This window comes from Musca autumnalis, unplaced genomic scaffold (genome assembly GCF_047663935.1).
Source record: "Musca autumnalis isolate F117 unplaced genomic scaffold, ASM4766393v1 scaffold_1, whole genome shotgun sequence".
In the NCBI taxonomy this organism is placed as follows: Eukaryota; Metazoa; Arthropoda; class Insecta; order Diptera; family Muscidae; genus Musca; species Musca autumnalis.
The window spans coordinates 241,863,368-242,007,546 of record NW_027411644.1 but is presented as its reverse complement, the minus strand read 5'-3'; positions in this window follow the sequence as shown (position 1 = coordinate 242,007,546).

The window sequence follows — 144,179 nt, the reverse complement described above, 5'->3', positions numbered from 1 at the left end:
TTAACACTGATATCTGGCTAGGTGTCCACGTAGTTATTTTGCTTTTTTGTGTAATAATCTTTTTAAGTTGGGAAGTCAAATTTCAATCGCTAACTTTAAACGCATTTTTCTCGAAACTCGAATTTTTTAAATGTGTCACTCTTTAAGTAAATGAGCGATATGATTGCTTAAGTCTGGAGTATTCCCCCATTGGCATAACTTCATCACTACTTTCTTTACAGAGAGTAATGTTTACAAAAATGCACTGACAGCCTGCAAAATTTACTGATCGCCACCACATCATATATCATAATTCATGATTTCGGGATGAAATCATGCCTAACGAAGGGAATTATCAATTGGCTTTTCAGTTTTTAAAATGATAATTTTTTTAGTGAAAACCTGAGCTCTTTAATCATCGAGTATTCTCATGTTAATGAGACTGATGCTCACTTTTCGGCTTTCCCAAAAAAAAAAAAAAAAAAAAAAAAAAAAAAAAAAAAAAAAAAACACCAGAACAAAATATTTGCAAGCTGACAGCACGATTCAACTAAAAATCAAATTTTAGTAAATAATTTATTTGACCACTGAGAACCACTATAATCAAATTACAGCTAATTTAGGCCGAGAATGTAGATACACACTTTAAAACCTGGGACCATGTCCACAATTTTTGGTGGGGAAGTTTCTGTACCATGGGAACTCAAGATACCAAGTTACAGCCAATTCGGACCAAAAATGAAGATAAAATCCTAAAAATACCTGAAATTGCGTGATACCGCTAAGTTAAATAACATATTGTAAAAATCATTGAATGCGATGGTTACCACAGTGTTTTATTTAACTTGGCTTTAGCCAACCTTTCTAATTAAACCACGGTTATATCCAACGAATATTTCTATGTGTTACGAACATTCCATATTTTGTTGGAGTGTTTAAAAATGAAGTGGCCCAAAGAAACAACTTGCATGAAATCTGCATAATATTGGTGTAGGTAGGTATTGTTATTCTATTGGCCATGGGTTTTAGCCTTTCACAAAATACGCTAGACAGACTTTCTGGTGTATGTGGTGGGTTGGAGAATTATGTCTCTGTAGTTGGGACAAACCGTTTTGTTTCCTTTCATGTGCAGGGAACAGGAACATGCTGAGGTTCGAATCTTTGGGTATCCGTTTCTCTAGCCAAATTTTTCTAATTAACTAATACATACTTCTTATAATGGTTGATGGTTCCTGGATTAACCTTCCAGATGCTCAGTAAAGCTGGTTAAAACCATTCTTTCTTATAATTACAATAATAATTGTTTCACACACATCCCACATGGGACAAGGGAGACTTCTCTCATATGAATGAGTGCACCCCGATTCATATTAGCTCAATGATATGAGCATACTGTTTATCGCCGAGTCCGAACGGCGTGTCTTAAGACACCACTTGTAGAGAAGGTTTACATGACTGAAATACTCAGGAAATTTCGTCTATATTACTGAATGGTACCGTTGAAACTTCGATGTTGCCTGGCCAGGGAATCGGACCCACGACCTTCAGCGTGCAAGTGGGTATGCATACTTTTGCACCACGCTGGCAACCCGTTCCGTTCTTTGTAACTTTTCAAAAACAGCTTCAACCGACAGATTCCAGATTTTATTACTTATTACCTGTGGAGTATTGTAAGAAATACGTTAGATTTTATGACGTTACTCATACGACATGGAACCAGTGCAATGAACTAGGAACTAGATTACACAACTCTAATGGGCAGACATTCTTCTCTTTATTGGATTAACAAAAAAGCCAAACGTCATGCCACCATTGCGTATTATTAACATTCCCGTTAAAAGTTCCACAAATGTTGTTTCTCATACGCACAAGTGAATTGCTTGTGTAATTCATAGAGATGGACAGTGGGTAAATACCCAATGGGTAAATACCCGGTAAATTGGGTAAATACCCATTTGTGGGTATTTATTTGGGTATTTACTATATTGAATCGCTAATACAACATCTAAAACCCTATTTCTGGGTTTAGGTTATGACATCGATTCAAAATGGATAGTTTTACAATACTTTAAACAAGTGGGTAAATACTTGGGTAAATACCCGAGTATTTACCCAAGTGTTGGGTAAAAACTCATTAACTGCCGAACCACTTGACGTACGCTGACAAAATTTGGCTCACATCTTACTTATGTCAAGAGAATATCTAGCATTGAAAATGGGGACTCTGGGTCCATGTTTTGATATAGCCCCCATATAACCGTACCTCCCGATTTAAGGTATTTTTTGTCTATTTGCCTCATTGTACAATCATAGTGGCTGAAATTTGGCACAGTGAATTCTCAATATGTAGAAAATATCCTTGCAAAAATTTGTCAACATATGTCCACGTTTCTAATAGCCCCCATATAAGGGTACCCCGATTTCGAGCATTTACCCAAATGTTGGGTAAAAACTCTTTAACTGCCGAACCACTTGACGTAGGCTGACAAAACTTGGCATAAATCTTACTTATGTCAAGAGAATATCTAGCATACAATGAGGCAAATAGACAAAAAATACCTTAAATCGGGAGGTACGGCTATATGGAGGCTATATCAAAACATGGACCCAGAGACCCCATGTTCAGTACCACAAGTTCTTTTGACATAAGAAAGAATTGAGCCAAATTTCGTTAACCTACGTCAAGTGGTTCGGCAGTTAAAGAGTTTTTACCCAAAATTTGGGTAAATACTCGAAATCGGGGTACCCTTATATGGGGGCTATTGGAAAAGCATATTGAGAATTGAGAACTCACTGTGCCAAGCTACAGCCAATATTATTGTAAAATGTGGCTAATGGACAAAAAATACCTTAAATCGGGAGGTACGGTTATATGGGGGCTATATCAAAACATGGACCCAGAGACCCCATGTTCAGTACCAGAAGTTCTGTTGACATAAGAAAGATGATAGTCAAATTTTGTCAGCCTACGTCAGGTGGTTCGGCAGTTAATGAGTTTTTACCCAACACTTGGGTAAATACTCGGGTATTTACCCACTAGTTTAAAGTATTGTAAAACTATCCATTTTGAAACGAATTTACAACCTAAACCCAGTAATAGGGTGTAAAATGTTGTATTTGCCATTCAATATAGTAAATACCCAAATAAATACCCACAAATGGGTATTTACCCGGTAAATACCATCTCTAGTAATTCAGCAGATGTCCGCTTTTTCCGGTAAATAGTTACGAACAAGCTATTTTGTTTGGAGGTAGAAAATTGTCTACTCTCTTCATTACCAATAGCCACCTATTTTGATAGTCCGAAGTAGCATATCAAATAACTAGTATTTTGTGATAGACTAAATATATAGCCCGTAGTACCATTACAAATAATTTGTATTCTGTAGCAAATAAAATAATTAGTGACGTGTATATAATAAATTTTATATTTTTATTTTTCTATTTATAATGTAAATTAAATTTGGAAATTAGAAAGAAAATATAAATTATTTTTGTTTTAATATTGAAATAGAAATAGGTATACACAAATACGAATAAAGGTTTATTTTTTTCTTCAGATTTCAAAATGCGTTTCTTGAATCCTTTTGTCGCAAAACAACCTCTGAAATTGTATAATTACAAATTAACAGATTAACTAGGGAAGGTATATTGTATTTCAGGGGTATGAACTTACCTAATACCACATCCTAAATGTTATACAATTCTTTAACTCTTCTTGACGTAAGCCCCATCGGCATGATGAAAATATTGTCATCTGCAATATGTTACATTGTTTTATAATTTGTCACCTTTCGAAAATATTTGATACGACATTGACCTGTCTATTATGATAAAACATGAAACATTAAATGTTTAAAACAAAAACTAGTAAGAGAGGGCTATATTCGGAGGGAGAGGGCTACACCAATTTCATTTGGCACTTGTTCTCCACGCAATTTATTTCATGTGATTTCGACACGTTATGTGTTAGATTATTTGTTTCAAATTGAACAGACGGACCTTTCTGGCAACAAATACATACATATTTCATGAAAGGATTAAAATTTATATTAAAAACAAGTAAGAAAAGCCTATAGTCAGACGGAGCCGACCGTGGGATACCCTATACCACTATCCCTGGACAATCGCTCTCCACGGAACTTCTTTTCAATGATTGTGAAAATTTAATTATCAAATATCAGAGATGAATTGTATAATACTTATGACCAAAACCAAAAAGTTATCTAGCATGACAAAGACATTTTTGTAGCAGGAAAGGAAAATTTAGTTCACTTTACTAAAATGCAATGAAACCCACGTATGTAGTACTACTACTTCCGTTGTTTAACCGCTACGTTATTGAAGTTTTTACCAATTTCGCAAAAAAGTTTCAGTCCATTTAAACCGCTAAGTATTATCTGATCTTCACGTTGGTTTGTACGCTTCTTCTTCATCATAAACTCAAACTTTGTTTAAAATTTTGCGGGTTATTATTTTGACCTATAGAGCCGCTACAAAATTGATTAAAATTTTGTTTTTGGTCCATTCCATTCCCTGAACATTTCACGATCATCAGCAAAACTAATCATTTCTATTCTAGCCCGAACCCAACCTCCTTAAAAAATTCGTTACAATCGGTCCATAATTGCGGCCTTAAGCTTGTTTACAATTTTTAATGGACGGACACACATCGCTAAATCGCTTTATCTCGTCGAGATATGAATTTTGGCATACCAAATAAGAGGTCTAGGACAAATATATAAAATAAAAATGTGGTTCTCTACACGGAACCCATTATATATTAGCAAACACTTTATTGCAATTTACATCAGAGGAAAGGTCAGTAGTTTTTTCCCATATGTAGGCTACTTTGCGAAATACATATATATGTCCTCAAGGAATTAAAATAAATAAAATTTTATATTTTTCATACAAAAGTAATGGTCCATGGTATAATTGCGACTTCTAGCGAGTTTATTATTACACTACAAACAAATAACGGAATATATTAGGCTGTAACTCTGTTATCTGATCATGCACACCAACATAATTGGCATCAATTGAAAGGTCAAGCGTTCCACTTTCAAGTATATCTCACTTTTCCGGAATGTTACTTCCAGGAATTAAGATATAAGCTGTATATTAAAAATTTTCACAATTTTCACACAAAAGTTTTGGTCCATTTAACCCTCTAAATATTATCCGATCGCCATCTCAAATTGCAAGCTTCTCCTTTGTGATATACTCTTACCTTATTTAAAATTACGCGCTAAATATTTCACGATCATCACCAATAAGAATAGGGATCTATTCTGATCTGAACCCGACCTCCATACAAAATTTCGTGACGATCGGTCCATAATTGCGGCCTGGAGCGTGTTTACAATTTATAATGGACAGACGGACGGACGGACGGACACACATCTCAAAATCGCTTTATCTCGTCGAGATATGAAGAATGGTATACCACATTGGGGGTCTCCGACGAATATTTCGCGGTGTTACATGAATTTTTACCAAAACAAACTTATAATACCCTTTTCCACATTGTGGTATAGGGTATAAATAGCAAAGATATTTAGAAGTCACATTCGGTGATTTCTACCGAATTAATCAATGAAAAAAGGGTAAATATATCGAAGCATTACATTACTTCTCTCATATCAGTGAATATACGCTGGCTTAAATAATATGGGACCTACGAGCTACTCTTAGGACACCACTAGTGAAAAAGTTTTTCATGGCTGAAATACTCATGAAATTTCGCCTACATTACACATAGGGGATTTGTTAACCCGAAAATGTTAATGTTCTGGTCTGAGATTGAACCGAAGAACTTCCGAGAACAAGGCGGACGCGCATAGCACAGCACTACATTGGCTTGAGGCTTTCAAGATATTACATGACTTCAAGACCCTGCTCTGCGCTGTAATTTGCATCAAATAAAAAAACTAGGAATTTCTATATAATGATTTGAAAAACTTTTCTATCATGACTAAGACATTTTGTAGCATGAAAGGTAATTGTATTTATTTAAGGACCCACTAAACCTTACGAAATGAAAGACTAGAATTCTAGAACTCTAGTTTACAATCTACTTGTGCTTAAATGCGATAAGAATGAATTCAATGAGTATATGTTTGGATTAATAATATTATTCAGACTCACATGGGTTTGGCAGCAGAGGAGCTCGTGTTGAATTAGCGGTTTTTCTTCGGGGAAAACGGTGTTGTTTGTGTTCGGGTGTGAATGATGTATTCGGTGTTCGGCTGTAGATGATCGGGAAAACGATGGATTAAGTGTTCGGCTGCAGATGGTTGGAAGACGATAAATTCAGTGTTCGGCTGCGGATGATCAGGAATACGATGTACTTGGAGTTCGGCTGCAGATGATCGGTAACGCAGTGGGTTCGGCTGTTGATGTTCGGGTACACGATCGATTCGGCGTTCGGCTGTTGATGTTCGGGAACACGATGGGCTCGGCGTTCGGCTGTTGATGTTCGGGAACACGATGGATTCGGCGTTCGGTTGTTGATGTTCGTGAATACGATAGATTTCGGCTTCGGAGCTCTGCTGTTGATGTTCGGGATTACGATGGGTGTCGGCTTCGGAGCTCGGCTGATGATGTTCGTGAATACGATGGATGTCGGCTTCGGAGCTCGGCTGTTGATGTTCGGGAATACGACGGGTGTTGGCTTCGGAGCTCGGCTGTGGATGTTCGTAAATACGATGGATGTCGGCTTCGGAGCTCGGCTGTTGATGTTCGGGAATACGACGGGTGTCGGCTTTGGCGTTCGGGAATACTATTCGGAGTTCGGGTGTTAGGCTAAGACTCGGTCTGATTCTACCACGTGCTACTTCTACTCAACTAGTGGAGCAACTGACCCGAAAGACCTATAGAACTGTAAACCCGAAAGTCCAGTGCACAGTCGAACTGTAAACCCGAAGGTTCAGTGCCCAATAGAACTGTAAACCCGAGGGTTCAGTGCCCAATAGAACTGTAAACCCGAAGGTCCAGTGCACAGCAGAACTGTAACCCCGAAGGTTCAGTGCCCAATAGAACTGTACACCCGAGGGTCAAGTGCACAATCGAACTGTAAACCCGAAGGTCCAGTGCACAGTCGAACTGTAAACTCGAAGGTTCAGTGCCCAATAGAACTGTAAACCCGAAGGTCCAGTGCACAGTCGAACTGTAAACCCGAAGGTTCAGTGCCCAATAGAACTGTAAACCCGAAGGTCCAGTGCACAGTCGAACTGTAAACCTGAAGGTTCAGTGCCCAAATGTATCAGCCACCACAACTTAATGGGCGGCTCTCAAAAGTTCTTCCCAACTCTGTAGCACCAAAGTGAACGTTGGCGGATTTAGAACTGTCTTTAGTCCCAACCCGTGTAGCTAACTCCCTGCAGTAAAAAGCTCGCCATCAGCAACCAACTCTAAAATATATGAGTGATTCGAGGCATGAAGTGAATGAGAATTATTCGCCCTGAGCACTGACTTCGATGGTTGCAAGAATACACTGGAATTAAATTTACCAGTGTTTGGCCTGTTATACCACTAGTTTCAGGTAGAGACAATGTATAGTAGAGTGTTTTCAAAGCGATGTTTACCCATGACTGTAAGGGATTTCTTGGTAGTAGTTGTTGTGTTATGTACGTGATCATATTGTCACGTTACAGTGTCCTTGATCAAAATTCTTACTTCGTGCAAAAATTGTCGGTATTGAACTATATGTGCGACCTCTAGATTCATTATGGTTACATTTCTAAGAGTTAGAACTGTGGGATCCATGTACATACCATGAAGGTCGAGAGTTCCTCTTCTAGATATAAATTAAGTGCGTGGAGCATAACTTCCAGGAATGGAGATATAGTGGTTATACAAAAAATTTTACAAATGTTCACACAACATTTCTGGTCGATTTGACTAGCTTAATATTATCTCATCATCATGTTAAATTGCAAGCTTCTTCTCTATCATAACCTCAATCCTTACTTAATATTTGGCGCTGATCCGACCATTATTGCGACAACAGAGCAGCTACGAAATTGGATAAAATTTTTGTTTTTGGTCATCACCAATAACAATAGCTGTTTATTCTGGTCGGAACCCGGCTTTCATACGACATTTCGTGACTATTGGTCCATAACTGCGACCTGGAGATAGATTACAATTTTTAAACGACCGACGGACGCACACTCTTCTCGAAATCGCTATATCCCTTCGAGATATGAATTTTGGTATACCCCCTGTTCTACGACGAATAATTCGCGGTGTAACATGAATTTTCGGAAAAACAAATAACTGAATTTCATACATTTCTGCTGATAGATTGCTTCTGTTAAATTATGCATTTATACTACTCGAAAAAGACTGATGATAACACAATTGTATAAGAATTACGGGACTTTTTTATTGAAGCTATTGGATACTTTACTGAAGTTCGATACTGCAGAATGTAATAAATTCTTTAACTTGTCCACTGCCTGTATCCGAAAAAATAAAATTTCTACTATTCTCGGGCTATGTAACTACAAACACGGGTATAGCAAAGGTCCACGAACCAGCGGGTGAGTAATAACCACTATAGCATTACAGTTAAAATATAGTGCCCGGCAACGTAAACTCCAGGATACACCCGTACTAAAATAAATCCATCTTGCAATTATTTTTCAATTTTTGAGTTACGTAAATTGTGTGTGATTTTATTAGCTCTTATTTCTCTACCATTTTTTCATTCCTTTTCATAACATTGACGTATTTGCTTCTGTTTATTTTACCATTAATCAAATAAACTTTTATAATCGATGCAATTAAAATGGATGCCAGATAGGGTAGAGTAAATGTCCAGCAAAAAGAAGCTTTCAGAGATACATATGTGAAGTTAATTTAAAAGATTTCCTGTCGTTTGTTTTTTGACTCATGTTGATGCAAATATTTGGACAGTGGGTTAATGGGTAAGTGGCCTACTCATGATGCTCGTTTGCTAATCAGATATAGGCAAACACAATTTTATTTAATACCACTAATTAACGCACCATATTTTTTTTTATCCGATTAATGGATCGTTTCTGCTGTGGCAAAACGAGGAAATTTATATTTATGTATTTATATTATAAAAAAGCTTAAGGCAACTTTGGTGGTAATAAGCTTTATTTTATGTCAGTCCTGTGTTTGGAGTATGACATATTTGACATTATCCAGACAATGAATTGAATATTCAGCACAAATTCATTTAAATACTGATATTAACGTATCTACTATAAGGTGACTCTCATGCAGTTGTATTAGTAGCTATGGTGACTATACAAAGTTTATAGGTTTTTAAATAAGTGTGTTATAATAGTTAAATATTTTAATTAAATCTTTTTATCGCACTTCTAAAGTGTTTTATAAAACAAATTGGAGATTCTACTGACTCTAAATCAAATCAAAACCATAAATAGATAATAAACATCATAAGGCTGTTCATACCACAATGCCTATTATCAGTTTTCAACGAATGCAAATTATGCGTTTTTGTGTGTATGTGTATTACATTTTACTTGAACCTCAATCGACTAAATACTTATCATGGTTGTTACAAATATTGAATGTTTTTGAACTTGTTTTCGTCCATGAAAGTCAGCTGGTTGCGATAAAGCAAAATACATGTAATGGTATTTCAGACAGACTGTTATTGCAAAATATAATAAGCATGCAAACAATGGTCAAATCCGTTGCCAAAACAACAGTAAGGCAAGCCAAAATAAGAAGGATAACAGAGGCGTTAGAATTATTGTCTGACAAAAATGTAATTTTCTTAAGTGAACTTTAATGCAACTTTTCACTCCTTCGCCAAAAGACGCCAGACGTCTGATGAGGCTTGGTTTCTGTTTCCGGCAGAAAACTACGTTCATTGTATTTTGTTAAGGAAACTTAGTTGCTATTTTAGAAATTAAAACTAAAGTTTTGGTTGCTATGTCCTGTCGGCGGAAACAACAAACAATTGTGATTGTAATCAGGTAGCAAAAATGTTTGCTATTTTTTGCTCAAAATAAGCAGTTCAGGTTATAAAATTTCTTTCCCGTGCTTTTAGCATGAATCCTTAGGTTGCGGCTGATGTTGTTGTTTCGCTTTTTCATTCAAAATATTTCTTGTCCCTTTTATGAGATTTGAAAAAGAAACTAACGCATTTGTTCCCTGAAACTTGGCTACGCAAGTTATTATAATTGTATCCCTTTGTCTCACTTCAGTTTAAAATTCTTGCAAGGATAAAATTTAATTAGAGGACTGCTGACACTCGATTGTTTTCCTAAAGAAAATCGTTATTATTTTAATGAGAAAAAAGGGGAGGAAAATATTTAACAGTTTCCATATAAGCTTCATCTCTCTTCTACTGACAAAGTAAGATTTGAAATTTAAAGTCAAATATTTACTGTTTTAACAAATATAAGAGTGGTTGACATTTTAATAAATATATCGCTCATTTACTCAAAGAGTGGCATAACTCAAAAAATGCAAATTAGAGATGCCAACATTGTATAATCGGTACAGCAAATATATTAAATCATGTGAAAATATACACTCCGGGTTACATCTCATAGGAACCAATCTGATTGAATTTACAAATACCGTTATATCTAACGGTATGGGAGGAATTGTTAGTTTTATTTTTTGTGTGAACATATAGAGTATATAGTGGCTGAAATTTTTAATAACTAACAAGTTTTCACATATGCTTTATAACGGTACTTTTTACTCGCTTTATGAAAATGTATGCATATTTTAGCCTTTTTACATTTACCATGCTAAAAATTTACGTAAATCGTTTGTTAATTGTAAAAAACTTTTATAAAAAACCAAATATAATTCAAAATAAAGACCGATAGTGTCCATTGCCAACAAATATTGGGCTGAAAGTATATTACGGTCTTGGAAGATGATGAAAATCGATGCTTAGAGCTTTAATAAATATTCTTATCTAGAAATCGGTAGAAATAATGTATAGAGCCAACATTTTATACTGAATTGATTTCAACCTTTTCAAACCCACAACAAAATTACATAGAAGTCACATTTGATAGATTTATAGGTCCAAAACAAAGGAAATGTGGCAAAGATAATTCCAATTTCTACCATTCCCAATCAAAATTTAATATTTTATCTGAGGAAAATTTATGCCAATCGTTGAGTTTCACGTGGTTTGGTTGCTTCGGGACATGAAGAGTTCTGAAAAGTAACGAAAGACACACCGCTGAATGCTTCATGTTAACATCAAGTCTTTTATATATATAAGCGATCAGAAATATTTTTTCAGTATTTGTACCATGGATATAAGAGGTGTAACAACGTTACCATTTAAATTTAACAATTTTCTTCCGAAAAATAGTGTCTGCCTTCCTCTATCACTAAGTTGGTTCTGCACTTCAAATGCTCTGAAATTTGAAATTGATTCGAAATTCATTTGACATGAAGCGTTCGGCGGGGGCTTTTCATTATTTTTCGGAGCTCTAGAGGCAAAAAAACCGCGTGGAACCCATCGATTGGCATTCATTATCCTCAGATAAAATATTAACTTTTGAATGGAATGATAGAAATTTGAATTACCTTTGCCATATTTCCTCTGTTTTGTATATATAAAACTATCAAATGTGACTTCTTGTAATTTTGTTTTGGTTTTGAAAATTTTGAACACAATTCAGTATAAAATGTTGACTTTAAAAATTGTTTCAACCGATTTCTACATAAGAATACTTAGTGAAGCTCTAAACATCGATTTTCATCATTTTCCCTAATACACTTTTTCATCCCAATATTTGTTGGCAACGGACACTGTCGGTCTTTATTTTGAATTACACTGTGCAACATTTTTGAGCCAATCGCGTGGAAACAACTTCTGTCCAGAATTTTATGAAAGTAGAGGATCAATAGGCAAAAACCATATTTTGGTTTTGTTTTCTTAGATCGGGTTCGGTTTTTATGGCCGCATCTAAACATGGTTAAATATCGATTTTTTAAAACAAATCGGGGCTGCATCTCTGAAACCAGTACGAATCTTGTTTTGACATCTGCAGCAAACTTGTAGATAAGAGCAAGAAGAAAATATTTGGAGTACTAGTGAACTCGAAAAACTGCACTTATTGTCTCAAATTTTATAATATATCTAAAAATTCTATAATTTGTGTATATTTCTCAGCGTATCTCCCAAACTGTTAAATTTTTCTTAAAGTTGCCTTTGGGGAAATATTCTCTGGAATGTAATGCACAACTCTTCAGAACATTGCATCGTTGTAAAATGCCTCTATCGCCTTGTTTATAGCAAATTTTTCAACAAAAATTTAGTAAATATTTCAATAAGTCATTGAAATCCCCAACATGAGAATAAACAGTCTGTGTGAACATTGTTTGAAATAAGTTTTGAAAAAGGTATGTTATGAAATACCCCTTAAACAACGTGAAATAACCATTTTAGAGTTTCAGAATGTTCTGAAGAATTGATGGTTACATTATTTGGAATATTTTTAGAGTGATTACTTAGTTCAACTCCAAACAGATTAGTTGCTACTGACCGGAATTTCAGAAATTATGTAAACTTTTCTATATTTTAACGAATTTGATGCGCTAGATGCAGATTTTCCTAGTTCATCTGTTTGACACATACGTTCTACTACTTTATGGCTACAATATTGCCGAAGACTGCAAAGCAGAATTCTTATTAGTTTCGGAGATAATGTTCCGATCACTGGAAAAAAGGCTCATTTAAGGTCGGTTTAGATGAGGCCATAAAATCTAAACCATATCTAAGAACACAAAACCCAATTAAGGTTTTTGTAGCCTCAATATGTACTTTCAGAAAATGTCCATAAGTAGTTGTTTGCATTTCCAGTGTTGCACAGTGTTGTATTTGGTTTTTATAAAAGTTTACCGCAACTAACAATCGATTTAGGTAAATTTTTAACATGGTCCTATTCTGTTGAACCATGTTTAAAGGCTAAAATAGGCATACATTTTCAGAAATCGAGAAAAAAGTACCGTTATAAAGCATATGCGAAACATGTTAGTTATTGAAAATTTCGGCTACTATATACTCTACATGTTCACAAAAATATAACTAACAATTCCTCTCCTACCGTTAGATATAACGGTATTTGTAAATTCAATCAGGTTGGTTCTAATCGGATGAAACGGAGAGTATTTGTCACGTCATCATCGCTGACTCTAAGAGTTCTATACATTGAAATAAAATTAATTATTAATAAATTATTTGTTTAATGAAGGACAAAAGGTCTGAATTAATTTTTACTTTGTTTTTCTTTTTGAAAAGTTCATAATATATCAGCAAACCCTTGCAAGATATTAAAAAACAACTTTTTATTATATAAGTGAACTTTAGCATAAGCATCTCTCCTTCATTGTGAACACCTTTAAATTAACAAGTGGAATTATTTTTCTTATTTCTTAGCAAAAGAAAAACTTCAGCCACCCTAAGAAAACAAAGCAGAAAGAAAACAAGAAAATAATTCTAGTTATTTTAAGACATTATGCGCTTTCAGCGAAAGTAACAGTTGGCTACATGTAAAATAAGACTTTGGTTGGTACTTTTCTTAGAAAGGTTTGCTTGTTAAAAAGACATTTAAACTTGGCTAATATCAAAGAACTTAGACGTATTGTGTGGAACAGAATTCTTTAGAAAACATTTTTTATAACTGCAAATTGTGTTAACCCAACACTGAAATTCCTGTTGTTGGTTCAACTTGGAGGGTTTTTGCCCATTCCGATCCCTGAATAGGATCCGACCATCACCGAAACAGGCTTCTTCCCATCTAGGACACTTATCAACTGTCATATTTCGTGACGATCCAATTAAAATTTGGACGGACAGACGGGCGGACACACACAGCCACATCGACTCAACTCGTCGAGACATTCATTTTGGACATTCGTATAGGACTATTATTTCGATGCGTTACAAACTTTTTGGCCAAAACTAGCATATAGTACCCTTCCCACATATTGACATATTGTAGGGTATAAAAATGATTTTATGTATGTATATTTAAATGTACAATAATAACTTCTACATACTAACGTCACGGCTGTTCATATTACACTACCACTTGACTTGTGTGAGCTCTGGTGTATTACGATTTAGCTTCATTTCTGAAGAATAAATATCTATATCTATTTATATAAACGTGCAGTGAGTGGAGTGACTGATTAGCTGATTGACTGATTCATCAACGCCCAGGTAAAACGGCTGAAGTTAAAAACTTGAAATTCTGAGTGTGCAGAGGTTTTGGAAATTTGAACTAGAACGGTACGAAAAGTAGTAAAAGGTAATAAATATGGTACAGTTTGTATTCGGCAAATGTGAAAACCTAGAATTCTGAATTTTGGAATGGGACTCACTGATGAAGAGTAAGAAAAACGTACCAAAGGTTTTTGGGAATTCGAAATATAAGTGATCAACAAGTAAGAACGGCGTTAAGTTCAGCCGGGCCGATATTTTTATACTCTCCACAACGATCTGTATTTTTTTTATTTATTTATTTAATTTATTTATACCTGCACAACAAGACAATGTCTTATAAATTACGGTACAGGTTTATAAGTACAATAATTTATCCAAATTAAAATACAAATTATAAAAATTATTAAAATTATAAAAATAAACATTTTAAATTAAAATTGTGATAAATTAGTTGATCGGTAAATAATGGACAAAATAAAGTGATTTTACGATGTGGATGAAAAAAAGCTTTTAAGCTTGTTTTTAAAAATATATGCGTTGCTGAAACTCTGCAAATTGTGTGGAAACGTGTTCCAAAGAGGTACTGAACTAATAAATAACTGTCATTCTGAAACTAGGCTTCGTCGCCTTAGAGGTTTAATCCTTCTTCCTCGTTTGAATCTGCCAAATTTGATTCTTTGGAATAGATTTTTAGGTGTTTGTTTGGTTATGATCTTGTGAAGGAATTGCAATGACTTTATTTTAATGAGTGAGTTAAAACTGAAACCATAAAGAGAATTTGCGTAAAGGGGACGTAAAATGGAATAATTAGCTTCCTTTTGTGTATGAAGAAGACTAAATACCAAATTTCAGAAATTTCGGTAAAACAATGCCAAATTTGATTCTTTGGAATAGATTTTTAGGTGTTTGTTTGGTTATGATCTTGTGAAGGAATTGCAATGACTTTATTTTAATGAGTGAGTTAAAACTGAAACCATAAAGAGAATTTGCGTAAAGGGGACGTAAAATGGAATAATTAGCTTCCTTTTGTGTATGAAGAAGACTAAATATCAAATTTCAGAAATTTCAGTAAAACAATGTGGCAGTAAAATAATTCGGGATGTACCGTTCTGTGGTGGCAATATCAATAGTCGATATAAACCGACAAATTCCTGGCGGGAAATTTTTAGACTCAAAGAAAACTCAATACCAAGTTTCCGATATTTCGGTAAGAGAATCAAGAGGTACGCTTCTATGGGGGATATAGGAAGACGTGGATCTATACTGATAATTCTGTTCTGGTATATTTTATAACCCCCTGAAAGACTAAATAACAGATTTCAGTAATTTCGGTGCGATATTGACGTCACTACCTTCAGAATTAGGAAAATCGGGAGGTACCTTTCTAATGGGGCTATATCCAAACGTGGATCTATACCGAATAATTTCTGGAGGAAAGATTTATACCACCAACGAAGACTCAATACCAAATTTCAACGCGACCTTCAAAATACGCAAACTCGGGGGGGGGGGGGGGGTACCGTTCTATGGGGGCTGTATGAGGGCAATGATATATACCTAAAAATTTCAGGAGGAAAGTTTTGTATCCGCAACGAAGACTAAATACCAAATTTCAACCACTTCGTTGGAACATTGAGGCCACAACCTTCAGAATACTGGAAATCGTGAAGTGCCGTTCTATGGGGGCTATATGAAAGCGTGCACCTTTTCTGGTGGAAAAGGTTATAACCCCTACGAAGACCAAGTATCAAATTTCAGCCATTTTGGTGTGATAATGAAGCTAACAATTTTAAAATAACGAAAATCGGGTGGTACCGTTCTATGGGGGCTATATCAAAACGTGGACCGATATAGCCCATTTGCAATAGAATAGAATAAAAGAAACTTCTATACAATATTACAAAGGTCTACCTTAAAAATTGTGAGCAGTATCTTGATTTCAACAGACGGACATTGTTATATCGACTTTGAATTTTACCCTGATCAATAATATATATAAACTAGCTGACCCGGTTCCGCGTTGCTGGCCCGTCGTTTTGGATTTCCGTGTAAGGCTTAGTAATCTATCTACAATTTGTCTATCTAATATTGATACCTCTAGATATTCGAACTGAATTGACGATAAATCGACGTTTTGGTATAACCCTCATGCAATGTTATCACCAGATGTAAAATAGAAAATTACTTTAATTATAGCCTCTACCATAATATGAAGGGTATAATTTCTTTATGATTCTTCGGAGAACCTATAAAGTATATATTCGTGATCAATATAAAAAATAAGTGAATATAACGGTGTCCCTCTACCTGTTGAAATCAAGATACAGCTCGCGATATTGTACATAGGGCTTTTCAATTTGGTACAGAAGTTTCTATTTTTTCTCGTAGCATGTTTGGTATTGAAAATTGGTTATATCAGTCCACATTTTGATATAGCACCGACTGACCGCCCAATTTCCGGAATTTTCAAGGTTTTAGCCGCATTATCCTACCGAAATGACAATACTATAGTATTTAGTTTCCCTTAGAGGCATAAGGCATTTTTGCAAAGGATTATGAGCATAGGCCCACGTTTTGATAGAACTACCCTAGAACGGTACCGCCCGAGTGTCGATATATATTTTTTTTAATCTCATTATCCCACCGAAATGGCTGTAATTTGGTATTTAGCATTCAGTGTGGGTATAAAACATAGAATATTCGGTACAGGTCCAGGTTTCTAAATAGTCTTCATTGAACGGTACCTCGCGATCTTCGGTATTTTCAAGTTTGTAGCCACATTATTCATACGAAATGGCTATAATTCGTACTTAGTCTTCCTTGGTATCATTGAACGATGCCTTCAGATTTTTAATATTTTCAAGGTATTAGCTGCATTATTCAACAGAATTATATATTTGGAGGTATCAAATATTTTAGCTATTCCAATATTTTAGTTATTCCAAGCACTGAAGTCAATGTTCATGCCATGTCTGATATTTAGCGATTTGTTAAAACCCGTTTTCGGGGAAGTCCCCCACACCTTCCATTTTCGGTATTCTCCGACCTTATGGACCTACACACAATTTCATCCAATTCGGTCCAGCCGATTCGGAAGTTTAATTTAGGAAATCATGCCAGTCTTAAAAAACCCTATATACATTTAGATAGGTTATAGATACACCGAATTGCTGGGCCCATCGCTTTAGTGACCAACGGACATTTTTTAGACGTTCTAGTTATTTAACCATCTTTGAAATTATGTTTTGCCTGATTTCTCAATCGATTTTTTGGAATTTCGGTCAATGGACATTTAACATTATTTGGGTTGTACTGTATTCCAAAATGTGGAGCCAGTGTTTATAGCGTTTTTGTAGTCACGCTTACTAAAATTAAGGATATTACCTATAATTATACATTTTTAAAAAATTTTACTGACCGCGATATTCCACTTCCGAGATGACCATTCAGGATCAAGACAGTTATTACCATAGTATTGCAATAAATTTTTAAACAATACATTCAAAATTATCTTTAATTTCACGATTTCTTCAAAAATTTTGTGGGGGAGGTACCCTGGTCACTCCACTGACCAGTATAAAAAATAGGTAGGAACCTATTGTCAGACCTAAAAACTCCACATACAAAGTTTCAGCGAGTTCGGTCTAGCCGTTTCATAGGAGTTTAATTTCGAACATCATTGCAGTCTCGAAGAAAAAAAAAAAAAAAAAAAATATATATATATATATATATATATATATATATATATATATATATATATATATATATATATATATATAGATTATAGGGTCTCCGATGAATATTTCGATGTGTTTCAAACGGAATGACAAATTTAATTATTGTATACATATGTAGGTCTGGAATTCTGAAATTTGAAAATAGGGTCACTGATGAAGAGTAAGAAAGATATACCAAAGGGTTTGTAAGAAAACTACAAGTGTACGAAAAGTTCTAAATGGTACTAAATTTAGTACAATTTTGATGTGTGTGAACGGTTATGGCTGGTATCCTGAAATTTAAAATGAGTGTAACAGAAGAAGAATAAAAAAGATGCTCCAAAGGTTTTTTTTTTTTTTGAAGTTCAAACTATAAGTGTACGAAAATTACTAAATGGTACTCAATTTAGTCCAATTTGAATTTATGTGAACGGATAGAGCTGAAATTTGGAATTAAGATTACTGTTGAAGTTTAGAATTGAGATATGGAAGTGGTTTTGGAAATTCGTACTTATGTGTACGAAAAGTACTAAATGGTACTAAATTCGGTACAATTTGAGTTTGTGTGAATGGATGGACCTGTAATCCTGATATTTGGAAATATGATTACTGTTGGGTTTTCTAAGGTAGTTTTAGAAATTCGTGCATATGTGTATGAAATTTGCTAAATGGAATGTAGTTCAATTTATAGCGGATAGAGCTCAGACATGAAGGAAGTTTTTGAAAATCGTAGTTATATGTACGAAAAGTGCAATATTTTAAAAATTTGGTACTTTATGGTATGTGCTAGAACCTTAATTCTGAATTTTTGTATTAGGACCACTGTTGGTGTGTAGACCGGTGATAAGATAGAGATTTCGAAAATTATTGATTAGGTAAGTTTGATTCAGGGTATAGGGATAGAGTTGGAATTCGGAAATTTGGTTTTATAATCGCTCTTCTTGTGCAGGGTTGAGATATTGATGTGGTAGTGGAAATACGTACCAGAAGTATACGAAAAGCACTAAACGGTGAAGAATTTGGTACAATTTGTAATTGTGTAATGGGATAGAGCTGGAATTTATAAAATTGCGGTTGGGAAGTAGTTTGGCTATACTTTTTGAAATGAATGAAATGTATATTTGTTATATCTTAAAAGAAAAACCTTAAGTCAAGGCTTGCCTTTATTTGGGGGATATTCGAAAACGTGGACTTTTATGGCCACTTGAATAAATGTCCATTTGAATGTGCGTTATTTATGATGTGAAGGCTTAGTGTTTCGAAATTCGTACTTGAAGGGAATGCTGTATTAGTGAAAGCGTTAAACCAGTATTCGGAAATTTGCAATATGAGTCCCTGTTTATGTGTATGGTCGTAGTTTTGGTACTAATATGAATTAATATGAATTATATAAATTTCATATTGGTAATTTAAAAAGGTTTTAGTACAACAAATTTACAGTTTTCACCATTTACATATTAAATACTGGTTATTTATATTTGATTCCTTATCAGCATACGAAGTAGCAGGCACTTGCTAGTATCTCTATATTTATAATAAATACCCGTCCTAAATAGTGAAGTGGGTTATAAACCTAAAATCAACATGTCTACAAAGCATTAACAACTTAACTTCAAATAATAAGTGGGCGTTGCAAATAATGAACCTTTTCAACACCAAATTTCACATCCACCGCAGTGACTATGTGATAATTTTGTAAAATATTTAATGATAATGATGTCGGTACAGGAAAGTTTTTCGTGCAAAGAAAAATTAATAATTGTCACGTAAAGGAAATCTATGGAAGGGTATTTAAGTAGTTGGTTCACTTCTTAAACTGTTGAAAAGTAAAAAACTTCACACATTTACACAGAAAACTTTGCATTCCATAAGGTAATTGAAAAGTAAGTGCGTTGAAAATAGAAAATTTTGTAGCAAACACGGAAGTGTGTTTTAAATTAATACTGAAAATAAAATCACATGTTCACTTCAAGTTAACTTCAACAACAACTTCAAGAAAGTATTCAAAGGAAATATTTAATAATAGAGTAATTCTTAAAATGTTCTTAGGAAAAACATAAATACATTTAAAAATTCTCTAAAACAGAAACGATTTGAAAATAAAGCAGTAGTGGTAATATTTGTTTTCATTTTTAGTGGTTGTGTAAGTAGAAAGTTCACCATTCTCCCCGAAGATGTTGGTTTTGAGTACCAGTTGTTTTCATTCTCCCTGATTACATTGTGATACAAAAGTTGACAAAAAAAATTTCAGGAGTTCTGATGCATACATTCGGTTTTTTGGGAGTCCATGGAAAAGGAAAATACCTTTGGGTCACTTCGTTTTTGGATTTTATAACGGAAAATGTAGTGAAAAACGGGGTTTCTTGGATTTTCAACTTTAAGCGGCCATATCTTATTTTTTCCACAACGTGTTTCTACAGCGTATTTTTTCCGCGAAACGGCAGAATATTGTCGTTCGAACAAGCTATAGATTTTCAAATTCGGTTAACAAATGGCTAAAGTGGAGTGATTAGAGTGTGACAAAAACGCTCGTGCTCTAGGCTGAGTAGAAGATACCAAACACTGTAATTATTTACTTTTAGCAAGAAGGAAATTTAGTTAGCTTTCCAAAATGCGAAAAACCAACTACTACGTACAAGATTATATTTAAAAACTTATTTTATTTGTTGTAGTATTTTAATAAAATCTCAAAAGTGTAAATAATGTATATGTATATAAACAAAAGGAAAATAAAGATGATATTATAATTGAAAAATTGTAGAAGCAGAGGTATTTGTGACTAAAATTAAAACTTCAAAATATTAAAATTGTAATAGCTTAGCGCCTTTCGCAATAACTCTAATCTCAGATAGTTTAGTTCCATTATCAAGTTTCCCCTTGAAATATGTCGAACAGGTGCGGAAATATCTGACAAGGAAATAAAATTCCATAAATTGGTAATTGTGATATCCTAGCGTCTTTTTTTTATCAACATCACAGGCATTTCACAAATGTAGGCAACGCAATTAGAAATATGTTAAAGCTCAGAATGTCTTCATTGTTGAAACGCATCCAGCCAAAGCTGAGATACTCGTCAGCACAATTCATATAAAAAACTGAAAATGTGCCAACCTATTTTGCATCAAAATAAAGGTGTTATTTTCCTCATCCATTGACGGACTTTCCTTTTGGAATACGACACCATCATTCAAAACTGACAGTCAACGTACTTTTTCTTGCAAATAAAAATGTTTGTTTAGTTAAAAATGTGTGAAATACAAAATGTAAATTATTAAATAGTGATTAGGAATGTACTTATTCAGCAAGACTTTGATATTAATGAAATAGACCATGATGACTGTCTGTTTTGTTGGTCAGTGTGTACTAAGCTTTAGAATTTTTTTTATGCCAACACAAAACCCGATATGCTTCTTCCTCTCTAGAAGTCCCCTTACTTACTTACTTAACTGGCCCATTACAGAACATTTGCTCCATAGGCCGAACTAAGAAAAGATCTCCATTCCTCCCTATTTGTTGCTTCGCACTCTGGAATACCGCGCCTTTTCATCTCATCATCCACTTGTTTGCGCCATCTATTCCTTGGCCTGCCAATTCTGCGTGCACCGCCAAGCGGTCCGTATTTATACGCCTTTTTAGCGGGTTCATCATCGCTCATTCTTATGATATGGCCTAGCCAACGCAATCGCTGCATCTCGATACCTTTAACAATATTGATGTCGTTGTATAGAAGATACAGCTCGTGGTTCATGCGACGTCGATATTCACCGTCAACGAAGATTGGTCCGTATATCTTTCGAAGAATTTTTCTCTCAAACACACCAAGCACTGCTATGTCTGCTTGCGCAAGTACCCAGGCTTCGGAGCCACACATCAGCACGGGTAGTATCAGTGTTTTGTAGAGCATTATTTTTGTTTGACGAGATGTGGCTTTGTTTTCAAACTGCTTACTTAAACCAAAGAAGCATCTGTTGGCCAAAACAATTCTTCTTTTTATTTCACAACTGATGTCGTTTGTTGTGTTTACGGAGGTGCCGAGGTAGACGAAGTCTTTTACTACCTCAATATTATAGGAACCGACTTCCACAGTCGGTCCGAGCTCAATGGACGCATTGCGCGTCGACACCATCAACTTGGTCTTCTCACCGTTTACCGCCAGACCCACTTTAGCAGATTCTCCTTCGACCTATATAAAGGTGTCAGTTACTTCTTTTACTGATCGGCCCATGATGTCTATATCATCAGCATAAGCAAGTAACATGTGGCTATTGGTGGAGATTGTGCCATTTCTTTTGATGTTTGCCTCTCGTATAACCTTTTCCAGCAGGATGTTGAAGAGATCACACGAAAGGCTGTCTCCTTGTCTGAAACCCCTTTTGGTACCAAACTCTTCGGAGAGGTTCTTTCCTATTTTAACTGAGGACCTCGTGTCAGTTAAAGTCATTTTGCAAAGCCGGATGAGCTTTGCGGGGATACCAAATTCAGACATGGCTTGAAATACCTTTGAACGCAGCGGGCTGTCGAAGGCTGCCTTATAATTGACAAAAAGGTGGTAGGTGTCGATCTGCATCTCTTGGGTCTTCTCCAGGATTTGCCGCAGGGTAAATATCTGGTCAATGGTGGACTTGCCAGGTCTAAAGCCGCATTGGTATGGTCCAATTATCTCGTTGACCATAGGCTTTAGTCGTTCGCACAATATCCCTGACACGATATTGTAGGCAATAAGGAGTAGACTTATGCCCCTATAGTTAGAGCATACAGTCTTATCTCCCTTCTTATGGACGGAGCAGAGGATACTCAGGTTCCAATCGTCGGGTACTCGTTCTTCCTGCCAGATGGTGCTAACTAGCTGATGAATACACCTTATCAGCGTGTTGCCTCCGGTTTTGAACAGCTCGGATGGTAAGCCATCGGCTCCTGCTGCCTTATTATTCTTCAGCCGATTTATTGCTGTCCTTATCTCATCTTGGCTGGGCGGTATTCATTCAATACCATCTTCTGGGATTGGGACTGTGGTATCTTCGTCGTCTTCGCTGGTATTGGATACAAACAGTTTGATGCTTGACTCTTTGGTAGAATTTTCGGACTTCATTTTGGCTCCTGTACATCTCGATTTTTTCACACTCCCGCTTTTCCATCTCTCTCTTTGTCCTGCGGAAAAGACATTTCTCCTCTCTCCTTTTCTCCCTGTATCTCTCTCATGGGCTACGCGATGCTACAGATTGTAAAGTAGCCCTATATGCCGCATTTTTCTCTTCGGTGGCAGCACGACACTCCTGATCATACCATGGATTCCTTGGTGGAGGTCTCTGGTATCCAAGTATGGATTTTGCGGCTGTTTGCATGGAGTGGGCAATGCTTTGCCATTGCGCTGATATGTTATCGGGATGAGGAGTGCTTTGATTAAGCAATTGGGCTAGTTGAGTGGAATATGCTGTGGCTCTCTGTTGTGATTGCAGCTTACCGATGTCTAACTTTCGTGTTGTGTCTGTTCGTACTTTGTTTGCTACGTTTAAGCGGGTGCGTACCTTTGCTGCAACAAGGTAGTGGTCCGAATCAATGTTTGCGCCTCGGAACGATCGTACATCCAACACGCTCGATGAATGTCTTCCATCTATCACAACATGATCAATTTGGTTTCTTGTTTTCTGATCTGGAGACAGCAAGATGCCCTTATGAATATCGAGATGATTAAATCTGGTACTGCTAACTACCATGTTTTTTGCAGGTGCAAAGTCTATCAGCCTCATACCATTGTCAGATGTTTCACTGTGGAGACTGAATTTCCCGACTGTTGGGCCATAGATATTCTCCTTTCCAATTTTGGCATTAAAATCGCCTAGAATGATTTTAATGTCATGGGCAGGGCAACGGTCATATGTTTCTTCTAAGCGCTCGTAAAATATATCTTTGGTCTGTTCCTCCTTTTCTTCAGTGGGAGCATGAGCGCAAATAAAGCTGATGTTGAAGAATTTAGCTTTTATTCGAATTGCAGCAAGTCTTTCATTCACTAGGGTGAAGCTTGATACCAGATGTTTTAGCCTCCGACTAACTACTAATCCGCAACCAAACTCATGCTTTACGTCATGGCAGCTATAATACTGTGCGTCACCTTTAGGTGTTGTTGTGACGCCTTTCCCAATCCATCGTATTTCCTGTATGGCAGTAATATCGGCCTTGTACTTTTCAAGTACGTCTGCCAATGCGAAGACTGCACCTTCTCTATAAAGAGTGCGAACATTCCAGGTGCAGATTCGCAGATCATGGTCCTTAAAACGTTTGCGGGGTTCGTCAACTTTAGAGGGGTTTGTTTTTCTTTCTTTCGTTTTTTCATAGTAGGCTGTTTTTTCTAGGGGAGGGTTACTAACCCGACGCCCAAACCCAAGTTTTTAACGTTCTTAGGGGTGAACGCGCGGCACATGTTAACTCACTACCTTTAACGGGTGTTAAAGGCAGTTCCCCAGGTGACACCACGGGGAGGTCAGTGTCCACTTAGGATGAAAGATGGACCAAGATAAATCCTGGGCTTTGCCATGTTAAAAACCGGTCAGGACCGTTGCTTGGAGTCCCCTTAACCACCAAAATTTCGTGACGATTTTATCAAAAATGCGACCTGTAGCGTGATTACAAAAAATGGAAATATGCCATGCATTACCGACTTTTGCGATATCTCCCTTGTTTGACCACCTACGCCAACCTACTTGACAACAATGTAAAGAAAATCTTATCTGTTTCCATTGACGGGCTTTCCTTGTGGAATACGCGTGAAGTTCGAATTTTGTACGTTCATAGTCAGGCTTTGCTTTTGTAATGTCCCCAACCAAAGGTATGATATTCGTCATTATAATTAAAATCGCAAACATAAAAAGTTGGGTTTTTATTTGCGACTATTGTGATATCTTCAAAAAAAATGGGATGTATAACAGACTATTGCGATATCTCCGTTATTTGGTCAACTACGACAACCTACTTTTCATAAATGTAAAGATGCGAATTTCTACATTCATAGTCAGTCTTAGCTTTTGGAAAGTCCCTAGCCAAAGCTGTGAGATTCGTCATTATACTTAAAATCGCAAACATAAAAAGTTGGATTTTATTTGAGACTATTGTGAAGTCTTCGTTTTTTGACCACCTACGACAACCTACTTAAGCTGAGATATTCGCTTTGGAAAAACGTTGCCTTTTTCCCCTAATATTTCTATTTTCTATTCCGAACCCTAATATTATCCCCTCCGGGATCCCCATCAACACTCAAAATTTCAGATCAGATCAGATCGAATCAGCTCGTCGAGACATTGATTTTGGTATATATAAGTATGGGTTTACGACCATTATTTCGGTGCGTTACAAACTTTTTGGCCAAAATCAACTCATAATATCCTCCCCACATAATGGTGTAGGGTATAAACCTCGGGACACTGTACAGCATTGTAATTTGCACAATTAAAAAAAAACTGGAAATTAATTAAATTATCTGTTAATTAAAAGAGATGTTAGCCCCGTTTAAACAATCATGGAGTTTGTTATAAGACCCTTTGTTTTTCTGTATTAAGGGATTTTGACCTTTCATTATAAAAACACATTCTGGTTTTTCAAAAAAATCTGTATATTTTGTTGGCTTTTCTTCTGACTTTTCATAAAACACTTCTTGGCATTTCGTAACAAATTATGTTCGTCTTTTATAAGGAGGGCACCCAGAGTTTGTGGTCTTCTATAACAGACCTTCTCAATTTCCATAAGAATAATGCGTCATTGGTCTTATTCGATAGGAAGTCCTTTCTTGTTCTTCAAATTCGGCTTTCTATGAAAAATCCTTCTAATATTTATTAAGAATACGTCTTATTTTTTACCTGTAGTTTTTCTGGCCGCAAGTCTGAGATAATCCTAAAATCATAAAAACCCCTACCATCATCAACTAAAGCATGCGACATTTCATTTTAGTTGTTTTGCAAATATTTTATTGCATAAAAAATCAGGATTGTTTGATGTTTTTGTATTTTTGGAATATTTTGATACGTATTACCTTAATTAAATATATTAAACTAGGAATATGTGAAATAAACGTTTGCAAACATCTGTTTTTTCTAACTATATTTATATTTACCCTCCCTAACTCCCTAACGCTCCCTAGCTCCCTAACTCTTTCCAATGAACAACTTATAAGTACTTAATTACTCTCATATTGCTTCCAAAAAATCGTATACATTTCATGTATTTCCTAATATGAGTATTACAAAATGTTGTTGTTGATATCTACATTTACTCTGTGGTTAACCATTAACAATATTGTTCATAATTACAGAAGGCAGATATTTTTGAAAATGTATTCCAAATTTTATCTACACAAGAGTATGCAAATAATGTGTAATGCCAAATATTTTGTTTGTATTTGTTTGGGTGTGTTGATGACCAAACTATTTGTGCTAAGTAGTTGTAATTAGGCTACTTTTAGTGATTAACAACCATAGTTTAACATGTCATTGTTTGTGTGTAATTCCTTTCTCGAAGTGGCAAAAGGTTAGATTTAATTATATTTTTATGTAAACATCTTTATCGCCAAATGGAACAATGGAAACCACCTCTTAAACTGATGGAGGTGGTTTTTTGGTTTTTATGTGGGTGTTTAATGGTTTTGATGATGTGGAAATTTGGTAAGTGTATATGTATAAGTTTCCTAAAATTTATTTGATAGTGTAAAAGCATAAGTGATTTTGTTAGCAGAAAATCAAAATCAAATGCATTCTGATATCATACCATAAAACGACAATATTTTAGGAAAACATATTAAAATATTTGCCTTACCATAGCTGTTTTGGCATTCCCTTACTTGTCCTCAGGCATCAGGTTCGCGGTTATATACCTTTTAGGTGGGGCATTATTATTGATTCACTTAATATAATTATTTTATAATGGTTTAGCCAGACAATGATCATGTTAGCGCGATTCGATTATTTGGTCGATCATAGGTGAATGTAAAATTACAGTTGATATACTGCGAGTAAAAGGGATATCTCTCTATAATTGAGATAATTATTGGATGTGCATTTCTCCTTATCACCATGACACTACCGACTTTAAATAGCTCGACTGATAGTCCATCAGCTACTTGGGCCTTATTTTTTTAATCGAATTAGTTTTTGGAATATTTGTTGCATTAGCCGAACTAAGAAAAGATCTCCAATCCTATCTGTTTGCTGCTGATTTTCCCAATCTGGGGTATGGAGTTTTCTGATGTCACGTTTTACTTGTTCGCTCCAACGAAGCCTTGGCCTTCCAGTTCTGCGTGTACCGCCATGCAGCCCGTATTTATACGCCTTTTTAGCGGGTTCGTCATCACTCATTCTTATGACATGGCCTAGCCATCGCAATCTTGATGTCTCGATTCGTTCAACTATACTGATGTCGTTGTATAGTTGATACAGCTCGTTGTTCATACGATCTGACCCGTAGATCTTTCGAAGACACCAATCACTGACTTCTCTGCTTGCACAAGTACTTATGCTTCAGAACCATACATTAGCACGGGCAGTATCAGTGTTTTTTAAAGTGAATTTATACCTTTAGCATTTATGCTAACGAGAGTATATGGTAAATTTCAAATTTCCTTTTCAATACCATTGAAAAAAAAATAATTTTTTTTTTTGCGAGCACATCCGCGATTTTTGGTACTTACGTTAAGAAAAAAATTGTGGTTTCAAATATGTTCGCTTTCACAAAATTGGATGCTGCACCCAAAAGTTATAGAGGGTTTTCTTTCCTTATAAACAAAAAATATTTAAAAATTCCCTTTGGGTTGTAATAAAAAAAATGTATACATAAATCGTTCACAGAACTTGATATCTATCCGTAGATGCGTATTTGCAAAATTTATTTTTATTTTTGCGGAAAATAAAAAAAAACAAATAATGAAGAAATCTTGGGGTAAATTTTATTTATTCTAATTCAGAGTCCATAAAAATCTCTAAAACATAAATTAAAAATACGTACAGAATTTAGACAACGCATAGAAAAATGTGAGACCAAAATTATAAAGAGCGGGTTCATTGCATGCATATTACAGCAACAACAAAAGACGAAAACTTATTGTTAAAATTTATTTCAAAAATATATATTTTGGTTTAATGCGAAAAATTGGAGAAATATTTTTGGGAGTTATTCTACTATTTCGCTAATTTTCCATACAAAACCTGAAGTATTTTGCTAAAACTATTACAAGTAAAATATTTGCTTTTTGCGATATGCAATAGAAATAAGTAGTGGAGCGTAATAATGAAATTACAACCAAAGAAAAAACACAAAAATTAAAAAGCGTGTAATTCGCGAATCCGTTTAAATCAGTTGGGGTGCATGTGCGTTTCGGATACAGGGAGTCCATGCATGGTTTTCCCCATGTTTTATTCAGCGGCCAAAGTGTGCCATCAGTTGCATCTTACTATTCAAAAAACCTTCAAGTGGGCAAGAATTGCGCGATGTGCATATCATTATAAGTTGCATCCGATTTCAATGGCCGCCTATTAAAAATACGTCAATATAAATTATTTTAGACAGATTCGTCAAGAACTGCGGATGTGCCACCACATTCTATTTTGGGATAAATATGGATATTACTCCCGAATCTTTGTAATTTGTGACATACCTTTTTGGCAAATATAATAATCGCGTATAAAGGATTACATTTATGTAAAAATAATCAAAGAAAATCGCGGTTCAATTCGCGGAATTGTCAAAATATATTTTTGCCGATTTTCCTACTTTCAAGGTATCTATATCCGGCGTTTTAGTAAATGAATTCGAACGCGGAAGGGCTTATTCGATCCGGCACGTAAAAAAACTAAAATCACGCGGGGTTCAGGGGTACCTGTACGACAGTTGTAAATTTCAAAGCCAAAAAATTGGTTTTTTCAGAAAATTTACGCACCAAATTTTCGACTTTGGACTCCTATTACTAGGAAGCTGTACGGAGCACACTCATGAGATATGCATCGAACGACGTTGAATCGCCAGTTCTACAATCCTATACACTAGTTTCGATTATTATCTAGTTGCACCCTCTAATTATAAGAAAAATTCGAAAAACACTGAAATCAAAACTTCAAAATGTCAGCATCGATTTTAGGGTGATGCAGTGTATATATCGAAAAGTCATACACTAGAACCATGTTGCCCAAGGGGTATTGTTTAGTTCTTTCTTTGAGCACAAGTTCGAGTTTTGCGTGGTTTGGCCAGAAATCAAGAAAGAACACAAAAAAACTTGTTTACTTCAACACATTTTTCCCATTTTTTTATATTACCCCAACGCAGCTTCCACGAAAATTATTTTTTATGGTCCATATTATGAGATCGTGGCTAAAACACTTCAACTAATATAAATATATTCACATTTTATAAAATATATTAACAGTTCGCGACTTTTTAAATGGTGAACCTCAACTTCAACGATTGTAAAACTTTTTTGAATATTACCATATACACTTTCATACGGGCAAAATGTGCCTCATCGAAATAATGGCTTTAGACCCCAAGTATATTTCGACGAAATCCGCTTCAGACAATTTGGAGTCGATTTAGCAATGTCCGTCCGTCTGTCTGGCTGGCAAGAGCGCACGATAACTCTCGAACGGATCAACCGATTCGAACCAAGTTTTGGGTATCGTAAAATTTTGTCCAAACTTAGTTTAAGTTCGAAGATGGGTTATATCGGTACACTCCTTCCGGTGCCTCCCTCACAAAAGTTCGAAAATGTTCGGAAAATGTGTGCGCACAATAACTCTTGAAAGGAGTAACCTACTTGGTCCATACTTTACACATGTTGAAACTTCTATCAGACTTAGATGAGGTTCTAATATGGACTAAATCGGTCCACTTCTTCGGGTATCTCACACACAAAATTTCGGAAAAGTGCAGTTTAGGACCTGCTCTCGACTCGCTTTGATTTTTGCTGTAGCAACTTTTATTCACAGCTCCCCATACGACGGTGCAAGTTTCATCAGGGGCAAGTCCATACTTCCTGAGAAAATAGCCTGAAAGGTGCAAAAAATCCCATGACACCGTATGCAGTGGTTGGAACGCAAGATAACTCTCGAACGGATCTGCCTTCGTAATATTTTGTCCAAACTTAATTTAAGTTGGACGATAAGCTATATCGGTCCACTCCTTCAGGTACCTCCCCCACAAAAGTTCAAAAATGTTCGGACAAATTGTGCGCACGGTTACTCTTGAATGGAGTGACCGATTTGGTCCATACTTTACACATCCTAATATGTCTACCAGATATAGATCAGGTTTGACTATGAACTATATTTGTCCACTCCTTCAGGTACCTCCCATACAAAATTTTGGATAAATAACCTTTAAGGCCCGCTCTCGAATCACTTTGATTTCTGTTGAAGCAACTTGCAGAGGAAAGTCCATACTTCTTGAGAAAATAGCCTGAAAGGTGCAAAAAAACACCATGACACGGTGTGTAGTGGTTGGAGCGCAAGATAACTCTCGAAAGGATCAACCGATTTGGTTCAAAATTTAAACTTAGTGATATTTTGTCCAAACTTAGTTTCAGTTCGAAAATGGGCAATATTGGTATTTCCCCCAATATTAAAAAATGTACCTAAAATGGTATGCACGAGAAATCTTAACGGGCAACCAATTTGGTCCAAACTTTTGATCTCCTCATATTTTGTCCACATTTAGTTATCGTCTTAAATGGTCCATATCGGTCCTCTCCTTAGGGTACCTCCCCCACAAAAGTTCAATATTTATGTCTAAGTGCAGTTTAGGGACCATTCGAAGATCCTTGGGAAATGTATAACGATGCTGTTCGTTGTGGTCCTGTTTACAGCGAGATTATGTTTTCCGTGGACAAGTCCATGCTTCCTGGCATACTGATGCAAAAGTTATACTATGACCCGCTAAAGTGACTAGTGGCCGATATATCAATCGAAAAGATATGACCCCCAAAATAAGATCAACTTCCATAATGGACTATGACGGTCCATTCTTTCAAGTACCACCGCCGCAACATTTTGAACTTTAATCCTAATCCACATTTTTGTCGGCAAGTTCAAATGTCCAAAAAGAGCCACAAAATTCTGTACGTAGATGAAACTTTCGATTCATATAGGCTCAGGGTACATCTCTGTCGGCTAGGCTGACTGATTCTTTTTTACTTGTTTTGTTTGCTATTTACTTGGCCCAAAGTAGCATCTGCTGGCCACAACTATTATTCATGGCCGTGCCAAGGTGGACGAAGTCATTTATTACATCAAAATTTAAGGTACCAACATTAACAGTTGGTGCAGACTCTGAGGACGTATAACGCGTCGATACCATCACCCTGGTTTTATCGTAAATTCTCTTTCGATCTTTTCAAAGATATCAGTTACCTGGTTTACCGATCGACCTATGATGTCAATGTCATCGTCATCGTCATAAGCAAGTAACATATGGCTGTTTGTATATATAGTTCCACTTCTTTTGACCTCCGCATCTTGTATAACATTTTCAAGCAAAATGTTGAATAAATCACACAAGAGACTGTCTCCTTGTCTGAAACCTCTTTGGTACTAAACTCTTCGGAGAGGTTATTGTCTATTTTAACTGATGACCGATTATAAATTAATGTAATTTTACAAAGCCGAATGAGCTTTGCGTGGATACCAAATTCAGACATGGTTTGGAATACCTTTGGGTGTCGAAGGCTGCTTTATAATCGACAAAAAGGTGGTAGGTGTCGATCTTCATCTCTTAGGTCTTCTCCAGGATTTGCCGCAGGGTAAATATCTAGTCAATTTTGGATTTGTCAGGTCTAAAGCCGCATTGGTATGGCGCAATTATTTCGTTGACCATAAGCTTTAGTCGTTCGCACAATATGCCTGAAACTATCTTGTGGCAATAGGGAGAAGACTTATGCTTCTGTAGTTAGAGCATGCAGTCTTATCCCATTCCTTGTCGACTGGGTGAGGGATGCTCGGATTCCAATCGTCGGAGGTTCTAACTAGCGGATGAATACACATTATCAGCGTGACGCCTCCGGTTTTGAATAGATCGGCTGGTAAGCCATCGGCTCCTGCTGCCTTATTATTCTTCAGCCGATTTATTGCTGTCTTTACCTCATCGTGGCTGGGCTTTATAAATTCAATGCGGTTTTCCGAGATTGGATATGTGGTATCTTGGACGTCTTCCTATTCGATTCCTATTGGATACCAACAGTTTGGAAAAATGGTCTTTCCATATCCTGAGCACGCTATCTGTATCAGTTACCAAATTCCCTAGCTGGTATCTAAAGGAGGATGTGCCTGTACCAAAGCCATCAGTTTGATGTTACACTTTTTGGTAGAACTTTCGGATTTCATTCTGACTCCTGTACATCTCGATTTTTTCACATACCCGCTTTTACTTTTACGTTGCTACTGATTGTTGAGTTGTTGTTGTTGTAACAGCATTTAAACCTACTTAGAAGTATAGGTTTAATGCTGGGTTGGCAGCCGCTGGCCGAAACACTATGGTTCCGGGTCAATCAGGTACGAAAGAACCCGCTGCCGTGGGATTGACTGATTGCTGAGCACTGATTGTATAGTAGCCCTGTATGCCGCATTTTTCTTTTCGGCAGCAGCCGACACTCCTGGTCATACCATGGATTCCTTGGTGGATTTCTCTGTTATCCAAGTATGGATTTTGCGGCTGTTTGCATGAAGTGGGCAATACTTTGCCATTGCGCTGATATGTTATCGGGACGAGGAGTGCTTTCATTAAGAATTTGAGCTAGATGAGTGGAATATGCTGTGGCTATATGTTGTGGATGCGGCTTACCGATGTCCACTTAAGTATTGTATCTGATCGTACTCCATTTGCTACGTTTAGTTGGGTACGTACCTTTGAATTCTTTTTTTTTTTGATCTGGAGACAGCCAGGTGCCCTTATGAATATCGAGATTCTCAAATCTGGTGATGGTAACTACCATGTTTTTTGCCGCTGCCAGGTCTATCAGTCTTATTCCATTATCATATCGTCGGTGTCATGCTTAAGTGTTCCATACGCCATTTTTGACATTTTGAGATAAAGGTACCTTACAAGGTTTTGAACCATGCTCTTTCAGATTTTTTGGTCGGATTTTCTCTATCTCTTATAGTTTCTGAGATATTCAGATGCCAGTATGTTCCATATCCGCTTTGTGACCAAAAAATCTTGTCGTTTTGTTCCATATCCATAAAGCCTGGCGTATGGAACAAAACAACTTTGAACTTTTTAGTTCCATATCCATGTCGTTTGGCGTATGGAACAAAAAGAGACAAAAACGAATTGTTCCGCACCAAAAAATGATGGCGTTTGGAACAAAAAATTTATCATTTTTGCCAAGTTATGAATAATGTGGCGCATGGAACAAATTGTTTTAAAGGGCTTGGTTTAAAAACTGATGAATAATAGTTTCTAAATCCAAATATTTTTGAATATTGCATTGTTATATGAAAACGAAAATGTATCAATCGTTTAAACAAAAAATCCCTAGTTTAAAAACAACATTTTGTTGTAAGTTTACAAAAATATACTTAAAAACGTCCATTCGACCTGAAGCTAGTATGGACACCGACTATAAAAATGGTATTATAAGAAAAACGCGTTTAATTCAATCCGTTTTGTCCGATCGTAATTTTTACTACAAAAAATTGTGATAAGTGGAGGCAATCCCTTAAATAAATATTAAGGAAACCTATAATAATGGTTCTTATTGTATTTATATGAGAAAAATAAATATTTCATTTAAAGTCCTAATTTTTAAACTCCACAGTAGCACTTCATATAAGGGAGGTGGAACACGATTGATAAAAAGTGTTTTGGTTGAAATGTGACAAAACGTGTTCCATGTGACACAAACTGCCAAAAACATGAAAAAAGATCACAGGGAACAATTCAGCAACCTTTTACAATTATAAAACTTGGCCATAACTTCTAGACTATCACAGATATCTGACTAAAATAAACTACTGATGTATTCTATGAGTTTAGTTAAGTAGAACTGAGCTCTTAAAGTATTAGATTATTGCACCATTTTTATCCTGTATGGCCTTAAACATTAACTTGAGTTTTTCTCGAATCAGGCAAATGGCGTATGGAACACTTAAGCATGACACCGACGATATGTTTCACTGTGGAGACTAAATTTCCCGACTGTTGGGCCAAAGATATTCGCAAATTCTAATTTTGGCATTAAAATCGCCTAGAATAATTTTAATGTGATGGGCAGGACAATGGTCATTTGTTTCTTTTAAGCGCTCGTAGAATATATCTTTGATCTATTAGCCCTTGTCTTCGGTTGGACAATGAGTGGAAATAAAGCTAATTTTGAAGATTTTTTTCCGTATTGTAGCAAGCCTTCCATTCACTGGGGTGAAGCTGGAAACCAGATGTTTTAGCCTCCGATCAACTATAAATCCGCAGCCAAACTCATGTTTTGTGCCGTGGCAGCTATAATACAGTGTGTCATCTTTAGGTGCTGTTGTGGCGACTTCTCCAATTCATCGTATTTCCTGTGTGGCAGTAATGTCGGTACATTTCAAGTACATATGCCAATGCGAACTTTCCAGGTGCAGATGCGCGGATATTGATCCTAAAACCTTTGCGAGGGTCGTCAGTTTTAGAGGGATTTGTTTTTCTTTTCTTTCGGGTTTTAATAGTAGTCTGTTTTTTCTAGGGGAGGGTTATTAACCCGACGCCCAAACCCAAGTTTTTAACGCTCTTATATCTCACTACCTTTAGCGGGTGTTAAAGCAGCTCTCCAGTCGACACCACAGGGAGGTCCGTGTCCATTTGAGAGGGACCAATATAAATCATGGGCTTTGTCATGTTAAAGCCTGTCAGGTCCTTTACTTGTTACCTTTCATCCCTTACGTCACCCTCGTTCTTAGTTACCGAATTTAAACAAGCGAACGAGCATATGCCTTACGATGCACATTAAAAATCTTTACTGCAAACTTTCAAGCAATTTATAAATCATATTTTTGAATAACGCACAACATACGTTGAATATGCTTTATGTGTTCCTTCGCCTTTCGATATGGCCAACTAAAGAAGATAAACGCAAAAGTAATGTTAAAGCTCCATAAATCACATCTCAATTGTTATTGGCAGCTGAAAATAAAATACGAAATATTGCCGAAAAGAGAAAGAAGTAAATGTGAGAATGAGCACATATGATGCACATAATCTTATCCCTGGCCAGGGCCCTGGGCATAGCATGTTGCATGCCATAAAGTTGTATGCACTGCTAAAAAACGGAATTAAAAGATGAAATAAAATGTTTAAGTGCAACTGTCGATAGGGATTGTTTTATTTGATTTCAATATTTATTACAGCGAACAATGGAGATTACATTTTTAAATAGTCGAAATAAAATGCTTAACAAAGAAATCTGAACAGATTTTCACAATTTCAGCTTTCACAAGACATTCTTTTGAATGTAGCCTATTGAGCGTATAAGGCATCCAAACGTGAAAATATTAAGTATACGAAATAGTGCACAAGAATATGACTATAAGAATATGTACACAGCACATGCTGAGAACAAGAATGGGATTATAACAAACGAAAAAAGAAAAAAATACGCCAGTACCACGACAGGGATATAGTCCATATAAAGAAATCCCATATTTTGGTCAATTCCGTGAAAAAAATTTCGCACCATTTCCAAAGTACCTCTGATATAATTCATAAAAAAATAAATTTGAAATGTTTAAATCATTACATTTTTATACCTTAAACCACTATGTGAGGAGGGTATTACAAGTTGGTTTTGGCCAAAAAGTTTGTAATGCATCGAAATAATGGTGTTAGACCCATACTTATATATACCAAAATCAATGTCTCGACGAGCTGTCTTGATCTGGCTTAGGGATACGTATTACCAAGCAAAAGTCGACTTCTCGATCTTTTAATTTTTGGTTAAAACTTAAAAATCGATCTTTTGATTTTTACTTAGAAGTCAAAAATCGATCTTTTGATTCTTACTTAGAGATCAAAAATCGATCTTTTGATTTTCACATAGAAATCGACATCAAAATCGACCTTTCGATCTTTACTCAAAACGGAGAAGTCTACTTTTCGATCATTCGATTTTATTTTTAACTTTTTTTTTTTAACATTGCAATACATGCATAGTATTAAAAATAAGGTGTACGTGACAATCAGCGGTGTTTTACTTCTTTTATAACCAAATAGACAGGTTTTATAAAGAAATGGTGTGTTCATAGTACCGTAAGACTATCTTTTTTCATCAGTACAACAAACAAATAATATAATATTGTTGTCTTGCTTTTACTAATGTAATCTGTATATTTCATTTTCGTAGTACATCAAAAAGTCAAAACAGAATTGATCTTTCGATTGCCAATGCAAACATCTAAGAATCATAATAGAAAATCGATCTTTTGATTTTCTATAAAGTCAAAAGTCGAATTCGATTTTTAGATTCTTCAATTAAAAAAATCGGGGAATCGATTACTCGAAAATCGACTAGCGTATTCCTAATCTGGCTATATGCGTCCGTCCGTCTGTCCGCCTGTCCATCTAAACCTTGTAATCACGCTACATGTCGGAAATCTGATCGGATCGTCACCAAATGTTAGGTGTTGATGGGGATCTCGGAGGGGAAGAAGCCTATTGATTTTGGTGATGGTCGGATAATATTTAAGGGTCGGAATGTGTATAAAACTTTTTTTGGTGAAAAATTCAACGCTTTTTTTTTTAAAGCGAATATCCCAGCTTCTATAAGGGGTATAGCAAAAACAAAACAATAACAATGAAAGTAGAAAATATCACCTTTCTAACGATGTAAAGTAGGCTGTCGTAGGTGGTCAAAAAAGGAAGATATCAAAATAGTTGCAAATAAAATCCAACTTTTCAGCTTTGCGATTTTAGTTATAATGACGAATATCACAGCTTTGGTTAGGGACCTTCCAAAAGAAAAGCCTGACTATGAAAGTAGAAAATCCCGTCTTTACAATGAGGCAAAGTAGGTTGGCGTAGGTGGGCAATTAACGGGGATATCGCAATAGTCGGTAAAAAATCCCATTTTTCAACGTTTTCTTTAAAATCACGCTACAGGTCACGAAATGTTGATCCCGAAGGAGAAGAAGGCTACTGATTTTGGTGATGGCCGGGTAATAATCAGGGGTCGGAATGGGTAACAACTTATTTGGAGAAAAAGTCAACGTTTTATTCCAAAGCAAATATCTCAGCATCTAAAAGGGGTATACCAAAGCAAAACCTGTCGTCATCCCAAATAAAAAACGCCAACCCTCCTATTTTTTTAAATATTTATTTTAAGTATAGTGTCATTAATATAACATCCATTTTGCCCAAATGAAAACTATCCTACCTCTCAGATTATGTGCGTTTTACTATGCCAGCTCACTACTGCTTACCTACATAGATTACACTGTGACACAAAATGGAACTCAAAGTCTGGGGGGTGGAAAATTTCTTTTGGAGATTAAAGCCCTTGATGAGTATACTAAGAACCCAAAAGGAAATTTTCGCCATAGGTCAAGTTTCTGAGATATCGCGTGATGAAGTTTTTGATTTTTTTTTCCCTATAATACTTGGGAAAATAGCTCCATATCTCTGTTTGGCGTTATTGTAGTTTCGTTTAGAGGTGACATGTCTTCAGTCAAATCGATTGGCGAAACTTTTTGTGGAACATTTCATTCTTCTAAATCAATGCCTTTCATGTCCTTTTCGTCCTTTATTTCTTGAACCGCTATAAAAGTACCACTAGATGACGTTTTTCAGCTTCGAATTATTCTGCAAAAATGTCGCTCAGAAATTTTATGTAAGTCTCTCATTAACAACTAATCGATTTTGTCGCGTTTTCATAGTCATTTTTTATACCCTCCACCATAGTATGGAGGGTATATTAAGTTTGTTTTTCCGTTTGTAACGCATTGAAATACTCATTTGCGACCCTATAAAGTATATATATTCTTGATCAGGGTAAAATTCTGAGTCGATCTGTGCACGTCCGTCCGTCCGTCTGTGGTAATCACTCTAGCATCCACAAAAATGGAGATAGGACGCTGAAATTTTCGGTACCCCCCGATTTACGGTATTTTGACGTTTTTAGCTAAATTTTCAGACCGGTTTAGCTATAATTTGACATTTAGGGTTCTTAAGTGCCAATAAACTTATATGAGAAAACTTGTGGACATAGGTCCACGTTCTGGTATAGCCCCCATATAACGGTACCCCCCGATTTACGGTATTTTGACGTTTTTAGCTAAATTTTCAGACCGGTTTAGCTATAATTTGACATTTAGGGTTCTTAAGTGCCAATAAACTTACATAAGAAAAGTTGTGGACATAGGTCCACGTTTTGGTATAGCCCACATATAACGGTACCCTCGATTTAGGGTATTTTGACGATTTTAGCTACATTTTCAGACCGATTTAGCTATAATTTGACATTAAGGGTTCTTAAGTGTCAATAAACTTATGTAACAAAAGTTGTGGACATAGGTCCACGTTTTGGTATACCTCCCATATAGCGGTACCCCCGATTTACGGTATTTTGACGTTTTTAGCTACATTTTCAGACCGATGTAGCTATAATTTGACATTTAGGGTTCTTAAGTGTCAATAAACTTACATAACAAAAGTTGTGGACATAGGTCCACGTTTTGGTATAGCCCCCATATAACGGTACCCCCGATTTACGGTATTTTGACGTTTTTAGCTACATTTTCAGACCGGTTTAGCTATAATTTGACATTTAGGGTTCTTAAGTGCCAATAAACTTACATAAGAAAAGTTGTGGACATAGGTCCACGTTTTGGTATAGCCCACATATAACGGTACCCTCGATTTAGGGTATTTTGACGATTTTAGCTACATTTTCAGACCGATTTAGCTATAATTTGACATTAAAGGTTCTTAAGTGTCAATAAACTTATATAACAAAAGTTGTGGACATAGGTCCACGTTTTGGTATACCTCCCATATAACGGTACCCCCGATTTACGGTATTTTGACGTTTTTAGCTACATTTTCAGACCGATTTAGCTATAAATTGACATTTAGGGTTCTTAAGTGTCAATAAACTTATATAACAAAACTAGTGGACGTAGATCCACGTTTTGGAATAGCCCCCATATAACGTTACCGCCCGATTTCAGGTATTTTGACGTTTTAAGTCACATTTCTAGACCGAATTAGCTATAATTTGATATTTAGGGTTCTTAGTGACCAAAAAACTTATATTCGAGATTTTTACCTATAAGTTTTAACCGAATTAGCTGTAATTTAAACATTTGACATTTGAAATTCCTAGTGGTCACCACACCTCTCCACCAAAAATTGTCAAGAAAGGTCGATGTATTGATAAAGCCCCCATATAACGGTACCTCTCAATTTTCAGTAAATTGATGATTTTAGCTACAATATTAAACATATATAACGTATAATATAACGGTACCTCCCGATTTTCAGTAATTTGATGATTTTAACTACAATATTAAACCAAACTAGCAGTAATTTGACAATTGAAGTTCTTAGTGGTCACAACACCTCTCCATCAAAAATTGTCAACATAGGTCCATAGCTCCCATATAACGGTACCTCCCAATTTTCAGTAATTTTGCAATTTTAGCTAAAATTTTTAACCGAACCAACAGTAATTTGACATTTGAAGGTTGTAGTGGTCTCCACACATCTGCATCAACAATTTTCAACATAGCCCCAATATAACGATACTTCCCGATTTTCGGTACTTTGAGGATTTTACTTAAAATGTTTAATCAACGTAGGTCCATGTTTTGGTATAGCCCTAAAACAAACCTCCAGATTTTCCGTACCTTAGCTTTATTTTTTGGACGAACTTTCTGTAATTTTAAATTTAAAAGCCAACAAAAATTGTTCATTTAAGTTCATATTTTCGTATAGCCCACATACCTCCGAACTAGCTGTTAATGACATTTGAAGTTCCCACGTTATGTACCGATTTTCGGTATGTTGAGGATTCTAGCTAAAATTTTTAGCCGAATTAGGAGTTATTTGACATTAAATGCTCCCATCAAAAAATGTCAACATAGGTCCATGTTTTATTATAACCCCTATATAACGGTACCACCCAATTTCTAGCCCACCAAACATTGTCAACATACATAGTTAGATATAGGCACCATAAAAAAGGGCCTCCCGAATGAAGCATTTTATGTACATTATCTGACATTTTAACGTACCCACTTAAAGTTGGGGACAGGAATGAGAACTAATTATTCCATTTTAGTTCAGAATATTTTATGGTGGAGGGTATGAAAAGTTCGGCCCGGCCGAACTTAACGCTTCTTTACTTGTTACATTTACCCCTGTTTGCTCAGAAAAAAACTGTGTTTTGTGTTTTTGTATGTTCTGTAACGAATATTCAAAAAAAAAACAAAATATAGTCTTTTTCTGAACAAAAAGAGGGTAAATGCGCAAAACGACCACGAAAAAGCAACAAAATCGATAAGTTGTCAATGAGAGCCGTACCTAAATTCTTCTGAGCAACATTTTTGTAGAATATTTGGATGCTGAAAAATCTCATCTTGTGGTACTTACACTACGGTTCAAGAAATAAAGGACAAAAAGGTTATGAAAGGCATTGAGTTAGAAGAATGAAATGTTCCACAAAAAGATTCACCAATCGATTTGACTGAAGACATGTCACCTAGAAACGAAACTACAATAACGCCAAGCAGAGATATGGAGCTATTTTCCCAAGTATTATAGGAAAAAAATCAAAAACTTCATCACGCGATATCTCAGAAACTTGACCTATGGCGAACATTTCCTTTTGGGTTCTTAGTAAACTCATCAAGGGCTTTCATCTCCAAAAAAAAAATTTCCACCCCCCAAAAATGCTGCTGCACAGTGTTATCTATATATATAAAAAAGGATGATGTTAGTTACTACGCTTATAACTCAAGAACGGCTGAACAGATTTTGACAATTCGCACCAATTCGGAATGGCCTCACGGCAGAAAAGGATAAAACCTAAAAAAATCGCGAAAATTTGCCAAAAATTTGCAAAATATTTTTTCAATAAAGTCAATTTTTCCACAAATTCCTATCGAGCTTCGCGTTTGGAGTAAATCTTGGCACTTATTTGGACAGTTTTTGGAGAAAATTGTATTTGCACCTACTGTGAGGGTCCATTGTACGCCTCTGTTTTGTCAATTTTTTTAAGTTGTATAGAATTTTTTATTCACAATCAAATCGATTTTCATTTATTTTCAAGCGTCTTTTTAGGAAATTAACAGCGAAAAATGGTTAAAGGTAGTTTAGAGTTTGTAAAGATTAGTGGTGGTTACGGTAAGATACCGATTGAAAAGACTAAGATGATAATGCCAAAAGTGGTTTCCGCAGTTTTGAGGAAAAAGGTACAAATCCACAAAATTGGTGGATTAATTGAAACATCAAGAGCTCCGAGGCAATTTCATTGGAAGTGAAGTTGTGGCATATATGTATACTTTTAAACCGTAGGTAAAACATCTTCGAAAGATAAACTTCCGATGTATGCGGTATAATATTTAAGCTGTACCAGATATATTTTGATACTGTTTCGATTCTGTCATGATACAAAAAACATGATGTCCCCACTGTAAAAGGAGTATGAATTCAATCAATTTAGTTCCCGCAGAGCTGGAAGGCAATTACAAACGGCCAAATACATACATACAAACATACATATGTACATTGGTACTGTTGGTACCAATGTATGTATGTCATTCGAAAAAGGATGATATTCAAAATTGGAAAAAACAAGAAATCGGAGGTACTGGAGATTTTTTTGGTCGAATTATCTGACAAATATTCTTTATCGGCGACATAAGTAGGTAAATACTTATTACTCGTTAATTAGTTTGTGACATTAATTTGACTATGTTATTTACGTCGAAATTAAATATAGGGTGACCAAGTAATCGACAACAGTCACGTGTTAGTGTGACAAGACTTCAAGTTTCCGAAACACACAAAGAACGGCAACTAATAGAATAGCTCTGTCCATGTTACCAGAGCCATTGCATCTAATACAGAATTTGCAGTGCAAGTAGAATTCGGGAGATCACATTAAATAGAGAAGTGAGAAAAAACAAGTAAAAAAGCGTTAAGTTCGGCCGGGCCGAACTTTTTATACCCTCCACCATAACGGAATAATTATATTCTTTCCTCTCCACAATTTTAGACGAAGATATTTTGTGACCTCTGATACCTAAATAAGGTAAAAAACATAAAAAATGTATTCAATCGGTAAGGAACCTTATATGGGGCTATATCAAAGTGAAAATCCGGAGGTACAGTTATATAGGGGGCTATACCTTAACATGGACCTATGTTGACAGTTTTTGGTGGAGATATTTTGTGATTACTAGAAACCTCAACGGCCAAATTACAGGTAGTTCGATCAAAAATTTTAGCTAAAATACTCAAAATACCAAAAATCGGGAGGTACCGCTATATGGGGGCTATACCAAAACATGGACCTTGACTGTTTTTAGTGGATATACTTTGGGAACCACTGGGAACCCCAAACCTGAAATTATAGATAGTTCGGTCAAGAAATGTAATTAAAATCCACAAAATACAGAAAATCGGGAGGTACCGTTATATAGGGGCTCTACCAAAACATGGACCTATGTCGACAGTTTTTGGTGGAGATGTTTTTTTATTACTAGGAACCTCAACTGTCAAATTACAGATAGTTTGGTCAAAAATTTTAGCTAAAATACTCAAAATACCAAAAATCGGGAGGTACCGCTATATGGGGGTAAATCCCCAAAATACCGTAAATCGGGAGGTAGCGTTATATGGGGGGTATACCAAAAAGTGTTCCGATATAACCCATCTTCGAACTTGACCTGCCTATGGAAAAAAGACGCTCGGGTGCAAAAATATAGCGCTCTAGCTCAATTATTGCGAACGCTAGAGTGATTACAACAGACGGACAGACAGAGAGACGGTCATGATCGTCTAAGAATTTTATCCTGATCAAAAATATATGTTCAAATGATTAGTTCGATGTGTTACAAACAGAAAAAACAAACTTAATATACCCTCCATACTATGGTGGAGGGTATAAAAACAGATGAAGGTGGTTACCTGATAACGATCGGATCAAAATGGGTAAATAGGTTAAAATGGGATAATTTATAAAAACGCAAAATTTAATAAGCACTATATTCAGCATTAAATTCAAATTCAATTGCTTGAGTGAAATATCGTGTTCAGTGGTGGAAACAAGAATTGCAGAAAATCAACGATTATGAAACGAGTAGGGCGTTATGATATTAGTTTGCTTCAACTGCGTTACCAAATATTTTTATTTACATCGCAAAACGTGTTATTTGCTTAAAAAATATATCTTAGTCCCGATTTAGAGTTACCTAAATTTTTTCGCGGCTATTGTCAGTTTATAGAAGAGAGAGTCGAGGAAAATAGAAGCACTTTGCCTCTCAGTACCTTCTCTCTACGTCAAACTGACAATCTGCTTCAAAGATCGTCCTAAACAGTTCAAAACAAAGAAATATTTGCCATTGAACAAGGTGATAACAATAATAGTATTATAGGTTTGAACCAAAGCCATAAAGTTCTGTACCTAACAAACTGCGAGACGAAGTTCGCCGGGTCCCCTAGTAAAAATATATTTTAGTAGACTTTTAACTACACCACTACCTCTTATAATACCCTCCCCACATAGTATTGTAGGGTATAAAAAGTAAAAAAGCGTCAGTCGGCTTTGCCGACAGATATATACCCTCAGCCAATGTGAAGTGAAACTTTCACCTACGGACGGATCGAATGTATTTAAGGTCTCTTCAGGATTGTGTGGCCCTTTTTGGAATTTGAACTTGCCGAAAAAAATGTGGATTAGGAATTAACTGCACTAAGACACAAATGTTGAACTTTTGTGGCGGAGGTACCCCCAGGAGGACCGATATGGGCCATTTTAGAAGTTAAACTACATTTTGACAAAATATTAGGAGATCCAAAGTTTTTTAAATATTGGGGAGAAGTACCGGAAGTTGCATATAATTTGAAACTAAGCTTGGATATAATATGACGAAGACCAAATGTTGGACCAAATCGGTTGAACAGTTCGAGAGTTATCATGCTCTCCGACCGTAAATATGGTGACATAGGGGTTTTTTACACCTTTCGGGCAGTTTCCCAAGAAATATGGACTTCCCCTGAAAAAACTTATACCGTCCCAATGGAGATAGCGAATGCAAATCGCTCCAACAAAAATCAAAGTGATTCGAGAGCTGGTCTTAAAGTGAACTTATAAGAAATTTTGTATGAGAGGTACCAGAAGGAGTAGACAAATATAGTACATATTCGAACCTGATCTATATCTGGAAGGTCCTAATCTGAACATATCCGAAATTTTGTGTGGGATGTACACGAAACAGTGGACCGATTGAGTCCATATTGGAGCCTCATCTAAGTCTGGTAGAAATTTCACTTTGTGCAAAGTGTACGGAAGCCAAATTTTGGATCGAATTGGTTTATCCGTTCGAGAGTTATCGTGCGCTCCAGCCAGACAGACGGACGTACATTGCTAAATCGACTCCAAATTGACTGAAACACATTTCGTCCAAACATACTTGGGGTCTAAAACCATTATTTCGATGAGGCACATTTTGCCCGTATGAAAGTGTATATACCCCCATTAGCATAAATGCTGAGGGTAAAAAACTATACTCAACTGGAATACCATTTGTGTGTATCACTCAATTACTTAAGCAAAGCTAAACGGAATTTTTAAGGAAAATAAGTATAGTAAAACAAAACAGCAATTTTAAGTGCATTTCGTGTTGCTTCAGGGGGTTAATCGCAAAACTGATACTTAGCAATGGAATTCAACGAGAATCTCATTAGTTTTATGAACTTACATTTTTGAGTAAAGTTCCGCTTAAGTGCCAATATTTCGCATTGTGAACCGTTGGTAGTTTTTGGTTTTTTTAACATAATCTAAAATAAATTTCATGGACAAATAGTGCTCTGAGGAAGTGATGTAGGGTATTACATGGTTAGCCCCGTCCGACTATAGCCCTCTTTTACTTACTTTTATTTTCGCTTATAAAAATAATAATTAATGTAACCTCATAAACCTCTGCAATTTTCTAAATGAGTAAAATGTTCGAGCTAAAATTTTGGTATTCACCAAGTTTCCAGCTGATGTTACCAACCACAAATTTTTATCTCCTTACAAGATGTCCCAAACATGGACTCATTAAAAACATAAACTGCAACTAATTAAAATAAACTGATGCTGTTGTTGTTGTTGACACAGAAGCCATTGTTAGCTGTGTAACTGAGTTTGCCACTTGTAATGCAGTGAAAAGTTGCCAAGTGTTTGTACGATGGCAGGTTAAAATATAAGCATTTGTAGAACATAAGTTTATATTTTCGTGAATAAAAAACCAAATACAATTAGATAAATCACATACACGCATAAATTCCAACCAGTTTCGCAACTAGTTACCAAATGAAAAGGTAAAGATAAATGTGGACAATAGCAAATACTTGTTTCGAGCGTAAAAGGCTTTTCCACTGTTTGCTGCAGATAGAAGGTATAAAGTATCATATGACATATGCAAAATTATGCAAAATGCATAAATATTTGCATATGCAAAATTTATGCATTTTAAATATTTTCTTATGCAACAACTATCTCAATAATAGGTACAAAAATGTTTGTGTGTACAATTTTTCTGTTTAAAGTTCTCTTCAGACAATAAAATAGAAAAATGTATAACCACAGCCACAACCTTCAAAATACCGAAAATCGGGAGGTATCGCTCTATGGGGGCTACATGAAGGCCTAAACCTCAACCGACAAATTTTAGGTGGAAAGTTTTTTACCCCCAAGGAAGACTTAATACCAAATTTCAGCCATTTCGGAGGGATATTGAGGCCACAACCTTCAAAATACCGAAAATCGGGAGGTATCGCTCTATGGGGGCTACATGAAGGCCTAAACCTCAACCGACAAATTTTAGGTGGAAAGTTTTTTACCCCCAAGGAAGACTTAATACCAAATTTCAGCCATTCCGGAGGGATATTGAGGCCACCACCTTCAAAATCCCGAAATCGGGAGATACCGTTCTATGGGGGCTATATGAAGACGTGGACCTATACCGAAAAATTTCAGGTCGAAAGTTTTATACCCACTTCGAAGACAAAATGCCAAATTTCAGCCATTTCGGTGGGATATTGAGGACACAACCTTCAAAATACCGAAAATCGGGAGGTACCATTCTATGGGGGCTATATGAAGACGTCGACCTATACCGATAAATTTCAGGTGGAAAGTTGTATACCCCCAACGAAGACTCAATACCAAATTTCAGCCATTTCGGTGGGATATTTAGACCAAAAATCCTTGAATATATTTTTGCATATGGTTTTGCATATGCTCATTTTATGCAGATATGTACAAATATGTCAAAATATGCACGATATTCAGAATATGCAAAATATGCAAAATTTTCTGGGCCTAATTCGTTTTATTTTGTAATAAAAATAGTTTCTGTCTAATCAGATTTTCTCTACGACCATCCGAACCATATATGCATCTGCATAGGATTCCGCTGTCTACTAATAAACTGAACACGAGCAGCCTGTGTCACCCCTTGCGTACGTTCCTGATGGGGGCTATACCAAACATTGACCTAGTTGAAAATTTTTTGATGGATAATTTTCGTGAATGCAGGTAACCTCAAATGTCAAATAAAGATAATTTCAGACAAAAATCTAGCTAAAAGCCTTAAAAATGCGGAGGTACTGTTATATGGTGGCAGGGACATAATTAAGGGGGTGACACAGGGGACCCGGGGTCCCAAAACATGGATCTATGTTGACAACTTTCGGTGGAGAAGTTTTATAACCGCAGGCAACTTTGAATGTCGAACTACGGGTAGTTCAGGCAAAATCTGTAGCTAAAACCCTAAAAATACCGAAAATCGGTAGGTACTGTTATATGGGGCTATACCAATACATTGACCATTTTTGGTGGAGAAGTGTTGGGACCACTAAGAACCACAAATGTCAAATTACAGCTATTTAAAATTTGTAGCTAAAATCCTCAAAATACCGGAAATCGGTATTTACCATTACATGGGGCCCAATACGTGGGCCGATATAGCCCATCTTCAAACTTGACCTGCCTATGAAGATGACCTACGCTAGAGTGATAACAACAGACGGACATGGGTAGATCGACTCAGAATTTTATCCTGTTCAAGAATATACATACAAATGTCTTTGTGCATTAGTTTGTAACATGCAAAAGGAAACGAGATATACTCATAGTTCCTTTTAGGGATATACATAGAATCTGAGCCGATTTACGCATGTCCGTCTGTCTCTCCGCTAGAGTTGTGCCAAAGGAACTATATGGAACTATCTCGTTCACTTCGCAGTTCCAATGGCCCACATTTTTTCTTTGAACAAACTGCGTATACTTATCACACGTTATATTTGATGATGTTACTCATACGTTTTGGAACTAGTACAAGGAACTAGGAACTAGATTACCCAACTCTACTCTCCGTCTGTCCATGTATTTTTGTAAACCAAGTACAGGTCGCATTTATTGTCCGATTCCATGAAAACTGGGGAAGATAGCTTTTTTGGGCCAAAGGACGAACGCTATTTATTTTTGGTAAAAATCGGTTCAGATTTGGATATAGCTCCCATATGTATCTTCGCCCGATTAAGGCATTTGATGCACGAAACACGCTATATAAGTCCGATTTCAATGAAATTTGGAATGTGCGACGGAATTAAGGCTAGAAATAAGTGTGCCAAATTATATAGAAATCGGTACAGATTAGGATATAGCCCCCATATATATTTTCGCCCGATTTAAGGCATTTGCCGCACGAAACACGCTACATATGTCCGATTTCAATGAAATTTGGAATGTGCGACGGTATTTAGTCTAGAAATAAGTGTGTCAAATTATATAGAAATCTGTTCAAATCTGCATATAGCTCCATATATATTTTCGGTCGATTTTAGGTATTTAATGCACGAAACGCGCTATATATGTCCGATTTCAATGAAATTTGGAATATGTGACGGTGGTTAGTCTAGAAATAACATCGTATAACTTTTGGACCAGTACGCCAGGAAGCATGGATCTGTCCACGGAAAACATAATATCGCTGTAAACAGGGCCACAACGAACAACATCGGTATACATTTCCAAAGGATCTTTGAACTAACCCATCTTTGAACTAACCATATTAAGTCCATATTGGAACCTCATCTAAGTCTGGTAGAAAATTCATGATTTGCAAAGTATGGACCAAATTGCTTACACCCTTCAACAGTTATCGTGCGCACAAATTTTCCGAACATTTTTGAACTTTTGTGGGGAAGGTACCGTAAGGACCGATATAACTCTTCTTCGAACTTAAACTAAGTTTGGACAACATATTACGAAAGTAAAATTTTGGACCGAATCGTGTGATCCGTACAAGAGTTATCGTGCGCTCCAGCCAGCCCGACAGACGCCAAAATTACATTTAACCTCACTGTGCATTTATATTATTTTTATTACATTGCTAATAAAGAAACAAAAAACACAAAAAAAAAAAATTTTACAGAATTCGATTTTTTTCAAGGCACGATACCTCTGGATGCGTCATTGAAAAAATCTGAAAATACACTGAATTTTTTTTGCTGATGAGCAACACCAACACAGCAAAAAACAAGTAGGCCAAGGCTATAGTCGGACGGGCCCACCATGTGATACCCTACACTACTACCCCAGGGAATTAGCTTTCCACAAATCAACATTTCTTTATGAAACATATAAACTTATGCAACATTTTGGAACCAATCGCGTGCAAACAAACCATATTTGGGTTTTGGTTTCTTAGATCGGGTTCGGTTTTTATGGCCTCATCTAAACATAGTTAAAAATCGAACTTTTAAAACAAATCAGGGCTGTATCTCTGAAACCAATACGAATCTTGTTTTGACATTTGCAGCAAACTTGTAGATAAGAGCAAGAAGAAAATATTTGGAGGAATAGTGAACACGAAAAATTGCATTTATTGCCTCAAATTTTATAATATATCTAAAAATTCTATAATTTGTGTATATTTTGCAGCGTATCTCCCAAAATGTTAAATTCTTCTTAATGTTACCTTTTGGGAAAATATTCTCTGGAATGTAATACACAACTCTTCAGAACACTGTATTTTTGTAAAATGCCCCTATCGCCTTGTTTATAGCAAATTTTTCAACAACAATTTGGTAAATATTTCAATAATTCATTGAAATCCCCAATATGAGCCTGTGTGAACATTGTTTAAAATAAGTTTTGTAAAAGGTATCTTGTGAAATACCCCTTAAACAACGTGAAATAACCATTTTAGAGTTTCAGAATGTTCTGAAGAATTGATGGTAACATTATTTGGAAAATTTTTAGAATGGTAACTTGTTTCAAATCCCAACAGTTTAGTTGTTACTGACCAGAATTTCAGATATTATGTAAACTTTTCTATATTTTAACGAATTTGATGCGCAAGATGTAGCTTTTCCTAGTTCATCTGTTTGACACATAAGTTCTACTACTTTAGGGCTACAATATTGCTGAAAACTGCAAAGCAAAATTTATATTAGTTTCGGATATAAAGGTCCGATCACTGAAAAAAAGACTCATTTTAGGTCGGTTTAGATGAGGCCATAAAATCTTAACCCGATCTAAGAACGCAAAACCCAATTAAGGTTTTTGTAGTCTCAATATGTACTTTCAGAAAATACCCGTTAGAAATTGTTTGCATTTCAAGTGTTGCTCAGCGTACTTACTTAGTTACTTAGTTGGCCAATTACAGAACATTTGTTCCATAGACCGAACTAAGAAAAGATCTCCATTCCTCTCTGTTTTTCGCTTGACTTTTTGAAATACCGCGCCTTTCCATTTCTTCATCCACTTGTTTGCTCCATCGAAGTTTAGGCCTGCCGATTCTGCGTGCACCGCCATGTGGCATGTATTCATATGCCTTTTTAGCGGGTTCATCATCGCTCATTCTCATGATATGGCCTAGCCAACGCAATCGTTGCATCTCGATACGTTTAACTATATTCATGTCTTTGTATAGCTTATATACCTCGTGGTTCATACGACGTCGATATTCACCGTCAACGCAAATCGGACGTAGATCTTTCGAAGAATTTTCATCTCAAACACACCAAGCACTGCCTTATCTGCTTGCGCAAGTACCCATGCTTCGGAGCCATACATTAGCACGGGTAGTATCAGCGTTTTGTATAGTGTTATTTTTGTTTGACGAGATGTGGCTTTGTTTTTAAATTGCTTACTTATTGTCGAATGCTGCTTTATAATCGACAAAAAGGTGAAATATGTCGATCTGCATCTCTTGGGTCTTCTCTAGGATTAGCCGCAGGGTAAATATCTGGTCAATGGTGGACTTGCCAGGTCTAAAGCCACATTGGTATGGTCCAATTATTTCGTTGACCATTCGCTTTAGTCGTTCGCACAATATCCCTGACACTATCTTGTAGGCAATAGGGAGAAGACTTATGCCCCTATAGTTTGAGCATACAGTCTTATCTCCTTTCTTGTGGACGGGACATAGGATGCTCAGGTTCCAATCGTCGGGTACGCGTTCTTCCTGCCAGATGGTGCTAACTAGCTGATGCATACACCTTATCAGCGCGTCGCCTCCGGTTTTAAACAGCTCGGCTGGTAAGCCATCGGAACCTGCTGCTTTATTATTCTTCAGCCGGTTGATTGCTGTTTTTACCTCATCTTGGCCGGGCGGTATACATTCTATACCATCTTCTGGGATTGGATCTGTGGTATCATCGTCTTCGCTACTATTGGATACCAGCAGATTGGAGAAATGTTCCTTCCATATCCTGAGCACGCTATCTGTATCTGTTACCAGATTAACTTGCTGGTCTCTACAGGAAGATGTGCCTGTACCAAAGCCATCTGTTTGATGTTTCACTCTTTGGTAGAATTTTCGGACTTCATTCTGGCTCCTGTACATCTCGATTTTTTCACACTACCGCTTTTCCATTTCTCTCTTTTTCTTTTTCATTGCGGAAAAGACGTTTCTCTTCTCTCCTTTTCTCCCGATATCTATCTCGCGCGCTACGCGTTGCTACTGATTGCAAAGTAGCTCTATATGCCGCATTTTTCTCTTCGGTAGCAGCACAACACTCCTGGTCATACCATGAATTCCTTTGTGGAGGTCTCTGGAATCCAAGTATGGATTTTGCGGCTGTTTGCATGGAGTGGTCAATATGTTGCCATTGTGTTGTTATGTTATCGGGACAAGGAGTGCTCGCGTTAAGCAATTGGGCTAGTTGAGTGGAATATGCTGTGGCTATCTGTTGTGTTTGCAGCCTATCGATGTCCAACTTCCGCGTTGAGTCTGTTCGTGCTTTATTTGCAACGTTTAGACGGGTACGTACCTTTGCTGCAACAAGGTAGTGGTCCGAATCAATGTTTGCGCCTCGGAACGATCGTACATCCAACACGCTGGATGAATGTCTTCCATCTATTACAACATGATCAATTTGATAACGTGTTCTTTGATCTGGAGACGCCAGGTGCCCTTATGAATATCGAGATGATTAAATCTGGTACTGCTAACTACCATGTTTTTTGCAGCTGCAAAGTCTATCAGCCTCATACCATTGTCAGAAGTTTCACTGTGGAGACTGAATTTCCCGACTGTTGCGCCAAAGATATTCTCCTTTCCAATTTTGGCATTAAAATCGCCTAGAATAATTTTAATGTCATGGGCAGGGCAACGGTCATATGTTTCTTCTAAGCGCTCGTAAAATATATCTTTGGTCTGTTAGTCCTTTTCTTCAGTGGGAGCATGAGCACAAATAAAGCTGATGTTGAAGAATTTAGCTTTTATTCGAATTGCAGCAAGTCTTTCATTCACTGGGGTGAAGCTGGATACCAGATGTTTTAGTCTCCGACTAACTACAAATCCGCAACCAAACTCATGCCTTACGTCATGGCAGCTATAACACAGTCCGTCACCTTTAGATATTGTTGTGACGCCTTTCCCAATCCATCGTATTTCCTGTATGGCAGTAATATCGGCCTTGTACTTTTCAAGTACGTCTGCCAATGCGAAGACTGCACCTTCTCTATAAAGAGTGCGAACATTCCAGGTGCAGATTCGCAGATCATGGTCCTTAAAACGTTTGCGGGGTTCGTCAACTTTAGAGGGGTTTGTTTTTCTTTTCTTTCGTTTTTTCATAGTAGGCTGTTTTTTCTAGGGGAGGGCTACTAACCCGACGCCCAAACCCAAGTTTTTAACGTTCTTATGGGTGAACGCGCGGCACATGTTAGCTCACTACCTTTAAACGGGTGTTAAAGGCAGTTCCCCAGGTGACACCACGGGGAGGTCAGTGTTCACTTGAGATGAAAGAGGGACCAAGATAAATCCTGGGCTTTGCCATGTTAAAGCCGGTCAAGACCGTTGCTTGGTATCATTCATCCCCTACGTCAGTGTAATAATATAATAATTATTTCAAAAACATCCCAGCAGGGACAAAGGAGACTTCTCTCATATCAGTGAGTAAGTGTACCCCGATTCATATTCGCTCAATGACAGCTTATCTCCGAGTCCGAACGGTTTGTCCTAAGATATCGCTTGTAGAGAACTTTTACATGGCTGAAATACTTAGAAAATGCCGCCAACATTACTGAAGGGTATTTTGCCACCGTTGAAAATTTCATGTTGCCTGGCTGGGGAATCGTTTAAAAAAAGGTGGCAAATTCACCCATGCTGCAATGTATGTATAAAGACCCAATTGGACAATTAATACGCGAGGGCACCACGTAATTAGCAATAATGAAAAAACAGGGAATGGGAAAATGTGGTTCTCTACACAAAACCCATTATACATATATTAGGTAGTAGGCCCGTTATCTAGCATACGCATTATTGCAATTTGCATCAGGGGGAAAGGTCAGTAGTTCTTTTTCCATAAGTATAGACCAAAACAAGTAAGCAAAGTCTATAGTCGGACGGGCCGACCATGTGATACCCTACACCACAATCTCTAGGAGTTGGCTATGTGGACTCTGAAAGTCTGGGCTCGATTCCCAGGCCTGGCCACATCAAATTTTAAACGGTGGCAAAATACCCTTAAGGGCTGTTTACACCATCTATCAATGTCATATGAGCTGCCATTTCTTTCACCCATTCGACATTCTCTATGTTTGTCAAAATTGACGTCATCCATACAACTTTCAATGTGTGCGTTCATACCTGCAAGTGTTATTTTCTTATGACATAACCTAAAAATATAAAAACAGCTGTTTTTGTCATTATTTACATTTGTTGTTGAGTTGCAATTTTTCGCAAATTTTAATTTTGGTTGAAGGAAACTGAATTGGTGTTTGGAGTTATAGAGGCATTCATGGTTTTGCCACCAAACAATCATTTCAAAGACTGCTTCTTTCGACCAATCGATCTGCAAATAACATTATAAACGCCATTTATTTACTTTACTGAATATTTAAATATACATACATTTCCATTTTCTTTTTTAAAAGATTTTGTTTTTCATTTTTTGTTTGAGAATGTCAAACAGCTGATAAATTTATGTTTACATACGAGAATGCCGTATCAAATAGAGCGGTCCCTAAATGAAAAATTTACATATGAGTTGCCAAATCATTTTGATAGATGAAAATTTTTATAGTGGTTACACTATGTGTACAACATTCGCAGGTAGAAAATTTGGCATCTCATACGACATTGATAGATGGTGTAAACAACCCTTTAGTAATGTTGGCGATATTTCCTGAGTATTTCAGCCATGAAAAACGTCTCTACAAGTGGTAACTTAGGACACGCCGTCCGGAATCGGCGATAAAAACTAGGTCACATATCAATAACTTAATATGAATCCATTGACATAAGAGAAGCCTCCCTTGTCCCTCCCATTTACAAATATCTTAGGAAGTATGGACTTATCCCGGAAAAATTGTACCGTTGCAATAGGGACCGTGAAAAGAACCTCGTTCAAAAAATTCAAATAGATCCGATACGAGTCCTTAAACTGCGCTTTTCCCAATTTTTGTGTGGGACGTACTCGAAGGACGGGACCGGTATAGTCCATATTCCAACATGATACATGACTGGATGAAATAATACGGTGTGCAAAGTTTGAAAATCCCCTTGAAAGTTATCTTGCGGATTTGCCATTTTTTTAGGTTTCTTGTTTGTATTTCAGGGGTTTTTGGAGCTTTTTGGCCATAATCTCAGGAAGTATTGATTTGCTATTGAAATTGTACCGTCGTAAAGGGGACCGCAAGGACAATCTGCTCAAAAAATTCAAGACGATTCTAGAGGATTCTTAAATTTCACTTTTCCGAATTTTGTGTGGGAAGTACCCGAAGGTGTGGACCGATATAGTCTTACCCGATCTATCAATCGATTGCTCACTTCGCCAGTCATCGTTCACACAATTTTCGAAGAATTTTTGAACTTTTGTGTGGGAGGTGTGGACCTTTATAGCTTTTATTTGAACTTAAACTAAGTTTGCGCAAAATATTACGAAGTAAAGAATTTGGTTCGAATCGGTAGATCCGTTCGAGAGTTATCGAGCGCACCAGCCATCTAGACAGTAAGAGTGACAGATGAACGGACAGGGCTAAATCGACTCCAAGTTGTCTGAAACGAATTTTGCCCAAACATACTTAGGGTCTAAAACCATTATTTCGATGAGACACATCTTTGGTCGTAAAACATCCGGTTGGACAACTGAACTGAAAATACCTCTGTCATGATAGAGATAATTTGTAGCATGGGAGGAAATTTTGGTTCTCTACACAAAACCCATTATATATTAGGCAGTAGGCCCGTTACCTAGCAGATACATTATTGCTATTTGCATCAGGGGAAAGGTCAGTAGTAATTTTTCCATATGTATGCTATTTTGCCGGTATATGCCCTCCAGGAATTAAAATATGGACCAAAAAAAAATTGTATATTTTTCATACGAAAGTAATGGTCTATGTCACCCGCTAAATAATATCAGATCATCATGCAAAATTATAGGCATTTTCTTTTACCTAAACTCTTACCTCGTGCAAAATTTCGTGACTATTGAGCTATAATTGCGACCTCTAGCGTGTTTATGATTACACTACAAACAAAAAACTGGAAATATTAGGCTGTAATTCTGTTATCTGATCATGTACATCAACATAATTGACATCAATAGAAAGATCAATAGATCGTCTTAAAAATATAACTCACGAGGGAGGATTGCGTCTTTCAGGCATAAAGATATAATCTATATATTAAAAATTTTCACAATTTTCACACAAAAGTTGTGGTCCATATAACCCTCTAATGGACCCCTCTGATCGCCATCTCAAATTGCAGGCACCTTCTTTGTCATATACTCTTACCTTATTTAAAATTTCGCGTTGATCGGACTATTATTGCGACATACAGAGCCGCTACAAAATTGGATAAAAATTTTGTTTTTGGTCCATTTCACCCGCTAAATATTTCACGATCATCACCAATTAAAATAGCGATCTATTCTGATGTGAAACCGACCCCCATACCAAATTTCGCGACGATCGGTCCATAATTGCGGCCTGGAGTTTGATTACAATTTATAATGGACAGACGGACACACGGACGGACGGACACACATCTCAAAATCGTTTTATCTCGTCGAGATATGAAGATTGGTATACCACATTGGGGGTCTCCGATGAAACTTTCGCGGTGTTACATTTTTCCCAAAACAAAGTTATAATACCCTTTCCACATAGTGGTGTAGGGTATAAATATTTTTTTAGTGATGGTCCACTTCACCTAGTGGGAGAATACCAGATCATGAACCTTCTTCTACTAAACTTCTATTATTTAAAACTTTGCGTTGATCGGACTATTATTGTGACCTACAGAGCAGCTACAAAATTGGATAAATATCATGTTTTTGGTCCATTTCACGCGCTAAATATTTCACGATCATCACCAATTAAAATAGCGATCTATTCTGATATGAAACCGACCTCCATACCTAGTTTCGTGACGATCGGTCCATAATTGCGGCCTGGAGTTTGATTACAACTTATAATGGACAGGCGGACACACAGACGGATATAATAAAGGAAATCAAAGGCCACTTTTTGAAAAAGTGTCAAATTTCACTCAGAAATCCCCATATATACTTGATATTGTTGCAAATGCTTATTCCAATGCATTACAAAAGGGAAATACAAACTTCATATACCCTCCGTACTATGGTGGAGGATATAAAAATAGAATGTATATACAATAAATTAAACCATTAAAAAATATTTTTCTGAAATCGGACATATTGAAAATATGATGTTCATAACTATAGGTGATTACAAGTACTTATATTTTAATTCAAGAAGCTGTTTCGTTTACAAAGTTTCATACACCGTTTTTACTTACTCACGCTTTGGCGGTTCAAGAAAAAATGTCCTTTAACGCATTTTGGGCATTCTTACAAATGTTTTAGTCAAAAGTACATCGAATATTTCAGCTGTTAAGAGCAGAAAGTAAAGTTCTCTGTGATTTTTACCATTGTTGTTACTCGTGTTCTTTGCAACAACAACAGTTACACGAAGAAAAAAGTAACAAAGTTGTGAACAAATCTCTTGACACTCAATGTTACAAACATAATTTATATACAATTTTCATTTTTGTTAAAGTGGAATAAAGTTTTGTTAGTGAGTACGAAACACATATGCACGTAAATATGCAGACATATGGGAGTTGGCGACAAAGTAACAAGTAACAAAAAGTTTTTTTTTCACTCAACAATACATACTTGAATTGTTTGGTGATATGTGAAGTGTAAGAAAACAATATGAACTTTGGTGATTTTTTTTGAAGTCACTGTAAGTCCCGGGCCACACTAGAGTAATTTCAATGAAATTTTCACATGAACTTTTGCACTTTTTTGGGAAAACACATAATTTCAAGAAGCTAGCGTACAGGGTTTCATGTTTTCTGCAATTTCGTTTTGTTGCAATATTCGTATGAAACAAACAGACCGTTTTATTTTACATTTTCTTTTACTTAATGTCGAAATTTCAGTGAAATTACTCTTAGTGTGGCCGGGACTAAGAAGATATTTCACATAGAACAAGCATTGAGGCCATGCGACATAACCAAAATTTCATAACCGTTTGTTTCTCACTAATTTTCATATAATATAATTACATATATCTTAAAATTATCATATAAATTGAAAGTTGTTTGTGAGTGACCTTTTTCAATATTTAAATGGAATTAAAGTTATTTTAGTCATTAATAGGCAAAAGGTCATTCAACCGTGCGACAGGAAATATTTTTTTGAGAATTTTTTTTCATAGTATTTTTCACAAATATATAATTTGAAAGTGGTTTGTACAACAAAAAAACAAAAAAACATTGTTCCACAACATCCCATACGGGACAAGAGAGACTTCTCTCATATCAATGAGTGCACCCCGATTCATATTTAGCTCAATGATATGGGACCTACTGTTTATCGCCGAGTCCGAACGGCGTGTCTTAAGACACCACTTGTGGAGAAGTTTTTCAAGGCTGAAATACTCAGGAAATGTCGCCAACATTACTGAGGGGTATTTTGCAACCGTTGAAAAATGTTTGATGTTGCCTGGCCGGGGAATCGAACCCCCGACCTTCTGCGTGCAAGGCGGGCGTGCATACCATTGCACCACGGTGGCACCCGAAAGTGTTTTGTGCGGAACCTTTTTATACCCTACTCCACAATGTGGGAGGGGTATTGTAAGTTTGTAATGTAACACAGCGAAATATTTTTCGTAGACCACCCATAAGGTATACCAAAATTCATATTTCGACGAGATAAAGCGACTTTGAAGTGTGTGTCCAGCCGTCCATTGAAAATTCTAATCAAACTCCAGGCCGCAAATATTTACCGATCGTCACGAAATTTTGTATGGATGTCAGATTCAGACTAGAATAGACACCTATTGTTATTGGTGATGATCGTGAAATATTTAGGTGGTGCAATAGACAAAACAAAAATGTTATCCCATTTTATAGCTGCTCTGTATGTCGCAATAATAGTCCGATTAGCACGACATTTTAAATAAGGTTGGGGTTTACGACAAAGCGTATTGTAGCGGGTGAAATGGATCAAAACTTTTGTGTAAAAATTGCTAAAATTTTTAGTTTAATGACTATATCTGTATTGCCGCAAAACGTGTTCCCCAACGTAAGCAAAATTTGAAAGAGGAACTTTCCATTGATACAGATGATGTTGTAATTGGTTGTAAGTGGTCAGATGACAGAGTTGCAGCCTATTTCAAACAGGGATACCACAGTTTTATTTGTACATTGTAATCATAATCAAGCTAGGTGTCACAGTTATAGTTCAATACTGACAATGTAATCATAATCAAGCTAGGTGTCACAGTTATAGTTCAATACTGACAATTTTTTTCACGAAAAGAAAAGTTATTTCAGTTTTTATAGAATAGTGTTTGGCGGGTAAAATTGGGCAAATTTTTTGCGGGAAAATATTTATATTTAGTTTTTGTTCCATATTTTGAATTCTGGAGGCATATTCCTACAAATTAGAAACCCAAAAAGAATAAAAAAGTTTTTAAATCATGGCAGAGAAGTTCCCAGTTTTTTTTTAAATTGATGCAAAGCAATGCAATACCTCGAAATATTGGTATTTTCATACCTCATCCTTTACCCCAACAAGGGTTTGTACACTTTGATGTGACCAAATATGTGCCTAATCGAAATAACGGTTTTAGACCCCAAGAACGTTAGGAGGAAATTCGTTTCAGACAATTTGGGGTCAATTTTGTCCTGCCCGTCTGCCTGGTGCGCACGATAACCCTCAAATGGTTCAACCGACTCGAAGCAAATTTTGAGCTTCGTAATATTTTGTCCAAACTTAGTTTAAGTTCAAGGATGGCCATATCGGTCTAATCCTCCCTCCACTTACCTTTCCCCATTAACATATAACGTTTCGCAATAATATAAAATAAATTCCGTTGAAACTAATACCCAGGGCAAGTGGTCCCGTTTTTATATCGCCCTCTCTTACTTGTTTAATACTTAAATGGAATGAAACTTATTTTCGGCATTAATAGGCAAAAGTTCTTTCATTCCCGCAACTGGAAGTCAGTCTTGTGAAAAAGGTCAAAAATCATAAAACTACACATTCTGATTTTGGGAATTGTTAAGGTTTTAGCCACATTATCACACCGAAATAACAGATCCACGTTTTGATTCACCCTATACAAAGGTACCTCCAGATATTCGCAAATTGCGTTTTTGGAGAAACACCCAAAATCGGGTGGTACCGTTATAAAGGGTCTATACCATAACCTGGACTTATGTTCAAAATTTTTGGTGGAGAAGTTTCTGTACCGCTGGGAACTCCAAAAGCCAAATTGTAGCTAATTCGGGCTAAAAATGAAGATAAAATTCTCAAAATACCTCAAATCGGGTAGATTGGTTAAGTGCAAATGTGTGGAAAATGAGTTACTAGATTTTAACTAAACATACAACAAAGCAAGTTAAATAAAACACTGTGAAAACAAACATAATATACCCCCCATACTAAGGTGGATGATATAAAAAATACTTATATTAACATTTGTTTTGTTGTTTTATTAAGGAATTTATCTTAAAAACTTCTGCATTTTTCGATTTTGAAAACCGATTAGCAATTACTGTACCAGCATTAGTCGACATTTCCGACTGAAGTTTTTGCGTATGCGCGATAGGTTTATCCATTTCATATCTGAAATTCAAATAATCTTTGGTATTTAAATAATCTTCTTTGGTGAAAATATCACTTTAATTATTAATATCACTTTAATTTCGGATTCCCAAGCTGTGGTTATTTGATTATCAATTAAGTAATTTATTGTCCGACTAGTACAATAATTGGCAAACCATTTCTAAAATCGAAAAATGAAGACTTAAGGTGAATTCCTAAGTAAAACAAAACAAGTAAGAAAGCATTAGTCAGCTGTGCTGACTGAGATATACCTTCAGCCTCTGACCTAAAAAATATATTGATTTTGCTTCAAAATACGTGAAATTAGTGGGTAATGTAATGTGGGGCTATACCAAATCATAGACATATACGAACATTTTTAGTGAGCAAACTTCAGATTCATGGATAAAAATTTTGAAAACATTTGAGAGTTAGCTTTCACGCTAGCAAATTTAGTATGTGCCGGCAGGGTTTTTCAGGCTTTTGGACCATTATCTCAGGTAGTATGGTTTTACACCGGAAAAAAAAATTGCCACTGTATAGGGGGACAATGTACTGAAAAAATTTCAACACGATCCGAGAGGAGCTATTAAACTTTACTCACTCCGAATTTTGTGGAGAGGTACCACAAGAAGTGGACGGATAAAGTTCATATCCCAACCTGAAACATGAATGGGTGAAAAAATACAATGTGCAAAGTTTGGACCAATCAGAAACTCCATGCGAGAGTAATTTCACAGATTTTCCATTTTATTTTGTGCGATCAGGATTTCTTGGAAATATAGACTTGCGACCGAAAAAATTACCGTCGTAAAGGGATCCGCAAAGACAACCTGTTGAAAAAACTTCAAAACGATCTGAGAGAACCATAAGATGCGCAAAGTTTGGACCAAATCGATTGCTCCCTTCAAGAGTTATTTTTCACACCATTTTACAAAAAAAAACTTTTGTGTGGTAGGTACCCGAAGGAGTGAACCGAACTTAAACTAAGTTTGAGCAAAGTATTACGAAGTGCAAAATTTGCTTTAAATCGGTTAATGCGTTCGAGAGTTATCGTGCAGGTACCAGGCAGCCAGACAAACAGACGGACGGACATGGCTAAATCGACTCAAAATTGTATGAAACGAATTTTGACCAAACATTTTTTCAACTCTTAATGATGCCGACCTTTTGATTTTAGGTGTTTTTTCTATTTTTGATTTAACTGGGACGTATTTTAAAAACTAATAATAGGACTAAAGTACTCGCGATTATGTATGTACTTCTATGTATACTAGCAAAGTGCCCGCCACTTCATAAGCGGAAAAGAAATAAAAACAACAACATTCTACACTTCAACAGTAACCGTGGGTCCAAATGTCAGGATATCAGCTCTATCTGTTCGCCCAAAATATAAGTGTACCACATTTAGTATTTTTGTACCCATAAGTACGAATTTTCAAAACTACTTCCACTCTACACTTCAACCGTAACCTTAATTCCAAATTTCAGGATTCCATCTGTATACGTTGACCCAAATCCTAATTGTACCAAATTTAGTACCATTTAGTACTTTTTGTACCCATAAGTACGAACTTCCAAGACTACATCAATCCTATAATCCAACAGCAATCTCTATTCCACATTTTTGGATTCCAGCCCTATCCAAATCCAAATTGTACCAAATTTAGTACCATTTAGTACTTTTTGTTCCCTAAAGTACGAATTTAGAAACCTACTTCCATTCTACATTTCAACAGTAACTTTAATACTAAATTTCAGGATTCCAGGTCTATCCGTTCACCCAAATCCTAACTGTACCAAATATAGTACCATTTAGTACTTTTCGTACCCATAAGTACGAATTTCCAAGACTGTCTCAATCCTATACTCCAAAAACAATCTTAATTCCAAATTTCTGGATTCCAGCTTTATCCGTTTACCCAAATCTAAAGTGTATAAAATTTAATACTCGTCGTACCCATAAATAAAAATTTTCAAAACTACATCAATCCTTATTCCCTGAAATCTCTTCCTTTCACCCAAATCAAAATTTTACCAAATTTAGTACCATTTAGTACTTTTACTGTCCATAAGTACGAATTTTCAAAACTACTTCCATTCTACACTTCCACCGTAACCTTAATTCCAAATTTCAGGATTCGATCTGTATGCGTTCACCCAAATCCTAATTGTACAAAATTTAGTACCATTTAGTATTTTTCGTATCTGTAAGTACAAATTTCCAAAACTACCTCAAACCTATACTCCAACAGCAATCTTAATTCCACATTTCTGGATTCCATCTCTATTCGTTCACCCAAATCAAAACTGTACCAAATACAGTACCATAAGTACACATTTCCAAGACTACCTCAATCCTATACTCCATCAACAGTTCTTATTTTAAATTTCAGGATTCCAGCTTTATCCGTTCACTCAAATCCAAATTGTACCGAAATAAGTGTCATTTATTACTTTTTGTACCCATAAGTGCGAATTTTCAAAACTACTTCTATTCCATACTCCAATAGTAACCTTTATTCAAAATTTCAGGATTCCAGCCCTATTCGTTCGCCCAAATCTTAATTGTACCAAATTTAGTACTTTTCTTACACATGTGTACACCCTTCCATAACCACCGCTTTATGTCAACCGTACTTTTTAACCTTGATTATCACTCCAAATTTCAACCTTTAAGCTTTATCTTTCCACAAAATACGAATTGGTTCCAAATTTAGTATATTTTAGTACTTTTTGTACACTTATATTTCGAATATCCAAAAAACCTTTAGTACATCTATTCTACACTCTATCAGTGATCCTCATTCCAAATTTCCGAACTCTAGCTCTTGGATAAATAATATTCAGGAATGGACCGGTATTAATGATGTTGCAACTCTACTCAGCGAGTGCAGAAATCGACAATCTTTTGCTGAAATAATCAACAACTTATAAACACATATATATACCGAATATACTGTAATACATTTTATGTAACTGCATTGATCACCATAAATTCGTAAAACGAATAGGCAAATAAAGAAGAAGAAGTACCGTTCTAGTTCCAATTTCCAAAAAACCTGGCTTATCTGACCCCTTCGGACCAAGAGTGACCCTCACCCAAAATTTCAAAATTCTAGCTTCAGCCGTTTAGCCTGGGCGTTGATTATCAATCAGTCAGTCATCATTACTCAACTCTTTTATAAGTATAGATTGACTATATAGTCCGCACAGCATCACAGTAATATACTGCCAAAGCCAACAGTTAGTGCAATATTTTTGCTAAAAAACTATTTTTGGTTACAATATTTACAATATTCTATTGAGTGTGCTGGTACCCCGCAATATTTTAGTTCCGGATCATATAAATCATAGATCGTAAAAATCCATCCACTAGAACGGCCGGAAATTTCAAGGCGATCGGACTATTATTGCGACCTACAGAGACGCTACAAAATTGAATAAAAATTAAGTTTTTGGTCCATTTCACCCGCTAAATATTTCACGATCATCACCAATAACAATAGGTGTCTATTCTGGTTTGAACCCGACCTCCATACAACATTTCGTGACGATCGGTCCATAATTGCGGCCTGGAGTTTGATTACAATTTATAATGGACATACGGACGGACGGACCCACAAATCAAAATCGCTTTATCTCGTCGAGATATGAAGATTGGTATACCACATTGGGGGTCTCCGACGTATATTTCGCGGTGTTACATGAATTTTTGCAAAAACAAACTTATAATACCCTTTCCACATAGTGGTGTAGGGTATAATAAGAAAACATAGTAATTGTTCGAATCCCACTACTTAAAGGGATCTAAAATTTTTGTAATTAATGGTAGTTTAATACAAAATATTGTAGAGTACAATCATTGATAAACATTAATTTCGAATATCAAATCGCGAACATTGCATCCAAGCCCAATGTACAAAAAAAAAACAAACATTTAATTTTTTTTTTGACAAATCTTCAAGAATTTATGACTGTTGCACTGCTTTTTTATAGAATTCGACTTCAAAGTGCGATATCTCTGCAACCGTTGGCCAACAAAAAATCTAAAAATGTAAAAACCACTTTTATTCTAAAGTATACGATTTCACTCAGAATTCCCCAAATGTATGTAAGGGAGAGATATTATTGACAATATGAAATGTCGTCTACAGAAAGGAGAAAGACTTCTCGTGGCAGGCCTGGAAATTTCTTAGTAATATTCTCTGTATCGAATGCGTTTTTTTGTAAAGTGGATGCATAGCAAATCAAAGGCATAGCCGAAGCTCAAAATATACAAGCGACGGTAGCTCAATACAAGTCAGGATCCCTTACTGGAACACTATCATAGTGAGATATCTGCAATGGATCTGATGATTCAATGAGTAAGTGCTAAACTTCTGCCTAACACGTATATCCAAGACTCCTATGAGCTCTTTAAATATAATGTTGAACAATAAAGCCTTTATCGGAATTTTTACTAATCTTTTATCCACATTTAACCCTCCTAACATTCTATCGCACTTGCTGTAAGGTGGTAACAGTGTTTATAAGAGACAACATTTATTTAAATTATGCACATATTTCCTGTTACTATAAAAATAAAAATCAAATTAAATTGATATTGTAATCGTATTAAAGTATTCATAAACAATTGATTTGATGTATGGAAAATATCAAAACAATTTTATTTTATTTAATAATAATTTGTGGTTTGCGGTTTCAATATTAGACTTAACAAAATACGTAATATAATACGCTAGCAATTTGAAATTTAATGTAATTTACAGATTGATTATGTCCTGGGGGAATCATTACAATAAAATTCACATACTAAAAGAGCAGAATATTGTAATATTTTTCTTGAAATGTATGCACATAGCCTCAAGTAACATGTAATTACTTTTGAAAAAGGTATAAATATCAAACGAATAATTAATTATGTAAAACAATATATAACCAATTGAACCAATTTATTTGATTACTTTTGTGTTTTCATTTCAAAATTTACATCCATGTACTCTTTAACATTTTAATACAAATATTTGTTTTTATTTTTTCAAGTTGGGATTTGTTTTATATTAATTTCATGCATGACAACCTGATTCTGATGAAGTTTTATACTGGAAAAAATAGCAGTCGTTAAAAAAATAAAAATAATACAAGTAATTTGAAACCTCCATCAATGGATGACACATTTGCATTCTATATGTATGTATGTACGGGTATATTACGATAAATGAATTTTCAGAGAACCCAGTTTTTTTAGAGCCCTTTTTGTGGTTTCACGAACTTAATCGATGAACTGAGCTATGGAATTTAATCTTAAAATTGTGTTAATTTCATGAACTTCTAAATAATGTTCTTTGCTTTGCTCAAAGCATACAATTTCATGAAGATTGCTTTTTGACTTAAAAAATTAAGGTAATTTCTAAAAGGTATTTATTATATATACTATGAATCGTAATATCTTGCTTTGTTGTATAAAAACCACATTTCGAAATAGGTTTACAAACATAAGCTAATACCACTTAACAAAATGCGGTGTGGGGTAGAAAATACATACAGTCATACCTAAAAACACATTCTTATCATTTGAAATGGGTTGAGGGGCCAAAGTTTACACATACATACACATATGACTCATGACTCTAAGGTTAGTGAAATTTAAAACTTATTCGAAATCACAAATGTACATATTTCCCAATACATACATCAGAAATATTGATTTATTTACAAAACAAGCAATGCGTAACGTTGTAAAACGTACAGTTTATGTATGGCATATATGTATATACAAGTTATAGCAACCCTGTAGGAAGCCTGGGGTTAAGTGCCAACATGTTGTAAACAATTTTTACATTTACTTTCTTTAATAAGATATTAAAATTAACTAAAAGTGTAGTTTTTGAACTGAGTTCATTTTTTAATGTAAATTTTATTATGTTAATATACTTCAAAAACACACTCAAAATAAATCCAGTAGACTTACTTGACGTATACGCTATGGAACTGACATAAGAAATCCAGTGATTTTCGTTAACCTAAATGTAGTATTATGCATCTAGCATTTTTTCCAAAAAGTTCAAAGTAGACCAAAAAATCTAGTAGTAAAACTCTTTTACAAATGTCTCAATATTGCCCTCCATGAACTATTGACTCGCTAGACCCAATGCGGCTATTAGGGTTATGACTTTTTGAAATTTTTTAACAAAAATGGTTTCCTGTAATGAGAATGAAGGAACTTTTGCCTTATAATGCCTAAAATAACGTTCGTTCCATTTAATTGTAAAAAGGTTATATGAATTTTATGTAATTTAAGCCGAAAAAAATATAGAATAAGAAAAAAATGTCTTATTTTGTACAATCGGAATATGTTAATACGTGCCACTGGGCCTCAAAGTTTCCATATTAATTTGCATGGGGCCAAAGGTGAATTTTCACGAAATTGCTCTAAAGGTCACATTTATTGTCCAATCGATGAGACAATTTTACCAATTCATTTCTGTGGCTAAACAAGTAATCCTACCAAAAATTTTGAAAAGCGGGTCGGATTTTGAGGCCCCTGTGGCACGTTTAAGTTAAAAGAATTCATATTAAACAAATGTGACGGGTTGTGACCTTTTTAAAACTGCGAGCAGCTATCTTGTCTATAAAATTATTTCGAATATTGCTCCAGGGTAATTTATGTGACATATCCTGAGTATTTTGTCGTCTAAAACTTTTCTACAAGTGATGTATATTTATTCATAGTTTTTGTCAGGGTATAAACTTTTTATGAATGACATCATCTTATCTTAAAAACCAAAACGAGATATTGTTTAATTAAAATATTGTATAGCCTTACATTTGATTTAACACTAATCGGAGGGTTAATGCACTAATTCCTTAAGAAGAAAGAAATAAGCAAGAAAAATAATACGCATTGAAAGAAATACGCTAACTAGATTACCCGACACTAGTTTTAAATACTGTTGATTCATTCGACAATTTCAGATAGTTAGTTCAATATCGACATCATCCAGACTGTATAATTGGACCGAAAATAAATTTACAGGGTCTACAATATAAAAAATTCTAGTGTCCGGATTACAGCTTTGTCCGGTTTATATATATAACTAGCTGACCCGGTCCGCGTTGCTGCCCCGTTGTTTGGGTTCTCCGTGTAAACTTTAGTTATTATTATTATATTACATATATTATCTATCCAGCATTAATACAGCCATAATTAGGCATCCCTCTAGAAACTTCATAATATAAATCAATGTTTTTACATAAATTCCATGTGATGGTACCCAAATTTAAGATATAAAATCTCTTTTATTATACCCTTCACCATAAATTGACAGTTTAAAGCACTTTGTGACCCACATATAATGATCGGTGCACGTCAATTAACATTGCTATATATTGGATTGTTGGTCTCGGTTGGGGTCGTAATTATTACTGCAGAGAATTGTCAGTATAGGTTCACGTTTTGATGTAGCTCCCATAGAACGGTACCGGCTGATTTTCGCTATTTTTGAGGATTTAACATCATTATCACACCGAAATGGCTAAAATTTGGTTTTAATGTAATTTAAAGAGGAGAGCATAAATATTCGTATCGACGAAAGACACGCCTTTTTATTTGCGCTCCGTATGCAACAGTTATAGGTTCACGTTTTAATATAGCTCCATAAAGCAGTACCTCCCGATTTTCGATAGTTTGGAGATATAGTCACTTTTGGGGGTCGTAAACAGTCTTGCAGAGAATTTTCAGTAAACGTCCTCGTTTTGATATAGCTCTCATAGAAGGTTGGCGCCTGATTTTCGCTATTTTTGGTGGATTTAACCTCTGGATAGTGACATCTCAAGTTATCGGGATTTTCTGTATTCCAAAATGTGGAGTTGATCGCGCTATCCCACTTATTGTTTAGTGTTCATCGTTTATAGCATTTTTAGGCACGCAAAATTATGTATATTATCTGAAATAATAAATGTTTGAACATTTTGTGATGACCGCGATATTTCACTTCCGCGAATACCATTCAGGGTCAAGACGGTAATTATAGTAGTATTGCAAACAATCTGTAAACAATACGTTCAAAAAATTGGACTTTAAAAAAAATTGAAGGAGAACTTCCGGTCACTACACTTAGCCATATTAAAATAGCTCACGAACGCGCTATCCCACTTGCTCAAGCTAGTGTTCATATCATTTTTGTGTTACGCTTACTAAAATTATGTATATTAATTGAAATAATACATTTTTAAAAACTTTGTGATGACCGCGATCATTCAGGGAAAACAATCTGTAGACAATACGTTCAAAAATATCAAAGATTTCTGATTTTCTTTAAAACATTGTGGGAGGACCACCGGTCACTATTCTTAGCAGTAAAAAACAGCTTACGACCGTTCTAATTAATTGAAATAATACATTTTTGAAAATTTTGGGATGAACGCGATCCGCGAACGCAACGACCATTCAGGGTCAAGACAGTAATTACCATAGCAATGCAAACAATTTGTAAACAATATATTAAAAAGTATCTTGAATTTCGGGGTCTCTTTAAACAATTTGTGGGGAGGACCACCGGTCACTACACATAGCGGGATAAAAAAATAGATTACGACCTATTCTCAGACCTAAAAACTCCTACAAAATTTCATAAGATTTCCCAATCGATTTTTCGGAATTTCTATATAGTGACATCTCATGTTATCGGGATTTTACTGTATTCCAAACTATGGCGTTGACCGCGTTATGCCACATATTTAAGCCAGTGTTATAGCGGTTTTGTAGTCACGCTTACTAAAATTAGGTATATTATCTGAAATAATACATTTTTGAATAATTTGGGATGACCGCGATATTTCACTTTCGCGACGACCATTCAAAAAAATATATAGCCTATTTTCACCACCGGTGTTCCCAGTACATTATCTGAAATTTTCAAGAAAATCTATTCAGCCGTTTTTGAGTCTATTCGGAACATACAAACATACTAACATACACACATTGCCTTTTATATATTAAGAAGAAGAAGATAAAATATATATAATATAATTAAATATGTAAAGATGTTGAAAATTATACTACGGATAGAGCTGGAATCCTGAAATTTGAAATTAGGGTAACCTGTGGAGAGTAACAAAGAAAGGTTTTTGGAAATTCGAACTATAAGGGACCGAAAAGTACTAAATGGTACTAAATTTAGTACAATTTGGATTTGGGTGAACGGATAGAGCTGGAATACAGGCATTTGGAATGAGGGTCACTGATGAAGAGTAACAATGAAAGGTTTTTGGAAATTCGAACTACAAGGGACCGAAAAGTACTAAATGGTACTAAATTTAGTACAAATTGGATTTGTGTAAACGGATAGAGCTGGAATTTTGAAATTTGAAATTAGGGTAACTTGTGGAGAGTAACAAAGAAAGGTTTTTTTGAAATTCGTACTATAAGTGCACGAAAAGTACTAAATGGTACTAAACTTAGTACAATTCGGATTTGGGTGAACGGATAGTGCTGGAATCCTGAAATTTGGAATGAGGATCACTGATGAAGAGTAAAAATGAAAGGTTTTTGGAATTCGAACTATAAGTGTACGAAAAGTAATAAATGGTACTAAATTGAGTACAATTTGGGTTTGGGTGAACGAATGGAGCTGGAATCCTTAAATTTGGAATGAGGTCACTGATGGAGAGTAAAAAAGAAGGTTTTTCGAAATTCGAACCATAAGTGCACGAAAAGTACTAATAAGTGCACGAAAAGTACAAAATTTAGTACATTTCGGATTTGGGTGAACGGATAGAGCTGGAATCCTGAAATTTGGAATGAGGATAACTGATGAAGAGTAAAAATTAAAGGTTTTTGGAATTCGAACTATAACTATACGAAAAGTAATAAATGGTACTAAATTTAGTACAATTTGGGTCTGGGTGAACGAATAGAGCTGGAATCCTGAAATTTGGAATGAAGGTCACTGATGGAGAGTAAAAAAGAAAGGTTTTTGGAAATTGGAATTACAAGGGTACGAAAAGTACTAAATGGTACTAAATTTAGACAATTTTGATTTGGGTGAACGGATTGAGCTGGAATACAGACATTTGGAATTAGGGTCACTGATGAAGAGTAACAATGAAAGGTTTTTGTAAATTCGAACTATAAGGGTACGAAAAGTACTAAATGGTACTAAATTTAGTACAATTTGGATTTGGGGGAACGGATGGAGCTAGAATCCTGAAATTAGGGTCACTGGTGGAGAGTAACAAAGAAAGGTTTTTAGAAATGTGAACTATAAGTGCACGAAAAGTACTAAATGGTACTAAATTTAGTACAATTTGGATTTGGGTGAACGGATTGAGCTGGAATCCTGAAATTTGAAATGAGGATCACTGATGAAGAGTTAAAATGAAAGGTTTTTAAAATTCGTTCTATAAGTGTACGAAAAGTAATAAATGGTAGTAAACTTAGTACAATTTGGGTTTGGGTGAACGGATAGAGCTGAAATCCTGAAATTTGGAATGAAGGTAACTGATGGAGAGTAAAAAAGAAAGGTTTTTGGAAATTCGAATTAAAAGTATTCGAAAATTACTAAATGGTACTAAATTTAGTACAGTTTGGATATGGGTTGACGAATAGGGCTGGAATCCTGAAATTTGGAATTAAGATTACTGTTGGAATATAGAATTGAGATATGGAGGTAGCTTTGGAAAATTGTACTAATGTGCACGAAGGAGTACTAAATGGTACGAAATTCGCTACAATTTGTATTTGCGTGAACAGATTACTGTTGGAGTGTAGGATTGAGGTCGTTTTGGAAATTCGTACTTACGGAAAAGTGCTAAATGGAACTACATTGGCTATAATTTGGGTTTAGGTGAACGGATAGAGCTGAGATATGAAAGTACATTTTGGAAAATCGTGTACGAAAAGTGCTAAATGGTACAAAATTTGGTAACTTTTGGTATATTCTATATGGTATAGACTTTTGTACAAATTGTGATTTTGTAAAGGGTATAACTGGAATTTTGAAATTCGGTATTAGATTAGCAATTGGTGTTTAGAGTGGAGGTAGGGAGGAGGTTTTGAAAATTCGTACTTATTTATACAAAAACTACTAAATAGTCCTCAAATGGGTTTCAGGGCAACTGGTAAAACTGGAAAAGTGAATTGGGGTTAGAATATACATATGTTGAATATAAGGAAGTAATTTTTGAAACGTGTACCTATGTGTACGAAAAGTAGGGTAACATGTTGGTACCAAAACCATTTTAAATAGTTGGTGTTGGGTGTAGGAACAAAGCTGGGATTATATAATTTGGAAATACGCTTTTTGTACAAAAAATACGAAATGGAAAAATATTTTTTATGAAGATCGCTCTAAAATTTGAGACAAAGTTCTGAGTTTGAAAATTTGTACTGAATATTGTTCCATTGATTTGATGTTAACGACAATGAGTTTCTAAATAATGTACTGAAATTAAGTAGTCAAACGTGAAGTATTTTTTCAAAAAATGTTTTTTGTTCTGACCGCTTTGGTATGTAAATTTGAAAACGTGGTCCAATGCGACAATTTTGTTAAAAATATATATGATATTAAAAAATCCTAAAGTGAGATGCCGTCAAAAAAACTTCCGTTATATACGGACCTTTCATGCCTTTTCTAACCTTTCATGCCACAAATTCCGAATTTTGGTTGGAAAATGTGAAGAAGATCTTCAAAATACTATAAATCTTCAAAATATCTCTTCTAATAAACGTGGATTGAAGTGGAGATTTTTTAAATTAAACTTTTACATCCTCTGAGTATTCAAGGTCCAAATTTAAAGTAAATTGGACAATATACATTTGTTCTTCTTTTAAAATACACTAAGTCGAGAGGTACCGTTATATGAAGATATTCGAAGACGTGGATTTTTATGGCCATTTTGAATGCCGAAAATTTAACGGACCTATTCGGGTTCTGGGTGAAACCGCTAAATCTAGAACCTTGAACGGTGAATGTGCGTGATTGTTGTTGTGAAGGGGTGAGATAAAGTTTAGTGTTTGGAAATTCGTACTGGAAGGGAATGCTGTGTTAGTGAAGGGGTAAAACCAGGTGTCAAATCTGAAATTTGCAATATGATACGTAGTTTTGGAAATTCGAAATAAAAAATATGGTAGCTGTGTAGGGATGCGATATGGCAGATTTTTTTTTAAATTCTGACTACAATCGAAAAAATATTGGTAATAAAAATAGATCTTAGTACAACAGAATTTCCAGTATTCACCATCCCGTATTAAATATTGTTTATATATATTTCGTTTCCTTTCCGCATACGAAGTAGCGGGCATTTGCTAGTAAATACATATTTAACTTACATAAAAAATCAGCCGTGCACTTACACATCAACAGCGAGCCACACTTTTTGAGGCATTTTAATTAAGGTTGTTTTGTCCTCAGAAGGTAAAAAAAAAACATTCCTGTAAACAAATAAACCCAATACCAATTTTAGTACCATTCAGTACTTTTTGTAGCCTTATAGCAAGTATTTCCAATACCATTTCAGCCATCAGCGACCCCCATACCCAATTTCAAAATTTATAAGCATTTAAAAAAACTTATGTTATCGTTCATGCAAAAACAACTTGTACCAAATTTAGTAATTCTCGTACACCTGGGTATCACCTTAAAAAAAATTACCTTCCATCTATACCAACCGCGAATCTCATCTCCATCTATCAGCTCTTCCAAGCCCAATAATAATAATTTACATATAAATACATAAGTATGAATTTCCGAAACCCCAAAAATGCCTGCTAACTCCTTTACACAATAACAAATTATATCAAATTAGTACTTTTCATAGTATGCACTTCCAAAACTATCTCCATAGCTTAACTTCACATACCAATAGTGACTCTAAGAACAAATTTTAGAATTCCAGGTCTATTCCGATACAACATGTAGACCGCTTAGTTAATTTTCGTCAATTTATGGTACGTAATTCCTAAAACACGTATGTACATTAGGGTTATGACTTTTTGACATTTTTCCTCAAAAATGATTTCCTGTAGCAGGGTTGAATGAACATTTGCCTATTAATCACTATGCTATCGTTTATTCCATTGAAATATCAAAAAAGGTTCACGCACAAAACGATTAAAAAAAGTAATTTTTTGAAAAAATATATGAAATGAAAAAAAAATTTTTTTTCAACAAATTATTTTTTGTTGCGCGAATGAATAATAATAAGCCTACTTATAACTATAATAACGTTTATTTCATTCAAATATTAAAAAAGTCGCAAAAAAATCACTTTGAAAAAATTTTAAATTTTTTGATTTGTGTTAAAAAATTTTATTTTTGAATAAAAGCGTTTACGACATTTTTACGATTCTCAGAATTGAAGAAAAATAGTGAGAAATAAATTTTATGTCATTTTAATTATCTCATGTGGCTCTAAAGTTTATTTTCAATTATATATCTGTTTTCAGTGACTTCAAAAAATTTTCCATAATTTTGATAAATTCAAATTTTAAAATCATTTTGTGCGTGAGGTTTTTTCACCGAATCACCTTATAATTAAGATTTTATGTAATCTTATGGCAAAACTCATCACGCTATGATACAGGGATATGAGGTTGTAACTCCAAAAAATAAAAATTCCAGCTCTGTTCCTATACGCAACAGCATATTGAGTACCATTTAGTAATTTTCGTATACTTATGGTACGTATTTTCGACAAAATTAAAGCAGTAATCTTAATACCAAATCTCAGGTTTTTAGCTGTATGCGTTCTTCCAACACCAAATTGTACCAAAGTTAGAACCATTTAGTACTCATAATTACGATTTTCCAAAACTACCTCAATCCTTAATTTTAACGGCAATTTTAATTCCAGTTTTCAGGTTAATTCCAACATTAAGGTTAATTCCAAATTTCATGATTCCAGCGCTATCCGTTAACCCAAATCCAAATTTAGCACAATTTAGTACGAATTTTCAAAACTTCCCTTTTCTTACAGGCCAACAGTAATCGTAATTTCGAAATTCAGGATTCAAGCTCTATCCTTTCACCCAAATCCAAAATGTACCACATTTAGTACTTTTCGTACCCATAACTAGGTATTTCCAAAACTTCCTCAATCCTACACTCCAACAGTAAACTTAATTCTAAATTTCAGGTTTCCACCTCTATCTGTTCACCTAAAACCAAATTATGCCAAATTTAGCACTTTTCGTATCCATATGTACGAACTTCCTGAACTACATCAATCCTTCATTCCAACAATAATATTATCAGGCTAACTGTAATCGTAATTTCAAACTTCAGGATTCCTGCCCTATCCGTTCACCCAAATTGTATCAAATTTAGTACCTTTCGTACACATAACTACGAACTTCCATAACTTCCTTAATCCTACAGTCCAACTGTAACCTTAATTCTACATTTCAGGATTCCAGCTCTATCCGTTCACTCAGATTTAAATTCTACCAAATTCAGGTTTGGAGCTCTATCCCTTCACCTAAATCCAAATTGTACCATATTTAGTACCATTTAATACCTTTCGTAAACATAAGTACGAATCTTAATTCCAAATTTCAGGACTCCAACTCTATCCGTTCACCCAAATCCAAATTTTACCAAATTTATTACCATTTAGTACATATTTCAGGATTCTAGTTTTATCAGTTCACCCAAACCCAAGTTGTACTAAATTTAGTACTTTTCGTACACATAAGTACGACTTTCCAAAACTACCTCCATATGTGAATCCTACACTCCAACAGTAATCGTGATTCCAAATTTCAGGTCTCCGCTCTATACGCTCATCCAAATCCAACTTGTACTAAATTTAGTACCATTTATTTCTTTTCGTACACATAAGTACGAACTTCCAAACCATTTTATTATACCAACACCACTTCCCAACTTTTGTTCCCATGCCAAATTTCAAGATAGCTATATCCGTTAAAAATACACAATTGATACAAAATTTAGTAACTTTTAGTACATTTCGTACTCTTGTGGTTCGAATTTCCAAAAACGCTTTGATACATCTTTCTATCTCTCCATTAGTGACCCTCATTCCAAATGTCAGAATTCTAGCTCTTCCCGTTTGCCTAATAAAGTAGTAAAATAGTACTTTTCGTACCCTTCCAATTCGAATTTCCAAAAACCCAGCCTTATCTCACCGCTACAAACCAACAGCAATCCACACTCAAAATTTCAAGCTTCTAGCTTCAGCCGTTTCGTCTGGGCGATGATCTGTCAGTCACTCAATCACTAACTTATCACTAAGCTCTTTCATATAATAAAGATATACATTAGGGCTATAACCAAAAAAATACCACCACATAGCCGTGTAGAGCATGGAAAACTAGTATGAAAAACGGTGTCATTTTTTCTCTATCGCGAAAAAAGTGCTGTTGCTTTTCTTTAAAATTTTTATTTTTTTGTAATCTAATTTCAAATCATTATTAAACCGTTCTGGACCAATTTGTTCTCAAATCGCGCCATTTCGGAGCATATTAGGAACATTTGACACTATTGCAAAATCGTGAAAACCTAAAAAACACCTAAAATTGTGAATTTTGACCTCGATTTTTTCTTGTTTTTGGATTTTTCTCATCTATAAACATTGCTGTTTCCGAATTCACACAAACTTCCCCTCTGTAAGCTGTTTTCATTATAAGTTAGTTAAGGCGCACCCTTCATGACATTGTTTTATAAGGGGGCGATACAGTTTGAACTTCAATATCTCAAAAATGGTAAAACCTACGAAAATACCGTAAAGATCAATCTTATAGAGAATTTTCATAGCTACAACATTTTCTTCAGTCTCATTTCTTGTGGTTTCTAAGCAACTTGTGGTTCCTAAACAAAATCGTGAAAACCTAAACAACCCATAAAAATGTCAACTTAAATCGCGATTTATTTAAAAAGCGCTCCGGCGATTTTTTTGTTTTTTGATTTTTCTCATATATGAACATTGTAGTTTCAGAATCCGCAAAAACTTCCCAGGTGTAAGCACCTTCCATTTCAATTCGATTCCAGAGCACCGTGAAACACCAACAATTTTGACTCTCGATTTTTGCTATGATATCGGTTGCTTGCAGGTGTGGCCGTTCATTTCTGCCAGTCATCACGCTACTAAATGTCTTGTGGTTGTTGGATAGTATGACAGCAATCGATATTTTCCCCGATTTAAATAACAACGTGTTCGGGTTACTTAGGCTATTTAGGTTATTTTGCGTGCCTTTTTTGGGTGTAAAGTAACTAGGATCAATGAGTAACTAGTTACATAACTATGTCAAAGTAGACAATAGCTATTTATTGAACCACTGGGTTCGCTACTGTCTGCTCAAAATTGTCTGTGGGTAAACGACTCGAAAATTAATTTTCAAACCGATACATTCGTACTTTTTGCAAATATTAAGTTTTAGAAAAAAATAAGTGGAAGGTCTCTCCTCACCCCGCCCCCTCCGAAATTCAAAGAAATCTATAACCTATTTTATTAGGGGCAATCCCTTTACATTCTTTGAGAATTTCTGGAAAATTGATTTATTAATCGATCAAAAATGATCATTTGTATGAATAAGAAGAATAAAATGAATTTCTTCTAAAAATGTAGCTGTTTAGCTGATGGCCATTGTAGCCAATGCTATGTCTTATTAACATTGTATTTACTACAAGTTAATATAATAATAAATAAAAATAAAAAATAAAATAAACAAGTAAAAAAGCGTTAAGTTCGGCCGGGCTGAACTTTTCATACCCTCCACCATAAAATATTCTGAACTAAAATGAAATAATTAGTTTTCATTCCTGTCCCCAACTTTAAGTGGGTACGTTAAAATGTCAGATAATATACATAAAATGTTTCATTCGATAGGCCCTTTTTTGGTGGGCTGGAAAGTGGGAGGTACCGTTATATAGGTGTTATAATAAAACATGGACCTATGTTGACATTTTTGATGGGAGCCTTTAATGTCAAATAATTCCTAATTCGGTTAAAAATTGTAGCTAGAATCCTCAAAATACCGAAAATCGGTACATAACGTGGGAACTTCAAATGTCATCAACAGCTAGTTCGAAGGTATGTGGGCTATACGAAAATATGAACTTAAATGAACAATTTTTGTTGGCTTTTAAATTTCAAATTACAGAAAGTTCGTCCAAAAAATAAAGCTAAGGTACGGAAAATCGGGATGTTTGTTTTGTGGCTATACCAAAACATGGGACCTAGGTTCGGTTAAACATTTTATGTAAAATCCTCAAAGTACCGAAAATCGGGAAGTATCGTTATATTGGGGCTATGTTGAAAATTGTTGATGCAGATGTGTGGTGACCACTACAACCTTCAAATGTCAGATTACAGTTAGTTCGGTTCAAAATTGTAGCTAAAATTGCCAAATTACTGAAAATTGGGAGGTACCGTTTTATGGGAGCTATATCCGAAAATGGACCTATGTTGACAATTTTTTATGGAGAGGTGTTGTGACCACTAAGAACTTCAAATATCAAATTACTGCTAGTTCGGTTTAATATTGTAGTTAAAATCACCAAATTACTGAAAATCGGGAGGTACTTTTATATGGGAGCTTTATCAATACATCGACCTTTCTTGACAATTTTTGGTGGAGAGGTGTGGTGACCACTAAGAATTTCAAATGTTCAAATTACAGATAATTCGTTTAAAACTTGTAGGTAAAATTCTCAAAATACCGAAAATCCGTTATATGGGGATACCGAAATCCGTTATACCGAGGTACCGTTATATGGAGCTATACCAAAACATGGACCTACGTTCATAATTATTTCGAATATAAATTTTTTGGTCACTAAGAATCCTAAATATCAAATTATAGCTAATTCGGTCTAGATGTCAATTTATAGCTAAATCGGTCTGTAAATGTAACTAAAAACGTAAAATACCGTAAATCGGGGGTACCGTTTTATGGGGGCTATACCAAAACGTGGACCTATGTCCACAACTTTTATTATATAAATTTATTGACATTTAAGAACCCTAAATGTCAAATTATAGCTACATCGGTCTGAAAATGTAGCTAAAAACGTCAAAATACCATAAATCGGGGTATCGTTATATGGGGGCTATACCAAAACGTGGACCGATATAGCCCATCATCGAACTTGACCTGCCTGCAAACAAAAGACGCATTTTCCCAACATTTCAGACAATTTTGGTGGAGAGGTGTGGTGACCACTAAGAACTTCAAATGTCAAATGTTCAAATTACAGCTAATTCGGTTAAAACTTGTAGGTAAAAATCTCCAAATACCGAAAATCAGGAGGTACCGTTATATGGGGCTATACCAAAACATGTACCTATGTTCATAATTTTTTCGAATATAAGTTTTTTGGTCACTAAGAACCCTAAATATCAAATTATAGCCAATTCGGTCTAGAAATGCGATTTAAATCGTCAAAATACCTGAAATCGGGCGGTAACGGTATATGGGGGCTATTCCAAAACATTGATCTATGTCCACTAGTTTTGTTATATAAGTTTACTAGCAGACCCCGGTCCGCGTTGCTGGCCAGTCGTAATGAGTTTTAATGACAACTTTTTATCGACTTTATGCTTGAAAATTAAAAAATAGGTATTTTCTACCTCACTTCTTCGGTCTATTGTCAAACCGAGAAGGATTTTTTGTCTGTAACCTTTCTTTTCTCTTACGGACTTTGTCGGATTTTTTCGCCAATTTATGCTTTTTAGGATTTATTATCGTTCATGTCTATGCCTTTATCCTAAAGCAATCTAATTTTAAAGGTTAAGAAGTGGTTAAATCGAATTCTCCCGCTTATTGAGACTTATATGTTTTAGCTTTTCATGGCTGATGGACCGTTGAACCTCACCATAATTTGTAAATATTAGTTTTTCTTGATCGGAGGCGCAACCACCGTTGTCTCGAAAACTAATTTGCAACCCGATGCACTCATAAGGTTAGCAAATATAGCGATTATAAAATAATAGGCTCCGAAATTCGTCTACAAATATATATCATTTTGGACCACGGGACATTCCTGAACATTTTCTGAATATTAGGTTCAGTATTTTTGGAAAAATAATGTTTTGAAAAGAGTGGGCGTGGTCATCAGTTTTCAAGATATAACATATTAAAAAGTAGGCCAGGTCCGGTATCTTGGCTCCAAATATGTACCTTCATTGCCTACCAAAATGTATGCTGAAACCGATATAATCATACATTTGGCTTATATATAGCGTTTAACAGAAAGGCATGGGGAAGGTACCCCACCTCTTCCGAAATTCATAATATATACATAACAACGGCAAACATTGAGCTTTTGTCGCAAATTTTATGGAAATCCCTTCAGTAGTATTGGAGTTATGACATATTAAAAAAACAGGCGTGGTCGGGCCTATAGGCCCTAAAGAAGTACCTAGATTGTAGATTAATCCGTAAATTTTTAATCCGATACATGCATAATTTTTGCAAATATAACGGTTTTTAAAAATATCACATAGGGGAGGTACCCCGCTCCCTCTGGAATTCAATAAAATATGTAACCTGTTTTCGGGGGGCGTGGTAAACTTTTCTTTCCAAAAAACCTAAGTTGGGTTATGACTGCATTTGATTTTTATTCATAAAGGTAAGGCGTTTTTTTTTCAAATATGCCTCCTTCAAAATTCAAGAAAATATGCCCGTACATTTTCTGACATTTTCAGGAAAATCGGTTCAGTAGTTTTGTAGATGTAACATATTTTAAAAAGTGGGTGTGGTCAAGTCATTGGATCCTAAAAAAGTGGGTAAGGTCTTCCGAAATAGATACATTCGTAATTATTGTAAATATAACATTTTTAAAAAAGTAGGGTATAGGGGAAGTACCCCGCCCCTTCCGAAATTCAACTGAATTTGTACCCTAATTTAAGCGGGGGCCGTCCTTGTACATTCCCTGGCAATTTCAGGAAAATCGGTTCAGTAGTTTTTGTAGAAAAAAAATTAAAAATTGAAAAAAAGTGGGCGTACATTTTCTTTGCATAAAAAATATCGAAATCGGTCCAGCCGTTCTCAACTGATGCCATGACCAACGAACGACATTTGATTTTTATTTTTAAAGATTTAAAAGTTTAGACAAATCGCGATTTCCTTGCAAATCCCTTCAATAGTTTTGTAGATATAACCTAATTAGAAAGTGAGCGTGGTCGGATCTTAAGTCCCAAAATAAGTACGTAAGGTTGGAGACACAATCGCCATTGACTCGCAAATAAATTCCCAAACCGATACATTCGTATTTGTTGCAAATATTGAATTTTTACAAAAATAGGGCATAGGGGAAGTACGCGCCCGATCCGAAAGTCAAAAAATATGTAGCCTTTTTTTATCGGGGACCAACCCTGTACATTCGCTGAAAGTTTCAGGAAAATCGATTCAGTAGTTTCGTAGATATAACATATTTAAAAAAGTGGGCGTTGTCCAGTCTTAATGCCCCAAATAAGCACGTAAGGTCGGAGACACAATCGCCATTGACTCGGAAATTAATTTTCAAAGCGATACATTTGTAATTGTTGCAAATATTGCATTTTTACAAAAATAGGGCATAGGGGAGGTACCCCGCCCGATCCGAAATTCAACCAAATGTGTAGCCAATTTCAACAGGGGGCCATCACGCTACGTTCCCTGAAAATTTCAGGAAAATCTGTTGAGTAGTTTCGTAGATATAACATATTTATAAAAGTGGGCGGAAAAGTGGGCATAAAAACCTAAACTGGACTATGACTAACATTTCCACATATCCAAATCCAAATATATCCAAATCGCTCCAGCCGTTTTCAACTGATTCAATTACCAACAAACGACAATTGAGTTTTATATATAAAGATTGACACTTAAGAACCCTAAATGTCAATTTATAGCTAAATCGGTCTGAAAATGTAGCTAAAAACGTCAAAATACCGTAAATCGGGGGTACCGTTATATGGGGGCTATACCAAAACGTGGACATATGTCCACAAATTTTGTTATATAAGTTTATTGACACTTAATAACCCTAAATGTCACATTATAGATAAATCGGTCTGAAAATGTAGCTAAAAACATCAAAATACCGTAAATCGGGGGGTACCGTTATATGAGGGCTATACCAAAACGTGGACCTATGTCAACAACTTTTGTTATATAAGTTTATTGACACTTAAGAACCCTAAGTGTCAAATTATAGCAAAATCGGTCTGAAAATGTAGCTAAAAACGTCAAAATACCGTAAATCGGGGGGTACCGTTATATGGGGGCTATACCATAACGTGGACCTATGTCCACAACTTTTGTTATATAAGTTTATTGACACTTAAGAACCCTAAATGTCAAATTATAGCTACATCGGTCTGAACATGTAGCTAAAAACGTCAAAATACCGTAAATCGGAGGGTACCGTTATATGGGGGCTATACCAAAACGTGGACCGATATAGCCCATCATCGAACTTGACCTGCCTGCAAACTAAAGACGCATTTTCCCAAAATTTCAGCGTCCTATCTCCATTTTTGTGGATGCTAGAGTGATTACCACAGACGGACGGACGGACGTGCACAGATCGACTCAGAATTTTACCCTGATCAAGAATATATATACTTTATAGGGGCGCAAATGAGTATTTCAATGCGTTACAAACGGAAAAACAAACTTAATATACCCTCCATACTATGGTGGAGGGTATAAAAATTGGGCATGTCAAAACTTTCCTTGGATAAATACATATAAACATTTTAAGACAAACGCGAAACAGATCGGTTGTATGTTGGTCAAGTTTTTGATTCACGTACGAACGTCATTTAAGTTTTATATAATAGATATTTTATGTTTTATATCTTATATGTAATTTTTTTTTTCTTATATTTTATTTTTTATGTTTAAAATTTTTTATTTATATTTTATATTTTGCATTTTATATTTTGAACTAAACCCACAAACCTAGTGAAGAGGTACACACTGTCGGTCAATTACGCTACAACCCTTTCTTATTTTATATTTGTTGTGTATTTACTAACCTTTCTGATTATTTTTTATTTCTGATTATTTTACTTTGTTTTTTTTTACTAACTATAAACAATAGCATCGTCACAAAAATTCTATTAATCACAAATTTCAAAATAGTACTTTACTTAATGGTGTTATTGTACTCATTTAAAAACCACAAAAGTCTGTATTTTTAACAATACGAGAGCATATGCATGTTTGATCCATAATCACGCTAGCAGTTCAGTTTTATTTAATCAGCGGATATCAGCTAGTCTACACCACGGCAATTCAAGAAACACATTTATAAATAATAAACAAAATGCCAGATAATTATAATGTATTTTCTAATGTGGACATTGTGGAATGGCCGGTATATATAATTGAACGTTATAAATTTCGAAATATCAAATAAACTAAAAATAAATCTTTATTTCAGGAATATGTCTCCGAAAGACAACTTGAAGGAGAATATCTAGAAAAATCTGAGAAAATTTTAGATATGGCTTTAGTTACCTTAGAAGCGTATGATGGACCACGATATATTGTTGACAAAATTAATAGTGCCACACGTAAATGTATTTATTTGTATGAAATAGACGCTCAATTAATTGATTCGGAGGAAATTGTACATGAATGTAATGTTACGATTTTATATGAACCTTGGATGAAGGCGAATTGCATAGCTCAGGCAGTATTTAAATTTGCAGAAGCCGAGTCTCAGAGTACGATTGTCGTTAAACGTAAAGATGAAGTTCCCTATTATCGAAATGAAGACATACTTGATGTAAATACAATTACTCACACAATATCATATATACCATTAAGAAATGTTTATCGTCAAAATAAAGTGTAATTGTTATGTTTAAATAAATGCTTGTAACAAATAACAAGTAAAAAAGCATTAAGTTCGGCCGGGCCGAACTTTTCATACCCTCCACCATAAAATATTCATTCCTGTCCCCAACTTTAAGTGAGTACGTTAAAATGTCAGATAATGTACATAACATGCTTTATTTGGGAGGCCCTTTTTATGGTGCCTATATCTAACTGTTGACAATTTTTGGTGGGCTAGAAATTGGGAGGTACTGTTATATAGGGGTTATAATAAAACATGGGCCTATGTTGACAGTTTTTTATGGGAGCCTTTAATGTCAAACAACTCCTAATTAGGTTAAAAATTGCAGCTAGAATCCTCAAAATACCGAAAATTCTTACATAACATGGGAACTTCAAATGTCATTAACTGCTAGTTCGGAGGTATGTGGGCTATACGAAAATATGAACTTAAATGAACAATTTTTGTTGTAGAATTTTTGTTGACTTTTAAATTTCAAATTACAGAAAGTTTGTCCAAAAAATAAAGCTAAGGTACGGAAAATCGGGAGGTTTGTTTTGGGGCTATACAAAAACATGGACTTACGTTCGGTTAAACATTTTAAGTAAAACCCTCAAAGTACCGAAAATCGGGAAGTATCGTTATATTGGGGCTATGTTGAAAATTGTTGATGCAGATGTGTGGTGACCACTACAACCTTCAAATGTCAAATTACAGTTAGTTCTGTTAAAAATTTTAGCTAAAATTGCCAAATTACTGAAAATTGGGAGGTACCGTTACAAGAATTTCAAATGTCAAATGTTCAAATTACAGATAATTCGGTTAAAACTTGTTAGTAAAATTCTCAAATACCTGAAATCGGGCGGTAACGTGATGTGGGGGCTATTCCAAAACGTGGACTTATGTCCACTAGTTATATAAGTTTATTGACATTTAAGAACCCTAAATGTCAATTGATATCTAAATCGGTCTGAAAATGTAGATAAAAACGTCAAAATGCCGTAAATAGGGGGTACCGTTATATGGGGGCTATACCAAAACGTGGACCTAGGTCCACAACTTTTGTTATATAAGTTTAGTTACACTTAAGAACCCTAAATGACAAATTATAGCTATATCGGTCTGAAAATGTAGCTAAAAACGTCAAAATACCGTAAATCGGGGGGTACCGTTATATGGGGGCTATACCAAAACGTGGACCTATGTCCACAAGTTTTGTCACATAAGTTTATTGACATTTAAGAACTTCAAATGTCAAATTATAGCTAAATCGGTCTGAAAATGTAGCTAAAACCGTCAAAATACCGTAAATCGGGGGGTACCGTTATATGGGGGCTATACCAAAACGAGGACCTATGTCCACAACTTTTGTTATATAAGTTTATTGACATTTAAGAACCCTAAATGTCAAATTATAGCTAAATCGGTCTGAAAATGTAGCTACAAACGTCAAAATATCGCAAATCGGGGGTACCGTTATATGGGGGTTATACCAAAACGTGGACCTATGTCCAAAAGTTTTGTTAAATAAGTTTAATGACACTTAGGAACCCTAAATGTCAAATTATAGCCAAATCCGTCTGAAAATGTAGCTAAAACCGTCAAACTACCGTAAATCGGGGGGTACCGTTATATGGGGGCTATACCAAAACGTGGACCTATGTCCACAACTTTTGTTATATAAGTTTAGTGACATTTAAGAACCCTAAATGTCAAATTATAGCTACATCGGTCTGAAAATGTAGCTAAAAACGTCAAAATACCGCAAATCGGGGGTACCGTTATATGGGGGCTATACCAAAACGTGGACCTATGTCCACAACTTCTAATATATAAGTTTATCAACACTTAAGAACCCTAAATGTTAAATTATAGCTACATCGGTCTGATAATGTAGCTAAAAACGTCAAAATACCGTATATCGGGGGGTACCGTTATATGGGGGCTATACCAAAACGTGGACCTATGTCCACAACTTTTGTTATATAAGTTTATTGATACTTAGGAACCCTAAATGTCAAATTATAGCTAAATAGGTCTAAAAATGTAGCTAAAAACGTCAAAATACCGTAAATCGGGGGGTACCGTTATATGGGGGCTATACCAAAACGTGGACCTATGTCCACAACTTTTGTTATATAAGTTTATTGATACTTAAGGACCCTAAATGTCAAATTACAGCCAAATCGGTCTGAAAATGTAGTTAAAAACGTCAAAATACCGTAAATCGGGGGGTACCGTTATATGGGCGCTATACCAAAACGTGGACCGATATAGCCCATCATCGAACTTGACCTGCCTGCAAACAAAAGACGCATTTTCCCAAAATTTCAGCGTCCTATCTCCATTTTTGTGGATGCTAGAGTGATTACCACAGACGGACGGACGGACGGACGGACGGACGGACGGACGGACGTGCTCAGATCGACTTAGAATTTTGCCCTGATCAAGAATATATATACTTTATAGGGTCGCAAATGAGTATTTCAATGCGTTACAAACGGAAAAACAAACTTAATATACCCTCCATACTATGGTGGAGGGTATAAAAACTAGGGTAGTTTCTCCGTAGTTTCGTATGCACTTTATTGTTCGCTAATAGTTATTCATATCCTCTTCCTTTCAAATAAGTTTGGGCAACAATGACATCTTTTCTCCAGTTTGTATATCAGATCTTATATTTATCCTTACTAAAACAGGGAAGTGATCAAACCATATACTTTCATCAGCATTAAATTCATCAATCCTTTCCAGGACTTAAGTCATTTCCAGAACCACCTAATGTTGTTACATTTGTCACGTTTCCTTTCGGATCACCTCTCGTTATTTCGTTTAAAATCAGCATATTGTAATAATCGCGTAATTGTATATTTTTCCCACGTTCTGATTTACTTCCCCAATTCGAACATTGATTGGTATTTCCTATAACTAACGGATTTTATATGTCTTCGGCTTCAACATTTTGGACCAGTTTTCTAAAGTCGCTATCCCAAGAGGAAGGTCTCAAGTATTGAGGTACATATCAGTGTATAAAAATTATCATACGTGTGAAATTTCATGAAGAGCTTCTCTACTGAATGAGAAAGTTGGGTAAAGATATTTATTTTCAATACAGTTCATATTATAAGATAGGAAATTTATCCTTAATCAGTGCATCGTAATTCAAATGGATCGACTTTATAACATCTTCATAAAGTTTCACTAGTTCTTTCTGTTTGCAGGCAGGTCAATCGGCCAACGCACAGTGTCCAATTTTACGAAAAAAACTGGTCAAAACTCTAAAACTGAATGGATTTTAAACTAACCTTGGGTTCTTATGTTTTTCTGGTCACTGGTTTCAGTTTTCATATTTTTTAAGCCTCAGATGGCCATTAAATGTGTCTTTTTGGTCCCTTCTCTTATAAAATGTGATCGTATATGATCACAATATTCTACAAATTTGTTCGCCAACAATTTTTATTATAGGTCCTGGAATACACCGAAACGCTATATCTTACCTAAACTCCAGAAATATTCAAAATGAAAAACACACGTTAGGGTTAAGGTCGTACTTCATGTGAGTTTTGGCAAAATTGTAATACAAAACATCTTTTTAGAAGAACGGCGTCAAAAACAAAAATATTTTCCGCTATATTTCACTATAAGTCACCAAAGAAATGAAATCTCTATTTGCATTACGTACCAAGGAAATATCGGTATCAATGTTGCCAAAAGTCCAAGAAACTAAAATAGGGGTGCAAGCTTCTACCATTTCTACAGTTTTGGAAATATTTGAGTTAAGATTACTTGGAATCCTTGCACTTTAAGTATATCGTGTCCTTGCAAACTTTACTGACAGGAATGCGAGGAATAAATTTCTTAAAAAATTAACCCTATTGCGTGTTAAAAAATGGGTCGTTTTGGTCCCTTTTTAAACAAATCTTTTAAATCTCCTATAAAATGTGGTCGGATCAGACCAAAATATTCTAGAAATTTGTTTGCCATAAATTGTTACTATTGGTCCTAGAATACATCAAAACTCTAAAGTTTACCTAAACGCCAGGAAGTTACCCTATACTATATTCTGACATTCTGAATCAACGAAAATATGTATATATCTGCAAGACAAAATGTCACATAAAATCGAAAGCGCAACTACGTGCAGGATGTTTCGATGGAGATTGGTAAAAAAACTCTTCCCTTTTTGTGAAATGATAAGGTACACAGCCCAACTCGATCTTACTCACAACTATGTTCATGGTTTATTGTTAAAATGTACCTTAATAAAGTACGCACACTTCATTGGCGACACTGAACATCTATAGTACGTTTCACATACATTTCATTAAAATTACAAAAAATATTTTAACAGCCTGTTCATGTATGTCGCACGAAAACCCGTACGAAAGGAAAGCAGTCACTCACTTCCGTCTAGAAAGGCGTTCATGTATTACGCAAACTATCGTGCGACTGCCGTTACGTATCCTATGCGAAATACTACTAATTTGAATGTACATTTGTACAACTATTTTTGATAAATGAGAGCCAAATGAGAAATAAAAACAAAATCCACATATACATATATATACATATTTCCATTCCCTAGCTTCGGTACAGTTGCGTCCAATGTTGACAACTGTGGAGAGAAAAGAAAATATACTTCTTTTTTGTGGCATATTACACAGGTTCTCAGTCGAGACCCCGCATTTGCATAAATCAATTGGTAGTTTATATGGTTTAGGCCAGAGACTTTATCTTGGATCAGGATAATATGGTTTTTACCTGTATTCATTTGCTTCCATCAGGGCCATGGTTGCCGTCTCGTTTCGATGGAGGTTTATTTGGATGACCTCAATCATTGGTCGTCCGGTAAACGGGCATCGTGGGAGTCAGTGATTACAGCATCGACTCCCTTTCATGTTTGCTAGGCGGTAAAACCTCGTCACTGTTTGTTTTGGCTTCTTCGTTTACGCCTATTGCCGCTTTTCTCTGCTTTGAAGCGGACAGCGTCGGAGATGTACAAAGCCATGCCTTTAGTCTTTGTCAGACTGGCCATGGAGAGATGGTCAATTCCTACCACAAGGAAAGTAACGTCCTCCTGATCCTCTCTGTGGAAGGCTTCTCACCTTTTCAAGACCAAAGTCTTGTTTGGCGACCAAAGACTTCGAGTATACATTCCGTATCGAACTTGCTGCCCCAGCCTCTGACAAAAACCGATGTCTTAGTTAGTTGAGGAATTTGGTCTTTTCTCACCAGCTTGAATTTGCCATGGAGGTATACTATGCATATTGGCACATCATCAAGTCCGCTTTGACCCCGCTGCAGATGATTTGTATTTGATCACATCCGTTCATTATATGATCCAATGTTTTGTTGTTGACCATTTCCTTAACGGCTAGAATAGAGTCTTTGGGTAGCTTTCCGGAACCTCTATTGGTATCCATCACTGCATATCAGATTTCGTTCCTGTAGCGTTTCTTGGCTACCATTGAGTAAGCTATCGTGTCCATTCCATCTAATTTAAAATGAAAACTCATCAAATGAGGTTGTTGAAAAGTCATCAACCTAATACCCTCACTCTACTACGTTCCGTACACCACAGAGGAAGCGAGACTTTATGTTCTAATTATAGAGGTAGGTAGGTGATGAATTTTGCAAATATTTTATATTATCTAATTGCGAGATGAAAATGGAAATAGAATTACATTGTTCTTAGCAAATAGTCATGTAGACCTAGTGCGTTTTGAACCGAACGTACATTGGACAGAAGGACGATTAAAAAAACTTAATGATTACAAGTAATCAAAGTTGAAGTTAGATTTGGTCTATGGAAGTCATATCGACGCCTCCAAACAATAGTATGCTAAGTCGACTTAGCATGTTTTCAAGTTCTTTACATTTTTATATTTAACGTCCTTTAACTTAAATTCTGACAAATTTTGGTAATGATCGGACAATCCGAACAGAAGTTATAAACAAATATTTAGTTAGCATAGTACTGGAGGTCAAAGATATTTCCAAACTTTTAGAGCTTGTCCTGCAAAACTCGCTTTTCAGAATTAGCAAACTATTATTTGGAGGTGTCGAACGTCCTTTAACTTAAATTCTGTCTAATTTTGGTAATGATCGGTCAATCCGAACAGAAGTTATAAACAAATATTGACTTAGCATAGTACTGAATTTCAAAAAAATTCCAAACTTTGAGAGCTTCTCCTGCAAAACTCACTTTTTAGACTTAGCATACTATTATTTGGAGGTGTCGATATGATCCTACGTTGTTATTTTATAACCAATGGAATAATAAAATCAACAATGCCTTAAACTGTCGCCAATCTAAAATACTTCAAAAACACTTTACCTAACCCATCTTCAAATACTTCACAGATTCCATATAAAATCGACATTCATTCCATAGCGCTCCTTGTATGTTTAGATAAATGATTTTAAATTGTTTCCTTTATCCACACAATTATTCTCCAGAGCGATCAGACAATAGACAATTTATCATCAGTGCAATGAAACCAAATGAAATAATAGCCTCGAATACGAGTATGTGCATTCATTTGTGTTTGCCTTCTAATACAATCACCCACGTCGCACATACATAAATATTCTTTGGTAATCCTTGGCGTTTATGAATATTCTGCACCGTTGAGTAGGAAGCATAAGGTGAAATTCCGAATGGCTTATAAAGGCTTTTGAAATACTAAATAAAACTCGCAAATTGAAAAATAACGGAAGGAAAAATCCACAACAAACAACAAAAAAACAATTCGAAAGGATAATTCTAAACAAATGTGAATATAAATGAATGTGAATGCCGCCGCTGTTGTAGAAGTTGCAGACAAACTCATCCGTAGTGACAAACATATTTTGTAGCAGACAAAGGTTTAGCCTTACAAAACCGGTACCGTTAAGGTACAGATATCCATACTCACAACACACAATTATTTAAGGTGGTAATAAAACAAATCAAATATGGCGACAACAACACCTGAACTCCGATGTTGAGTAATGCAGAGTTACCATAGGTTGTGAAAATTTTATTGTAAATTTTAAATAAAAGCCAATTCCACATCGTAATAAAATGTGGAAATCTAATAAAATCTCCTAAATTTATGCTGAATTTCTCTTCGGGTTCTTTTATGGAAGCTGCTTTGTTTTGTTTCAATTTGAGATTGGATATTTTCTTATTAATGCGTGTTTTTCCGTTGGCTACATGTTAGGTGTGATTTTTTTCGGAAACCACAATTATGAGTGGGCAATAATTAAAGTGAACTAGAAAAAAAGCGAACTTTTTATACCCTCCAGCATGAATCAAGATCAGTCGGTACCGTTATAAGGGGGCTACAATAAAACGTGGACCTATGTCCATAATTTTTATTGGAGAAGTTTCTGATCTCTGGGAACCCTAAATTAAAAACAAGTGAGCAAAGGCTAAAGTCGGGACGGGACCGACTATGTGATACCCTATACCACTACCCCTGTGCATAACCTTTTCACTAGTAAACTTAAGGCGAACTGAATCGAAATAATTATAATAATAATTAATATTTTTTTTTTATTTGACTACAGTCTCCATCTATTTGGCACTAATTGAAAGCTTCGATGGTCTTCTTGATTAGCATTTTACATGTCTCTAATACACCAAATAGAAGCAGAGGTATTTGTCATTAAAGTAAGAAGTTCGAAATATTAAAAGTGTAATAGCTTGCGCATTTTTCAATAACTCTGATATTTTACTATAAATGCCACATTTTGTATTGATTTAAAGTTCAGATGGTCAATCAAGTTCTCTCCTTGTAATATGTCCAACAGAAGCAGAAATATCTGATACGGATATAAAATTCCATAAATTGGAAAATGGGATATCCCAGCGTCTGTTTCAACATCAGAAGCATTTTACCAATTTCGGTAATGCAATTGGGAACATTTTAAGCTCTGAATGTCTTCATTGCTGAAACGCATCCAACCAAAGCTGAGATACTCGTCAGTACAATTCAAATAAAAAATGGGAATGTGGCATGTGCGCCAATCTATTTTGCACCATAGTAAAAGTGATATTTTCCTCATCCATTGACGGACTTTCCTTTGGAATACGACTACTAAAAGCGGAAATATTCGCATAAGAATATAATTTTGAATTTTTAGTCCACATAAGTTTTTTCCCATTCCGACTATTGAATATTACACGACCATCACCAAATAAGGAGATCATATCAAAATTGCGACCTGTAGCGTCATTACAAAAATTTGATAAATGGGATGTATTACCGACTTATGCGATATATCCGTTGCCGACTTCTCTCCACCTACGCCAACCTACTTTGCAACAATGTAAATGAAATCGTATCTAGATGTTCGCATATGAATAAAACAGCGAATGTTCTAAATTGTTTGCCCATTTCGACCCCTGAATATTATCCGATCATCATCAATAGGTTTCTTCCTCTATGGGACCCCTATTAACCCTCAAAATTTCGTGAAGATCCGATCAAAATTGCTACCTGTAACGTGATTAAAAAAATGAAAAAATGGGACGTATTACCGACTACTGCGATATCTCCGTTATTTGGCCACTTACGCCGACCTATGTACTTTGCATCATTGTAAAGGTGGGATTTTATACATTCATAGCCAGGTATTTCAGAAAGCGAAGCAGTAAACAGAGAGATTTGGAGATCTTTTCTTAGTTCGGCTTATGGAACAAATGTTCTCTAATGGGCCAGCTAAGTATACTCCTTCAGAAGCTGAGATATTCGCTTTGGAAAAAAATATGGACCCCTAAACGTTATCCGCCCATCACCAAAATCAATAGGCTTCTTCCCCTCCGGGACCCTCGTCAACAATCAAAATTTCATGACGATCCGATCAAAATTACGACCTGTAGTGGGATAACAAAGTTTAGATGCATGGAAGGAGGGTGGAACGGACACACATAGCCAGCTCGACTCAGCTCGTCGAGACATTCATTTTGGTCTACGACCATTATTTCGATGCGTTAGAAAATTTGGTATAAAAATAAACCTATGAAAGCTTTAGCGCTACTGTCAGCTGAATTTGTGTTAAATTTCATGTAGATATGATACTTTTTTATGCTAGATTTTTGGATTTTTATTTTTAGCACAAATCTAAATCGTCTCGGAAAGTAGTAATGAAGTCGCCTTTGTATGGGCGTTAATTCTAATAAAATAAAAGATTTTTATTCAGAATTTCTTTTTTTGTAGTAAAGAATACATTTGGCAAGGAAATTATTATAAAATATTCTTAATTTTGCTATTTTTTTGGGGGCCGAATTTAGGAACCACAAAAGAATAGGTGTTGAATAACGTTAAGTAAGTACTCTAAAGTCAGATTAAAAACAAGTTTTGAATAAAAACTATGTTTATCGTGATTTAATCTAAAAGAATGCACGGTTTGACATTTGTACGTTATAATTGGTAGTGTTCCTAAAGTTGGTCACTTAAGAACGTTATTTAGTTAATTAATTGACTTAAGATAAATCTCTATATGTTGTTACATGTTTGACGCAATATGAATGGAAATATATATTGTTAGTGCACACACTGTTTAATTTTAAAGAGAAATATAGAATAGAATATATTTTATAGAGAAATATAGGACTAGTGGCCGACAATAATATATAGTGGCTGAATATGGGTACAAATGCACTTTTTTAAAGAATTTCAATTTCCACAAATATTAGCAAAAATGAATAAAATGTCTAAATCCTAAACTACACAACATTTCGAGATATATCAACCTGACTTCAACATATTGGACACTTTCACTCGTAGAGGTGAGAGATTGGATAGTTTTTTGTGAGTACGTTTTCTATCTTCTGGGAACACAAAATTCCAATTAACAACCAATTCGGTAGGAAACTGTGACTAAAATCTTCAATAAAATTTTAAATTGGGTGGTACAGTTACATATGGCCTTTGGCAAAAATTGTACATATGCTGTCTGATTTTTTGCAAGGAATGTTTTATACCTGTTATAATGCTTCTTAACCCGGGCTAAAACTTTTCAAAATATCGAAAATTCGTGCATGTCTATGTCGAAGGGTGCTATATAAAGACCTATACCGACACATTTTTGGTGGAAAGTTTTATACACCCAACGAAGATTAAATATTAAATAGAAAATTATCAGGCAGTTCGGTGGCATGTTGAGGGCACAACCTTCAAAATACCGAAAATCGGAAGTTACCGTTCTATGGGGACTATATGAAGACGCGGACCTACACAGACTAATTTCAGATGGAAAGTTTTATACCCCCAACGAAGACTAAATACCAAATTTCAGCTATTTCGGGAGGATATTGAGACCACAACCTTCAAAATACCGAAAATCGGATGGTACCGTTCCATAGGGACTATATAAAGACGTGGACCTATACCGACAAATTTCAGATGGAAAGTTGTATACCCCCAACGGAGACTAATAAACAAATTCCAGCAATTTCGGGGGGATATTCAGGCCACAACATTCAAAAGACCGATAATCGGGAGACACCGCTCTATGGCGGCTATATTAAGACGTTGACATATACCGACAAATTTCAGGTGGAAAGTTTTATACCCTCAATGAAGACTAAACTAAACATTTCGGCCATTTCAGTGATATACTAAAGCTAAAACCTTGAAAATACCGAAGATCAGAAGGTACCATTCTATTGGGGCTACATAAAGACTTTGACCTATACCGACAAATTTCCAGTGGAAAGTCTTTTGCCCCCGACGATGACTATATACCAAATTTCAGCCATTTCGGTGGGATATTGAGGCTAAAACCTTCAAAATATGTTAAAATCGGGTGGTACCGTTCTATGGGGGTTACATCAAAACATGGACTCAATCTAAAAATTGCGAGGTGTATTTTGATTTCAACGGACGGACGGAAGGATAGACGGACATTGCTATTTTATGCTGAACAAGAATATATACTTTATTATAGGGTGCCACCGCGGGGCAATGATATGCACACCCGCCTTGTACATAGAAGGTCATGGGTTCGATTCCCAGGCCAGGCAACATCAAATTTTCAACGGTAGCGAAATACATCTCAGTAATGTTGGCGACATTTCCTGAGTATTTCAGATATGTCCAACTTCGCTGATCGGACTCGGCGTTAAACAGTTGGTCCCATATCATTGAGCTAATATCAATCGAGGTGTAATCATTGATATGAGAGAAGGTATATTTGTGGAACAATTATTATTATACGAGGGCAGTCCGGAAACTTCTTAGCCTAGCACAAAAAGCGCGGTATAAACAGAAAAAAATAAGTGTTTTGGAAACCTCCATCTCTGTTATGAACACATGTTAAAATTTGTTTCGATCTGGCAACTTCTTCATAAAGAAACAGGTGTTCAAAAAAGACGCATCCGCAATTTTTTTACAATGGAAAAATTAGAAATGCGTGCTGTCATTAAATATTTACATAAAAAAGGTTTATCGGGACAAGAAATTCATAATGATATTGTGAATGTGTTAGGTGAAAGTGCTCCTTCATATGCAACAGTAAAAAATTGGGTTGCTGAATTTAAACGTGGTCGTACAAGCATTGAAGATGAACCACGCAGTGGACGTCCAAAAACAGCAACATGGTATGGTATTAAATGATCGACGAATAAAAGTGCGTGAAATTGCTAATATCATGGGCATCTCAAATGATCGAGTCCATTTAATTTTGCAAAAGTAGCCAGGGAAGCAATATCGCCAGCTGATGTGCAGATGTGCTTGTGTCATCCAGAATAGAATATTCGCAATGAAATATTGATTTCAATTGATTTTGCGGTACTTCAAATTGGGGGTGCTTTAGTTTTGTCCGCTTATATTTGCGAATTTTAACTTTTTTTGAATTTTAACTTTTGTTTATTAAATTCAGATTTCCTTATTTTTGTGTGTTTCCAATAATAAAAATATAAATAAAAAAAGAAAAATAAAAAATAAATTTATAGTTTTGTTTTCTTAAAAAAGTTATCATTTTAAAAAAAATTACTGCGGGGGTGCTTTAGTTTTGGCCGACACTGTATACCATTGATCAGGATAAAATTTTGAGCCGATATAGATCTGTCCGTCTAAGTCCACAATAATTGAGCTAGAACGATATATTTTCGGTATTCTGAGGATACAGCTGAAATTTTTTTACAAACTATTACCATTGGTCACAAATCTTTTTCGCCAAACAGTGTCAAGATAGGTCCATGTTTTCGTATAGCCTCCATACAACTATACCTCCCGTTTTTCGGTATTTTGGAGGTTTAAACTAAATTTTTATTAGAACTACCTATAATTTTTTTTTTGATCTTCTCTGCAGTCACGATACTTCTCATCAAAAATTGTCAATATACATAGGTTCATGTTCTGGTATAACCTTCCTATAACGGTACCTCCTTGTTTTCGGTATTTTGAGGGCTGTGCCTATATTTTGTGACTGAACTACATGTAAGTTAACCTTTGAGATTCCCTATAGTCATCATACTTCCCCACCGAAAATTGTCAACATACATAGGTCCATGTTTTTATATAGCACCATATAACAGTACCTCCTGATTTTCGGTATTTTGAGGATTTTAGCTAAAATTTGTAATCGTAATCGATGTAATTTCACATTTGAGGATCTCACAACAATTCTCCATCAAAAATGATCAATGTAGGTCCATATCTTGGTATAGGCCCCATATTACGGTACCTGTCGATTTGCAGTATTTTGACATAACCAGAATGACATAACCTTGTTTCTCACTTATTTTATCATCATATTATAACATATATATCATTTTATATTATCTGTAACTTTATTTCATATATCATAAAAATTAAAAGTGGTTTGTGCGGGACCTTTTTTAAAATTAAAATGGAATAAAAGTTATTTTAGTCATTAATAGGTAAAAGGCCATTCGTTCGTACAACAGGAAATATATTTTTAGAACATTTTTGTTCATTTCGTCTATTTTTTTCAAGAAAAAGAAATCAAAGTGGTTTGTGCTACAACTTTTTTATAATAAAATGCAATGAATGTTATTTTACGCATTAATAGGCAAAATATCATTCATTCTCACTACAAGAAGTCATTTTTGGGAAAAAATGTAAACTAGTCATAACCCTAATACGTATGTGTGAAAGTGAATGTGAGGTTTTGTACAAATTGTAGTGTGCCTGTTTTGTCGTAAATGTGAATGTCATATTAACGTATGCATATGACCCATCCGGGCGTTTGTTGGTTTCCGTTTGGATTATTGTTTCGTTCCAACAACTCGCAGACTGTTTAGTAATATATGTATTTGTTGCGCTTTGGCTCTATGGGGTTTCTTCTCCAATTGACACAAACATACATTTGTCAATTCAAAGTCGCTTACACGTACATACATAGGGGTTTAAATTGGTATGGATTTCATATCCAGTTTTGCTTAGCGTTTTCATTTGTTTGTTTTTTTGCGATAAAAATCAGATTGTATAAAACAAAGAATATGAATTTTAATGCACTTTTCTTCATATGTTATACACCCAGAATAGGTTCAAATTTGTTGTTTTTTTATTGCATTTACTAAAAACACGAACCTGTTCTTGCCACTTTACGGGTTTCCTTAAAAATAATTTTGGAAACCAACTTTTAAAAGGTACAAATAAGTGGTATCAATAACTCAATATTTTTTAAATATATTGAAACAAAATAATTATAAAATAATAATAATTATGACAGAAAATGTAATATTATATAATTTTTTAAGTCATAATATCCTTTGTTTATAATTAAGAGTCTGATGACTATGAGCAAACCCCCTATACAATTTCCATGACATTCTCAAAAGTTTCCTCATCATCATTATAAATTATTCAAATATTAGAAAACAATAAAACTGTACGAAACACTCTCTCAAAATGGGTCGTTGAATTAATGCGCATTTCTGCTGCTGGTAAAATGCTAATAAAATTTTGTGTGACACCAGCATTATTTTAACATAATTGTCATGATTATTGTTGCATAACGAATGTAACTATGCAAATGGGTTCTCACACAAATGTCAGCTACTGCGATAAATGCTAACCCTTCATGATATCTCCAAGGACTATTCTCTTTGCATATGACAATGCAAAATGGTATACTGAAAGCAGCAAGCAGAAAATAAAACGTATTATCATCACATGCTACACGTCAGGGGAATTGTCTTCTGCTGCTAGGCGGCAAAAGACGGAAAGAAAAAAATAATAAATTCTACATTATATAAATTATGGCAAAAGCATACAAATGTCACATCATTTCAAAAAGAATTATTTTTTTATGTGGGAGTGAGCAAATTTATGCGTGAATTAAGAAAGAAGGTTGTGGAAGTTGAGAATGGTAAAAGAGTTCATGATTGCACAAGGACCCGTGCTAACAAATAATCCGCAAGAGACAAGAGAAGAGTTAAGGTGCTGTCGATCCAGTAGCACAACACCTATAATTGTTCCACAAACATTCCATAAGGGACAAGGGAGACTTCTCTCATATCAATGAGTGCACCCCGATTCATATTAGCTCAATGATATGGGACCTACAGTTTATCGCCGAGTCCGAACGGCGTGTCTAAGACACCACTTTTGTAGAGAAGTTTTACATGGCTGAAATACTCAGGAAATGTCGCCAACATTACTGAGGGGTATTTTGCCACCGTTGAAAAGTGTTTTGATGTTGACTGGCCGGGGAATCGAACCCACGACCTTATGTGTGCATACCATTGCACCACGGAGGCACCCAACACCTAATGCCAAAATATTGCAAATTATTTTAAATCAGCCTATTTTCCAAATTGTATGGGCAAAAAATTGTAAAATTGAGTTTTCCATTTTAAAAAAATTCCAAAAATTGTTTAAGCTACATCAATGATTTTTGTTACAAAGATTAAGAAAAAAATCGTCATTCCAAATCAGTTTTTGTAAATAACCTTGATCGTTGCGCGCAACAGATATGCCCATTTTAATTTGAATGTTTGGAAAATTAAATAAATAAACAAGTAAGCAAATGCTGTAGTCGGACGGGGCCGACGATGTGATACCCTACACCACTATCCCTGCAATTAGCTACTAGCACATCAAAATTCCTTTATTTAACAAACAAACTTATTGCAAAGAAGTTGTTCATGGCTAAAATACTCAGGAAATATCGCCAACATTACTAAGGGGTAATTTGTCACCATTTAAAATTTCGCCTTCACCAAAATTGATATTAAAAAGAAAAAGCTTTAACGACAGCTACACCGAGTTTTGCAAAAAGTGACTAAGATATATAGATATATTATATATCTGGCCTAGGAAACACCTAGTGTCGCCAGGCGCCATTTGACTTTTTTGGAAAGTTTGAAAGTTTTTATCCTAAGCGTACACAGGACAGGTTGACATACGACCGTGTGTTGTGTTGTTTACAGTGACTTGAAAAAATCAAATGGAAGAAAAACGGAATTTACTTGTGAACATCTTCGTCCTATAATTTTTCACAAATTTCGACATGGATAATAACGGCAAGAGTGCATCGATCAAATTAAATCTGTGTCTGTCGATAATGGGCCAACCTATATGACTATGAAAAACTGGCTCACTGAATTCAATCGTGGCCGACACTCGCAAACAGCGAAGGTCGTGAGGTAGGCAAAATTCAGCCGTTGCACAGAGGGGAAACATAGGCCTATAGTTGCTCAAAACTCAAAATATGAAAATCGTTTTTTTATGAAAAAAATGTTGATAAACGGCAACCAGACTCTTTTCTAAATTTGCTATAACCATCCTCGACTTTGTAAGATTAACCAATCCAATGCAGCAGTCGATTGAACTCAGCCATACTGAAAACAAAAAGTAGTTTTTCGAAAACTAAGAAATTAGATGAACATTAAAATGACATTATTTTCGAGAAAATTTATATTTTTCAAGATTTATTGTTTTTGTACAGTCTCAGAACAAGATTAGCATTTAAAATTTTCAGATTTATTTTATATCTTTTCTCTTTAATAATGATGATACATATCCACTTTATAACAATTTTTTATGCTAATTTTTAAGATTACTACAATTTCAATAGTGAAAAAGTCTATTTCCCCGTCGTTTCCCGCAGGGTTTCGGAGTCGAGGTATTTTTGGCTCGACTCCGACTCCGACTCCAGGCGAGTTTTTTTTCACGACTCCGACTCCGACTCAGACTCCGGGTCGACTCCGAGAGTGGATTTCTATACCACTAAAAATGAATAAAATGTGCACAAATTTTTAACTTTTTCCTATATTTTGGCCTATATAGGCTAATGTGTTAGTTTTTCCTTACTTATTCATTAGAAAGGGCATTGGTTCGAATACATTCGAACATATCAATACTGTTTCTGCCGAATCTTACATTGAAAAATAGCAAAGTTAGAATGTTTTTGTCGGTTTTCATTTGAGAAAATCTTTAAGCCTTCAAAATATTTGAAAATGATGGGGCAATACAAATCGTAAGGACTACTTGCAATAAAAAACTATAAGCTATTTACGATTTAGTGTGCTTAGCCTTAAAAGGAGACCAGTTGTAAAGCTCAATAAAAACCATTTTTCATGATTTTTTTTCGAGAAAACTACGTAACTTTTTGGCAGATTTTTTGTTTTCAACTGAAAGAGAAAAATATTACGAAGGTTTGAGGTCGTCTACGAAAATTTGTTTTCATTAAAGCATTTTGCGGTGCCAACTCTATCTCGAAAACTACCCAGCAAAATGTTCGATGCCAAAGATGACATTCAATCATGGGTGCAAGTGATCTAGCATGTCATCTTTTTAGCATCTTCATCGATGAATTTTATATGAGCGTGGACCCCAAAAGATGACGTTCTTTTCTGGATCCTAAGCATGTCATTTTAACCAATGCGTTGACATGTCATTTCCACCAATGCTTTGGCATGTCATTTCCACCAATGATTTGACATGTCATTTTCACCAACCCCTTGGCATGAAATTTTCATGTCTTGTTTGGAAAATGGAAATGCTGTATTGAAATATGGTTTTCATGAAAAACAAAACTCTTTATTAATTCAAACGAATTCATGAAATAGCTACAATTAATTTATCAGTTTAGTTTTTCAAAAGTTTACATCCAAAATTGCAATGTAATCCCCACCGCTGCAACGCAAAAGATTACTTCTCCGTTCTCCGCAACTGATATTCTTTCATCTTATAAAAGGTTTTTTCAATTATCTTCCCATCACCAGTTCAGGGGCTGGATTCTTGTTCTATGAAAATTTGAAATGAAAAATATTTCCTTTATAATTTTTTTCATTTGACAGTTTACTCCTTTATAAAAGTTTTCATTTCACATTTTCATAGAAACAGAATTGAGCCCCTGATTTCAACATGGACTCCAAATGCACTCCTTTAAGTATTTTTATTTCGTAAATTACTTTTATTTTATAATTTTGTTATTTTATAACATTTTGGTAATTTATACTCTTTTGTTTAGTGACGGAAATATGTAGGGATCTACAACCCGGCTTGCTTTAGGGATCTCTAAGAACAAAATGTAACGAACGGGGAGGAGAGACTTTTTATGGAAAATACCATTTATGCTTAATTAATTTATTTTTAATTGTTTTTTTCCAAAAGTAGTTTCTTCTTTATTTTCAGATTCTTGTTCCTTTTCGTTTCGGACTTTTTTTCAAATTCCAAGAAGCGAGATTTGATTGATTTCATTCTATGTCAGATTTAGAACAGACAAGGGAACTTTTAAAATAGCAATGTGTGCAGTCCGATTCTATTTTTAGCTCGATGGTTGGGACTTCATATAATACCAATTGTTTAGAAATTTTAGTTGTTTGATATGCAGGAAATGTAAGACAACATCACGACGACAGTTCTAACAACTTTGGTCTGTTCCAGAAACTGCAAGAATCTACTTATTTTTACTGCGATAACAATTTTTCCTTTATGTTATCGGAAAAAATAGTAAAAATTAGTAGATTTTTGCAGTACTGGAACATACCAAAATGAAAATAAACAGGTGTGTAAATAAAAACACAAACATCATCTCTATTGGATAGATGGAATGGGTACAAATGCTGATGAAAAGATCGGATCTTTCACGACTTCCTTGGCATTGGTTCAAATCCTAATGAAAAGATCGGATCTTTCACGACTTCCTTTGAACCAATGCAAAAGATGACATGAAATCACGTCATCGCAAAGAACCCCTTCCGTCAAATTTTGCTGGGTAATAAACCAATTGTCATATATTTTTGTGGCCGATTTCGAGAAAAAAAAGGTTTATATGCTGCATACAAAATAAAATAAATTGTTCCCATCCAACGCTCATACTGAGGCTATATTGTTCCGATCGACTTAAAAATTTGACCACATATTCTATGCTATTTATACTTTCTACCTTACGACATTTATGAGATCTCCACAGACGACGAATTTTGGATCTATGCTTAGGAGCCCGAAACAAAACAGGAATCGACCATTTGGGTCTTCGAAAGCGAGCCCAATACAACGAAAGTTGGAAGCAAATGGTCCCCTGTTTCTTCGGCAAAACTGACCGTGTAGCGACTATATGTCTTGAGATATGTAGAAGGGTTAATCCTGAGTGTTACACTACAATTTGTTTGCCTGAAGTCTCCTGAAAAATTCGAAAAACCAACAAGAGAAATCGAATCGTTCTTCATCATGACAATGTGAGCTCTCACACATCGACTTAAACCAGCGCCTGTTTGACCGGACAAAACGTGGAATTGATGGGTCATGCGCTTACAGCCCTGACGGCGGATCCAATGACTTCATTTGATTGCAGCACATCAAGAAAAAAAGTCATGGTCAACGATTTTCGGCGCCAGAAGGTGCTGTAAAAGCGTTCAAAAACCATGATCAATGAAGTCACTGAAAACAACACATGGTCGCACATCAAACTGTAATAAGTATGCTTAGGCTAAACACTGTCAAACTTTCCAAAAAAAGTCAAATGACGCCTGGCGACACAGTGTGTTGCCTAGGCCAGAAGATTTTTGAGAAGAATTAAAATATGGACCAAAATTAAATTTTTATATCAAAATGGGAATAAAGAAAATGTTGTAGCTATCAAAATTCTCTATAAGAGTGGCCTTCATGATATTTTCGTAGGTTTTACCATTTTTGAGATATAGATGTTCAAATTGGGACAAGTCTCCTTATAAAACAATGTTATGACTGCAATTTCCCAACTTAAACGTATATATCTCAAAAATGGTACAACCTAAGAAAAAAATAAATCAGCCAATCTTGTAGAGAATTTTCACAGCTACAAAATTTTCTTTAGTCCCATTTTGACATGACTTGCGGCTTTCAAGCAAAATCTTGAAGACTTAAGTTAAAAACCTACAAATTTGAACTGAACCTCTATATCACAAAAATGGAAAACCCTACGAAAAAAACCTAAAGGTTAGTCTTGTAGAGAATTTTCACAGCTACAACATTTTCTTTAGTCCCATTCCGATAGGACTTGCGGTTTCCAAGCAAAATCATGAAAAATTAAAAAAACACCTAAAAATGTGAATTTTGACCGCGATTTATTTAAAAATTCCTACAACATTTTTTTCTTGTTTTGGGATTTTTCATCTATCTATGAACATTTCTGTTTCAGAATTCACAAAAACGTCCCCTGTGTAAGCGTTTTTCATTAAAAGTTAGTTAAGGCGCACCCTTCATTATATTGTTTTATAAAGTGGCGATACAGTCAGCGCATTGTCCCAATTTGAACTTCTATATCTCAAAAACGGTAAAATCTACAGAAATATCATAAAGGTCAGTCTTATAGTAAATGTTCACTGCTAAAACATTTTTTTATTCCCATTTTGATAGGACTTGCAGTTTCCAAGCAAAATCGCAAAAACCTAAACAACCCCTAAAAATGTCAACTTGAATTGCGATTTATTTAAAAAGCGCGATTCTTTTGTTTGTTTATTATTCTCATCTATGAACATTGTAGTTTCAGAATCTGCAAAGCACCTTCCATTTAAATTTGTTTCAAAAGCACCGTGTTATATTTAACAAGTAAGGCAAGGCTATAGTCGGACGGGGCCGACCATGTGATACCCTTTACCACTGGGAATTAGCTTTTCACAAATCAAAATTTCTTTATGGAACAAATAAACTTATTGTAAGAAATAACTTTGTGGATTCTGGTACCGTATCACACCAAGCTTAAATAATAATATAATAATTGTTTCACAAACATCTCAGAAGGGACAAGGGAGACTTTTCTCATATCAATGAGTGATTGTACCCCCATTCATATTCGCTCAATGATATGGGACCCACAGCTTAACTCCGAGCCCGAAAGACGTGCCCTAAGACACCACTTGTAGAGAAGTTTTTTTTATGACTGAAATACTCAGAAAATGTAGCAAACCTTACTAAAGTAAATTTTGCCACTGTTGAAAATTTGATTCTGTCTGGCTGGGGAATCGTTTGTATGTATAAAAATCCAATTGGACAATTAAAACGTTAGGGCACCCTGTAATTTGCAATAATGCAAAAACTGGGAATAGGAAGATGTGGTTCTCTACACAAAACACATTATATATTAAGCAGTAGGCCCGTTATCTAGGAGACACGTGATTGCAATTTGTATCAGGGGTAGATCAGCAGTTCTATTTCCATATGTAGTCTACTTTGCCGGCATATGCCCTCCAGGGAATAAAATATAGACCAAAAACATTTATTTGTATTTTTCATACAAAAGTAATGGTCCATTTCACCCGCTAAATAAAATCAGATCATCATCCAAAATTGTAAGCATCTTCTTCTACTTAACTTTTACATCGTGCAAAATTTCGTGACTATTGAGCTATAATTGCGACCTCTAGCGTCTTTATGATTGCACTACAAACAAATAACTGTATTTATTAGGCTGTAGCTCCGTTATCTGACCTCGTACATCAACATAATTGAAATGGTCGAGAGATCGTCTTCCAAATATAACTCACGTGGGCGAAATGTGTCTTCCAAAAATAAAGACTTAAGCTGTATATTAAAAATTTTCATAATATGCAAGTTAGCACATCCCTGCCGAACTAACAAACAACATTGTTGCTTGCTTGGCTGTGTTGTGTTCTTGCTAGGCTACATTGATGGAGTCGTGTTACGTCTAGTGGCGTGATCATGGTGTCAGCACTTTTTGTCTTTTATAACATAAGTAGTTTAAGTAGAATAAGTTTTTGGATTTCAATAAAGAAACAGTTTATTTAAGCTCACCAAAAGACGAAGAAGTCTTTTATTGTTAACTGGCGCCCAACCGGGTTCAACCCTACAAATATAAAGATCTAAAAAAAGAGATCTATCAGTTTAAATCAGTCCTACGAATATAAAGATCTAAAAAAAGAGATCTATCATCTTAAATTTAAATTTTGCTGAAAAAGGAAGCTTTACTTAAAACTTGCTGGATAAAGAGGCCTCGCTTAAAATTTGCTGAAAAATCTAAGGATCTACTCTTTTTAAATAACGTAATACTTACTGAAAGTAATATTTACTGGAAGGAAGCCTTACTTAAAACTTGCTGGATTAAGAGACCCCGCTTAAAACTTGCTGAAAAATATAAGGATTTACTCTTTTTAAACAACATAAAGTCATGTAAGTGTGTCACTCATTGAATTTCAAAATTGTGTCCAAAACTGGTGAATATATTAAGAACTTAATATTTAAGAAAAAACAAAGTGTAGTGCGTGTTTAAAACATTTTTATCTTTGTGCCAAAAAAAAAAAAAAAACAAACACAGTGATTTAGATCTTGTTATAGTCGTAACAATTTTTTGTTTGAAAAGACAATATGAACAGTGAAGAAATGACTGCATTAATAGAATCCGCTGTACGTACAGCGATTCTGGCATATAAAACAGAAGTCGACAAAAAAGTCGACGAGTTAACAAAAAAATTATCGTCCATTTCAGTAGGGCAAACAGATGTGAAACCATACGAAGACGTAAAAATTTATTCATCAATAACGTGTGATGAATCACTTGATATTATCAAATCTTTGCCCGAATTTGACGGGAAAATCGAAAACTATGTTTCGTGGAGACAAGCGGCACATAACGCGTATAAAGTCTTCGAAAAATACGATGGTAGTTCAAAACACTACCAAGCGGTCTGCATTATTAGGAACAAAATTAGGGGGTCAGCAGATGCTGTATTAGCATCATTCAACACTGTGCTAAATTTTAAAGCGATCATAGCTAGATTAGATTTTACATATTCAGATAAAAAACCAATTCATCTAATCGAACAAGAACTAAGTACCCTCAGACAAGGCGAACAGTCAGTGATTCAATTTTATGACGAAGTAGAGAAGAAACTGTCGTTATTAACCAATAAAACAATTATGAGTTACGACAAAACTCTCGCTTTGGCCATGAATAACAAATATAGACAGGATGCACTCAGAGTATTTGTTTCCGGATTGAGGAAACCTCTCTGCGATGTGCTTTTTTCAGCCCGCGCTGCTGATCTTCCGTCAGCTCTAGCCTTAGCGCAGGAGGTAGAGGCGAATCACGAAAGATACGTCTTTGCCACATCGTTTGCGAATAGGAATGATGAAAAAAAGTTAAGGTCTGAAACCTCAAAAAAAATTCAGCCACGAAAACCGTCTGATAGTGGTTGGAACTATAAACAACAAAACTATCATAAACAGAAAAATCCACATTACGAAAATGGTGGTGATGCTAATTTACAGGCTAGAGATCAAATAGAGGACATGGACTTGGACCCAACTTCGTCTAAATTCAGACAACCGACCAATTATGGTAACGGTAAAACTTCTCACAGACAACCATTTAAGCGTCAAGCTGGGTCTGGCTGAAGTACGGGCCCAAAATTTCAAAAAGTGAATAATATGATTCCAGAATCCCATTCAGGAGAAGAGCAGGCGGGACACTATTGTGACATAGCTCAATCCGAATGTGGAGACATAAACGATGAAATAAATGAAGACCGTGACTATGTAAATTTTTTAGAGGCAGGTCCCTACTACCGTTCATAAGGCGGACGATAGCAGGGAAACCAATACGCCTTTTAATTGACACTGGTGCTTCAAAAAATTATATAAAACCTCTCAATGAACTGAAGCATATAATTCCCGTAAGTACTCCTTTTTCAGTTCACTCTGTCAACGGACAAACTCCTATTAAACAAAAATGTTTTGTAAATTTATTCGGCATGAACTCTACATTCTTCATTTTGCCAACTCTAACAACATTTGATGGAATTGTGGGCTTAGACCTATTAAAGAAAATCAATGCAAACATTGATTTAAAAAAAGGATTTATCCTACATAATTCTGGCTCTGAACTAATTGAATTTTTTGAATGTAAAGATGTTAATTTTATAGACGTCGATAAAATTGATGTGCCTTTCGCAATTAAGGCGGATTTTCAGAAAATGTTAAAAAAACGAATAAAGGTTTTTGCTGATCCTAAAGAAGCACTACCTTATAATACAAATATCGTTGCTACCATTAACATGGAGAACGAAGAGCCTATTTATTCTAAACTATATCCATACCCAATGGGTGTATCTGAATTCGTAAATTCAGAAATAAAAAAATTGTTGGCAGATGGTATAATTCGACCTTCAAGGTCACCATTTAATAGCCCAGTATGGGTAGTCGACAAAAAAGGTGTCGATAATCTAGGCAACCGAAACAAACGTCTCGTTATAGATTTTCGGAAGCTTAATGCCAAAACAATTAGTGATAAGTATCCCGTTCCGAACGTAACAATGATATTATCAAATTTAGGTAAAGCAAAGTACTTTACCACTTTAGATCTGAAATCCGGGTTTCATCAAATTGAACTCGCGGAAAGAGATAGGGAAAAAACGGCATTTTCTGTAAATAACGGAAAGTACGAGTTTTGCCGTCTCCCATTTGGACTAAAGAATGCTCCTAGTATGTTTCAAAGAGCGATAGATGACATACTAAGAAACTGCTCGATGCAAACATGAGAGTCTCTGTCGAAAAATCAAATTTTTTTAAATCTGAAGTTGAATACCTTGGCTTTGTCGTATCCAAAGAAGGTATAAAAACCGCACCATCAAAGATAAGTGCAATACAAAATTTCCCAGAACCAACGACGTTGTTCGCACTAAGATCGTTTCTTGGGTTAGCAAATTATTACAGATGTTTTATCAAGGACTTTGCCAAAATTGCAAAACCTTTAACTGATATTTTAAAAGGAAAAAACGGTAAAATTCCTGCAACCAAATCCAAAAAGGTTGTAGTCAATCTTAAAGCCTTCCAACTGGATGCATTTCACAAACTGAAAAATATTCTATCTTCGGAGGACGTCATGTTGATGTACCCTGACTATAAAAAACCGTTCGACCTTACCACTGATGCATCAGCACATGGTTTAGGTGCTGTCCTATCCCAAGAGGGAAGACCAATCACTATGATTTCTAGAGCATTGTCGGATAAAGAGTTGCATTTCGCAACAAACGAAAGGGAGCTTTTAGGAATAGTCTGGGCTCTTAAAACATTAAGACATTACCTCTATGGTGTGAAGACTCTTAACATCTTCACTGACCATCAACCTTTGACATATGCAGTTTCGGATCGTAATCCGAATGCAAAAATTAAGCGCTGGAAAGCTTTCATCGATGAACATAATGCAAACTTGTATTATAAGTCAGGAAAAGAAAATCAAGTTGCAGATGCGCTATCAAGGCAACTTGTCCATGCGTTGGAGAACGATAATTCGTCAGACATGGCAACAGTCCATAGTGAAGAGTCATTCACTTACACTATGGAAAGCTCAGACAAACCGGTCAATTGTTTTCGCAACCAAATCATTCTGGAAGAGTCGGAATTTCCCACCACTCGAAATTTTATACTTTTCGGAAACAAAACGAGACATATTGTACAATATAGAGATAAAAACGAAATATTGGCCAAAATTGTTGATGCAGTCAACACTGAAGTTATCAATGCTATTCATTGCGGCCTACCTGTGTTGGCCCACATTCAACACGATTTGATTAGAATGTTCCCTTCAACGAAGTTCCGATTTTGTAGTAAATTTGTCTCTGACATTTTCAACCAATGCGACCAGAGAGAAATTGTCGTAAGTGAACACAATAGAGCTCATCGGGCAGCCCAAGAGAATGTTAAGCAAATCCTTTCAGACTACTATTTCCCCAAAATGGTGAAAATAGCGAATGAGGTTGTTTCCAACTGCAAGACATGTTCAAAAGCAAAATACAATCGGCATCCAGAAAAACACGTTATAGGAGAAACAAAGGTTCCTTCTTATTCCGGTGAAATTCTACATATTGATATTTATTCAACTGATAAAAACCATTTCTTAACTTGTGTGGATAAATTCTCAAAATTCGCTGTGGTACAGCCAATAGCGTCCAGAACGATTCTAGACGTAAAAGAACCAATTCTCCAATTAATGAATATTTTTCCAAATACCAAAGTTGTCTACTGTGATAATGAGAGGTCCTTTAACTCTGAGACTATCAGATCAATTCTGAAAAACAGGTTTAATGTAGATATTGTCAATTCACCTCCTCTACACAGCACCTCAAATGGGCAGGTAGAGAGATTTCATAGCACTCTTGCCGAAATCGCAAGATGCTTGAAAATAGAAAGGAAGATCGAGGATACCGTCGAACTCATCTTACAATCAACTATAGAATACAACCGAACAATTCATTCTGTCACGAATGAAAGACCTATTGATACGATACATTCTGCACCCTCTGAGGTAAAACAAAAGATTAAAGAGCGAATCTCTAACGCGCAAAACAGGCAGTTACATTACTTTAATAAAAGTCGTCATGACAAAGTTTACAATGTGGGGGATAAAGTCTTTGTTAGGAATAATCGTAGACTTGGAAATAAAATGACACCACTTTATGAAGAAGCTACTGTCGAAGCAGATTTGGGGACAACTGTCCTAATAAAGGGGAGGGTGGTCCATAAGGACAACCTCAGATAAATTTTAGTTTATATTGATAAAATGTTTTTTTCTGCTTTTGTTTTTTACCTAGGCTGTTACTACAATTTCTTTTCATACTAACGTTGACTCGTGCAAAGATTATTGACTATTCACACTCCGATTATGTCCCAATTTTGGATGGGAAAGCCATCGTTTGGAATGACTATGGGTATCTAAGGCATACAACTAACTTAACAACGTACTTTGAGATACAACGTGAAACTAAAAATGCAATTAGCATATTTCCTCAGACTCATGTAAAAAAGATATTAGAATCCGATTTATTGCATATTGATACTCTTTTAACAACCCTCACCATACATCATCGGCATGCAAGAAGCATTAATTTGATAGGCAAAGCACTTAAGGTCATTGCGGGTACACCAGATGCAGATGATTGGGAAGAAGCAAAATTAATCGAAAAACAACTTGTAGACTCCAACAATAGACAGATAGAAATAAATACAAAAATACAAATTGAAATCGAGAAATTAACAAACGCTGTAAACACGATTCTAAGGACTCGTAGAAAGGAACAAATTGATACCGTAAATCTATTTGAAATTTTAATGGCCAGAAATCGGATGATAGTTATGGAACTACAAAATATAATTTTATCCGTAACTTTAGCTAAAATAAATATTGTAAATCCAACAGTTTTGGACCAGGACGATTTAAAAATATTTATAAAAAATCAGAGCAATGAGCAACACACAGATTTCACCATATCAGAACTAATGTCTTTGTCTAAAGTAAAAGTAATATCAAATGAATATTGTTTGTATTTTATCATTAAATATCCTATTCCAATAAGAACATGTCAGAAAATTTCTTTATTCCCAGTACCTCACGATAATAAAATTATCCAATTCGCTGACACCAACACTGTAGTAGACTGCGAAGGCAAGACGTATTCAGCAACAAATTGCAAGCAAACAATATCTTCAACCTATTGTCAACTTATGCCAAGCGAAACCTGCGCTCAACAACTCATATCGGGTGAATCAGCACACTGTAATACGCAAAGCAATAATCTTGATAAAGTGGCAGAAATCGACGATGGAATTATCATTGTCAATGACGCTATTGCAGAAGTGAAAGAAGCAACCGAAAATGTAAGAAACATAAACGGCACATTCCTCATAACCTTTGAAAAAAATGTGACTGTCAATGGTACACTATTCGTAAATAGAAACAACATTGATATGCGGAAACCAGGAACACCATCATTCCCCTCAATTATTATAAACAACCACAGTGAAATTTTAAGTTTGTCATCTATCCATCAGATGAACTTGCAAAACTTACAATATATTGGCGACCTTGAAAAAGATGCAAGAATGCGACCAATTTTAGTTGGCGGTGTTGTTTTTATGAGTATCGGAATACTCCATTTCATATTGTGCCTCGTCAAACGTAGGACAAAGATAAGAGAACAACAAAGATTTAAATCTGCCGTAGCAATGGCTATAAAGAAGACCGAGGACGGCCTCCACCTAAGTGAGGGGGTAGTTAGCACATCCCTGCCGAACTAACAAACAACATTGTTGCTTGCTTGGCTGTGTTGTGTTCTTGCTAGGCTACATTGATGGAGTCGTGTTACGTCTAGTGGCGTGATCATGGTGTCAGCACTTTTTGTCTTTTATAACATAAGTAGTTTAAGTAGAATAAGTTTTTGGATTTCAATAAAGAAACAGTTTATTTAAGCTCACCAAAAGACGAAGAAGTCTTTTATTGTTAACTTGCACACAAAAGTTGTGGTCCATTTAACCCACTAAATATTATCTGATCATCATTTCAGTTTGCAATCTTCTTCTTTGTCATATACTCTTACGTATTTAAAATTTCGAGGCGATCGGACTATTATTGTGACCTACACAGAAAGAAAATTGTAGCCATTTGATAAAGAAATTCAAAGATTCAACCAAAAATGTATCGATTTTCCGGCAATAAAAAAAATTGTCATATTGACAAAATTCGATAAATTTTTTTGATCAAAAAGTAAAAATACATGTTGATAAAATAAAATTGTAATATTGATTAAAATATTTATCGATTTTTTTTATTTTGGACTGATAAAACATTTCACATATTGACAAAAATATTTATCAAAATATTCCACATTTTGCTTGATAAAAACAAAATATTTTCTTGATTAAAAAAATTGTTGAATGCATTATTTCCAATCAATAAAAAAATATTCATATTTACAATTATTTTGTTGTTTTTTTTTTTTTTGTTAAATCCAAACCCAAAAGCCACAAAAAAGATACATACACACATTTATACATGTCCGTGGTTATTTATTTAATTGAAATGCCAAGTACAAAAGCAACACCAGACGCATAGGTACATAAAAAATAACATAGGTACAATAAAAAATAACATAAAAAATAACGGAATGTAATAATTAATAACAGAAATACATAATTATTTAGTGCCACACATTAATTTTAATATAAGAAAATAAATAAATCACTTTTAAATATAAAATACAGGGAACATCATTGAACGTTGTGAAATAAAACACATTCTTCTGCCACATTGAAAATCATCAGCGGAAAATGGGTATCTGTAATGTGAGAAATAGTACATCCATATATATTTCAAATATATAAAATGTATTGATGTTATTACCAATATCACATGCGGTTGCTTCTTTGTCCAATAAAATATTCTTATTATCCTTTTTCATATTCGTGAATTCAATTATAAAATGTATTGGGCATTTAATTTACTGGAAAGGCACCTTTACTTTAAGAAAACCCACAAACATTGATTTATTTCTGCACTACCGATCCACACAGAACGACTGCTTTAAAGAGACTGCCAAAAATACCAAACTGACGGTTAAAAAATGTTATCTGCCTTTCTTAACCACAAACAGAACAAAACATGAGAACTCGTACCGTTTTTTTTCTTTCCTCTTCGTTTGTTAGGTTCATAAAAATTAGCAACAAAAAATAGTAAAAAACTTACATACAAGCCTTCACCCGAGCACAAATAAATAAACAAGCCAAATGCCACACAAACGCTCCATCCCTTCATGCCGCAAAAATTCCATGACCATGCTTTGAAATATACATAGCAGCGATACTCGCATCTCAAGAAAAAAACACAGCACATTGTTGTAGCGCTCTCTTTATGCCCTAATATTGTTGTTTCTCTCGCTCTTGAGAGCGAGAACATGCGACAAACGTTGAAAACCATTTTAACTACAGAAATTTATTAATAACCATAAACAAATTTCAATAAATTATTTGTTTGAAATCGTTTATTGATCGCTTTCTAGTAACATTTTCATGTTTGATAAACATTTTCCCTATATATTCGTAATATTTTATCGCCATTCGACAAAAATATGGTGATAAAGCTTTTAATCAAAATTTTCAGGGTGGCTTTTTTCTGTGTACAGAGCCGCTACAAAATTGAATAAAATTTATTTTTTTGGTCCATTTCATCCGCTAAATATTTCACAATCATCGCCAATAACAATAGGTGTCTATTCTGGTCTGAACCCGACCTCCGACCTCCATTTCGTGACGATCGGTCTATAATTGCGGCCTGGGGTTTGATTACCATGAGAAGTTTTTCTTTGGCAACCATACAAACCATGCCAGAGTTTCTCAAATAGAACATTGGTAGTATCAGCTATTTGATTAACACTGGCACGGTTTGTATGGTTGCCAAAGAAAAACTTCTCATTGAAGTTATTTCTTTGTGCACTTTTATACTTCGAGCTGACGATGATGATGTTTGGGTAGAAAAGGATTTTTGTTGAAGAAGTTATTGAAAAATTACTTCGGTGGAGAATATCCACAAACAAGAAACAAGGGAATCCTGTGGCGAGGATCGAAACTAGTCTTCTCTGCCTTACCCCTTAACGAACAATGCCAAATTTTCCCACTAATAAATTAGCCAGACTATTTTGAAGAAATAAAATTGTATTAGCTATCCCAATAAAAAAAGGCCACCAATGTTCTATTTTTTCCAATGGAATTGCAAGAGAAAGTTGGTTTTTACCATATACCCTTTCCAGCCTAAAGGCTGATGGTATAAACAATTGTATGTCTCCTAAGAATCCGCAATGAATATTAATTTGATTGACTCAGAAGGTTATGTACAACATTCCAGCCTTATATCTGAATTAATGTGAATTAAAGAAGCATCACTAAAGACTGATGATGAAAGGGCATGGCTACATCGATTTAGAATTTTTATGGTGTCGAAATTTACTTTTTCGGTATGTCAAAACACAGTATACACTCCATTGCCTAGTCTAGTATATAAGAAGTATATAAGAAGGCCCAGTTTTTAAAGAGGTGTTTAAGTGTGGTTGTTAGTGTGAATTATTTGTTCAGTGTTTCAAACCCCCTACATAACAATTTTATATTTCAGTTTTGATGCATTCTCCAAATACGAACGTTAGTTTGTTTGTAACTCTTTTCATTCAACGACATCCACGTCCGACGTATTCAAGTGAACACTACCTAAAACCCATAAATGCCACATAATTTGCATTAAATTATTTTAATTAGTAAGAATATGTTTACCGACAAAAGTAATTATTTGAGCCTCTTAACTCCCGTCAACCACAAATTGTTTGTTAACTATTTAATGCATTAAATTAATATTGCAAAATAACTTCATTATGCCTTCCCTTCTTTTAAATAATAAATATTCTAAGGAAGTTTCATATTTATCTATGCTCATTCGTTCCTGTATTGCATTTTGTGGTTATGATGCCTTGAAGCACGTTCCTTGTTATACGATAAAAATAAATTCATATGAAATTCCATCTCTTTCTTGCCCACTGATATGTGAGCCATTTGTTTGGTTTTTGTTTTCTGTAGAAATGTTATTTTGTTTTATAGTCTGAGTGTTGTTGTGTGTGTGGCAAAGAAATGCTTAAGCAGACACTTTAGCACGTTTTGTACACGACGATATGGTGTATTTTTATATCTGTGGCTTGTGCAACTTGAATGCACCAAAATTCAACACATAAAGTTGCAAAAACCGCATAAGACACATGCCATGAAGCCCAAGGAATAAAAATTCATCGTAATTTTCAAATGTTTCATTTTAATTTGAAGCCATTGCTCTGCTAAATGGACGTGAATTCCGAAAGCGATTATATGTTTGCAAAATATCCTAATGCAAGCATGATTTTTTTAGGAATTAAACAAATTTAAGCAAAAAAGCAACCTAAAATGATATTAAACTTTTATTTACCAGGTATTAACCTACTTACCTGCGGTACCACATTCAACACCTGTTTAGGGTTATGAGCTAAGATGTGCTGCACAACTCAGTCACCTTCATAAAAGCAATAAAGCTTGAGTTTAGACTGTATACTTACCATTGTTTACACCCTCCTATCTATATATGGTAATATTCAAAAATGTTTTACAATCGTTGAAGTTGAGGTTCACCATTTAATAAGTCGCGAACTGAACTTTATATAATATGAATATATTTATATTAGTTGAAGTGTTTTAGCCGGGGTCTCATAATATAGACCATAATAAATAAATTACGTGGAATCTGTGTTGGTGGTAATATAAAAAAATGGGTAAAAATGTGTTGAAGTTAGCAAGTTTTTTTGTGTTTTTTCTTGGTTTCTGGTCAAACCAGGGAAAAATCAGACCTGAGCTCAAAGAAAGAATTGAAGAATACCCCTTAAGCAACATGGTTCTAATGTATGACTTCTCGATATATACAGTGCATCCCCCTTAAATCGATGCTGACATTTTGAAGTTTTGAAATCGGGGTTTTTTGAATTTTTCTTATAATTATCTGGCGCAACCAGATAATGACCTAAACTATTTATGGATTGTAGAACTCGTGATTCCACGTCGTTTGATGTATATCTCATGAGTGTGCTCCGTACAGCTCCCTAGTAATAGGAGTCCAAAGTCGAATTTTTGGTGCGTACATTTTCTTTAAAAACCTATTTTTTGGCTTCAAAATTTACAACTGTGACTCAGGGAACCTTGAACCCCGCGTGATTTTAGTTTTTTGCCGCCCCGGATTTAATGAGCCCTACCGCGATCGAATCCATCCGCTAAAACCGCTGATATAGATACCCTGAAAATAGGAAAATAAGCAAAATTTTATTTTGACTAATCCGCATATTAAACCGCGATTTCCCTAAAACTTTTTTACATAAATGGTATTCTTTATACGCGATTATAATATCTGTCAAAAAGATGTGTCATAAATTACAGAGATTCGGGATTAGTATTCGTATTTAACCAAAAATAGAATCAGGTAGCACATCCGCGGTTCTTGACGAATCTGTGTAAAATTTGTCTTAATGACGTATTTTTAACAGGGGGTCACTGAAATCGGATGCGCCTTATAATCATATGAACATCGCGTTATTTTTACCCACATGAAGCATTTTGGTGTAGTAAGATGCAACTGATGGCACACTTTGGTCGCTGAATGAAACATGGAAAAATATTAACCTATTGACAGAGATGCACTCGCTCTATGCGAAAAGCACATGCGCCTCAACTGATTTTAACTATTTCGCGCGTTATACCGTTTTTAACTTTCATGTTTTTTCTTTGATTTTAATATCAATATCACTCTTTATTTCCTAATTCTATTGCATATCACACTAAGCAAATATACTTTCACGATGGTAAACTATTTTCCTTGAAGAGGTTTTAGCAAAATAATTCAGGTTTTGTTTGGAAGTTTAGCGAAATAGTAGAATAACTCCCATAAATGTTCTCAAATTTTTCGTATTAAACAAAAAAATATATTTTTGAAATAATGTTCCAACAATAAACTTTTGTCTTTTGTTGTTGCTGCAATATGCAATTTAAAACCCCAATTTATAAAATTTTGGTCTCACATTTTTCTGGACATTGTCTAGATTCTGTACGTATTTTTAATTTATTTTTTAGAGATTTTTATGGACTCTGAGTTAGAATAAATAAAATTTGCTCCAAGATTCCTTCATTATTTTTTGATTTTCCGCGAAAATTAAAATAAATTTAGCAAATATTTAGGCGTGTACGGATAGATATTAAATGTTGTTACCAATTTATATATACATTTTGATATTACAACACAAAGGGAATTTTTAAATATTTTTTCTTTATAAGGGAATAAAACCCTCCACAACTTTTGGGCGCAGCACCCAATTTTGTGAACGCGAACAGATTTGAAACCACGATTTTTTTCTTAACCCATGTACCAAAAATCGTGAATGTGCTTGTAAAAAAATTTTTTTAATTTTTTTTGATGGAATTGTAAAGGAAATTTGAAATTTACCATATATAAAATTGAAATTTGTTTGTCTGTTTGTTTGTGCCTTATAGACTCGAAAACCGCTGAACAGATCTTACTGAAATGTTTAGGGTACATTTTTTGAAATTTCGCGTTGACCTAGAGATATAGCATCAAAACCGGAGGTACCTCCAAAAAATTTAGATTTTGTATGCAAATATCTTTAGAACTGTTACAGATACAATCTCCAAATTTTGTATGCGTGACGGAATTTGATGTAGAAATAAATTTACTAAATTATATTCAAATCGGTTCAGATTTGGATATAACTCCCACATACATATATTTTCGGCCGATTTCCTTATTTTATGTACCAAACATGCTATTTATGTCCAATTTCGATGAAATTTGGAATCTATGACGGAACTTGGTCTGGAAATAAACGTGCCAAATTATATCAAAATCGGTTCAGATTTGGATATAGCTCCCATACACATATATTTTCGGCCGACTTCCTTATTTTATGCACCAAACACGCTATATATGTCCAATTTCGCTGAAATTTTGAATTTCTCACGGAATTTGTTCTAGAAATAACTGTGCCAGATTATATTGAGATTGGTTCAAATTTGGATATAGCTCCCATACACATATATTTTCGGCCGATTTCCTTATTTTATGCACCAAGCACGCTATATATGTCCAATTTCGCTGAAATTTAAAATGTGTAACGGAATTTGGTCTAGACATAAATGTGCCGAATTATATCGAAACCGGTTCTGATTTGGATATAGCTCCCATATATATTTTCGGCCGATTTTCCGCATTTGATGCACCAAACACGCTATATATGTCCAATTTCGCTGAAATTTGGAATGTGTAACGGAATTTGGTCTAGGCATAAATGTGCCGAATTATATCGAAAACGGTTCAGATTTGGATATAGCTCCAATATATATTTTCGGCCGATTTTCCACATTTTTTGCACCAAACACGCTGTATATGTCCAATTTCGCTGAAATTTGGAGGGCCTGACGGAATTTGTTCTAGAAATAAACGTGCTAAGTTATATAGAGATCGGTTCAGATTTGAATATAGCTCCCATATATGTTTTCGCGGATTTCCTGTATTTTATGCACCAAGGACGCTATATATGTCCAATTTCGCTGAAATTTGGAATGTGTTACAGAACTTGGTCTAGAAATAATTGTGCCAAATTATATCGAAATCGGTTCAGATTTGGATATTGCTTCTATCTATATTTTTGGCCGATTTTCTGTATTTGATGCTCTAAACACGCTATATGTGTCCAATGTCGCTGAAATTTGGGATGTCTGACGGAATTTGTTCCAAATATAAATGTGCCAAATTATATCGAGACCGGTTCAGATTTGGACACACTACATATGTCCAATTTCACTGAAATTTGGAAAGCGTGACGCAAATCTTTCTAGAAATAAATGGGACAAATTATACCGAAATCGGTTCAGATTAGAATATAGCTCCCATATATATTTTCGGCTGATTTTCTGTTTTTATGCACAAAATGTGAATGTGAGACGGGATTTGGTCTAAAAATAAATTTGACAAATTATATCGAGAGCGGTTCATATAGGAATATAGCTACCTATATACATATACATATTTTGGGTCGATTTCATGTTTTTGTTACGTATGTTCAATTTCAATGAAATTTTGAAGACTTAACAGTCAGTAAAAGTCATCATTATTTACAGAAGTACTTATAGTCGGGAAGGGATTGACCAAGGCTACATCTATTAAGTATCATGTCTTTGAGAGACTTCTTAAGATTTATGTTTTATTATGATATATCTAAATCATTAGGAATACTTATAGGCGGAAAGGCTTTCGGAGGAGTGTTACCTCCTGAAACATACAAAAATACCATAGTAGCTCCATAACAACCATGAATAGGTATAAAACGCCTTCATATCTCCTATATTTATTCGTTAAAATATTAAAAAGTCGTAGTCGGGGCAGCAAAGCGCACCGGGTTCAGCTAGTAAAGTATATATGGGGTGAAATCGGACACTTTTCAAAATGAGGTTTTTGATTTCGTTTTTTTTTTTTGCTGTGGTGATGATGCTTATCAGCAAAAAACTTAAGTATATTTTCCGATTTTTTAGTAAAGGTTTCAGAGATATCGCGCCTTGAAAAAGTCGAATTCTGTAAAAACTATATGCAAAGAATAACTCAAATATTGGTCCAAATAGAAATTTTTTTTTTTGTATTTTTTATTTTTTTATACCCTCAGCATTTATGCTAACGAGGGTATATGGTAATATTCAAAAAAGTTTTACAATCGTTGAAGTTGAGGTTCACCATTTAATAAGTCGCGAACTGTTAATATATTTTATAAAATATGAATACATTTATATATATTGAAGTGTTTTAGCTACGATCTCATAATATGGACCATAACAAATAATTTTCGTGGAAGCTGCGCTGGTGGTAATATAAAAAAATGGGAATAATGTGTTGAAGTTTACAAGTTTTTTTGTGTTCTTTCTTGATTTCTGGCCAAACCACGGAAAATTCAAACCTGTGCTCAAAGAAAGAACTAAAGAATACCCCTTAGGCAATATGGTTCTAGTGTATGACTTTTCGATATATACACTGCATCCCCCTAAAAACGATGCTGAAATTTTGAAGTTTTGATTTCAGTGTTTTTCGAATTTTTCTTATAATTAGATGGTGCAACTAGATAATAATCGAAACTAGTTTATAGGATTGTTGAACTCGCGATTCCACGTCGTTCGATGTATATCTCATGAGTGTGCTCCATACAGCTTCCTAGTAATAGGAGTCCAAAGGCGAAAATTTGGTGCGTAAATTTTCTGAAAAAACCTATTTTTTGGCTTTAAAATTTACAACTGTCGTACAGGTACCGCTGAACCCCGCGTGATTTTAGTTTTTTTACGTGCCGGATCTAATAAGCCCTTCCGCGTTTGAATCCATCCACTAAAACGCCGGATATAGATACCTTGAAAGTAGGAAAATCTGCAAAAATATATTTTGACAATTCCGCGAATTTAACCGCGATTTTCGTTGATTATTTTTACATAAATGTAATCCTTTATACGCGATTATAATATTTGCCAAAAAGGTGTGTCACAAATTGCAAAGATTCGGGAGCAATATCCCCATTTATCCCAAAATATAATGTGGTGGCACATCCGCAGTTCTTGACGAATCTGTCTAAAATAATTTATATTGACGTATTTTTAATAGGCGGCCATTGAAATCGGATGCACCTTATAATCATATGCACATCGCGTAATTTTTGCCCACTTGAATGTTTTTTGAATAGTAAGATGCAACTGATGGCACACTTTGGCCGCTGAATGAAACATGGGACAATCCATGCATATTGATAGACATGGACTCCCTGTATCCGAAAAGCACATGCACCTCAACCGATTTAAACCAATTCGCGAATTATTCGGGTTTTAACTTCTATGTTTTTTCTTTGATTGTATTTTCAATATTACTCTCTACTTCTTATTTCTATTGCTTATCACAGAAAGCAAATATACTTTCACGATGACTAATTACTTTTCTCGTAGAAGTTTAAGCAAAATACTTCAGGATTTGGATCGAAATTTAGCGAAATAATAGAATAACCCCCAACATTTATTTTTCAAATTTTTCGTATTTAACCAAAAATATATTTTTGAAATAATTTCCAACAATAAGTTTCCGTTCTTTGTTATTGCTGTAATATGCAAGTTATAAGCGCGATCTTTATATTTTTGGTCTCACATTTTTCTACGCTTTGTCTAAATTCTGTACGTATTTTTAAATTATTTTTTAGAGATTTTTTGGACTCTGATTTAGAATAAATAAAATTTATTCCAAGATTTCTTCAATATTTTTTGATTTTCCGCGAAAATAAAAATAAATTTAGCAACTATTTTAGCATCTACGGATAGATATCAAATGCTGCTAACGATTCATATATACATGTTCTTATTACAACACAATAGGAATTTTTAAACAGATTTGAAACCACGATTTTTTTCCTAACCCATGTACCAAAAATCGTGAATGTGCTTGTAAAAAAAAATTTTAATATTTTTTCGATGGAATTGTAAAGGAAATTTGAAATTTACCATATACACTTTCATACGGGCAAAATGTGCCTCATCGAAATAATGGTGTTTGGACCCCAAGTATGTTTGGACGAAATGCGTTTCAGACAATTTGGAGTTGATTTAGCTATGTCCGTCCGTCTGTCTGTCTGTCAGACTGGCTGGAGCGCACGATTACTCTCAAACGGATCAACCGATTCGGTCCAAAATTTGGATTTCGTAATATGTTGTCCAAATTTAGTTTAACTTCAAAGATGGGTTATATCGGTCCACTCCTTCCGGTACTTCCCCACAAAAGTTCGGAAAGATTCGAAACATTTGTGCCCACGATAACTCTTGAAGTAAGTAACCGATTTGGTCCATACTTTGCACATCGTGAAATTTCTATCAGACTTAGATGGTTTCCAATATGGAGTCAATCGGTCCACTCCTTCGGGTATCTACCACACAAAATCAGTGTTCGAAAATAAACACTATGGTATCGTACCGTACCGTACCAAGGTGGATAGGTACACTACGATAATGTACCGTACCGGTACACAAACACTACAACAATTTTTAGTGATACGGTACCGCAGCACAACGAAAATCTTACTGTACCGACTGCGGTATACTACGATTCTTAGTGTACCCACTGCTGTACGCTACGATTTTTTAATGAACCGACTGCGGTACAGTACGACTATCGTAGTGTACCTCTGGTAAGTTCACTAAAACATAACGTAACGGTAATATAAAGAACAAGAGCTGATGGAGAAAAATCGCGACATGATCTGAATTTAAATCGCCGATTTTAGTTAGATAATAAAAAAATTCAGTCCAAAATGTGGCCTTCGTAATACTTTGTGCAAACTTAGTTTAAGTTCGAAACAAAAGTTCAAAAATGTTCAGAAAAATTGTGCGTACGATAACTCTTGATCCTAATATATTTACCAGATATAGACCAGATATAGATATAGGTTAGAATATGGACTATATTCGTCCACTCCTTCGGGTACCTCCCACACAAAATTTTGGATAAATTCACTTTAAGACGTGCTCTCGAATCACTTTGATTTTGTGGAAGCAAATTGCGTTCGCTACCTCAATTACGGCAGTAAAAGCTTTTTCAGGGGAAAGTCTATGCTTCTTGAGAAAACAGCCCGAAAGTTGTAAAAAGCCCCTATGGCACCATATGTAGAAGCTGGAGAGCTCGAACCGAATACTGCGTTCGTCCACACTTTGGATATTATAATATTTCTTCGAATATTCGATGAAATTTGAAGGTGGTGCTTATAGGTCCACTCCATACGGTACCTCCCCCACAAAAATTTGGAAAATATTCGCGCGATTTCTCATAGAAGTAGCAACCGATTTGGTCCAAACTTTGGATCTCTAAATATTGTCGAAACTTAGTTTATGTTCAATTTTGGGCCCTATCTGTGCAATTCTTGTGCTACCACCCACACAAATGTTCAACATTTTTGTTTGGTTAGGGGCCTGTTCGAGGATGCTTTGGTCATTTTTACCGAAGGGTTTCCTAGTAGCCCTGTTTACAGTGATTATATGTGTTTCGTGTGATAAAAACGCCCTATCTATCTTTATCTCCGCTTTAATCCTATCCATACTTTTGTCGCTTCATACGCCCAAAATTTTGAAAACGGCCAACGTTTGAAGGTTATGTTCTCATTATAACACCGAAATGGCTGAAATTTGGTATTTAGTCTTCATTGGGGGTATACAATTTTCCACTTGAAATTTGCCGGTATAGCTCCACGTCTTCATATACTGTAACGTGGTTTTCTCGTTGACTGGGGTAAGACCAGTCGCGTCCAGGGTCTCCATAAGGACCCACTAAACCTTTTGAAATGAGAAGACTAGTATTCTCCCTTTTCTGGGGGGTTTAATTCGGACTTTATTGATTAAAACACTAATTTTGAATCTACTCGGGGATAAATACGATAAGAATATATTCAGTTGGTATGGATTATGGATCAACTGTTGGCCTGAAGGTGACCAGGTGGTCTGGGACTTGTGAGCTGGGGCTTCGTGATGAGTGGACGTATTGAGACAGTGGTTATCCTTGCTCTGACGACTCGTCGGAATCGGTGGTTGTTGAAAGGTTTGCTGATTGTCGGAACCTGGGGGGTTTCGCCGATAGTTCGTAGATAGTCGGGAACCTTGTGTGTTGATGACGGTTTGTAGATAATCGGGATGACGGTTTGTAAATAATCGGGATGACGGTTTATAGATAATCGGTATGACGGGTTATAGATGATCAGGAAGACGGTTTATATATGATCAGGAACCTTATATATGATCAGGTCCCGATTATCTTATGATGCAAAAATAGGCCTGGGGAAACAAAACAATCTCCAAAACAATATGAAATCCAACCAATTTAGCGGATTAAAAAAATCAAAATTTTTGTCTAAAAATTGGTAAAATTTTTAATATAGATCTTATAGGGTTCTTCCTGGAAGGCACGTACCGCCAACGTAAGACAAATTTGGAAGAAGATTTCTTCTTGATGCCAATTATGTTAATGTACGTGGTCAGATAACAGAGTTATATGCTAATATATCTATAGAACCCCTATTCTAGGTCAGCTTTAGTCAGCGACCCACCATTTATAGTCTGGCACTAGATGGCAGCTGATTTTAATACTGAATAACCTTAAACCCATGATCCATACTTTGGAAAATTATTCCCGAGAAGGGCACTGGTGGGCATCATGACTAAAACCTTTGGTCAAATTTAAGTATATGATCGAATTATAAAATACACTAAGAAAACTGGAATACCACAACACGCTAAAACACTTTTTAATGAAAATTAAGCTATTACCTCCTCCTTCAAAATCCACTATAATATTTTGCTATACGTATTAGTTTCGCGATATTTTGAATATATTTACTTGCACTTAAAAATAGGTTGTACTCACTACAAAAAATATTAGTTGAATATTCCGACTTTTGAAGCTATTCTTAAGAAGATCGCGTTCGAATGAAACAAAAGCTAATATATTTTTAAAAGGCCCATGTCAAAGCTGTCAGAGTTGCCAGATGTTGTACCAAAATTTTGACATTCATTTTATTAATTTTGACCAATGGGTGGATCCACTGTGCATAGAACGGTACTTCCCGATGGCTAAAATTTGGTGTTTAATCTTAGGTATAAAACTTTCCACTTGAAATTTGTCGGTATAGGTCCACGTCTTTATATAGCACCCATAGAACGGCACCTCCCGATTTTCGGTATTTTGATGGTTTTACGCTGATTAACACACCGAAATAGCTGAAATTTGGTTATTAGTCTTCATTGAGGCTGTAAAACTTTACACCTGAAAATTTTTCGGTATAGAATCAGGTTTTCATATAGCCGCCAAAATGGCTGAAATTTTATATTTAGTCTTTGTTGGGGATATACCTGAAATTTGTCAATATAGGTCCTCATCTTCATATAGCCCCCATAGAACGGTACCTACCGATTTTCGGTATGTATTTTGAAGATTTGTATCTAATCTTCGTTAAAGGTACGACACATTTATACAGCTACAAACAGCCATTGCAAAAAATTAGACAGTATAGGTTCACCTTTTGACGTAGCCACCATTTAAAGTTTGTTGAAGATTATAGTCACACTTTTTTACCGAATTGTTCGCTAATTCCATTTTTGTATTCCCAGGGTTAAGTCTATCTGGTATTACCAAATTTTATGTATTTCGAGAGTTTTTTGTCAAATTTTCGAACCGAGATTACTATAATTTCATATTGAGTGTTGTCAACAGTTCAATTCCATGTTTTGGAAAGAAGCTCTTTTAAACGGAGTATTATCAGTTGGGATATTTTACTCCTGCAATAAGAAAAAATGCTTGTTATTATTCACTTCAATAATGATGGTTGTGGAGGGTATAAAAACTTCGGCCCTGCCGAGCTTAACGCAGTTCTTACTTACTTTTCTGATGTAACGGTTGGTGATATAATTGAACAGTAGTGATATAAATAGTGGTGGACTTAGTGGCGGATATTTCCATATTTTTCCCAAGGAAAATTACAGTAAATTTGACGAAGCGATCTTTATGACGTTTGAAGGGGTTTGAATACAGTAGAGGCAGAGGTAAACAGTTTCGGACATATCTCTCATTCCTGGGAAACCCGTCTATACAGCTGGCATTTTTTTATTACACTGGTCAATATGACTTTTGTTTCATCCCAAACATGGCAGAACTACCAGGTAGTGGTATCACACCAGCTGATCGAATATGAAAAGTCAAATCCCTTTATAAAAAATTATATTTGTTGTAATTTCCCCAACAACATAAAGAAAGTTTTGACATAACATATTCAAAATTTTACGATGCCACTACCCGGGTAATTGTGCCATGATCCCAAATTTTTATATTTTTAACTCAAACCGTAGTGTTATTTTTAAATCTGGAAGCAGTTTTTGTTTATCCGCTTTTGTTAGAGATAGCTCAGGACCCTATTTTACGATTTTTGTCCATATGTTAGTTATCCTTGGCCATAGGTCAATGTTTTGGAATAGCCTCCAGGGCTCACAACACTTCTTCACCAACAACACGTCTTCACCGATTTCCGGTATTTTGATGATTTAAGCTACAATTTTGACCGAGTTACAGGTAGGTTTGACATTTCAGATCCTAATTTGAGGTCACTAAATATCTCCAGCAAAAATTGGCAACTTATATTTTATATGTAGGATACTTATGGTGGAGAATATTTCATGGTGGACAGTATAAAATGTTTGGCCTGACCGAACTTAAAGATTTCTACTCGTTTTAACATGAGTTTGTTAAGGAGATGTCGCGTGATCGTATCCAAACCGTTTTTCCTATATTCATCCTGAATATACGTGGGAAAATATAGAAGACCCATATCGCATTTTGTAAAATGTGTGTATTTTAGGTTATGTCATCATTATGTCATTATGTTATCAGTAGTTCGATTCTCTAACACATTTTTTGTGTTACCGACAAAAATCGGTAAAATTAAAATGCTTATAAATTAGGTAATTAACGATATTTTTAGGTAAGTTAGCGACCAAGAGAAAGTAGTAGTAAAGTTCTATCGATAGCAAAAGTGTTGTAAACTTTTATTTGAACTTTTCATTCATAATTTTGCGTTTTAATTTTATCGACATTTGTCGTTACTCAAAAAATGAGTTAGAGAATCGCACTACAGGACAAATAAATGTAAAAGTAAAATGCAACGTTCAGTTATGAAGTCAAGTGGGGCGTACATCCGTTAATTTGGCGAGGGTCTTGAGTATACCATAATAAATGCTATTTCTGCGTTTAGAAATTTAGATAATTTACGCTATATCTTCGAACAGTGTGACAGGATTGGCTTTGTCAATGACACTTGATTAGTCAGGCAGAACCAGCACTGTTTTTTGGCACGGTCTGTTCTGGTTAAGTCCTTTACTGTCATGTGCAGAGCGGGAGAAATCCACGCTTACGATCGATATCGATAGGTACGATATTCCTGTTAGTTAACGATAAACTTCCGTCTTCACGATTCACCTAACACGGTCACTTTTTTCCAAACTTCCAAATGGTAAGGGTGGCCAGTGGTCAGAAGGGTTGCTCAGTTCTCTTATGAGATGTTTGGTTAACCCTCTGAAATTTGTCCAATTAGCTTTCTGATCTGTCTTCATTCTCAGTGCAAAACCTAAAACTTTATACCCTCTCACCTTACCTCGATGTCCATTACAAAGGAATACATTACGAATGAATTGAACAGCGAAACGATCGTTGGGTGTGTGGGACTTCGCTAGAATTCATTTTTTCAATACAAACTCCTTAGGTCATGTTAGCTCGATTAACTCAATGAAATGCAGAAGGTTGGAGGAACAATATGCGGTATTGCGTCTGTGCAAAAAAAAAAATTGGGAGCCACAATAACCAATTACAAGTTGCCTTCTGCATTACCAACAGGCTGAATAATAATGTGTTATTCTTTTAAAATTCTGCAAGACGTATTGTGAAAAAAGCATCCTTTTCAACAGATATTCCTGTTAAACATTAAAATTAAAATTATCCCCAAAGTTGTGTGATATTCTCAACATATGTATTTGTCTGTTCCAGTACTGCAAGAATCTACTAGTTTTTACTATTTTTTTTTCGATAACATAAAGGAAAAAATGTTATCGTAGTAAAAACTAGTAGCTTCTTGCAGGTTCTGGAACAGAGCATATGTATGCGTGTTTTGTTTTTGTTCATAAAAATTACAAACTATGTTTTTTATGTAGGCCATAAAAGTTCACAACATACGTCAAAAAAGAGACATTAGCGCTATGAAATTAACAAACAAATGTTGCAATGACAAATTAAGACATTATGAAGAAGCAATTGCATGCTTTTGACATGTCAGCCAACAGAAACTGCCCATTAAGTTTTATTACTTTCGTTTACACAAAAGCGCCCATAAAACATATTGCCACCACAGTTATAACTGCTCATGCTAACAAAAAACAAATGCTATTTTACGGCGATTTTTTAAAAGCCAACGATACGAAACATGCGAACCTACATTTTTCATTTATTTTCATGTGAGTGAAAATTGGATATTTGCCATAAAATGACACGTTTTTTAATATTATTGGGACTTATAAAAAACCGCTACAAAATCAAATAAAAAATAAGTTTTCTATCCATTTCTATAACTTTTGATGTTTACTCTGGTCGGAACCCGAACATGATGCTCGGGCCATAATTGGGTCTTGTAGTTTGATTCTAATTTATAATGGACGGAGTTATCCAAAACAGGGAATTATGTCAACAATGTTTGGAAAATAAGTTTTTTTTACCTCTGGGAAATCGAAAGGGCAAATTATACCCAATTCGGTCGGAAAATATGGGAAACCCTGGAGAAGTTTTTTGGTCAATTGGAAACCCAATTGCCAAATTCCAGCTAATTGGGTCAGACAAATAAGCTAAAATTTTCAAAATGCATATCTGTACTGTTCTGTGGGGCCGATGCCAAAACTGGGGTCGATATGTCCCATCTTCGAACATGACCTACCTCTAAATAAGACGCAGCTGTACAAAATGTTAGGATTCTTACATTTATTTGAATGTAGTGCGATTACAACAGACGGACGGACATCCCTATAATCAATCAAAAATTTATCCTGTAGTGCGATTCTGTAACTCCTTAACGACGGAATTAACGACGAATGTCGGTAGTTAACGATCATTTTCGGTATGTGCTATTCTGTATACCAATTTTAACAATTTTTGTCGGTAAATTTTGTCGTTAATTACCGAAAATTATTGTTAAGTTAACAACCAAAAAAAAGTTGTTGTTAAGTCTTAACGACAGTACATTATTGCAATATTTTGTTGATTTCTTTTAAAAACTGCGTTTTTATATGAGCATATGTTATGTTAATGAGAAGTGTACACAAGGTAAATTCTGCCTTATTGAGAAAAATCTTCTTAAAGCGTTTACATAAGGGTTAACTATGTATGATCGCCAGCGCCGATTTTATTGAAACTGCATAAAGATCATCAAAGTACTCTTTGATCTTCGATAAACTCATAAATTTCCTTTAGACCACCTTCATGTAGCATCAATTAAATCGGCGCTGGCGAAAGCGCAACAGTGGCGAAGCTGCCCCATGCTATCCTACATATGAAGACTAAGCTAACCTTTGTTTTACTTACTAAAGAGGAAAAACGTTAGCTAATGCTTCAAAAGAACTCAAGTGTGGTAATACTATGTAAGACCTATACCAATGTCCGTAACACTATCTTTCTAGGAGGCTTTCGTTGGCGTTAATTTAGTATTGAGGCCAACACGTGAATAGTATTACTATAACCTACTTTGTTCTGTGATAATCTTATAGATTTTAACTCAGCATCACTAACAATCAGAATGCTAAAAATGGCGTATAAGATTGGTTTTTCGAACTTTTCATACTCTCCGCTATGAGAAATTTCATTTAATGTGGGCGTGAATTGAATATGTGAATATATAAACTCAAATGACGGTAACGTGGATCCACGATCTCTGAAGGGGCTTAAGTCATGTCAAATATCAAATCTGAATTTCCATACAGAGCGCCACAACCCAAAATATGATCCCAACTTTTAATTAAAAAATACAACTGCGCTTTTAAAAAAGATTAATAATGATGGTTTTATCACTTTTATTACTTTTAAATCACACATACAATAAAAACATCTTTAGAAATCCTTTTTACTGGCATACGTATTCATCCAAAAGACACACATTTGAGCTAAATTCCTTCAAAAATCTGAATTCTTAAACGCTTTATGTTTTGTACTCGCGACGAAATAATGTTTTCAGCTTCAAAATATATTTTAAACAAGTAAAAACGGTGTTAAGTTCGGCCGGGCCGAACTTGTTATACCCTCCACCACAAGTTGTATTGAAGTAAAATGGAATAATTAGTTTCCTTTCGTGTATGAAGAAGACTTAATACTAAATTTCAGCAATTTCGGTAAAACAATGTGAGGCACCATTCTATATGGGCTATTTCAAAACGTCGATCTATACCGATAAATTTCTGATGGAAAGTTTTTAGGCTCAAAGAAGACTTAATACCAAATTTCCTATATTTCGGTAAGAGAATGTGACTAAAACTTAAAAAATACAGAAAATCAAGAAGTACGCTTCTAATACTCTTCTGGAATATTTTATAACTCTTGGAATGGACGAAATAACGAATTTCAGCCATTTCGGTTGGATATTGACGTCACAATCTTCAGTATTACGAAAATCGGGAGGTACCGTTCTATGGGGGCTATATCGAAACGTGGACCTATATCGACGAATGTTAGTCAGAAATGGGGCAATATGAATGCGTGGACCTGCACATACATATTTCTGACGAACAGTTTTATATCACATTGAAGACTAAATACCAAATTTCAGCCATTTTGGTGGAATATTGAAGACACAACCTTCAAAATATGAAAAATCGGGAGGTACCTTTCCATGGGGGCATATATTAAGGCGTGGACCTATACCGACAAATTTAAAGGGCAGTTTGAGTACCCCCAACTAAGTCTAAATACCAAATTTCAGTCATTTCGGTGTGATAATGAAGCTAAAACCTTCAAAATACCGAAAATCGGGAGGTACCGTTCTATGGGGACTATATGAAGGTGTAGACCGATACGGACAAAATTCTGGGGGAAAGTTTTATACCCCTAAAGAAAACTACGTACCAAATTTCAGCCATTTTGGTAGGATAATGAAGCTAAAACCTTAAAAATACCGAAAATCGGGAGGTACCGTTCTATGGGGGCTATATGAAGATGTGGACCGATACCAACAAAATTCTATGGGAAAGTTTTATACCCCTAAAGAAGACTACGTACCAATTTTCAGCCATTTTGGTAGGATAATGAAGCTAAAACCTTCAAAATACCGAAAATCGGGAGGTACCGTTCTATGGGGGCTGTATGAAGATGTGGACCGATACCAACAAAATTCTGGGGGAAAGTTGTATACCCCTAAAGAAGACTACGTACCAAATTTCAGCCATTTTGGTAGGATAATGAAGCTAAAACCTTAAAAATACCGAAAATCGGGAGGTACCGTTCTATGGAACCTATATGAAGGTGTGGACCGATACCGACCGTACCGTTCTATGGGGGCTATATCAAAACGTGGACCGATATATCCCATTTTCAATACCAACTATCCTGCAAGTAATAAAAACTTCTGTACCAAATTTTGACTCTCTATCTTTAAAATTGCGAGCTGTATCTTGATTTCAACAGACGGACTGACGGACGGACGGACGGACAGACGGACATGGTCAAATCGACATAGAATTTTATGCTGATCAATAACGACGAATATTTCGATGTGTTACAAACGGAATGACAAATTTAATTATACCCTCCATATGGTGGAGGGTATAAAAAATATTAAAATATAATATTTGACATTTCCTTCCTATCGATTTTCGTCGGTATGAGTTAACGATTTCTACAATCGTTAACATAAAGTTACAGAATAGCACATTCGTTAACTCAACCGAATATTTTCGTTAACTACCGATGTCGGTTCGTTATTAAAAAAAGTTACAGAATCGCACTACTGATCACAAATATATGTATGTATATGTAATTACGTTTCTCTCATTTAAAATACTGGTAACGATGTAATACTATTGTAGTTAAATTCTAATAACTGTTCGGCAATAATCAAGTTAAAGTTAATAAAAAATGCGTAATTTGAATGAAATAAACACACACAAAATTTTAACATTAAACAATTAATAAGTTTTAGTTAGCATATATTACATTAGTAAAATAAAACGTTTTAACATTTAATCGGTCATAAGTACATACAAATAATAATGAAGTATATTATTAGATGAAATATGATAATGTAATCATGTAATAAATATGTGTGATTCTTTTATGAATACCAACTTCAGTGCAGTGTTAGCACGCATCTATTTCATAGAACCATTGCCATTGAAATACATCCTTAACGTATGTAAAACACACAGAGCTTACATACATTCGCATGTAATTTTTCGCACTCTAGCACTGATAAGCATTTTGACGTATTCACGGTTGGCATGTTTTTTTATTATTCCGTGCCTTTTACATAATTACTAGCATTATGCCACCAGCCATGTTGTGTATGAAACAGCTAACTAGAAAGCGTACCTCACGAGGTTGCCAACTCATTTGAAAAAAAGCAAAAATAATATTCAAACAGGTTTGGATACAAAATGGTGTATTTTAAACGTAAATCACAATGTGCTTGACCGTATTATTTGTCACAAAATTTTATGTAACATACGACGAAATCGATATGGTTATATAGTAATTATTTTTAATGATCGACATAAAGTTCAAGAAGCCAAACAATTCCTCAAAAAGTTAATTTTATTGAAAAGGTATACATATGTAGCGATGTCCCACACATCAAACCAACGAACGTTTCGCAGATATTTGAAGCAGCTCAGTGATAATAGATCTAAGTTGTTAAACAAAAGATCGATTTTGGAGACTTCCATTTATAATATAGCGCTTTTCTATCAATCTGCCTGTTTCTAGATGAGAGTTTAATTAATTAGAAATATCACAAATAATCAAATTCGCCATTATAGGGCTACAATAAATCAAAACCTGTATGAATGATTTAAGCAGGTTCAAGTAGATTTACATACAAGAAGATGAGCCATATGAGTACATTCCTTCAGGTACCTCCCCCACAAAAGTTCAAAAATGTTCGGAAAATTTGTGCGCACGATAACTCTTGGAGGAAGTAACCGATGTGGTCCATACTTTGCACATCGTGAAGTTTCTTCTAGACATAGATGAGGTTCCAATATGGACTCTATCGGTCCACTCCTTCGGGTACCTCCCACACAAAATTTCAGAAAAGTTCAGCTTAGGACCTGCTCTCGGAAATTTTTATTGTGATAACTTGTATTTGCTGCCCCCATTACGGGGTAACCGTGTTCAAATTATAATTATTCCATTATAGTTCAACAATTTTATGGTAACGCTTTTTTACTTTGTAGATTCTTGCAGGTTCTGGAACAGAAATATTGTATCTATATTTAAATAGAGCTATGTGAATGTTTATATATAAACGTATAAAAATACAAAAAAAATAAAACTATTTATGCGTAGTCACAGCAACTCTAGACTCACAAATGCAGCTCCATGTTGTCTTCATTTATAAACTATTCATATGGTTATCAGTATTAAATGTATATACATACAAATGTACATATATACACTATAGTGATGTAAACATTAAACCGGTTAAAACTCTGTAATTTAAGGTTCAACTATAGCTTCGAGTTAACGTGAATGACAAGTAATTAGTAATAGTATTCCAAAAATTTTAGATAAAACATACGTCGTGCACGTTTATAACTTGGTTCCGAATTTCACCTCAGGTATGTCTTTTCCTCATCATAACTACAGCTTTCAGTAAACCTTCAGCCCAAGAAAAATTATCTAACGGTTATACTTCTACTTTGTATTTGACGAGAAAACATATAAAAAGTTTGGACTCAAATGAAAAAAACGAATTCTCCATAGATATATTTTGGGACGCCCCATTCTAATGTTGTTCGCTTGCAGTACAAACGTTCATAGATATTATTTCAACCGTCTAACATATACATACGTACGTGAACGTTTGTATCTTCATACTACTTATGTGTAGGTGTATTCCTCGACGCAAACACTATGCTAATTAATTTGCATATGCGCATGTGAAATACATTCACACGTGCATAAGTAAGCACTTTTTGTTTGCGGATACTTTCCATAATGAGCTCTGACACATAAAAGGATGACTTTGTTTATCATTATTTTTCAAATGAGGTTCCTTTTGTTTCAACAACTCCAACAAAGGTTGTGCATAGACAAAAAAGCAGCATATAAACCGAACATCAAGTCGGTATTATTGTCGTCGTTGTTGTTTGCAGAGCCCTTTTGGTAGGACTTTAATTAGTCAGTTCACCTAAACAGATACAGTGGTTGAGTTGCATAACATAAACATTAATAACATGATACATTTCTCCATTATTGGTGGTAATAAGTAATAAGAAGCTGCCCTGGCATTATCCAGGATTTATCCTGATCCGTCTTTCATTTTTACGGACTCTGAACTCTCTGTGTTTTCGTTTAAATTCGCTGAACACTCTTTAAAGGTATTAAGCTAACATGTTCCGCGTTTTCGTACATCTTTAAGTACGACGAACAATAATATGTTTTTAATCCCTTTTGTTGTTGTTTTTCTTTCGAGTTGAGCTGTGTGGCCAGAAGGTTTTTTTTTTTGCAAATGGAAAAGAATCCCAGAGAAATGATCAGCACTAACCACTAAACGACATGCTTCGCACTTGTTGGCGGTGCTCATCAGGTGCATTAAGCGAAACAGTCTGGCAATGCCTCTTATCTAAATTGACGTTTTATAGATATTGACCCGTGTGGGGTTTGCTTGATCCTCCATCGGGACCCTCCCATTGGCGAATTGGGGAACGTTCATTATAAATTGCTATGGCGGACATCGGGGAAATAAAGTACCCGAGGGTGACCAAAATCTAGCCTAAGGGACGGCAGCTAGTCTCTTAGTACAAATGGCAGGCAGAGGCTGAGACAGCTGGTATGGCTGCCTTTGAACTACAGAAGGCACTGTGGGACACACATCTACGGCTTCTGTACAGCGAAAGTCGAATATTTGTATATAATAATCGTGCTAACACAACAGCAAATGTATCCATATTGGGCGGCTGTAAACAGCGTCTGTACTCGAATCGAGCGGCTGAAACACAGAAGTAAAACTATAAACCCTTCAGAAGGCAACGGGAAACCACTGAAGTACTATTCCTTGAAAATCATACATTATGAAGCTTACAATACATAACACACGACCCTCGGTCTCCGGCCAAACGAGGGTGCTAAGAATCCCCGGAGGTAAAACCAAAGATAACCTAAAATCGGAACATGGAATGTAAGGAGTCTTTTTGAAATCGGAAAGCTTAATAACACCATAAGTGAGATGAAAAATCCCAATATAGATATACTTGGAATAAGTGAAACATGGTGGGAAGACTGTGAACTCCATATGGGCAAGTCACACTTTGGTTTCAAAGAAGGAATGGGTACCAGAGAAGCACTACTCAGCATACACTCCCTGATCCAAAACTGTCGTGATGTGCAAAAAGATGTTTTTATATGTTTCATAGATTATGCCAAAGCTTTTGATACTGTTCAGCACCATAAACTTATTGATATACTTGTATCAATCGGTATCAATCCGAAAATAAATTCAATGTATAAAAATTTGTATTGGAACCAGACTGCATGTATCAACATATCGAAGGGCGTCAGACCGGGATGTATATTATCTTATTTACGGAGGCCTTGCAAAACGAAAAAATGGGAATTCGATCAAATGGGGTTCTAAACAAGTAAAAAAGTATCAGTCGGCTTTGCCGACAGAGTTATACCCTCAGCCGGTGCAAATTGAAACACTTTTTTCACAAAAAACTTATGTATGTCGTATGAACCGACAAAAATTTTGATTAGGATTAAAGTTCAAAAATTTTGCGGAAAAGGTACTTAAAGGAATGGACCGACATAGACCATGGGGGTGCCTAGGGGGTTTTTACATCCTTCGGGCTGTTTTCTCAAGAAGTATGGACTTGCCCCTGAAACAACTTTTACCGTCGTAATTGAGGCAGCGAATGTAAGTTGCTTCAACAAAAATCAAAGTGATTCAATAGCAGGTCTTAAAGTGAACTTATCCAAAATTTTGTGTGGGAGGTACGGGATGGAGTGGAAAAATATAGTCCATATTCGAACCTGATCTATATCTGGTAGATATTATGAGAATGTGTAAAGTATGGACCGAATCGGTCACACCCATCAAGCGTTATCGTGCGCACAATTTTTCCGAATATTTTTTGAACTTTTGTGGGGTAGGTACCTGAAGGAGTGGACCGATATGGCTTATCTACGAACTTAAACTAAGTTTGGAAACAATATTACGAAGGCCAAATTTTGGCCGGAATCGGCATTTTCGTTCGAGAATTATCTTGCGCTTCCACCCATAAACATGGTGTCATAGGGTTTTTTTCAACTTTCAGGCTATTTTTTCAGAGAGTATGGACTTGCCCCTGATTAAACTTGTACCTTCGTATAGGGGTCAGTGAATACAAGTTGTTACAACAAAAATCAAGGCGATTCGCGAGCAGGTCCTAAACTGAACTTTTCCGAATTTTGTGTAGGAGGTACTCGAAGGAGTTTACCCATTGAGTTCATATTGGAACCTCATCTAAGTCTGGTAGAAATTTCATAATGTGCAAAGTATGGACCAAATCGGTTACTCCCTTCAAGAGTTATCGTACGCACAAATTTTCCGAACATTTTCGAACTTTTGTGGGGAGGTACCAGAAGGAGTGGACCGATATAATCCATCTTTGAACTTGAACTAAGTTTGGACAAAATATTACGAAAGCCAAATTTTGGACCGAATCGGCAAATCCGTTCGAGAGTTATCTTGCGCTCCAACCACTAACACGGTGTCATAGGGTTTTTGTAACTTTCAGGCTATTTTCTCAGGAAGTATGGACTTGCCCCTAATGAAACTTACAGCGTCGTATAGAGGACAGCGAATACAACTTGCGTAAACAAAAATCAAAGCCATTCGAGACCAGGTCCTAAATTGAACTTTTCCGAAATTTTGTGTGGGAGGTACCCGAAGGAGTGGACCGATTGAGTCCATATTGGAACCTCATCTTATTTTGGTAGAAATTACACGATGTGCAAAGTATGGACCAAATCGGTTATTCCCTACAAGAGTTATCGTGCGCACAAGTTTTGCGACAATTTTTGAACATTTGTGGGGGAGGTACCTGTAGGAGTGGACCTATATGGCCCATCTTCGAACTTAAATCGAATCTGGACAAAATATTTCCATACCCAAAATTTAAACCGAATCGATTGATCCGTTCGAGAGTTATCGTGCGCACCAGCCTGCCAGACAGACAGACAGACTGACGGACATTGCTAGATCTACTCAAAATTGTCTGAAACGGATATCGTACAAACATACTTGGGGTCTAAAACCATTATTTCGATGAGGCACATTTTTGGTCGTATCAAAGTGTAAATACCCTTTTTTAGCCTAAAGGCTGAGGGTATAAAAATAACATACGATATGCAAACGACACGACAATCCTAGCAAGCAGTACAATGGCCTACAAAAGGCAATAGACGAACTTACATCCGTAAGCGAACTATATGGACATCACAAAAACAAAATCCATGATTATCAGCAGAAAGAACATCTGTATTAACACATCGCTGACAATTCACAATGCAGAAATTGAAAGAGTAACTACGTTCAAATATTTGGGGGTATTGATAAATGACAAATGGGACGTATCACATGAAATTCGATGTCGAATAGAGATTGCCAGAGGAGCGTTTTATAAATACTAGGAGCCATAATATCGGACTTCAAACCAAAATTAGATTTGTGAAATGTTACGTATGGTCCGTACTACAGTATGCAGCAGAGACATGGACAATTAAAGCCAAAGATGAAAAAAGCTAGAGGCATTTGAATTGTGGATATATAGAAAAATTTTAAAAATACCCTGGACCACTCGCGTAACGAACAATGAAGTCTTAAGAAGAATGAACGTGGATCGACTATTGACTAAAACAATAAAAAATCGAAAAATCTTTTATTTTAGACACAAAATGAGAAATGACAAATACCAACTCATCCAAAAGATTCTTAAAGGGAAAATTGAAGGAAGGTCCAGCAGAGGAAGAAGAGAACTTTCCTGGTTAAAGAATATTTAAGACTGGACTGGCAACGACGATGAAAGGAACTTGTTCAGGGCGGCCAAAAATAGAGAACTGCCGACAATATATATACAAAAAATGTTAATGTAAACTGAAATGTAATTCTATTATTGTAAAACTATTTAATGTATGATCGCTTATATCCGGAAAACGGATGGGCAAATAAAAGAAGATGATAGTTATTGAATTTATGGTACGGCCTACTATGCCCATCACGACAAACTTGACAAAAACACGTGTTATTAATTTAAAAAAAATTACACTTTTATTAGTATGCGTAATTTATTATTTTAAAATACATATATTTTCACCAATACATCATCACTTTTAAAAAATTACAACAAAAAAGCAATTGACTTTTTTTGAAGTACAGGTAGTATAGAGTATATCGCAAAAGAATTCAACTCGACCGGTACAAAATTGGGTGAGATATGACCGCTCAAAGTGAAAATGACTTTGTGTTTCGAGGCGAAACATAAAACGCTTTTTTCTCGAAAGGACATTTTTGAAGTCGGTGCCAACGAGTGCTCAAAAAACGAATGGACCGATCCTTATACATTTTGGCGAACTTATTAAACACATAACATAATATATCTTGTCTTTAAGCGAGACAGATTTTTTTTCGACCTTTGGACAAAAAAACGGTAAATTTTCTTTGTTAAAATGGAAATTTTGATTCTGTTCACTAAGGTGTCCAAAATCGCAACCGGTTAACCGGTTTTGAATTACAAAACCGAAACAGGGTTTCGCCAAAAACGTCATTTTCGGTTAACCGAAAAAACCCGGTCGGTTAACCTGTTTTAAAAAAATAGTAATATTATTAATATTAAATTAAAATTGTATTCTTGAAGGTAAACTAAACTTAACTACCGCAAGGTACGGGCAAAGTTGTAAATGTCAGATACCTTTAAATTTGTGTAAAATGTATAGTTGTGCCAGTCTAGTTCAATTGAAAGATATAAGATATGACGAAGTCGTTATACTTCATATACCCCTTTCTGCACATTTTTAATCAAATATTTATCAATTATGAGCAATTTTGTACATATTTTACAAAACCAATTAAACCGGTTAACCGGTTTTGAAAAATGTACAAACCCGAAAACCGGGTTTTGAAAAAATTTAAAATTTCGGTTAACCGAAAACCGTATTGCTTGGAAAACCCGGGTTTTTGGACACTCTACTGTTCACAATTTTTTTAAACCGATTTTTTAAAATTCCGTTTCTGTTAAAGACAAGATTATTAAGTTCTTACAACGCCCACAAAAAAAAACGAAGATCAGACCACTCGTTTTCGAGCTATCGTTGGTACCCCAAAACGCTTTGACCAAAGTACAAGTAAGAAAGCACCAGTAAGCTGTGCTGGCGGAGTTATACCCTGAGCCTCTGACCGACGAAGCAAACGACATAACTATACCGTATATAAAATATATTGATTTTGTATCACAAGTTTGATTCAAAATTTGTGGAAACTGTAAATGCCGTATGTTTAGGTATAGCCCCCATTTAACGGTACGTCCTGATTTTGGGTATTGTGGAGATTTAGCTACATTTTTTACTGTACTACCCATAACTTGCATTCACGACACTTCTTAACCAAAAATTATTGTCATAGTTCCGTGTTTTGGAATAACACTCATATGACAGTACCTCCCGATTTGAGATATTTTGAGGGTTTAAACTAAATTTGTGTCTGATCTACACGTAATGCTACATTTAATGTTCCCTGCAATTACAAAACTTCTCCACCATAAATTGTCGACATATGTAAGTCCATATTTTGGTATATCACCCATATAACGGCACCTCCCGAGTTTTAAATAATTTCAGTATTTTACCTACATTTGTTGACCGTACTAACTGCAATTTGACATTTGAGTTTTCAAGCTGTCACAAAACTTCCCCAACAAAAATTGTCAACATATGTCAACGTTTGGTTATGGCGCTATAAAACTGTAGCACCAATTTCAGGTTTTTTATACCCTCCACCATAGGATGGGGGTATATTAAGTTTGTCACTACGTTTGTAACTACTCGAAATAATCATTGTAGACCCCACAAAGTATATATATTCTTGATCAGCGTGCAATTCTACATCGATATAGCCATGTCCGTCCGTCTGTCCGTCTGTCCGTCTGTGGAAATCACTCTAGCGTCCGAACGGATTGACGTAGGTTGATGAAATTTTGGGAAAATATGTTATATTTACGTAGGACTTTTGGTATTGAAAGCGGGCTATGTAGGTCCACGCTTTCGTATAGCCCCCATACAAAATGACGAGTGACGCGTCGTCGTTTTAAGGAATTTTTAATATATTTGGCCCATTTTACCACCGAATTGTTTGTAATTTGGTACTTTGTGTCTCCAGAGGCCAAAAAATATTCCTACCAAAGTTGGGTTATATAGGTCCACGTTTTGGTATAGCCCCCATATAAGGCCCCATATAAAGTACGCGTCATTTTAATATATTTTGAATGTATTAGACCCATTTGACCACAGAATTGGTTGTAATTTGGTATTTTGTGTCTTCAGAGGCCAGAAAACATTCCTACCAAAGTTGGGTTATATAGGTCCACGTTTTGGTATAGTCCCCACATAAGACCCCTTATAAAGTACGCGTCATTTTAATATATTTTGAATGTATTGGACCCATTTGACCAAAGAATCGGTTGTAACTTTGTATTTTGTGTTTCCAGAGGCTAAGAAACATTTCTACCATAAAATGTTTATATAGGTCCACGTGTTGATATAGCCCCCATAATACAATATCTCCCGATTTTCGATATTTTGAACGTTTTAGCCTCATTATCACACCGATATGGCATTTAGTCTTCTTTAGGCGTATACAACTTTCCCCCCAGAAATTTGTAGGTATAGGTCCACGCCATCATATAGCCCCCATAGAACGGTACCTTCCGAATTTCGGTATTTTGAAGGATGGGGCCACATTAATCCACCGAAATGGCTGAAATTTGTGGTGGAGGGTATAAAAAGTTCGGCCCGGCCGAACTTAACGCTTTTCTTACTTGTTATTTTTATCTAGATTTTTGGTTAAGATTTTTTTTGTATATATGATTAAAAGTGGTTAAAAACTTATCTATCAAAAATTGTGAACATTGGCCGATGTTGTGGCAAGCCCACATATAACGTTAGAGCCCGATTTTCGGTATTTTGAGGGTTTGAGCTACATTGCTTGACGGAACTACCAGTAATTTGACATTCACAAAAATGTTCACTTTTTTGTACAAGCCCCATATAAGCGTACCTCCCGATTATCGGTATTTTGAGAATTTTATTTATTGCCCACATCACTTTTCCACCAAAAGTTGTCAATATAGGTCTATGGTTTAGTATAGGCCCGTTTTCGGTGTTTTCAGGGTTTTGACAACATTTTTGGCGGAAAGATCCGTCACTCGAAAAGTGTTGCGCCTATAATTGTGGACAGGGAAAGAAACTAATTATTGCATTGTAGTTAAGAATATTTTATGGCTATAAAACGTTCTTTTTACTTGTTATTTTTATGCTCTTGTTTTCACTTGTGGAAACCACTGTTCATATTTTCTCTATTTCTGTCTCTCCCACTGATGTTTGTGGTACAAATGTATTCGCTGGTAGACATTTACTTTCAGTTTATTAGCTCCTTTAATTTCTTATTCATTCAGCATATAATTAAATTGTTAAACAAAAATCTTGGTTTTCAGACACAAGTGATACGCTAATGTTGGCATAGAAGGAGGGTGCGAATTATGCTGCCACCGTCGTCAAGTACTGCATGCAATGCCACCACGGTGTTGGAGAGCACTTAGCCCTGGTAGATACAGAATATAATTAAAGCACCACTGTTGTGTTGGACTGATTTTTTAATTATTATGTTAATGTTGCACAATGCGTTAATGTTAAGTATTATGGTGGTATTACATCTTTGTTGTTATTGCCATAGAAATCCTTTGCTAAAATGGTTGATGTTTACAAAGAACTAAAAAAGGGGATTGCAGATTTTATCTTTTTTTATGTGAAATAAGTGTAAGTGCTTTCTTGTTGCAGTATTAGAGAGGTAAACATGCTTAAGATGATTTTATAATTTATTTTATTATTAGCTCTATTTATATGTAGTTATTTATTTGCACCATAATAAACGTTTTAAGATGTAAAATGTAAACAAGTAAAAAGTATGAGTCGGCGGTTGTAATTTAGGAGTTTGTGTTTCAAGCGGTTAAAAATATTACTACCACAAATTGTTTATATAGGTCCACGATATGGTATAGTCCCTATGTGGCACAACGCGTTAAAGTATTTTTGAGGCCTTGAGCTCTGATGTTAGAAAATATTTTCATACCCTCCACCATAATATGGCGGCTATAATTAAATTTGTCATTCCGTTTGTAACACGTCGAAATATTCTTCTATCTATATCTATATATATAAAGTAGAAAATGTGTGTACGTTTGCTTGTTTGTTTGAAGTTTATGGACTCAAAAACCGTTGAACCGATCTCTCTGAAAATTTCGGAGTATATCACTAGATGGCCTGAAAGTAACATAGGCTTTCAAAATTTCTGAAATTCCACGTTGATCCGGAAATATAGCATCAGAATCGAAGGTACATCCAAAAAATTTAGATTTTTATGCAAATATCTATAGAATGGTAAAAGATAAAGTCTCCAAATTTTGGATGTGAACAAATTTGGTCCAGAAACAAATTTGCCAAATTATATTGAAATCGGTTCAGATTTGGATATAACTCCAATATATAATTTCGGCCGATTTCATGTATTTTATGCATTAAACACGATATGTATGTCTGATTACAATGAAATTTGAATGTGTGACGGAATTGGGTGTAGAAATAAATTTGAAAATTGTATTGAAATCGGTTCAGATTTGGATATAGTTCCCATATATATTTTCGTCCGATTTCACGCTATATATAACCGATTTTAATGAAAGTTGGAATGTGTGACGAAAATTGGACTACAAATGAATGTGTCAAAATATATTTTACCTTATTCGGGGCCGCCAAGCGCACCGGGTTCAGCTAGTATATGTATATATATAAGTATAAAAATGTTTGTATATTTGTTTGTTTCAAGTTTATAAACTCAAAAACCGCTGAACCGATCTTCCTGAAATCTTCAAAGTATATCATTACATGGCCTAAAAGTAACCTAGGCTATAAAAAGTTTTGAAATTCCGGCTTGATCCGAAGATATAGCATCAGAATCAGAGGTACCTCCAAAAAATTTAGACTTTGTATGCAAATATCTATAGAAGGGTCACAGATACAGTATCCAAATTTGGGGTGTGCGACGGAATTTAGCCCACAAATAAATGTGCCAAAATATATCGAAATCGGTTCAGATTTGAATATAGCTCCCATATATATTTTCGGCCGCTTTTATGTATTTGACACACCAAACACGCTATATATGGTTTATTTCATTGAAATTTGGAAAGTGTGACGGAATTTTACTACAAATAAATGTGCCAAAATAGATCGAAATCGGTTCAGATTTGGATATATTTCCCATCAGGGACGTACGCAGGATTTCATTTCGGGGGGAGGCCCAACTTGACCAAAAATCATGAAATTTTGTGAAGGGTTACGTAAAGCTATTTTAAAGGTTGTTAGGTGATTTTTATTAATTATTGAGGCCCTAAAGAGTAGTAGTTGTTTTCGCTATCGCAAATATATTCAGTATTCGAAGGTCTTACATTAATTTCTAAGAATATCGGCTGTAATTTGGATTTTGGGATTGGATTTTGGATTTTGAAAGTGGTTAAAATAGATCCACGCTTTAATGCATATTGATATAACGCCCTCTAATTTCAGTCCCATTATTAAAAAGTTGTTAGTTGGACAAATCTTTTGATTTTAATGCTATTTGGTATACTGTAATACGTCAAGGTATTTTATTTTTATTATCTCTTTTAAATTATTTATCTGAATAGGCACTAAACGACTTCTATGGATTAAATACCTCCAAAAAGAAGAATAACTCACATCCACGAGTGCATATTGGACTTGTATCGAATAATTCCTATCGAAAATTTTCTAATGCTAATGTCTCGATAACCTAAGAAAATATTGTTGTTGTTATTTATTGTTGACCTGATGTAATTCTCTTTATTAGTGGTTTTGTTTGGCTATAGCTCAATTGAAAAAGAAAACGATGTATTTTTGATTTTTATTCTTCTTTTATTTTTCCAATATTTCAATTGTCATCAGACCAATCAGTTTGATGGTGACATTGAACCAGCACAGGTGATCTCCAAAAAAATATCCCTGAAGATGATTGTCGATGACAATCGAAATATTGGAAAAATAAAAGAAGAATAAAAATCAAAAATACATCGTTTTCTTTTTCAATTGATCTATAGCCAAACAAAACCACTAATAAAAACCAAGAAAATATTTTTTATGTAACAAAACGCAAAAACTTTACTTCTTTCACAGAAGTGATTGAGTCCGTGCAATCTAACTAAAAAGTACATTAAAACAAGTAAGCCAAGGCTATAGTCGGGTCGGGGCCGACTGTATGATACCCTACACGATACACTACCCCTATACATAAGCTTTTGACTGGTAAAATTCAAAATATTAAAATTGGGATAGCTTAGCGCCTTTGCCCTGAATGTCTTCATTAATACAGGTAAATTTTGTTGAAACGCATTTAAGGGCATCGTCAGTACAATTCAAATAAAAAATGGAAAAGTGGGAGGTACGCCTCCGTGCGGAGTTTTTTTTTCTTTTTTCTCCCATCGGACGCCTCCCCAGGTGGTGGATAGGGGAAAGCTCATCAGATATGACGGGTACCGCAAAAATAAAATATGTGGGGCGAACCAAAAATAAAAGGAAAAAGGCAGCGTCTGATCGAGATTCGGCGGCAGCAAACAGCGTCTGTACTCCATTGGAGCGGCTGAATATGTAGACGGATAACTATAAACCCTTCAGAAGGCAACGGGAAACCACTGAAGTAACATCCCTTGAAAATCGTACAACATGAACAATACAACGCAAAATACACGGCCCTCAGTCTCCGGCCAAGAGAGGGTGCTAAGAATCCCCGGAGGTAAAACCAAACAAAAATTAACAATTGGGACATGGAATGTCCGAAGTCTTTATGAAGCTGGAAAACTGAACAACACCATCAGTGAAATGAATCGTCTTAAAATAGACATATTAGGTGTTAGCGAAACATGGTGGAAGGACAGTTGTGATTTTAGATCAGAAAATGTCACTGTTTACCACTCAGGAAATCAGCGCGGCCTTCATAGAAATGGAGTATGTATCATTGTAAAAAACCACATAGCCTCATGCGTAACTGGGTATGTTCCACTATCAGATAGAGTCATCCTACTCAAAATAATGGCAAAACCAATAAACATCAACATAATCCAAATTTATGCTCCCACATGCGATGCAAATGCCAATGACATCGAGGAATTCTATAACAACATTTCGCAACTATTAAGAATGACAAAAAGTCATGAAATAAATATTATACTAGGTGATTTTAATGCGAAGGTTGGTAACGATGAAGTTAAAGACATCACTGGGAAATATGGTCTTGGAGACCGAAACGAAAGAGGTGACCGACTTATCCAATTCTGCCAAGAAAACAATATGAAGATCATGAACACATTTTATCGTCTACACCCCAGGAGATTATACACATGGAAATCACCGCAAGACAACCATGGACATATAGTAAGAAATCAAATAGACTATATATTGATAAACAAAAGATATAACTCCTGTGTTTCCAAGTGTACAACATATCCAGGTGCAGATGTTCCAACAGACCACAATCTATTGGTCTCAAAACTGCGCCTCAAAGTCGCGCTTATACGGAAAAAGAAAACCCAGCCAAAAATCGATATCGGAAAACTTAGCGTTCCTACCATAAAAAACCAACTGCAACATCAAATCAATGGAGAATTAGAAAACATCAAGGAAGACAATCCGGATCTACTGTGGAACAACCTAAAAACTACTATAAACACAGTAACTAAAAGCATCCTGGGAAACCGATCAATGGCA